The sequence below is a fragment of the Gigantopelta aegis genome, chromosome 6 (assembly GCF_016097555.1).
Source record: "Gigantopelta aegis isolate Gae_Host chromosome 6, Gae_host_genome, whole genome shotgun sequence".
Classification (NCBI taxonomy): Eukaryota; Metazoa; Mollusca; class Gastropoda; order Neomphalida; family Peltospiridae; genus Gigantopelta; species Gigantopelta aegis.
Window position 1 is genome coordinate 28,660,018 of NC_054704.1, and position 116,746 is coordinate 28,776,763.

At 37.4% G+C, this 116,746-nt stretch overlaps 2 protein-coding genes across 2 annotated transcripts; one reads left to right on the forward strand and one right to left on the reverse strand.

Annotated features, from left to right (window-relative positions):
* The first annotated feature begins 13,167 nt into the window (after window positions 1-13,167).
* Window positions 13,168-23,512, forward strand: LOC121374472 (acid-sensing ion channel 2-like). The gene is made up of 8 exons (XM_041501570.1): window positions 13,168-13,337; window positions 15,136-15,694; window positions 16,579-16,677; window positions 17,436-17,616; window positions 18,530-18,586; window positions 18,853-19,015; window positions 21,150-21,241; window positions 22,512-23,512. Exons 1-8 carry the CDS (start codon window positions 13,168-13,170, stop codon window positions 22,655-22,657), a joined length of 1,467 nt encoding a protein of 488 aa, XP_041357504.1. The 3' UTR covers window positions 22,658-23,512.
* Window positions 23,513-30,986: 7,474 nt separating this feature from the next.
* On the reverse strand, window positions 30,987-60,429 carry LOC121374473 (glycine receptor subunit alpha-2-like). Its single transcript, XM_041501571.1, has 8 exons — window positions 60,425-60,429; window positions 59,584-59,672; window positions 57,213-57,280; window positions 45,554-45,780; window positions 45,168-45,250; window positions 44,335-44,446; window positions 39,549-39,999; window positions 30,987-31,209 (listed from the first exon to the last, which is right to left on the reverse strand). Exons 1-8 carry the CDS (start codon window positions 60,427-60,429, stop codon window positions 31,075-31,077), a joined length of 1,170 nt encoding a protein of 389 aa, XP_041357505.1. The 3' UTR covers window positions 30,987-31,074.
* Window positions 60,430-116,746: the final 56,317 nt, after the last annotated feature.

Consider the following 116,746-nt stretch of genomic DNA (forward strand, 5'->3'; position numbering starts at 1 on the left):
AGAAAGTTCCTTTAGGTTAAATACATAATTGTCAAATTGTAAACATATTCTGGTTCTTCAATTATCCAAGACTATTTTACCATTGAACCACCGGGCTTTTGGGTCCCGCCTTTTGGTTTTAAACTTCGTCAGTAGTTTTAATATTCGTCAGTAGTAGGTGGGTCACTTGGGTACCAAAATATGCAAATGAGCTAGGTCACGTGGCCTGTCCTGCGCTCTGATTGGTTGACCTCTAAGGGACGTGGCCTCTTCCGATTGGCTGACCTTTAAGTGACCTAATGACGTCAGTGCACCTCGGGGTCGTGCAGCTGGCTGACCTTTAAGCGTGGGGACGCTACTGGGTTAATGACTTGGACAGCTGTGGGAACCTGACCTCTCTGTGTCAATAAACACCGGATGTTGGTAAGATTGATGGGTGTGTTAACCGTCGGGGGTCCTTTGATGTACAGGAAACAGAACAGAACAGAACAGAACAGAACTTTATTACGCTCAGGCCGTTACACAACGGCATATGAGGAACATGATATATAAACTGTAGTGACAAGATAGGGTTTACAGGAGACAATAGTACAATAGTATTAATACAAATGCAATAAAGTAATAGAGACAATAGTATAATACAAATGCAATAGAATAATAAGGAATAATATAATACAATTAGAATAAAGTAATGTAATGTCACATTATTGTAATTCCTACCAAATGTGCTAATCAGACATGCGCACACATATATACATGTATACTTGGGTAGTAATAAGACATTGTACATAATTCATATACATATATTTTAGGGTTTACTGCATTTATTAATAATTTCTTTTATTAATTTACATAATTTCTTGAGAACACTTATTTTGCTATTCGTCATTAGTTGTTTAAATTTCAGCGTACTTGGTTTATTATAATAATATGGCTTAAGCAAATTTTTACGGTAGTTAGTGAAATAAGTACATGTGAATAAATAGTGAAATTCGTCTCCAATATCATTATTGTTACATAATGTGCACGTTCGATCTTCCACTGGGGTGTTGTTCCAGCGTCCTGTTTCGATTGGTAAGTAGTGATTAGATGTTCTAAATTTGAGTAATGTAGTCCAACATGTTTGTGGTAATATAATAAGATATTTTTCTAATCTAAGGTTTTCCTTAAATATAGTGTACGTTTTACCTTTTGATGATAAAGTTATGTTTGTATTCCATTGTTGTAAATACTGGTCGTTTTGTCTTAATTTTACTTGATTAAGAAGTATTTTTACGGATGAAAAGTTCCGTGACATCCAAACATTTGTCATGCCTAGCTGGTTAAATATATCTTCGACCATTTTGATCCATTTATAACTATATCCATTAACAGAAGAGTCGTGTAACATTAATTCATGCAGTAAAAACGATGATTTTGTTTGTTTACCAGATACGATACGGGCCCAAAAACTTATAATTCTTTGTTGAATAATTAGTTTAAGGGGTCTTCTTCCTAGTTCTCCATATAACATGAATAGCGGGGTGCCTTTTTTAACTGGTAAGATGTGTCTTAGGAATTTTATATGAATAGTTTCAATGATATCGATGTTTTCATAACCCCATATTTCGCACCCGTATAAGAGAATCGGGAGTACAATGGAATCAAATAGTTTTAATTTGCATTCTGTTGAAAAGTTATTGTCTTTGGATTTAGACAGAACAAAGTACATTGCTTTTGTTGCCTTTTGAGTTAGTAGTTTTTTGCTTGTATTAAATTTATTTAGTTTGGTAAAAGTAAGACCTAAGTATTTATATTCTTTTACGTTTTCAAGCACATCATGTCCAAGTATAAAAACTTTCTTGTAATCATTACTGGTGCCATTGAAAATGATTATTTTAGTTTTACTTGCATTTACTTTGAGTTTCCATTTATTGCAATATTGTGAAAAGACATTTAGGGATTGTTGTAAGTCAGAGGCGTTTGATGCGAGAAGCGCAGTATCGTCAGCATATAATAAACATAAAAAGTAAAGAGCTGTTTTATCGAACGTTTCATCTCTATCCAGGGATACCCCAGTACAATTTTGGCTTTTTAAGTAATTATTTAGATCATTTAAATAAAGGGAAAACAGGACAGGCGACAAATTTTCTCCTTGTCGGACACCGATGTTGCATGGAAATAGCTCAGAGGTTTCGGTTTTTGTACAAATACATGACTTTATTCCTTGATACATTTGATAAATTATTTTAAAGAATTTTCCATTAATATTATTTCAATTAAGATCAAAAGCTTTTTGGAAATCTACAAAAGCACAAAATAATTTCCTTTTTCTTGTCTTTAAAATTTCTATCAGAGAATGTATATTAAATAGATGGTCGGTAGTAGAGTAGCCTTTTCGGAAAGCAGTCTGAGATTCATTCAGTATATTATTTTCTTCAATAAAAGCATTTAATCGGTTATTTAAAATTGTGGTGAACAGTTTAGAGATGCAACAGAGCAATGTTATTGGTCTATAATTTTCAGGTAACGAACGATTTCCTTTATTTTTAAAAATGGGTTTAATTACTCCAGTCAACCATTCATTGGGAAAAACACTATTGTCGAAGATTATGTTAAACAGTTTAATATAGATTGGTAGTATTATGCCGGCAGTTGTTTTAATGTATTCATTAATGATATTGTCGATTCCAGGTGCCTTACCGTTTTTCAGTTGTTTTATAGCATTTAATATTTCATTTTCTTCAATTCTACTGTTTAAAACATTTTCACTATCTGAGTCTATGTTATTAAAGTTTATTTTTGTTTCGTTATCGTCCGATTCGCCTTTGTTTAGAGTTTGGAAAAAATGATAGAAAACATCTAACGGCGGAAGTCGTTAATGCAGAGTGGTGCCGAATGATGGGGTGTTTATTTAACTGTGACAGCCGTTTGATGTACAGGAAACAGATGGTGTGGAAGTCGTTAAGATGACAAGATGGATTTGACAGGTGTGGGTTGATTAAGGAGAACCAGTCAATGGGGAGTGGAAAATTCCAGGGGGAAAGGTTTGAAACGTGTCCATATAAGGCGTTCGCCATGAGTCATCCCAGAACGTGTTCAGACACGTCTTGAGTGGGGGTCTCTGCATAATGAGAAACAGTCAACGGGGGAGTGGAAAATTACAGAGGAAAATCCCCAAGGTTTTGCCAGATGTCGGGGGAAGGTTTGAAACGTGCCCATATACGACGTTGGCCATGAGTCACCCCCAGACACGTCTTGACCTCGAGATAGCGTGGGGACGCTCTTCTGCTCGTTGCAAGCACAATTTCTTACAAAGTGTCAATAAACACCGGATGTTGGTCAGATTGATGGGTGTGTTAACCGTAGGGGGTCCTTAGGGGGAAACAGATGGTGCGGAAGTCGTTAATGACCCCTAGAGTGGTGTCGAATGACGGGGTGCTTATTTAACTGTGACATCTGTTCGTTTTGGCCATGAGTCATCCCAGAACGTGTTCAGACACGTCTTGACCTCGAGATAGCGTGGGGGGTCTGACGTCACAAGAAATGCCCGAATCATTGCTGTAGTCGGTGGTTAAGACCGGGGTAGATACCGGGGTTCGTATCCGGGTATCAACTGGTCATCACCCAGCCTTTTCACTAGCCACAGATGGCTGACGCGTGTCCAGGACAGCGTGCTTGAACCATAATTGAAATATAAGCACGGAAATAAGTTGAAATAAATACAAATATTAAGCTTTGTTTTAAAAGTTTAACGACACCACTAGAGCACATTGATTTATTAATCATTGGCTATTGGATGTCAAACATATGTGGTACTTTTGAAACATAAAGACGAAACCCGCTACATTATAGTAGCAAGAGGTCCTACACCAGCCCGCAGACAGGATAGCACATACCACTCAACTCCCACTGTCTTAGATATCCACAGATAGCTGGCGTGTGTGTGTGAGCGTGCTTAAACCTTAACGGGATAGAGTATTTCGTATTGCCAGACATTCGTAGAGGATGGCCCCCGAGACTTCATAACAAGATTAGCCAATGAGAAGGTTGCTAGTTTGTTTTGAAATACGACCTTCTTTCATATCTCGCAATGATCGCACGATGGTAATTTCAAAAATAAACAGACAAAGCATTAATATTACATATGTATCACTATAAAATAAATACTGAATGTATACTCAAACGATATATACCATTTGAAGAATAACAAACACGGGGGTGTTGGTAGTGGCATTTAACGTAAGAGCAGATAATCTCTCTCACCCCTACATTATCCCCACTGTCTTAGCGACAGATAACTGGCGTGCGCGCGCGCGCGTTTAAACCTTAATGGGATAGAGGTACGGAAAAATAAATATAACCTCATAGTTTGAAACTTTATTTCAACATTAATCACTTCCCGCTGAGACAGATGTGTAGCTAGATCTCTTAAAATACAGAAAATTATATCGTCTGCTATAGATACGTAATGAGAAACACACGCGGGTCACTTCCAAGTATTACTTTCTTACTACGCTGTGGCTAATTGGTGGAAATATACTCTTCAAAAAAAGAAACGCAAAAGGGTACAAATGGGTTATAACTCCGATTTTATGTTTCCTACCGGTTCATGCTTTGTGAATATAAGGTCATTGCATGTCCCAAACACATTCCCACGGTTACATTCGATAAAACGCAGCTACTGTACAATAAAGTTCCAAAATGTGAATATTCGCAAAAACGCAGCCACGTGCAAACCATGTCACCACTGCACGTGCGTTGTCTGCACGTGCAACATGAACACCGACAGTATAAAAGTGCAGGGTGTTCGCTTGCCTGGCCTCTGTATCTGGCCGACAGTTGACAACCCAGGACATGCCACGTCTCCGTGAACCGCAGAGAAACAATGCCATCGGCCGACTAGACGCAGGCGAATCCAGAACGGCCGTTGCCAGGGCATTCCATGTGTCCCCAAGCACCATCTCCAGACTGTGGGACCGTTACCAGCAACATGGATCAACACGTGACCTCCCTAGATCCGGTCGACCACGGGTCACTACCCCCGGGCAGGACCGCTACATCCGGGTACGCCACCTTCGGGAACGATTGACTACTGCCACCTCCACAGCCGCAGCAATACCAGGTTTGCGCAGGATATCCGACCAGACCGTACGGAACCGCCTACGTGAGGTAGGAATTCGTGCCAGACGTCCAGTTCGAGGTGTCATCTTAACACCACAACACCGTCGACTCCGACTGCAGTGGTGCCAGATTCATCGACAATGGCCTCAACTGCGATGGAGACAGGTGTGGTTCAGTGACGAGTCCCGATTTCTGCTCCGACGTCATGATGGAAGATGTCGCGTGTATAGGCGTCGTGGTGAACGTTATGCGGCAAACTGCGTGCAGGAAGTGGACAGATTCGGCGGGGGTAGTGTCATGGTGTGGGCAGCCATCTCACACACTGGCAGAACTGACCTGGTCCACGTGCAGGGCAACCTGAATGCACAGGGCTACATTGACCAGATCCTCCGGCCACACATCGTTCCAGTTATGGCCAACGCCAACGCAGTGTTCCAACATGACAACGCCAGGCCTCACACAGCACGTCTCACAACGGCTTTCCTACAGAACAACAACATTAATGTCCTTCCTTGGCCATCGATATCACCGGATTTGAACCCAAATGAGCATCTATGGGACGAGTTGGACCGACGCCTCCGACAGCGACAACCACAGCCCCAGACCCTGCCCGAACTGGCAGCAGCCTTGCAGGCCGAGTGGGCCACCATCCCCCGGGACGTCATCCGTACTCTGGTTGCTTCAATGGGCAGGCGGTGCCAGGCAGTTGTCAACACACGCGGAGGCCACACCCGGTATTGACTCCAGATGACCTTGACCTTGGTGGTGTGTCCTATCACTTACTCACAATGGACTAGAGTGAATTGTGAACAATCCTGCAACATTTGGTAATTATCGGACTCACCATTCAATAATTAAATCAATTCTCCAAATGTTACGACAATGTGGTTTTGCGTTTCTTCTTTTGAAGAGTATATATACCTGAGTACACACACCCAACTGAAAGTAAATATCTTCAGGAGTTTTATTTTAAAACATTTTGTTGTTTAATATGACATATTGCATTTGTACAAAACTATATGCAATATATATGCTTTTTGAGGTGTACATTATATATACTACTCAAAAGAATTTAAGGGTCAGACGATATTTTCGACACTATTTTCTGAATGTCAATTATATTAGCTAGACCATAATGTCACGCATGGTATTGTTCCATTTTGACGAAAGTGGGTCTAAGCAATCCATAAATGAATTAAAATCCACTGTCATTAACACTGTCGACTAGTTCTAATGGCGAAAACATGCTTACATTTGCACGTAAATTAGGGCGAAAGCGAAAGGTCTGCTAAGTGCCCATAACTTGCTTTTTCACAAAGCGCTTCATTTGCACGCTTTGCACGTGTATTCCATGTTCCCAATGCTGAATTTCCGTATAATTGGAGCTTGCGTTCGTGTACGGTGCACACTCCAAATTCGACAATGGTATGACTTCAACTGACTATCGAAGATCGAGGAAGGGCTATTGCTTGGCATCAGGATTGCAATACGCAAAGAAATGTTGCTCTGAGACTTGGTGTCAGTCAGAGTGTCGTTGGCCGACTGTGGCAACGGTACCAAGCAACGAATTCTGTTCGAAATCGTCCACGTTCGGGAAGACCCCGAAACACTACAAATAGAGAGGACCGCTACATCACCAATATGGCTCTACGTCAACGCACAACCACTGCACGCCGATTACGTGACAATCTGCGGACTGCGACTGGAACTCGAGTGTCTGATCAAACCATACGCAATCGTCTGAGAGCCAATAATCTACGCTGCCGTCGCCAGGCTGTTCGACCACCACTCCTACCACGTCACAGAACGGCCAGACGTCACTGGTGCACGCTTCATCTGCGGTGGCAACGTGTTCAGTGGGGTCGAGTGATGTTCACTGACGAGTCCAGGTTTAGTATCCAGTTCAACGACGGTCGGGTTCGTGTCTACAGACGTCCTGGGGAGCGCTTCGCTGACGTTAACGTTAGACAACGTCACCGGTTCGGTGGTGGCAGCGACATGGTGTGGGGCGGCATCTTTATCCACCACAGGACCCCCCTCTATGTGGTGGATGGCAATCTGAATGGAATCCGCTATCTGAATGAGATTATCCGGCCGTTGGTTCTCCCAGGCCTTCAGCAGATTGGCGGCGGGGCAGTTCTGCAGGATGACAATGCCAGACCCCACCGCGCCAGGGTGGTAACGGACTTTCTCAGACAACAAGGTATCTCCAGGATGGATTGGCCAGCATATTCGCCTGACTTGGCCCCAATAGAGCACGCCTGGGACGAATTAGGCAGGAGAGTTCGGGATAACCATGCCCCTCCGGCCAACCTTCATGATCTGGGTCAACTTCTTATGGCAGAGTGGCAGGCCATTCCCCAAGAGTTCTTCAGACGTCTGATCAACAGCATGAGGCAACGATGTGTCGGGTGTTTCGCGCCAGGGGTGGATTCACACACTATTAAACGAACGTTCTAATGTGTAAAATCCATGTTTGACAACCTTCAACTTTGACAGCATGTCATGTGACTTTCTTGTATACAGTGACGTTTATTTGTGGTTTTTTGTAAATATGGAACAATAAATAAAAAATTTGGTGTAGTTTACACCATCAATCTAATACTCTGAAACTTATTTGGTTATAAATTTTTGACCCTTAAATTCTTTTGAGTAGTACAACAGTTTCAGTGAGGTTGTCAGTTTATGTCAGAATACACCAGATCCTGGTTGTCATAAAGACACATAGCTGGACATTTTTTTTAAATGTATGTTATCAGTATAGGTAGTACTAAACCAAATAACTTCCGGCTGGGTCAAAGTTCGAGGTGCACCCAACTTTTGATAGAGAAGTGAACACCACAAGTCCTGTGATTGGTTATAAATGTGAGTGTGTTGGTTGTAAAAAATAATAGTTTCATCTGGGTAAAACAAATGTGCACTTTTATTTCATCTAGTACCAATGTGTCAAGTAGCCTTGTGCTTGAAACATGTATGGGGTACCTGTAAAAAAAAAGTACTCGAATTTTGTGCGAAACTAGGGTAGTCATAGACGCTACCCGTTATCTCAGAAACGAGCAGCTTGACCCCCATTTTTTTCTGATTCACTTTAAGTGTAAGGGGTGGTAGTATTTATATCCGTGGCGTTTATGTCGGTTGATACGTTGCAGGTAGGAGTTTTAGCCACATATGTTACTATTGTCGTCTATACCGAAATATGAATCTACCTCTTTACTGTTCACAAATGACAACATAATACTATAAGTCGTTGTGTAGGCAAAATGCATATTCAATGACTGGCCATTAACACACATAATATGAACCAATAATTAGAATGAGAGTAAACATGACTGAAAAATGATAAAGACATTTACTTGAATACCTGTTATTGACCATATAATTCAACATTACTCCCTTTGTTCTTAAACCTTCTGATCCTTTGTTTGGATAAAAATATGTGAAGAAACGACGAAACATATCGGCAGAGAAGAAGCGGCAAACATCTGATATTACAAGTGCATGCCATCAGAACGGTGAAACATATACCCACGGAGGTATGTCGTGTGCAGGTTCAAATCTGTATAACCAGTCAAGAAGGAATCCTCGTGCTCGTTGGTGTCATGTAAAAAATCACCAATAATTTATGTGATAAGTAATATCACACAAGCTAGACAAAAGACAAACTTGCAAGACCGAAAAGAACCCACTGAATGTATAAAATCTGTTCTGTACCTTGGTACATACATAGACAACAAACCGACCTTGGCATCCAGTCTAAGTTACAAGACAAAAGGGATAAGTTCAGCTTTCCAGAAGCAATATTTCTTCTGTTTCACCTTTTGGTATTTACATATCACAGTTTGTGAGGTCACTGTATGTCAGTTTCACTATGTCATATCATTCTTGTACAGAAGTTGTTTCATCATCAGATACTATTCAGGAATTCCTGAAATCTTTCAAAACAGTTCATGGTAGACATCTAGAGGCTATATCAGTGCACAGATCACAATTATTGACGCTATATGCTATGTTTCTATATACCATTAGTGGCTATAGCACTTTTATTAATATCAGTAGGCCTGTGTATTTGTTTTATGTGCTTTTGCCTGCCTGGGAGCTATATATCTAGAAAAGGACAACTCCTTTTGTCCAGCTCTTCCAAAGATATTAGTTTAAACAAACATACCCACTAAACCTGGCCGGCGTACACCCATTTTACAGTAAAAGTATTACATTTGCACGAGCTGGAATTAACACTGACAAATCTTAAATGTTGACAAGTTACACTTTTGCAAACTACATGCTCTTCCCTGTCAACTTCAGTATAAGTGTTGCCATTACAAAGCAGTGTACCATAAAATAGTCACAGTCAAACAGCAGACTACCTGTGCGGATACCACAGGCGTACGGGCTCCCATTTTTATAGGGGGTTAGGCTGGCTTTTGCCCGAATTAAACGAAAATGCCCGAATCTGGATAACAACATTTATTCATAATAGCAATAATTGCCAAATAGATTAACGAATCACTACGCATATTTATATGGATTACAACTAATTTTAAATAAGAATGATGGAAATATATGGTAAAAATGTCTCAGATTACCACATTTTGCCCGAGTATGCATATCATTTTTCCTCCAGTAGCCCCCGTCTCCTATCTCGTACGCTATGGCAGATATATTTCTGGATTTTCGTCAACTAAATGGGAAAATAACTAATAACTAATATGTGGCCAACAACCTGATGTTTGTCTGCATATCCCATTCTGACTGTACATAACGTTTCATGTGGGGGTTTTTTAATTTTAAAAACCCCAACATCTTGCATTGTTGAGATGAAAGCAACTCACATCACAACTATTGACTCATACTGGGTGTTACTTGTGTGAAAACACCTGATAGCATCACTGTTTTAACAGTGATTCATGAAAGCATGCCATCTGGGTTTGTTTTTGTTTTTGTTTTGTTTTTTATTTTTTGTTGTTGTTTTGTTTTGTTATTTTGTTGTTGTTGTTGTTGTTGTTTTTTTTTGTTTTTTTTGTTTTTTTTGTGTGTTTTTTTTTTGGGGGGGGGTGTATTGCCCATGCTCAGATTGGTCAAACCAGTCTGCAGTCCTCCAGAAGACAGAGTAAGAAGGATGTCGTGTCCTGGGAAGTGCCAATCATTGGAACAGTCACAACGTTACCAAAACATTATCTGAATTAAAGGGACATTCCTGAGTTTGCTGCAATGTAAGATGTTCCCGACTAATAAAATATTTCTAATATATTTTAGGAAATAAAAAGAAATTTAACCTAGTACAAATATCAGAATGGCCAGAAACACGTTTAATATACAGCCACTAATATGTTATGCAGAAAAATATATTTGATATTTAATTACAGTCATCAAAAAGTCTCTGTTAGTTGATAACATCTTAAAAATGGCAGTAAACTCAGGAATGTCCCTTTAATGCCTTGTGCGATGTCATTTCCAAACTGTAATTGGTTTTGTCATTCAGTATTGGTTTGTTGGACAAGGATATGACGAGGCAGTACTCCAGGAATGTTACACAAAAACAGTAGTTGATGGATATGGATCTGGTCCATAAATGACAATACCCATATTTGTCAAGCAGGTGGTATGAGTCTTCTTGAGTAGATAACAGAATTTGTTTTTACAAATTGATTTTAGGGGAGGCAAAATCTGATCGGTTGAATTCTTTGAGTCTGCTTCATGTGGATTAATTGCCTTTTATTGTATATGAATGAAACTAATAATTTGCTGAATGATCCAGAGTGTAAGGTAGGATAACTTTGTGATTGGACTCTCCACATATGTGTTATTTTATGCTACAGATAGTCATTATGTGAAAATGGAAAAACCCATTTCTAGGCAAATAGGTTTCGCCCCGTCTGATGTGTAATTTCAAATGCATATTGGAGCATTGGTAAAACATACTATGACACAATGGTGCACATAGAAGGAAGTTGGCAAAGAATGGATGGTTGCATGTAAGAAATGGAAATGAATTGGAGGTCCAAATTTCGGTTTTGTCTTCAGAAGATTGGCTAATTAATGAAAAGTACGACCTTGTTATATGTAAAACTCATTAATCTACAATGTGACATAATGCTTTACGTATTATGTTTGCAAACACCAATGAAAGAGATTATCAAGATGTCAGATCACTATGGAGCAACTCATATTTCAAGGTTAATGTTGGTGGTCATCTTCAAACATTAAAGCCGTCTTAAGATATAAATTAAGGGAGATCTTTCTAAGTAATTATGTAGGTTATTACTGACAAAATACAATGAATTTAAAGGAACACTTACCAAATATATCTCGTTTCAGCACTCTCCCCTGCGCGTGCTGTAACCTCACCGTGGTACAGGGGTGTAACATTCTCTTCCAATACAGCACAAATCCCCTTGTTTTCTTCGGGATACAATTAAAATTTTGAATAAAAGTCGGTATCTATCTGTGATATTTGTATTTTTGCGCAGTTCTTTACACTGAGTTTTTGTTTGAATCTTGGATGTTTATATTGATGTTGATCATCACTTTATTTGTTTGCATTACCATAGTTTGACACCCAATAGCCGATGTATTTTTCGTGCTGGGGTGTCGTTAAACATTCATTCATTCATTCGTTTCAGCACTCATACATCTGATTACCATTGAAAAATATGTCATGTGGTGACCATATTTAATTATGCAAATTAGGCACTTTCCCTCACTTACATCAAGTTACCTTTTTGATATGCTGTCTAGGATGTTCTTGAGCGTAAGTTACAACACAAATAAACTGTTGCAAGATTACCAAATGTCAAATCACTTTCGAATTTTAAGAAACAGTTATTTCAATGGGAATGTTGGCGGCCATCTTGTAAAATGAAAACCATTTTATATTATAAAAAAGGGATGCCTTTCTAAGTCATCAAGTAAGTTATTATGGACAAAATACAATCATTTAAAACATTCTTTATTAAATATATCTTGTACTGGTACACATACAAGTGTATACTATTACAGCATATGCCATATGGCGGCTATTTTAATTTATGTAAATTAGCCACTTTCCCCAGTATACGTAAATGTACATTTTACTATGTTGTCTAGGATGGCTTTGAGAGTAAGTTACAACAAAAATGTATTATATTGCAAGGTTATCAAGTTCGTGGATCACTTTGGAATTTTAAGGAACTGTTATTTCAATGGGAATGTTGGCAGCCATCTTGAAAAATAAAAACCATTTTAAATTATAAAATAAGGGAGGTATTTCTAAGTCATCAAGTAAGTTATTATATACAAAATACAATGCAATTAAAATATCATTTACCAAATATATCTTGTTCCAGCACACATAAATGTGTTTACTCTTGAAAAAGATACATGTACCGGCCATATTTAATTTATGCAAATTAAGTCACTTTCCCCCACCTACATCAATGTACATTTTCGATATGTTGTCTAAGGTGGGTTGAGAACAAATTACAACAAAAATAAATTATGTTGCAATTTGTTCTAGGTTAGGCCTCTTTTAACCTTAGATTGGCTGGACTATGTATGTGCTGATTCTGATGTATCGTTCTACAGTGCCGTACTATAAAATGACTAAATCAATATGATGGTGTGCGTTTTGTTAATGGCTTCCATATAATCAATAAGCCTAATGGAGTGGTTTAAGCGAGGGTGCTGCCACATTTAATTAGATTTTGTTTGTAACCATTATGCTATTTTGCAAACATTATTTACTTGTCACGAACATAGTGGACAGAGCACTTAAATGAAATTATAAAATGAAATTATTGTCTGAAATATGAATAACAATGACGCCATTGACCAATGTCTTCAAGCGCAGTGGCATGAATATAAAACGATGACACACGATGAAACTGTAAATCACAGTAGACGCGCATCAGACCTAAGTCCCTGCTTTTTCAATTATCTCGTGGGTACTGGGGTTTTTTCAGAGATACGATTCTACTGTAATAATGATCATGCAATTTTGACCTAGAGATTACTATTAATTTATGCATTCTTCTTTCAAGATTAAAACAAACCTATCAAAAAACAATGTATCCCCTATCCTAAAAAAGAAGACATTCCTCAACATTTGGAATGGCGTCAAAAGACACCAGCGTGAAAGTTAAAGACACTAAGTCCGCTTGGCATGCTGACACTAAGGAGGATAATGTCGGTGTTGCTGAACTGTGGAAGGATTTTACACAAAATACCGGATTCCATGCGTTCAACAAACTGAATCCAGGAAGACGTTTTAACATTCGATTGTAAGTATAAATATTCCAATATTAAAGGGACATTCCTGAGTTTGATGCAATTTTTAAGATGTTATCGACTAACAGAGACTTTTTTAACGATTGTAATTATATATCAACTATATTTTTCTCCATAAAATTTTAGTGGTTGTATATTAAACGTATTTCTGATTGTTTTAATATTTGTACCAGTTTAAATTTCATTTTATTTCCTAAAATATTGTTTTTTCGTACGTACGAAATTATTTGAAGACAAAATCCAGTTTGGGCTTCTTACAGATATTAAGACAACCAGAAACACATTAAATATACAGACACTGATATTCTAAACAAGAAAATATATTTAATATGTACGTTTAATCGTAGAAACATTGTATTAGTCGGAAACGTCTTACAGTGCAGCAAACTCAGGAATGACCCTTTAATCTAGTAGTATGGCTTCAAGCTTCAGTTTCGTTCTGATTACGTAACCCTGGGCGGGAAAGGAAAAGCGTTCTCTTGAAGTCGATATATCTATAGATTAGTGATGTTCCAATGATCGATTGTAATAACTCTACTAGTGAAATTATCGATTATGAACATTTATAATTGAGTGTCGTGTAACATGCTAATTGTAACTATTCCTATTTTTTAAATGGTGGAATTCTGTTGTCTTATCTTTGTACTAGTGTTCTTTAATTTACTATAAAACTACTGTCTTATTTTTGTACCAGTGCTCTTTTAATTCATTCTAAAACTACAGTCTCACCGTAGAGGTGTGGTCTCACTTTTGTACCAATGTTCTTTTAGTTTCTCTAGAGTTGTGGTCGCATCTGTGTACCAGTGTTCTTTAATTCACCCTAGAGTTGTGGTCTCATCTCTGTACTAATGTTCTTTAATTCACCCTAGAGTTGTGGTCTCGTCTTTACACTAATGTTCTTTAATACACCCTAGAATTGTGGTCTCATCTTTGTACCAGTGTCTTTAATTCACTCTAGATTTGTGGTCTCATCTTTGTACCAGTGTTCTTTAATTCATTCTAGAGTTGTGGTCTCTTCATTGTACCAGTGGGGTTTTTTTAATTCACCCTAGAGTTACGGTCTCATCTATGTACTAGTGTTCTTTAATTCACCCTAGATTTGTGGTCTCATCTTTGTATTAGTGTTCTTTAATTCACCCTAGCGTTGTGGTCTCATATTTGTACCAGTGTTCTTTAATTCACCCTAGAGTTGTGGTGTCATCTTTAGGTAATTCTACAACTATGGTTTCCTCTTTACCACACCCTAGAACTGTAGTCTTCATTTTATGTCTTAATTAAGCTATGGGTAGCAGTGTACAAAATGGAACCTCACCAGGTCAAAGTTCGAAGAACAGCTAACTTTGAACGGCGCATTAAGGCCATGCGTGCCTTTGGTGAAATATGCAATAAGACATTTTGTCACAAAAATGTTGCTTCATTTGGCCAGAAAATTATTGTAATTTAATATGAACCACTATCAGTGTACTTGCTACTGTTGTGTCTGAAACATTTGCAAGGTCCAACTAAAAACCGGATGACTATGGTTTCAAATAGGCTTATCGTTATTTCTGAAACTAGTAGTTTGCCACACGTTTTGTAAAGGGTAAGAAATTGTAGGATTTTCATTCATAGTGCATATGTTAATACAAAATGTTAATGTATCAGCTTTGGCCACATATGTTTTTATTGTCGTCTATGTCAATTGATTTGGTGATACACACCCTGAAGTCGCATCTTTACTTTAGAGTTCTTAACCAATATTTTATCTTTAAGTCATGGCAAATTCTTACTGTAACTACTTTTATTTTTCAGTATCCTATGGTCACTAGTTATCATGGGCATGTCGGCGTATCTCATTTATACGGTTATTACAGAACTAAAGAACTACTATAGTTATCCACAGATGACAGAGTTCAGAGTCGAAAGGAAACAAGAGATTGAGTTTCCGGCAGTTACAATATGTAACCAGTGTCCACTGAACGCTTCTGCCATGGGTATGGATGAAACTCTCAAAAACTATTTCTTCTTGTCCCGAACTCACATGGGCAACTTACATGGGTCAATCAACTGGACTAACACAACGACGTATGGCGACTTCTACACAAGTGAACATTCTGTCGAATGGTGGAAAGAAAAGTATGGTAAACTTGAAACGTTGACCAAATTTTGTAAGTTCCAAGGCTCATATATGCCCTGTAAGGAGATATTTAAACCTGTTTTCACCGAGGTGGGGCTGTGCTACACGTTCAATGGCAATGTCAGCAACAAACGGAACGTGTCTCTGTCAGGAGCCGACAACAACTTGGTAGTCATACTTATGGCTGAACAACATCAATATGTTTACAACCAACAATTTTCTGCTGGTTACAAGGTAAAATTACCGAATCATCCACGTCCCTTATTGCGCTATGCTTTAAATTCCGTGATGTTTGTTTTTCTCGTGCATAATGCGCGTAATCAACATCAGATTTGTTGTTGTCCGTTGAACGTTCATTTCAGAAATATTTTCATAAAAAACAAAATTTAAGCAAGGAAATATCTTAATATAAAACTTTACAAAATCCTTGGATATTGCTGGTATCGGATACAGATTGACTCATAGAAATTGTGTTAAAATGGAGGATATTGAATTAACATTCGCTGAATGTCACATGGCCTCACACATGCCACATCAATGAACTGATTCTTAATTAAAACAAATTGTTCAGTCAAAATTATTTATAGTTGTTCTGAATGGATTATGTCTATTAGTCATTATGCATCATATCTTTTCAAATCGAATGTAATATTTGAAAAATGAATGTCTATCAACTTGGGGTATATATATATATATATATATATATATATATATATATATATATATATATATATATATATATATATATATATATATATATATATATATATATATGTATATGATGTGTGTGTGTATGCGTGTGTGTGTGTGTGTGTGTATATATATATATATATATATATATATATATATATATATATATATATATATATATGTGTGTGTGTGTGTGTGTGTGTGTGTGTGTGTGTGCGCGCGAGCGTATGTGTATATGTATATGTGTGTGTATATGTGTGCATGTGTGTGTGTATGTGTGTATGTATGTGCGTGCATGCGTGTTATTACCAGTGTGTTTCGGTATCCCCAATATCATATATTAAGAAATAAAATTGATTTATTTTTAATCACCCGATATACCTATATATTCAAATATAAATATTGTACATTTTACTTATTTATTTAAGATTCTGCTTCATGACCCAGAAGATCACCCAGACTCGGTAACAACTGGAATCCTGGCTGCTCCCGGATTTTCTACATATGTGGCCATGAAGAAAACTACAGTATGCTGCTAATATAACTCTCAGAATATCAAACGTCGAGTATCTCTACTCGATAGCGTATATGGTGCAGATATTTCTAAACGTTCGTACTGCAATAGTAACATATTTCGATCGACATACCTAAAATTACATATTAAATACATTTTCGGGTATACAATATTGATGCCTGTATACACAAGGCGTTTCTGTGGTCATCCTAATTTTAAACTAGCCCAATCAGGATTTTAGGGTCCAAGAATTCCATTTGATCGATGGACATGTTTTTTATGAACTTTTTAGCGTCATTTTTCTGAACTACTGCATGCAGTTTATATGGAGTTGCCATGATGATAAAGTGTTTAGACTTTGAAAAACCCCAATTCCAGAGTTTATAAAGGTTCATAAGCACGAGGCCTGGTCCACTAAAAAGTAAAACTGATTTAAATATACATAAATAGAAAGATGCACTTAAGTATTTCATAATTTGATAAAGATATATTGTATATTCAATTCCTTGTACAGCATTTGGTTGATATCCTTAGCAACCGGTCGCAGCAATATGTACATAATATACAATTACATTTATTTTTGTCAAATGCGACTTTTGTTTCAACTCATAATTATGTCAAGAATCATATTTGCAAGCATCAGTGTTTGACATAACAATAGACTTTAAAAATTATACTGGTTTCTCTCGCGTTTTCCACCCGTCTGTCTGTCCGTCTATTTATTTGTCTATCTTTTCCCTTCATAAACTGAATATATCATCTTACTTTCAGTTCAATTTCTTGCCGTCCCCATTCAAGGCGTTTGGTGGGACCGAGTGTGTTGACACAACGTCAGCCTTGTTCAACAATACGCTAAAACACTTCGAACGCTACACACACGAACATTGTCTGCTAGAGTGCGCTGCTGAGTTTATCTTTGAAACGTGTGGCTGTGTCATGCCCAATGATCTACGTAAGAAAATCTATTACACTGAAATTATCACATTTAATTAAGTTATAATATTTTATCAACACATTCGAAAAAAACTTAAGCAACAAGCTTAAATAAATTGGAATGTTTAATATTGATAATGCCTCGGTGGTGTCGTGGTTAAGCCATCGGACATGAGGCTGGTAGGTACATTCTCCCACCTTTCTGTCCTGGACGGAGGAGCCGGTATGGGTTGACACCTGCGCCCATGACAGGCATGCGCTACAGCAGCTAGCTCTGAATTAGCACGTTACACCCTTAGACCAGACCAAATCCCAGCCAGAGCGAGTTTTAACGACTTAATGGGTAGGTGTAAGACCACTACACCGACGTCTCTCTCACTAACCACATACACTCTGTACTGGACAGACAGTCCAAATAGCTGAGGTATGAACCTTAATGGATATAAACACGAAAATAAGTGGAAATGAATGAATTAATTAATTAACGTTGATGTTTGGCGACTTAAGAAATTATCATCTTTATCACCCCTACATCCCATGGGTTTATTTCGGCATTATTTGCACTCACTTTTTTCCACTGATGCATTACCCTAAAATAATCATGCGACAATTAATGGAATATATATTATAAATCTGAATGATAAAACCGTAATACATTATCAGGGCCGCATCTCTGCACAATGCAGTTTAATGGGCATTTGGCAAAGAGGACTGCCATTTCCAGACTAGTTTACTGAATCCAAACTAGCATCAGCCAGAGCTCATTAGAGTAAGTACAGCTGTAATGACTCATGAATGGCTGTCATAACAGTGATGATATCAGGTGTTCGCCAACGTTGAGCATATCATGCCTCACTGGTAGCACCCGTCATGAATACTGCCAGCACAGCTGTCAAATGTGTGTTTTGTGTCCATGTCTTTTCTTTTTACAGCACTTGGTCCAATTTGTTCTTTGAAAGCTCAAGCCGAATGTTACGTGCCTACGCTGAGTAAGTACATACAAACAGAATTTTATTTTGTTAAAATTAATTATATGTGAAAATCGTAATTTTGACAGAAAATGAGGTGATGTAAATATGTATTAATTGTTACAAACAATAATGCCATTTTAGTTGTACCATTCTGGGGGATTCTGTTATTCTGTGGCAAAAGAAAGGCCGCTCAGCCAGTTCGATTTACGTAGCGACTACTAGCGTGTACTCAGAGAAGATATAATTGTTGTGTATTGCAAAAAAACACTAGTTGATTTTTATAGAGTTTACTCGAACAAATGCGAGTGCCCAGGCAAATTGTGGATGCAAGGAAGTGTGCAGTTTCACATCATATGACGTCCAGATATCTACAGCAGCCTTCCCGTCCCAGCTGTGGGCCAAGTACCTTCTGGACAAACACTTAGCTGAAGATGACAAATACATTAAGTACTACACTTTCTTATTATCATAATCAGGGTTATAATCCGTTTGCGTCAAACGGGAACTGATAAATTGGCATGTAACTGTAATAAATAAAGTTAAAATCAACATAAAAATATATTATTAAGTTTTTAACCCATGCAAATTAAAGGGACATTCCTGAGTTCGCTGCAATTTTTAAGATGTTATCGACTAACAGAGACTTTTTAACGATTGTAATTACATGTATATGTATATTATATGTATATTAAATGTATATTAAACGTGTTTCTGATCATTAGACCGGCCTCGGTGGCGTCGTGGCAGGCCATCGGTCTACAGGCTGGTAGGTACTGGGTTCGGATCCCAGTCGAGGCATGGGATTTTTAATCCAGATACCGACTCCAAACCCTGAGTGAGTGCTCCGCAAGGCTCAATGGGTAGGTGTAAACCACTTGCACCGACCAGTGATCCATAACTGGTTCAACAAAGGCCATGGTTTGTGCTATCCTGCCTGTGGGAAGCGCAAATAAAAGATCCCTTGCTGCCAATCGGAAGAGTAGCCCATGTAATGGCGACAGCGGGTTTCCTCTCAAAATCTGTGTGGTCCTTAACCATATGTCTGACGCCATATAACCGTAAATAAAATGTGTTGAGTGCGTCGTTAAATAAAACATTTCTTTCTTGTTTCTGATCGTTTTAATATTTGCACTAGGTTAAATTTCATTTTATTTCCTAAAATAATTTTTAAATCCAGTTTGGGCTTCTTACAAATATTAAGACGACCAGAAACACATTGAATATACAGACACTGATATTTTAATCAAGAAAATATATTTAATATGTAAATTTAATCGTATAATTTTTTACATATAGAGATTTTTAGTTTTAAAAATATTTGTTGTGATGGTGTGCGTTAATAACTCAGTACTATCTTTTAATATGAGTTTTAACATTATTCATTATAAAGTTATATATGCCAATTCATCGGTTCCTTTTCACGCAAGGGGATGTAAGTAAGTGGCAGAGTTCATGGCTGGGATTCTTTGATACTCTTCAGTAATCTTGTTGAGTTATTCCCCATTTCAGTTAGTGCTCTGTAACAGGGCGTAGCCCAGTGGTAAAGTGCTCGCCTGATGCGCGGTAGGTCTGGGAATATTCCCGTTCTATCCCGTGCACCACGTCTGGTGCATCAAAGGCCGTGGTACGTGCTAAATATGAATGAATTCATGTTTAGCAACACCCCAGCATGAAATATACATCGGCTATCGGGTGTCAAACTACGGTAGTGCATATAAAAGATCCTTTGCTACTAATTGTAAAATGTGGCGGGTTTACTCTCTAATACTATTTATCAACATTACAAAAAAAGCCGATGAGTAATAATCAATGTGCTCTAGTGGTCTCGTTAAACAAAAACACATTTTAATTTTAACAGTAACCTGATTTTATCTCACATTACTTGGAAATTACTTTTGATAATTTATTGATTGATGCTAAGGTAACTAAAAATATATTATACCCCTCGCATTAAAATTAAATTAATTCAGTATACCCATATACTGGTGTTTTCAGAGCATTTCGAAGCTCCTTATAACATGTCTGATTATTTCAGTGTAACAAATTAGTATCACTAACATATCATCAGGGTGTATACCACCAAATAAACGACAGTCGTAATATATGCGGTTAAAACTATCTGCAGCGTATCAATCGACATATACACCACGGATATAAATACTACTACCCCTCTCCCTTAAAGTAAATCAGAAAAAATGGGGTTACGCTGCTCATAACAGGTGAGGTATATGACTTCCCTAGTTTCGACAAAATAATAGTACTTTTTTATTACAGGTACCCCATACTTGTTTCAAGCACAAGGCTACTTTAACTTAGATGAAATAAAATTGCATACATTTTTTGCCCAAATGAAATTTGTTTTTACAACACACACTCACATTTATCACCAATGAGAGGACTTGTGATATTAACTGCTCTATCAAAAGTTGAGTGCACCTGTTCTTGAACTCTGACCCAGCCGGAAGTTATTTGGTTTAGTACTACCATCAAACATAATAGTAGTAATATTTCCAATATTGGTATTTTATGGTATTGTAAACATGTCAATGTAACTAATGACGACATACGCATTATTTAACAGAAATAATGCACTGGAACTAAGGATCTTCTACAAAGACAAGATGGTTAAAACCGTGGATCAGCTGCCTGTGTACCAAACGGGAACAATAATTGGTAAGTGTCAGTCGCTTTGTAAAACATAATTAAATATGATCGACCCGTAAGCGTCAGAAGCAGGGTGGAGCCAAGTGGGCAATGGGACCTCAACTCTGAAGCGGGAGCAGCCAGCACCCCACCCCCACTCCCACCCCACCACCAGTTGAAAGGCGATATTAATATGGATTTGAATGAATATTGTTTTGTTTTTAATCCAGCAGTTCACAAGAATGGAGCTAATAATTCTCCATGTTTGTAGAAATTGTTTTATTATGACTAGAATTGATTATAAACATTCCAAGTTATAAAAATTATGTGTGTTGTGGTGGTGTGTGTGGATATATATAAATGTGGTTAAATAGTGTATGTATGTGTATGGAGAGAGAGAGAGAGAGAGAGAGAGAGAGAGAGAGAGAGAGAGAGAGAGAGAGAGAGAGAGAGAGAGAGAGAGAGAGAGAGAGAGAGAGATCATATTTAATAACTGGCACCCACAGTTGCCGACAGTACGATATGTCTTCTGAAGTTAGTCTATTACCTTTAGTATTCTTGTAGGTTAGTTTATTACCTTTAGTATTCTTGTAGGTTAACTAGGTTTTAGTTCGTATTTATTGTAGAATCCTAATGAAATGGTGTTCAGTTGTCACAAGCACTGGCTGTGTCCTACAACGTAGGAAAGGTACATCGCCCTGGGTGGTGGGCATCCTTCTAAAGACAAAACACCTGATAGTGATTCATGATAAATCAAGATTCAGACTTATTCGGTTTATACCGGCCTCGGTGGCGTCGTGGTTAGGCCATCGGTCTACAGGCTGGTAGGTACTGGGTTCGGATCCCAGTCGAGGCATGGGATTTTTAAGCCAGATACCGACTCCAAACCCTGAGTGAGTGCTCCGCAAGGCTCAATGGGTAGGTGTAAACCACTTGCACCGACCAGTGATCCATAACTAGTTCAACAAAGGCCATGGTTTGTGCTATCCTGTCTGTGGGAAGTACAAATAAAAGATCCCTTGCTGCTAATCGGAAAGAGTAGCCCATGTAGTGGCGACAGCGGGTTTCCTCTCAAAATCTGTGTGGTCCTTAACCATATGTCTGACGCCATATAACCGTAAATAAAATGTGTTGAGTGCGTCGTTAAATTTATTCGGTTTATCTCCCTTGCCTTCACGTTATGAAACTGCTTTTATTGATTTTTGTTAGTCAGTATTTCACGTGATTTTTGTGTTTAAAAACGTGACCTATCACCATTAGTGATTGGCTATAATTGTAATTTTGTCTTTCTATGTTTCAGCAAACCTCGGTGGTCAGATGGGTATTTGTCTTGGAGCCAGTATCCTGACATTAACAGAGCTGGCAGAATTTTTTGTATTTTTGCTTATGTACATACTACACTACTTTAAACCAGTGAACACTGTGAAAACTATCACCAACCACTAATCATTTTATTTTGGATGGGTTTTTTTTACATGGATTGGTATAATACATGTCATGTCTGATTGTACCATTTATCGTTAGCAGTAATAAGTATGCATTTGATAATCAGTAAGTTACTCTTTGTTGTACCTTAGTTTTATATTATGTTTTATAAACGATAATAATGAACAAACCTTAAATACAGCCTTTATGGAGTAGCTTTTATATACATTGTTCAAATATTTTTACATATATGAGATGCTCTAAGCAGATAAATACTTGTATATATTACCGTTTATAGTAAAGTCGACCACAATAAGGCTGTACACAGTAACTGCTTCATTTGGTTGCACTAGATTTACTTGAAAATCATTTGTCGTTACTGGGTTAAAATTATGAATCTACATATTAGATCTAGATGTTATCACCATTTTATTATCGTTGTTGTTGTTGCTGTTGTTTTTGCTACTGCCGTTGTTGTGTGGGAGTTGTGTACAAATAGAGCACCTTCTGGATGATATTTGTCCTTTGCAAGCCAGATTCTGAGAGAGTACGTTGGTGTTGGTGTTTTCCCCCCAGATTTAATGTATACAGAATATTCACAACCAGTATGTTGGACATCACTTCTAAGGCTTGTGATAGGCTGTTAGAGGCCATCATCCAAGTGTTTCAATTAACTACAAATCAGAACGACAAACCCGTTATCCAGAACCAGGTGTTCGCGAAAGGTGAGCTTATGACCCACCGGTGGAGAGTACAAAGCTCAAGTTAAGTATTTTAATTATATCTATTTATTACGTAAATTTATTACGTATCGTAACGACAAAGGGATAAAATTAATATCCCATCCAGATGAACCTTATTATTTTTTCAATCTATAAAATGAGACTGCTTGATATTTATTGCATCTGTTCTTTGTAAATAATAAGATTATATAAACTGACGATCAAAAGAAAGTATACCGATTATTTTTTTCAAAGTATTAAAACCAACACAAAACACAAGTTGATGCAAATGTTATATTTTGAAAATATAATAATTTGGCGATAAATAAACACGAGTATACTCAATAAAACCCATAAAATGAAAATATCACAGTGCACAACAGCACTAGGGGTGAAATGTGCGATTTCATAAAGGACCACTCATAACGAAGGTGGATAAATTTGACCACAAACAACATGTTTCAATAGCGTGTATGTCCACCATGTGCAAGTATGCAAGCATGGACCCGACGTCGGACAGAGTTTGTTAAGCCCCTAATGACGACATCAGGTATTGCCCTCCACTCCTGCCTCAGTGCCTGTACCAACTGATCCCTGTTCAGTGGAGTGTTAGGACGACGTCGAATTTGCTGGCCAAGATGATCCCACAAATTTTCTATCGGTGACAGGTCAGGTGAATGGGCAAAACATTGACGTTGTTTGCGGCGAAGAACTGTTGCACCACACGAGCTGTGTGAGGTCTGGCATTGTCCTGTTGAAACAAGAGTCTAGGATGGTGTTGCAAGAACGGTAACAGGACGGGACGTAAATTCTGGTTGATGTAACGGTGTGCGTTAAGATTTCCGTCAATGACAATAAGGTCTGTCCGCTGTTGGCCACAAATACCGCCCAAACCATCACAGATCCACCACCAGACGGTTCAGTCTCCTTAACACAGCACGGAGCTGTTCTCTCTCCTGCACGTCGGTATATCCGAGTCCTACCATCAGCTATGAATAACTGGAACCTGCTCTCATCAGAAAAGAGTACACGTTGCCAGTTCCTATGTTGCCAACGTTGAAACTGACGTGCCCAACGTAAACATCGAAGTCGATGTTGCCTCGTCAATGTCATCCCTCTGAATGGTCGATAGGCCCTGATACCATGCTGTCGTAGTCGACGACGTACAGTGTGACGACTGATAACATGTCCAAGGCCAGTTGCTGCAGATGACGTCACAGTGAGGAATCGTTTACGTAAGTGTAAGATGCGGAGATGGCGGTCCTCGTTGGCTGTTGTGACGCAGGGTCTTCCACTTCGTGGTCTGTGTGCAGTCCTGCCAGTCACCTTGTAACGCTGTATTAACCTGGTGATCGTCAATTTTGTGCAATTCAGGATTCTTGCCACATGGGCATAACTCGCACCCACCTGCATCATACAAATCTCTCTCTCTCAATCTCTCTCTCTCAATCTCTCTCAATCTCTCTCAATCTCTCTCTCTCTCTCTCTCTCTCTCTCTCTCTCTCTCTCTCTCTCTCTCTCTCTCTCTCTCTCTCTCTCTTCTTCAGCAGTTAGCCTTACCATGTTCTCTGGTGTTTTACTGTTGACTGAGGCATGTTCTAAGCAATGGCACCCTTTTTTATACCCTTATGTACACGAGTATCATGTTTCTCGTGCAGTATAAATTTGATGAATAAACTCATTTTGTACGTGCGGCATCGCCCAAACGCAGCAGTGTGCGACTGTTCGTCATTGATTGCATTATAACGAACAATACTGGAACCTATCTAACATTCCTTGAACGTGTATTGTGTTTATTTATAATAAAAATAATTGGTATACTTTCTTTTGATCGTCAGTTTATATCGCCATCTTAGAATCAAAGAAAAATATTATATGTAGATGAATCTTAATTTTTCAATCTATTAAAGGCAAACTTCTTGTTATTTTTTACGTGTTGTTTGTAAATATTAATATGTTAAATATCGTAATTACATAATCAGACAAATATTCTGTAAGATGATCCTTACTTTCTTAGTCTATTGAAGATAACTTCTTGATATTTATTACGTCTGTTGTTTGTAACTAGAAATAGGTTATATATCGCAATTACAGAATCAAAGACAAATATTCTATTAGATGATGTTTACTTTTTCAATCTATTAAAGGTAACTTCTTGTTATTTATTATATCAATTGCTTGTTAAATAGTAATAGGTTATATATCGTAATTACAGAATCAGACATATGGCAATGCTATCCAGATGAACCTTACTTTTTCAATGTATTAAAGGTATCTTCTTGATATCTAATACATCTGTTGTTTGTAAATAGTAATATATTGTCATAATGCACATTTTGGGTTATGTTCAGGAAGGTGAGCTATCGCGGTCTTTCGCTAGACTGGTTTTTGGTGCCTAATGTTAGATGACTGTGATGTGATAGAAAATGTGAGTGTCATTCTGATTAAGACTTTCGTCACATTAATCAGAGTTCACGGCTCGACGCTTCTTATCCATGGGCGTACATGGGGGGGGGGGGGGGGGGGGGGTCGATGGGTTCGACCGAACCCCCACCCTGAAATCGCTTTTTTTATAATTTAATATATCTTTCATTGATATCTGACATTATTATATTTACTCAACATAGAAATGTATGCCCAATATCTCTGCAATCTATTTTGGAACCCCCCTTTTCAAAATCCCTGACATTATTATATTTACTCAACATAGAAATATATGTCCAATATCTCTGCAATCTATTTTGGAACCCCCCTTTTCAAAATCCTATGTACGCCCATGTTATCTTACGTAACCGGCAAATACATTTTATCACGCCAATATAATAAAGTAAGCACACATAATGAAGGTAAAATTTTAATATTGAATACATTTATCACATTCTGTGCTTGTGGGAAAATAAGCTGAACAACAAAAGATATAATTTAATTTTATAAATATTAATTTAGTTTTCTTTAATTTTACTTAAGATCGTTCAGTTTGAATCTCATAATATTACTATTTTTGTCTATTACAATTATTAATGGTACGTGAACATTTTAGGCTAATATATTATTAGGAAGTGAAAAAGTGATTTATTGTTAACCATTATTATTCATGTCAATAACAATTTAAAATGTACCATGTAAAATCTTTATATATATATATATATATATATATAATTTGAGCAAATATAATGTATGACATATATATATATATATATATATATATATATATATATATATATATATATATATAATTATTTGCGATTCTTTTGTTGTTCAGTATGAATAACGAATAACAGGTGAGGAAAATAAATTTGAGCGAATATGATGTATGACATAAATAAATAAATACATGTTTGTGATAAAAGTTTAGAAAATTGTTAATAGTAAAAAAAAGAATGACTAGCACACATTAACAACAAAACAAACAATGATACCTGTGTATAACACAGACGGATTGGGCATTGGTTTTGCAACGTCCAGTGTCCTCTCCTAAATACATAGAATATCTATGAATATGCTCAACAATACAACGTATTAATGAAAGTAACAAAAATATTAGTTTTGTAGTCATATTATACTCTTCAACCTCGTTACATCGATGGTTCAGAAAAATAAGCTTTGACGTTTATAGAAAATTGAATAATCTGGATTATTGTTTTATTCAAATTATATAACTTTGCATCTATCCTGTTACATACACCCCTTCTTCCACCGACCAACCCATACACCCAGGCATCCCCACCCACCCCCACCCCAGCCTAAAAACAAACAAAAAACCCCGCACCTACATTTAACGAAAACAAAAAAATGAAATAGTGGACTATTCTCATGTTTACAAAGAGTGAATATAACGAGTTCTGGTTGTCGGTCATCGATATAAAGGTTGAAAAGTCAATATCATACATGTAAATATACTTCCGTACAACAAACTGCATATAATGACACGTCCTGTGTGGTGTAGACTAGTTGCTGGATCATCAAGATTGGCTAGTATACATGGTATTTAAACACAACGATCGAATAACCAAACGTCTCCTGGCCTGGTGCTTATAAAACGTTTAAAATCTGGACTTGAGATTTTATAGAGTCTGAGACGTGAACGTCATGACAACGCCATACAAATTGTATAGGTGTGACGTCATCAGCGATTCCTGCTTAGCACAATTTTGTTAGTTTTTCCGGGTATAGGTAAAATAAATTTTAAATATATATTTTCAATGCTGGATATTTCATAGACCAAACCATAAATAGGTTTATATGTATTTGTGTCGAATTTATTCAATTCTCATCTATAGTCTGTCAAAAACGAAATGCATAGGTGATAGAGCAAGAAGAAAAGTGTTGGATTTTACAAAATATCGAGGTTTTTTGTACAATATTGCTGAATGACCATGTTTGTTAATGTTTCTGGAATGGGGCAGCATGCCCAAATGCACCCTAAACAAACGCACCCTAAAACAAATGCACGTTGTGGCACATTGTTCGACAATTGCAGGAAATCGGCGTGAAATGGTCAGATTTTGGCGAATGCACGTGAAACTCGGGGAAACGATTGGGGTAGTGATGGGTATTTAAAGCTGCAATGCTCGCAATGATGCCTCATTTCCATTTCGACGAAGACGAGTTACAAGATGCCAAGACTAAGTCTGCCGAATCGAAACATTGCAATAGGCCGCCTCCAGTTAGGTGAATCGCAGTCGCACGCCACATGAACGTCCATCAGAGCACCATTTCATGTCTCTGGGACAGGTACCAGCCGTTTCAATCAGCTGAAGACCGGCACAGAAGTGGAAGACCTCGCATAACAACTGCAGCACAAGATCGCTACATCCAGGTTCTGCATTTGCGTCACCGAACTGTCACAGCAACGAACACTGCTGGACGCATACCTGGTTTGAGAAGGGCGTCTGCACAAACCATTCGGAACCGACTTCGAGAAGCTGGTTTCCGGGCTAGGAGACAGTATGTTGGCTCCGTCCTGCGACGTCAATATCGACATTTACATGTTCGCTGGTGCACGAATGTACAGGGGTGGAACTTGGGAAACTGGCGGCGAATATGGTTCAGCGACGAGTCACGTTTCCTTCTACAGCGACGTGGACGACAACGTGTTTACAGACGCCGCAATGAACGTTTTGCCAACAACTGCGTCGCCCAAGTTGACAGATTCGATGACGGGAGTGTCATGATGCGGGGAGCCATCTCATACACGGACAGAAGTGAACTTGTGTTCATACATGGCAACCTGACCGCTATACGCTACCGGGATGAAATATTTTGCCGTCACATGCTTCCCATTTTGGATCGACTCTTTCAGCAGGACAATGCCAGGCCGCATACGGCACGTGTAAAAATGGATTTCCTACAGAATGAGAACATTAATGTGCTGCCATGGCCATCAATATCGCCAGATCTCAACCCCATTGAACATCTATGGGACGAACTGGACAGACGTGTACGCCAGCGTGACCCGGATCCTCAGACGCTTCCGCAACTGACACATGCATTGCAGGAAAAATAGGCTAGGATTCCACGTGCCCGGATTCAGAGACTCATTCAGTCTGTGCCAAGGAGATGTCGCGCACTGATTGCTGCTGCTGGTGGCCACACAAGGTATTGATTTCAGCGCCTTCGTGCGACGCTGTTTGGTGATGAAAACGCAAGTCCATGGCAAGAACATACTCATGTCAAATTTGACTGTGATACGATCATAAATAACGAAATTATGCCACTTTGTATTAAAGAGATAATTTCATGAATATTTCGCCTATGCGTTTCGTTTTTGACAGAGTATATTTATGCATGGACCACAATTTTGAAACACCTTTGTTTTCATTAAGCCAAACCCGATGTCGTTTGCTATATTTTTGAAGCTGGTATTATATCTTACAGTATTGGTTAGTCCAGTAGTACTAGTTTCAATTCAGTCCAATTAAAAACTATAGATAAAAGCAAACGAAAATGTTTAACGTTTTAAATAAGTGAAAACATATCAAACTATACAAGATATTAACATCGACATTGCATTAAAAACATTCAGTGGCGGATCTAGTGGAGAGGTACCTGCACGACACGTCCTCTTTCTTTAAAATAAATAAATATATTTTTAACATAGCGGCAAAAGCTGCAATCTCGTAGAAATGTATTATAATATTACTAATGCAAAATACAAAACACAACTATAGTCCCTCCCATCATTCTATGAACACTTTTTTTTAAAATAATTTCAGTTTTATTTGACGTAAGACGAAAAGTAAAAGTGTTTTGGAAATAACATAAATATACTATTTTTGTGGGACGGACCATAGTTTAAAGTTTATGACCACAGTTAGTAGAGAGAGAGAGAGAGAATCACGAGTCTTTTTTTAATATGGAAAGTATCAACCGAGTCTATGTTAATCTGTATTTGTCGAGGCTCGGATTCCTATTATGGTTTTAGCACACCCCGATTTTCAGCATCCTGGATCCGCCCTTGAACTGAAACTCTACTGTAATGAAAACCTAACAGTGTGTTACGCGCAAGTGCAAAAGAACAAATAGTCTACAAAATAGTTTGTCGTTAGGTTATCACATCACCTAATTTTTCTACATCGACTTAAAATATTTAAATAAAATCGAGTTAAAGCGAACAATTAATTTCAAAATTGTATACCATCATCGTATCCAAATAGAATCAGACATGTGCATACTGGTTTCATGTTCTAGACAATCTAATTAAAATTAGCTCCACTATTACATGTGGATCTAACACCAGCCAGTTGGAGCTCATGTCCACCAATCAAAACCTTACTTGCAGAATCCTGCCAGTGATTTAAAAATAATTTGAAAACATTCCGAATTATCCTGAGGGTATACGACATGTTTCGTGTGAATTACGAATGCCTTAAAACATGTTTTATTTGATAAAATAAATAATTTGTAATGTAAAACTGAAGACTGATTTAGTTGGGGTTTTTTTTTTTATAAATAAATAAATAATTTTTAATGTAAAATTTAAGACTGATAACCCACCTCGTACGTATTGGTATGGTTCGCTGTACTGCGGCCACTAAAATAGACTCGCCCGATATTTTTAGAATTTGTATGCTCCCAAATAATTTTATAAAAGGCGAAGTGTGATTGGTCAATATTTAAATTATTATTTACAGACGAAATGTTACCTGAACATTGGGGACTACGCAGTGTTGTTAGCAATCCGATTAAAATTAGTTCTACTGGTCTAAATAATTCACATGAAACATATCGTATACCCTCAGGATAATTCGGAATGTTTTCAAATTATTTTTAAATCACTGGCATGATTCTGCAAGTAAGGTTTTGATTGGTGGACATGAGCTCCAACTGGCTGGTGTTAGATCCACATGTAATAGTGGAGCTAATTTTAATTAGATTGATGTTCTAGACATAAAATGGAATCTTGTATAGCAACCACCTGACCATATAAGACATTAGCCGTCCCTTCCATACAAAACACTGTATGTAGTTTACCTCTCTATATATCTCGCCTGTTCATAAACCTGATTAGACAGGTTCGTATATAGTCTGTTTTCCGCACGTCGTTTCGCCATGATTATCTCATTTTTCACTGCAGAATGTATCTTGGGGTGGGGGGGGGGGGGGGGGGGGGGTTGCAAGTATCTGTGTTAAAACCCTTGATAGAACCCTCCTTGATACCATGTTCGGTTGCGCGTTACCAAGATGCCTTATGGGAAAGTTTGAAAACATTGTCGATCAGGAATATATGTATCCAAACCAATAGGCTATATTAAATGCTAGAAACACGCCGGGAAAAGCCAGTCTTGATATCTTATCGACTCTCCTTGCTCGATTTATATAGTCCAATTCGGTATTGTCCGTTGATTGTTTCTGAAAATAAATTTTAAAAGCAAATTAATATATACAACCTAACATTACCAATGCATTCAGGGGCAATAAATGAATTCCAAAAATAAAAGTAATAATAGAAAGACAAAAATGGGTAGTCTTTTCAATGAAACTATATATTCATCTACAAGCGGTTGGATGAGAGAAATAGTGGTTTGGCTACATACTCAGAAGTTTCTCTGAAACATTTGACAAATTTCCATATTTTAAGGACCTCTCCGCCTTATAATGATACCTTCGGTGAAAGCTCTTTGAAAATGTATCTGATAGTTGATCAGTAGCCCCGCAGCAGCGTAGGTATTTGTAACACAGATATTCAAGAGTAATATCTCTTTATTTTCAGTACGTACTTCTAGTTCGTTTGTGTCAAAAGGAAACCGATGAATTGGCATATAATTCTACATTGCATTAAGCTAAGAATTAAAACAAACAAAAGCTCATACCAGCTGGCATAACATATTTTGAAAATAAAAAACAGTGTAACTTAGAAAGTGTCTTTACAGATTACCATCAACTTGCATAGGTTAAATGTCCTATTCAGGCATGAACACAACTAATGAAACACCAATTGCACACGAAGTGTACTGCAGTAACAATTCAGGTGAAACTGGATGTATTGGATGTTCCATCATCTTGTCGTTACCCCTATGTTAAAACTCAGATTTAACAAATATAATTTGATTGTAATTTGTTAAGAAACCTTTGTTTATATACATAAAAACAGGCATACATACATACATACATACATACATACATACATATATATATATATATATATATATATATATATATATATATATATATATATATATATATACATGCAGATAGACGGGCGGGCGAACAGACAGATATACATGCAAGGAAGCATCCAGGCTAGGAAGAAAGGCAAGCAGATGGGTGAGCAAGCAAGCATGCAGACGCTCCTTTCAGACCCATTTATATGGGGAAACTTCATGCACATTTTCTTGCTAATAAACAAGCATCGGACACATGTGCTTGCTAAATAGTTAGCCAGCATCGAATTGGCTCACAATAGATTTTAAAACAATATCGGAACAGTGGAAACCAAACGCCTCTGCGTATCTCACGAGACGTCTACAGCCAGATCACTGCAGAATCTGGGGCAGTATACTGAAGAATTAGAACCTAAGACGTTGAGGTCGACGAGCTAAAACTAGACATTTATTGTTTAGGTCTGTACAGAACTCATCTCATGTTGACCTGTTATAGATGTTTCTGTAGCACACGATTTGCACAGCCATTGTCCGGATATCGTTATGGTTCAAGCAATAACTGAATTATCAGTGGAATCGGATTCGTAATACCTCAAACAAAAACCAAATACAAATATTTAACATAAGACTGATTGTTAAGCAAATTATTTTTATATCATTATATATGTATAATATATTAATTTTTCCCTGCACTGTAATCATACAGTTGTAAAAAAAACCCAAATCCATTGACTCTTTATTGACTTCATATTAATGTCGTATGTTATGTTTTTATAATGGTTTTGCCTTTGACGTTGAGACAGTCCTTAACCATAATATGTGTGACGCCATATAACTGTTGAGTGCGTCGTTAAATACAGCATTTCCTTCGTTGAGACACTAACCTTATCATGCGATCTCATTTGGCGATAACAAGACAAGACAAGAGAAGAGAAGAATTTAATACACTCAAGCCGTATTGTATGGTATATGACGTCATGGGTTCAAAGGTAGGACATGGTTTACAGCAGCAAAAATACTATAATTATAATATTGGTAGTAGTGCAGATATGATACAACTGCGAAAAATATCAATAGTATAATATACATATAGCTTATAATGTAGTAAAACATACGTTGTATGTTTGTACATATAGTTTGGGGTGGGCGTGTACGAAACATAATATCCATGAAACCATTTAGAGATCTTAATTATACACGGCAATGGAAGTGAGAAACGTACAATGTTCAAAACAATGTACTTTTTTCCTGTAATGTTTTGCTGGTGATATTTGGCTATGAACGATTTAAACATTGGAGTTGCCATCATCAACGGATTGCGAATGCATTAGTCTAAATGTCTGTGATTAATGGGTTTAATGGAGCAATTGTTCCATGCCAAGTTTCAGTAATTGATCACGATGAAGGTTGCCTCTAGTAAAATAAGACATTTATCATGGTGGCGCCATATTTAATCGCCGTTTTCATGATCGAACTCGTTTATAACCTCTGAATAGCTACCCGTAACCGTCTCACTAATCGCGTGCGATTGAAATCGTTATGAATCTTTTCTATATATCCGTATTATATCCTTTGCTATACCATATATATACTTCTGGGTCATATAGGCTAATAAATCAGAACTTGTGTTGCATTATAAAATTGCAAAAAGAACAAGAATGTTATTTATATTGTGAAATATATAAGTGTACATGGTTTACGTTTTGGATGATTCTACGATTGCAATGGCTGATGATGAACGATTCTTCTTCCGTATTCATTTCCTAGAAAAACAAACACAACTATTTAATTGCTTAAGTATTATTTCATAAAAATAAGTAATATATAAACCAAATTAGCTTTTTATATATATATAAACCAAATTAGCTTTATATATATATATATATATATATATATATATATATATATATAATTTTTAATTTTAATTTGTCTATAATTAAATAGTAAATTTATAGTTTTAACTTGTATAACAAATAAATGTATTTTTGAAATAGCTTTTGTATTAAAACCAAACAAGAAAATATTATAAAGTGAAACATTACACTTCATTTGTGTAATACAAGGATCTAATTTAAACGAAATATAAAGCTTAATTTACAATAGCTGGAATTTCATTTTGGCAAGCATCAGTTCGATTGAAATGCGATCTCACAATTCTCTACGCTTACTCCGTTGAATTACAATCTAATTATAATTAGCTCCACTATTACATGTGGATCTAACACCAGCCAGTTGGAGCTCATGTCCACCAATCAAAACCGTACTTGCAGAATCCTGCCAGAGATTTAAAAATAATTTGAAAACATTCCGAATTATCCTGAGGGTATACGATATGTTTCATGTGAATTACGAATGCCTTATTTAGATAAGTAGAACTAATTTTAATCGGATTGCTAACAACACTGCGTAGTCCCCAATGTCCAGGTAACATTTCGTCTGTAAATAATAATTTAAATATTGACCAATCACACTTCGCCTTTTATAACGTTAATTGGGAGCATACAAATTTTAAAAATTTCGGGCGCGTCTATTTTAGTGGCCGCAGTACAGCGAACCATACCAATACATACGGGGTGGGTTATCAGTCTTCAATTTTACATTAAAAATTATTTATTTATTTATAAAAAAAACTAAACTAAATCAGTCTTTAGTTTTACATTACAAATTATTTATTTTATAAAATAAAACATGTTTTAAGGCATTCGTAATTCACACGAAACATGTCGTATACCCTCAGGATAATTCGGAATGTTTTCAAATTATTTTTAAATCACTGGCAAGATTCTGCAAGTAAGGTTTTGATTGGTGGACATGAGCTCCAAATGGCTGGTGTTAGATCCACATGTAACAGTGGAGCTAATTTTAATTAGATTGGGTGGACATGAGCTCCAACTGGCTGGTGTTAGATCCACATGTAATAGTGGAGCTAATTTTAATTAGATTCGTTGAATTAAAATTTAACGAAAGTGTCGTATTATGTCCTGTGGGACCTTTTGTCTATAGATAATTATCATTGAAATTCTAGTTTAAATTATTTTACGGTAGAAAACCTAAAATCTGAACAAAGGTAGCTAGATACACCATTGGTATTCCGAATTCACCGAACTGCTTACAGGTTCTGGCCAGCTGTTTGTTGACTGGTGAACAAAAGGTAATTTGGACATTGTCTTCAGCAGCATTTTCGAAAAATTACCATCAGAAGACGTAATAAGACATACACAAAACGACGGACTAAAATATAACAGTCTTTATTCAGTTTATCAGGCATCAAGTCCAGGATACACAACAAATAATAAACTCTCAGAAAAGAAATGTTTCTTTTCTCTGTTTCTGTTCTTTAATCACTGCATAATCATAATCAAGCAAAGGAATGCATTCTGTCTGACCAAATGAGCAAATGTATCTAATTATATGCCTTTTCATAAAAAGAATCTGTATGAATAATGTATACATGTACACGTTTAAACTGAATTTAGATGTAGATATTGTTTTCATTCTGTACGTATCAAGTGAATGGGAGTTGATAATAAAGTAGTTTATTGATATTGATGGAAATAATTGATTTCACACTCAGAACTCAACATACAAATGTGTACAACGGTTTTATAACATTTTATTTATTCATGGTTCTTAGGAATGACTCGAGTATAATAATACATTTTAAAAACTTACCTTTCAGTTGAAATGTTTAGGTTTTTTTATACTGTCGGCATTACTGTATTTAGTGTTTTAACAATTTAATTTAATTTAAGTATAATTCAATATATAAAGATACATTTGAAAGGATATTTCGATTCCATCTTGATCCAATTTAAAAATGTCTCCAAGATACCGAATTTTATTCTAAATTTTATTTTCACTTACTTTTGATATTTGTATTTTTTGCACCGCACTTTAAACTCTATTTTAATTTACTCTGAATTTTTATATTGATTTTGAACATCGATTTATGCATTTACTTATTTACTATTATTTGACATAAATAGCCGATATCCTTTTCGTACTGGGGTGTCGTTAAATATTCACTAATTCATTCTTTACACTGTTTTTAATATATACATAATTAAATAATTTCATTCTTAATGTAAATATATACTTCCCTTTGTTTGACACCCAACAGCCGATGTGTATTTTTATGCTAGGGTGTCGTTAAACATTCATTCAGTCATTCATTTAGCTTGAGAAAGTAATGTACATATGTTAGTAAAAAAACATAATTCGGAGTAAATGTAAGCAGACATGTTTCGAGCAACAATGAGTAAGCATAATGGAACATGATTCGATTTCAATCAGACTGGAAACGCAGATTTTAAAGAACTATTTTAGATTGTTAGGCAGGTTGTTAGGGAATAAAGCAACACTGTAAAATTATTACTACAGCTGATGTCAGTGTCTCCTACCAAACAAAGTAGCAGCATCAGTTATGATCACTCAGTGTCAAAGTTGATATAGATAATCCACAAATAACATACACAATGCAACAATAATACAAACAAACATATTACGTTTTGGTCACATCCATTTGACTGTCCATTTATCAAAGTTAGCGCTTCTTTCGGGTCGATACCCTATAAAACATAATAAATAGATGGAAAAGTACAGGCTGCTACAGGGAATGCTGCATAATTGGACTCATGCTACAGCTAATACGTATATCTAAAACACTAAACAATAAACGTACAAAATAGTCCAAATAAGTACATTCACAGAAAGTAATACATCTAATTGAAAACTATTTCATAAATAAGAGCTGTTCCGGATGATATATTATAACACGAGGCTGTGGTTTAGAAATAGTTCGTTTGTATATACCAAGGATTCCCCAAACTTCCTTATGGTAATAATACAAAGCGAGTATGGTGTTTACATTTGTACAAAAGGAATTACGTATAAGTCGCCATTACGCTTAGTCAAACAATATATTTGAATGAATTTATGCAACAAATAAGCTATTCAAACCTAGAATTAACCCAATATAATGGGAAAAGTGTTACCTCATCGAATGAACAAGAATTACTTCCGCTGTTCAACATTATCAGCTTTTAAGGTCTGAAATGTGTACAATAGACGAACAGTTTGATTAATTATATTGTTGAAATTGAAACTTTTAACTTACCAAGAGTAGTCATTTTTTGTTTTTGTTTTCCATGCTCGCTGACAACATTTGATATCAACACAGGCAGGCAGTATATTCATATCAGTAAATATATGTAGTTTGTAAAATTATTTTTAATAGACTTATTCTTATTTAGAGAATACTACATTCGCGACGGTTGGGATACAAACTATTTATCTTAAACGAATTGTTTAAAAAAAAATATCTAACGAACGAAGGCGAGTTGGATTCGTTTTATTACAATGAGTTGTATTATAAATAGTAACTAACACAAATGTAGTATAATACTTACAAATGAACAAGCAGACGACAACAAATCTTGATTGCGCGAAGCATGCACGAGAAAACAACCTCAAGACGTTTCAAGCATAACTAAGTTACAACATTTTCATGTCATCTATTATTTCTGTCATCAGTATAGACAATTTTTATACAGACATGTAAAGTAAAGTTTGTTTTATTTAACGACGCCACTAGAGCACATTGATTTTTAATCTTATCATCGGCTATTGGACGTCAAACATATGGTCATTCTGACACTGTTTTTTAGAGGAAACCCGATGTCGCCACATAGGCTACTCTTCTTTACGACAGGCAGCAAGGGATCTTTTATTTGCGCTTCCCACAGGCAGGATAGCACAAACCATGGCCTTTGTTGAACCAGTTATGGATCACTGGTCGGTGCAAGTGGTTTACACCTACCCATTGAGCCTTGCGGAGCACTCACTCAGGGTTTGCAGTCGGTATCTGGATTAAAAATCCCATGCCTCGACTGGGATCCGAACCCAGTACCTACCAGCCTGTAGACCGATGGCCTGCCACGACGCCACCGAGGCCGGTCTATACAGACATGTAGTGCATGCCATTTAACCCAATCCCATAGACCACAATGGTATCAAAGTGTGGCTAACGTTACTACATACAATCTTTCAATCAACACATAGATACATATAGATCATTAACATTAATCGAAAGGTTGTGTTGTGAATATAATTTGTGGCATGTTTCCATCAGAAAACTCTTCAAGCACGCCTGTTGTGGACTTAACGTCTGATGTCGACCGAGTTCTGTCCATGATCGATAATCGAATAAAATAGCAGCTCAAGAGACAAGCACCTGTCGCGGTTGGAGAGACAAGGACTGGGAGGTGGAGGTGGACAGCGAAAGAAGTTGAAAGATAGGGGGAGTTGCCAGATCGGGAAGATATGAGATGGAATTTAAAGGAGAGAAAGGAAAGGGGGCAGTAGGGTAAACAAAAAAAGCAGCTCGGTTTAAGAAGCGTACTTCACTATCCAGATTCAGCACATTATGTTTGCTAATTGCTAACCACACACGTTCCAGACACTATAGTATCTGGTACATGAATTTACAGGGCACATAAAAACATTATTTTTATGACAAGTGTTGGCACATGTCTTACAGGTGGTGGCTATGATAGTATGCGGTGCTTTTTTTACTTCTACATCCTCTAGTTATAGCCTAAGTACGGATCTGATGGCTGTACATAGCATAGCATAAATAGTGTGACAGTAACAACAAAAAAAGACTATATTCTCAGTAATATCGGGTCTTTTGTAGCTAGACAAAAAGGACATTTCTAAACCAAAATGGAAGTTTGACATTTTTATACATCTGCTCGTTATATATGGTCTTGTATGCTGATAAAACATATCTACAATAAAGGTTCAGATTGATTTAGAAAAACCTAGTCTTAGCAACGCCATTCACTTACATATATTAAATTTCACAATTTATTTATTAGGTATTATCCAGGTAAGTTAAAAGCACGCTGTCTTGGCGTACAATTCAGCTACCCTGTTAATATTTGGTCAGAGAGAGAGAGAGATAGAGGGAGACAGACAGACAGATAGACAGACAGACCTTAGCACTGAGTTGTTAAACCTCAGACTGGTTATGGACCAGGTTTTGACATAGGAACGCACAACCTATAAGCTTTAAGAGTCGATGGGTTAAATACTATGTCACCGAGGCAAGCAGATTAAAATATTTTCTAAAATAAAATACTAAGTAAATTCTTCCAACCAAGAGAGATAACTCTTGTATACTTGGCGAACTTGTAAACTGCCCTAACAGTCTGTTCAAATTCCCGAACCCAACAACAATTCTCTTGATTTCAAATCTTTGTTTAGATTATTATAAAACTGACTGGGGAATGTAGCCCTCAAACTATTTTCTTAAAACTCCGCATAAATGCACCTATATCGCGTTCAGAAGATGCTAGCAACGGAGCGGAAGGGGAAAAGCTATTGATTCGCCTTTCAACTGGGTAGGATGGTTACTTTTTAGTGTTCGAAGGTGGAAAATGCTCCCCGGTCGTCTCTGCTTCCAACGCCTATGACCAAATAACCCCGAAAGGCTGAACGATCTATCTTTATATATTAAGTATGGTAACACCCACATTAATATTTTAATATGCAATATTGTAACAGCAATCGGTGACACCATCTTACCACTTTCGCGCATAAGCAGTTGAATTTCAGCATCTGCTTTCCCACTTTCTGCCCCCTTCTCGCCAAAACGTTGACGTAAGCAAACTCGAGAAGTGCGGCAAACACAAAAAGAAGACACGTGACCGTCCACACGTCGATAGCTTTGATGTAAGAGACCTTCGGCAGAGAACTCTGAACGTTGGAGCCGTGAGTGTTGAGCGTGAGCACGGTGAGTACACCCAGGGAAACACGAGCTGGGATAGCATCGAGGTCGAGCCAGAACGAAACCCAGGACAGAGTCACTATTAGGACGCTCGGAACATAAACCTGAATGATGTAGTACCGGATGTCTCGCATCAAGTAAAAATACGCCTTGATACACGCAAAATGAACTGCAAAAGATGAAACAATAATTATACATAATATTTTAATTGTATACAGATTCAATTTATTTAAACAACAAGAGTTTTGGCTGACATTACGGCCCCTGCACAAAGAGATGGAATTCTAAGACGCTAGACAGACATACATCAGTTTCCGTCGTAGGCATTTTGGCACTATTTTAAGCCCATCGGGTGAACTCGGATATCCTAAATGCAAGAGAAGGGGGACCTATACATCCTAACCCAACACTAACTGATAGCCCACAGGCGGGTTGACATTTTTTTTTTTAGCAAATTGGTGATGGGGAAACAGTATATTAAAAGACAGACGTCCTGACTTTAATCACAGTATCGTAAATCCATTGGTGGAATGGCAGTGTCCTAAGCTTCTAAACTGTATCTTGAGACCACTTGTAAAATAACAATATACTAAGCTTCTATGTGGATTCATCGTATCAGTAATCCCCAGGGACATTGGAAGTGAGAGCCATCACAATTCTGACACCTGTGTGTGGAGTTTCTAGTGCCTTGAATCAATTTCGGAAGCTCAGATCGCTTCGTAAAACGGGACCCTGGATGCCAACAAACACAACCATGGCAATAAACATTATTTTAAAGAAACTGAGCCTCTTTGAAACAATGAACAACTAATTGAATACTAGCTTACCCATACATGGTCCCATACCCGATATTGCCACATTTCTCTGGGGAAATGTTGATTTTAAAAAGTCCTATATATTACAGGATATTATACGTTGCATTTTAATTTAAATAAAAAAATATACTTTGTTTTAACATATACACTCAGCTTATGTTTTAACATATAAGAATATTTTCATTTCAAGTAATTATTCAATTAATTTATTGATCTATGTAAACAACAGCATAAAATATTTATTGTACGAAAAGAAATTAAAATGTGTGTCCAGAAAAATACCTACACGTTTACTTCACGATTTATTCAAATCTTTTTACCCTTTATTTTAATTATCTTCAAATGCCATAGATTGAGACATCAGTGCTGCAGTTTCTTTATCGTATTCCACACAAATTTCATGGGGATAAAAAAAAGACCCATAATTTTCTCCATTTTATCAACAATATTCCCAGTAATTATTATCAACATGAAGATAATATTGCTGATATATAAAGGGAAGTAACTTTTCATCTTATGCGTGACACGAATGTCATCAATACTAGTACGGGGCGGGACGTAGCCCAGTGGTAAAGAGCTCGCTTGATGCGCGGTTGGTTTAGGATCGATCCCCGTCGGTGGCCCCATTGGGCTATTTCTCGTTCCAGCCAGTGCTTCACAACTGGTGTAACAAAGGCCGTGGTATGTACTATTCTGTCTGTGGGATGGTGCATATAAAAGATCCCTTGCTGCTAGTCGAAAAGAGTAGCCTATGAAGTGGCGACAGCGGGTTCCTCTCTCTATATCTGTGTAGACCTTAACCATATGTCTGACGCCATATAACCGTAAATAAAATGTGTTGAGTGCGTCGTTAAATAAAACATTTCGTTCCTTCCCTCAATACCAGTACATTAATTAGGAAACATTTGTTCATATTATGTTTTAATCTGTGTAGACCTTAACCATATGTCTGACGTCATATAACCGTAAATAAAATGTGTTGAGTGCGTCATTAAATAAAACATTTCGTTCCTTCCTTCAATACCAGTACATTAATTAGGAAATATTTGTTCATATGTTTAATCGTGGAAGCCGAATCTCCTCTTCCAAGATCTTGGGGTGGGACCTAGCCCAGTGCCACAGCGTTCACTCGATGCGCGGTCGGTGTAGGATCGATCCCCGTCGGTGGGCCATTGGGCTATTTCTCGTTATAGCCAGTGCAACACGACTGGTATATCAGAGGCCGTGGTATGTACTACCCTGCCTGTGGGATGGTGCATATAAAAGATCCCTTGTTGCTAATCGGAAAGAGTAGCCCATGAAGTGGCGACAGTGGGTTTCCTCTCTCAATATCTGTGTGATCCGTAACCATATGTCTGACGCCATATAACCGTAAATAAAATGTGTTGAGTTCAATAAAATTGTCTTTCTTTTTCCTTCAAGATCTTAGTGAATACGATCACGACTTTGTTGATATATCTCTTATATCCAAAACAAATTACATAGACGGCAATTGTAACATATGTGGCAAAAGCTGCTACATGCAGTTTCAATTAACACACACCATTGACAAAAAATACTACAATCCTTAATGTAAATCAGAAAACATGTCAGTTAAGCCGATAGTTTCAGACATATCAGAAAGCTTCCTTGACTACCCTAGTTCACCACTAAAACTGTCAACATATTTTAGTAGGACCCCGCACAGTAGTATTTGGTACGTTGACACTAGTTCAAATTACCAGCCTCGGTGGCGTCGTGGTTAGGTCATCGGTATACAGGCTGGTAGGTACTGGGTTCCGATCCCAGTCGAGGCATGGGATTTTTAATCCAGATACCGACTCCAAACCCTGAGTGAGTGCTCCGCAAGGCTCAATGGGTAGGTGTAAACTACTTGCACCGACCAATGACCCATAACTGGTTCAACAAAGGCCATGGTTTGTGCTATCCTGCCTGTGGGAAGCGCAAATAAAAGATCCCTTGCTGCTAATCGGAAAGAGTAGCCCATGTAGTGGTGACAGCGGGTTTCCTCTCAAAATTTGTGTGGTCCTTAACCATATGTCTGACGCCATATAACCGTAAATAAAATGTGTTGAGTGCGTCGTTAAATAAAACATTTCTTTCTTTCTTTCTTTCTAGTTCAAATTAATTTACAGGAATTTACTAGTCAGATGAGACATAGATAATACTACATGAGTGACCGTTAGATACCATTTATTTTACAATGAATTGTTTTTACACGGATACATTTTTAAACGAGTTGTAAGATAAATGGTATCTAACGGACACGAATGCTGTATTCTATTTCTTACATATCCTGAAAACAAAAACAGTTTAAAAAAAAAAATAATGCCTTTTCCAACGAAAACGTATTTACGAACTTGTGCGTTACAGACAAGTCAATCTCAGGTTAACTTGTACGTCACGGAGTGATCGATTCGACCGCTCTGTTGGTTTTTATTTTCATTGGATGGTATGGTATTGGTGATCTGGTCATCACCTAGGAGTAACTAGTCGTATGTCTTGAAAATGTTAACACACGTATATGTGTTAACATGTATATGTTATCAAAAATAAAGAATGGTGTTCTCACCAAGAGGTGTGTAAGAACACATTTTATGACAATAAAGACTGTCATATTTATCACCAATGGCAGGACTGGTAGCATTAACTGGGATTAAAAAACGATTGAAGAACACAATCTCAATATGTTAGATGCAAGCTTCAGCTGTTTTAAAGGTGACTAATGTTTTTATATAATATTATAGTATTACAAAAATATAAATTGTATGGTCTTCAGATGGGGGGTTACAGGCCCCCACTGCCAACCGCACCCCACCCCGCTACAAATAGACATGATTGTCAAAGCAGATGAAAGTTAAAGTTTGTTTTTGTTTAATGACACCACTAGAGCACATTGATTAACTAATCATCGGCTATTGGATGCCATCATTGGACACCCGCTACATTTTTCCATTAGGTTAGGTCAGGTCATAGGTCTTAACGTGTACATTCAGAGCAAGCTGTTGTAGCGCACGCCTGCCATGGACACAGGAGTCCACTTGAGTTGGGTGGGAGGCACTTGTGGGGCTATGGAATTTTGAATGTCCCTTTGGATTAAGTCCAAAACAGTAAAATATTTGCGAAGTTTTCATGACCTAATTTGGCGTTTTTTCTATTAGCAGCAAGGGGTCTTTTATATGCACTTTCCCACATACAGGAAAGGACATACCATGACCAGGTGTAGTGCACTAGTTGGAACGAGAAGAAAAGCAATCAGTTGAATGAAAAAGAAGAAGTTTGTATTGTTTAGCGACGCCACTAGAGCACATTGATTTATTAATCATCGGCTACTGAATATAAAACATTTGGTAATTTCGACATATAGTGTTAGAGAGGAAACCCGCTCCATTTTTTCCATTAGGAACAAGAGATCTTTTATATGCAACATCCCACAGACAGGATAGCACATACCACGGCCTTTGATATACCAGTCATGGTGCACTGGCTGGAACGAGAAATAGCCCAATGAGCCCACCGATGGGGGTCGATCCCACACCGATCGCGCATCAAGCGAGCGCTTTACCGCTGGGCTACGCAAACCCCTCCCCCCAGTTGAATGGATCCACTGAGGTGATTCGATTCTGCAAGCAGATGAAAGCCTTTTAAAAACTCGAACATATAAGGTTAGTCCGCCTAACAGTTCATTGTACCAACGAATTATCAAGGGAATTATTAAATAAACGAACTTTGAGAATCCAATTGGACTTGGCATGGTTGTGCTTCCGGCTTGCTGCCAATGATGAATTGAGGTAACTCCTGGCCCAGTTCCATGTCCATGTCGAACTGGATGGGATTGAACGAATACCAGTTGAACAAAACATTCTCTGTCGTGTAGGTATCTGAAACAACATTGGGATGTTTGTTTAATGGCACCTCGGCAGAGATCTATCAGCTCTTGCTGTCTGAATTAGAGAACTTTATTAACGTGTCCATATACCACGAAGGTTTCTCAATTAGAATGATGCGTCGTTAAATAAAACATTTCTTTTTTGAATTAGCATGAAACCAAAACATTGCTTCATTTCAAATGATACACCCGTCCACTATTAAAAATAAATTGGTTCACATTTTGGCATTAATATGCATATACTGAGTCAGAATAATATGAAATGATATGAAAAGGATTGACATAGACAACTAGTGCCAAGTACAAACTAATTATTATACTGTGTAATTAGATTCAGTCATGTTTTTAAATAAAACACGTATGGGTAATAAGCGTCTATCCTGTAAAGCTCATATAGACTGGATGCGACGTGTGTGGGCGGTCCGGCTAAAACAAAATTGAAATACATTAGGTTTAATTAGATCATCTAGATGCGTACGTCTGCAAAACGCATGCGGTCGGATGCAATGAAATAAGCGTATATACTAGTAGTTTATATGCCCAAAACGCAAGCCGTACACGCAACAGTCGGACCGCACGCACCCGCTGCATCCAGTCTACACACACACACACACACACACATACACACACATATGTGTGTGTGCGTGTGTGTATGTGTGTGTGTGTGTGTAGCCTTAAGAAATGAAGTCTGAATTTGCAAACAATATACTTACAGCTTTGTATAAACATAGGGCACTTCTGACTGTCTAACGGATACTTGGCTAAATCCATTCGACAGCTAAGGGTCAGAGACAACCTGCAACACGAAGCAAAATAGTGTACAATAAAACATTATTTATATATATATATATATATATATATATATATGTATGTGTGTATATATGCAAGTATGTATGTATGTATATAATATATATATATATATATATATATATATATATATATATATATATATATATGTATGTATGTATGTGTGTGTGTGTCCGTGTGTTGGTGTGGGTGTGTTATTAACCTGTGAAGTTTCAGTTTCACAGAACCTATGAAATTAGCGCCAAACCGCCAATACGGTAACAAAAGAATTGTTACCGTGTACGCCACTTACCGCATGCTATAGATAACCGTTCCGTTTGGATAGAGGTGCATGTATTTATTAGGAACTGTGACCTCGTGGAAGGAAGCCTCTTTTTCATTCCGGAAGTAGACATCGGGAACCCAAATTTTATCCATCATTTTGGTGTCGACTTCGAGCCATCTGGACGTGGACAGGTTCTGGAACACAAGTCTCTCGTCCAACCAGTACATCGTCAGATAGACCTCCATGGAGTAATCCTGAAACAACAGCGTCAAGATAGACATCTACAGAGTACACATGAAATATCATCGTCAGATAGACTACAGCATAATAATCCTGAAACAACAGCATCGTAAAATAGACATCTACAGAGTAAACATGAAATATCATCGTCAGATAGACTACAGCAGAATAATCCTGAAACAATATGATCATGATATAGACTATAGCAGAATACTCGTGAAAAAATATATATCATCGTGAGATAGACTTCAACGAAATAACACTCAAACAATGCCAACGTGTAATAGATATTTACAGAATGAATGAATGAATGTTTAACGACACCTCAGCACGAAAAATACATCGGCTATTGGGTGTCAAACCATGGTAATGCAAATAAATAAAGCGATGATCAACATCAATATAAAAATTCAAGACCTAAACAAACACAGTGTAAAGAACTGTGCAAAAACACAAATATCACAGAATTTTACGGATACTGAATTTTACTCAAAACTTAATTTTGTGCTGTATTGGCCATTCTCAAAGAGAATGTTACACCCCTGCACCACGGTTAGATATTTACAGAGTAAAACTGAAATATCATCGTGAGACACACAACTGAATATTTCTGAAATAACACCATCGTGATACGGACTACAACAGAATAATTCTGAAATAACACCATCGTGAGACAGACTACAACAGAATACTTCTGCAATAACATCATCGTGAGATGTACCTTACAGAATATCCAGGCATAATATCACGGGGATCTTATGCTTGAAAGGACGTACCTATCCGGAGGGGTGGGGGTATGATTTTTTTTTTTAATTTGTCCTTTAGCTGGGTAAGAGCTCAGATATTGTTTTATTATCCCCTCCCTCACCCAGTTATTTTATGCCAGATACAAACCTTGCCCACTTCTCTTTACTCCTTAACCATACATAGATATAAATACCGAAAATACCGACAAACATATTTCGTAGGCCGTGATTTAATTTCATATTAAGGTACCTTACAATAACGCTAAATTACCCTACATATTAAATGGTTTACTTATTAATTACTGTACTTCAGAATAATTTGTCAAATACAGTCGCCATTTCATCTGTAACATCTCTGAGCATATAAACATGTCATTTGAATTTAATGTTGATAAAGTTTGTTTGTAAAAAGGCGTAAACAGCGCCACTCTGAACACTTTAGAGGTCCAAACTCAACAAACTAAATAACTACGGGAGTGGCAATAAAAAATAAATCGTAGCACTATAATGTAGGGTTTCTCAGCTCGACACAAATACTATTTTAATCTATAAATGACACCCTGCTAGCACAGCCCTGGGGTAAGAGCCCTGGGGTGCGATGTTTTGGAGAGAAGTTTGGGAATTAGGCCTCTGGACTGTACAATAACAAGGCTAAAACGTGCATGTTCAACAATGCTTCTTCTTTACATGATATTGTCACAGTGCAGTAAAAAAAAAAAAGATTAACAATATTTCCATATTTGTAAATGAACTATGTATGGAATCTCTTGATGTTTGAATTGTTAAAAAAAAAATGAAAGAGATTATAGACATTTATAGACATAAAAGCTAAATATCGTAGCATTCGTAAGTTCTGTTCTAATAGGCAGGGCTGTAAACATAGCTGTCAAACACCTTCCAGCGAGCCGTGCAAATCAAATCTAACTCATTGAAGACCTTTTTGTAATTTATAACACAGCATACAGCCTCACTTTAATTAATTATTCTGCACAAAAGAGCTAGCTCCGTTCTGATTGTCAATTTACATTGCGTTAATGTGTAAAATTTATAAGATACGACACGTCAATAATTAAAACTAATATCTAATGGAAGTACTGAACACTAAAATGAGTTATGGCATCTCCCCACGGCAATGGTGAAAAAAGATATTCATCGCGGAGCTAATTATTGATGTGTAACCAAATTAATGGTCTGATCTCAGAACCATGAGAAGCAGCTTTGTTGCGTGCTCAGGAGACAGCCACCACCGCCTTCAACGCCATCACCATCACCACTTTCATCTTACAATCACTGCCATCAAGACTATAACCGGCATGCAATCACCATCATTATCGTCGTCGTCGTCATCATCATCATCACCACCATCACCATCACTTCCATCTTACCATCAAGACAATAACCTTCGGCATGCAATCATCAACATCACCACCATCACCTCTTTCACCTTGCAATCACTGCCATCAAAACAATAATCTCCAGCATGCAATTATCATCATCGTCGTCGTCATCACCATCACCACTTCCATCTTACAATCACTACTATCAAAACAATATCCTCCAGCATGCAATCATCATCAGCCCAGTGGTAAAGCGTTCGCTTGATGCGCGGTCGGTCTGGGATCGATCCCCGTTGGTGGACCCATTGGGCTATTTCTCTTTCCAACCAGTGCTCCACAACTGGTATAACAAAGACCGTGGTATGTACTATCCTGTCTGTGGGATGGTGCATATAATAGATCCCTTGCTGCTAATCGAAAAGATTAGCCCATGAAGTGGCGACAGTGGGTTTCTTCTCTCAATACCTGTGTGGTCCTTAACCATATGTCCGACGCCATATAACCGTAAATAAAATGTGTTGAGTCGTTAAATAAAACATTTCCTTCCTTCCTTCATCATCATCATCATCATCACCATCACCACCACTACTTTCATCTTACAATCACTACCATCAAGACTATAACCTCCGGCATGCAATCATCATCATCACTTTCATCTTACTATCACTACCATCAAGACTACAAGCTCCGGCATGCAATCATCATCATCACCATCATCACTTTCATCTTACAATCACTACCACCAAGATAATAAAATTCAGAATGCAATCATCATCATCACTTTCATCTTACTAGCACTACTATCAAGACTATAACCTCCGGCATGTAATCACACAACAGAAACAACACAACCATCTGGGATCACCATCACATAACCACCACACACATTACGTTGGTGCTTTCCCTGTGTACATATTGACACAACAACCACTACCGCCATCATCATAATCATTAACATATTTATCAATAACAATAGCCACCACAATTATAGTCACCAGCATCATAATCAACTAGCTATGCTTTGTTGTTTGGTGCATTCACTATGTACATATTGGCACAACTACCATCATGATTATCATCATCATCATCATCATCGTCATCATCAACAACATCATTATTATCAAATAACCACCATAATCACACAGGTATGCTTTTGTTGTTTGTCACCCAATAGCCAATGCATTGTTCGTGCTGGGTTGTCGTTAAACATTCATTCATGCATTGTCGTTTGATGCATTCCTTATGTGCATATTGGCACAACTACCACCATCACCATCATCATCAACATCAACAAGAACAAGAACAACAATAACATCATTGTAAAATAACCACAATCATTATCATGACCACCCAACTATGTTGTTGTTGTTAGGTGCATCATCTGTGTACTTATTGGTACAATCATCGTCATCATCATCATCATCAACAACAACAACAACATTATCAAATAATCACCGCAATCATAATCGCCATCATCATAACCACCCAGTTATGCTGTTGTTTAGTGCATTCCTTGTGTACTTATTGATACAACCATCGTCAACATCATCATCTTGATTTCAAGGACATCAGCGAAGAGCTGACTCGGTGAAATCAATGAATAGGACTATTCTATAAAATGGTTCATTACAGAGGTATCTAAGGCTTGTTTTGTTTAACACCACCACTAGAGCACATTGATTTATTAATCATAGACTATTGGATGTAAAACATTTGGCAATTTTGACATATATAGTTTTAGAAAGGAAACCCGCTACATTTTGTTTTTCAATTAGTAGCAAGGGATCTTTTATAGATGCCTCCCCACAGACCGGATAACACATACCACGACCTTTAATACACCCGTCGTGGTACACTAGCTAGAGCGAGACATTACAGAGATAGGACCGTTTTCCTCGTGTATGGTTTTTGACGCGATGCTGGCTCTGTTACAAAAATACGCAAATGGAAGCAATGCTGTTGTGTCGATTTTTTGTTTTGTTTTGTGGATCAGTTTTCCGCAATTCACGCCAGCGCCACGCCAAAATAGGAATTTGGTCCACAGTGTGCATGAACTTGCAATTACTCTGCAAATAATGTGACTTCTAGGTTCGATATCATTTGTTCACCAACAGAAGTCACTTGAGGAAAATACAATAATAATAATTGATTTACGTAGATGGCTAAATACGATAACACCCAATTAGCGGTATCTTTGCGCTATTAGATATGTATTGGGTTTTTTATTGCGTACATGTTATCAACCCATAACAGTGAAGCTATGGTTGCTGGTTTCGTGAATATTTGGCATAGACGGCTTTGTTTTATTTTCTATTTTTATCCAAGATCCGCAGGGAAGCAATTGTTTATGTTATGTAGCAGTTCATTATAATTTCGATGTTTTCCAGTTATTTATACAGAGATATGTCTGGAATCAATCAATTTGCAGTTATTTATCACAAATATATGTAAAAAAAAAAAAAAAACCCGCACCATTGCATTTACAGTTACGATAATTCACCTTTAAATCAATGCATTACTAGATTAGCGAATTATCAGGATGCAAGCTTTCAGAAAACAACATTCTTCTATTACACGTATTCCATTTATTCATCTGTTACGCTTGTTTGCCATTCTGTTCAACATTGCGAACAGTGCAGACAATAAAACATAAAAGACCAGCAATACCAATCAATATAGTACATGTGTGAGACAATCCTTACTGCGCTTGTCCTGATTTTAAAACATTTGGAAACAAAACGGGTTATTCTATAGAACAATGTTTTAAAGCCACACGCCCTAGTTCCATCCAGCAAAAATAAATTATAATTTGGTTAATCTACAAACCTGTAACACAGTTAGATCACGTTTTTATGGAATGGAGTGAAAAAGCAGGTTTTATATCGATAAATACCATGGTAATCCCCATGTCCTAATTGCTTGAAATAATTTTGAAAGTTAGTAATCTGATGTCACCGGTAGAACAATGCCTACGTCACGATAAATTTCACAGAGTGCGCACAGACTTGGGGTGCGTTCCTTTCACCTCTCCCGGACATGTTCCAACTGTTCTGTCCTGGTTGTATCCCCTCTCCAGATATCGTAAGACTTGGTTTTAAGGGTTTGTAACGTTTTGTATTGAGACACTTACTTGTCTAAACTTTATTGTTACTGAAAATGTTCACGAACTGTGAAGAAAAATCTCACAAATGAACAACAAGCAAACGACAACAAATCGGATGTTGATTGCGCGAACCGTGCACGAGAAAACAAACCGAACCAATATGATAACGGTCACGTGGTATACCAACGTCTGTGGCGTTTACACAGGAATATTCCCTCTAAAAATAGATTGGACCTCGTTTGCTTAACGGTTTTTTCTCGAGTGCACGCGGCTTTTTAAGAAATACAAAAAAATGCATTTCGTGGTTTTACAAACATCAGGATTACCAGGATTATCAAAAAGCACTTCAGGTGAATGGAAATGTGTATTCTAAATAATAAAATGTAAGTAAAGTGCAATTTTATTTGTGAAAAAAATGGGTTTAATAGCGAACAACAACGCCGTAATGGTTAACAACTAGCCATAACTAGGGCGTGTCCCTTTAAGTCATAACTGAAAGAAAGCCAAAACGAAGTATCGTGGGTGGGTAGTTGTGAATTATTTATCGAACTGTTGTTCATCACTCGCATATGCGTTTAGGAGAAATCGATGTAGTTCTAAGATATAAGTGCAAGCTGTACCTCATATAAGCTGTTTGGGACAGAATAGGGGTCCATACTGTCAGCAGCAAAATTGTCCAGCTGCTTATGTTTGTCTATACAGACTGGCTACAAATGTAACAGTTATATAGCTTTTTAGCAATAACTGTTCAAGAAAATATTGAAAATGACTGAACATTGGCTGAAACAATTTGTTTTACATGATTGTGCACTGCGGCGAGCTCGTTTATTTGCAACTAGTCGTTCAGTACGTGCTAATCTAGAAGATATTAATACTTAAATAGAGAGAATGTGCTCTTGTAAAAGACAAAACAAACACACCCAAAGCAGCTACGGGGACAACAAAAAACAATTTTAAATCTGGCTATGCTTGAGTGTTTTGAATTTAAGCTGTTTTAACATAAACTATTAAAACTGGTCTGCCTCCTTCATAGCAATATTTTATCTCAATATAAAAAAGGTGCATTTTGTTTAACGGCACCACCAGAGCACATTGATTTATTAATCATCGACTACTGGGTGTCAACATTTTGGTAATTCTGACATATTGTCTTAGAGAGGAAACCAGCAACATTTGTTTCCATTAGTAGCAAGGGATCGTTAATATGCACCATCCCAGACAGGATAGCACATATCACGGCGCATCAGGCGAGCTCGTTATCACTAGCATGGGTTATGTCTCTAACCCGGACCCCACCCCCACCCCACACACCCACCCCTACCCCCGATGTAACAGGTCCTAGTCTTAGTCACGCTATTTGTATGCCTATATCACTACTTCTATGTTCAGGCACATCTGAATCGGGTGTAATTTCTAATATCGTTAGTGGCTGGGTCCGGGACGAACCGTTGTAACAAAATCAAGGAGCAATTTTAAAGCAATTTCATCAGTATATGGAATCAACGGGTAAAATATTAAAATTGTTTTTATTAATTATTACTGATACAGTGCAAAATATCTAGGCCCGTGTCAAAGTGATATATGCCACCAGACAGTGATGTCCCACCGCAGCCGTGTATGATGTCAGAAACAATAATCGGATCTGAATATCAATTTCCATTTATTTCAATAATTTCAGAGAACATTGTTTAAAACACGATTACTGGGCAACAAACTGGATATTAAACTCGCTACTATCCCGTATCCACTTTGTCCCTCATGAAATTATTTATATTTGTCGCGAGCTAAAGCGAGTGACAAATGATAATTGTATCCACTGTTAGTGAAAGTGGCCGTCATGACTCAAATGAATGTTGGAAAAGAAAGTTATAGACAGTGTTTTCTTAGTACCTACCACAGAAAGAAGAATGAAAATGTGCCTATATATTTTAAACTTAATATTTAAACCTAACCTATAGCCCAGTACCATGAGAATTTATTTTGGATGAGGTTTTATTTATCTGTTAGTTTTTCGGCCCGTCTGTCCATCCATCCATCATTAGGCTACCTATCTACCTACCTATCTGTCTGTCTGTTGCTGTCGGTCTGTCCTTGCATATCTCTCTGTCTATATGTTTGTCTCTGTGTTTGTGTGACTCACTCTCTCTCTCTCTCTCTCTCTCTCTCTCTCTCTCTCTCTCTCTCTCTCTCTCTCTCTCTATATATATATATATATATATATATATATATATATATATATATATTATTTTTAAATTTTATTATTTAGTTTTTACCATAGTTTGACACCCAATAGCCGATGTACTGGCATGTCGTTAAACATTCATTCATTCATTCTGTCTATTTTTCTGATTGCTTATTCAGTAACATTTCTTTCGCGGAAACAATTGTTAGGTAATCGGACCAATTCCCTCTTCAATACAGTTGGTAAGCCTGAATGCATTTCGTTATGCCGAGATGTCTTATTCCTAGACCGCTGTTTGCCAATCAGTTATGTCAGATCAATTATTTCTTTCTCACCACTAACACACCGTGGGCATAGAGGTATGGCAATCACGTACGCCACTACACACATCGTCCTTGAACAGTAAGTCAAATGACAATTGGGAACGGTTGAACATGTCTGAAGAGTCCATTAAAAATGTTCAAAGTATTGGTTTGAAGTGAAAAACATTTGTCATCTGGGAGTAGTTAATGAAGTTGATCGCGCTTTCCCGCATATCCGACGTAACTAAGTCATCGGCTTATTGACTGGTGCCTTGCACGACCTTACACGACTATACTGGAACTTGACCGCGCTTAACCACAAATTCGACACAACTAACCCATTAGTGTATTGCTTTGTAGGGTTCGATTGCACAGTGCAGACAGATGGTGGGTTCGAACACCAGTACCAATTCCACTATGGGCTGCCTCTCCAGGACAATCATTAGTCAAGGTTTCTGCCAGAGGTTAAAATGGGTATGGTGTCATACCCAAATTGATTTGTAGTTGTGTGGGGTTTTTTAAGTTGACCTTTTGACAAAATTGATTACTTTTATCATTACTGTATGATTTTCTTAAAGGGACATTCCTGAGTTTGCTGCATTGTAAGATGGTTCCAACTAATAAAATATGTTAATGATTAACAGGAAGAGGTCTCTTAAGACAAGTGGCTGTTTAATACAGTTTTTGTTTACTCCTATATTGAGAAATAGTATCACAGTATCGTCGGCAGTTGTAACCCTAATATTACCAGCTTGTTATCTATAATATGATTCTGCTGACGTAGATCAAAACAGCGCAATTCTCATCAAACGGTTATTTCATGTCTCTTCCTTGTGCTTTCTTTTGTTGTTTTTTGTGTTTGTCTATATGTGTATGTGCGCGTGTGCGTGTGTTTTTCTCCTCCCTCTCTCTCTCTCTCTCTCTCTCTCTCTCTCTCTCTCTCTCTCTCTCTCTCTCTCTCTCTCTCTCTCTCTCTCTCTCTCTGTGTGTGTGTGTGTGTGTGTAGATATATATATATATATATATATATATATATATATATATAGAGAGAGAGAGAGAGAGAGAGAGAGAGAGAGAGAGAGAGAGAGAGAGTGTAAAAAAAACCCTGTATGTATGCATATCTGCCAGAAAAGAGGTCACCATTTAGATCCTCAGCTGTTTTTGGACAAAACTCCGGTTCCAGTTGTGGAGGAGACCAAATTTCTGGGGGTTATTTTTGACAGGAGGCTATCCTTTGTTCCTCATTTACAGTATGTGAAAAAGAAGGGCTTGAAGGCCCTCAATATCTTAAAAGTTATTGGCAAGACTGAATGGGGAGCAGATCGAAAGGTTATGCTCCGACTTTACAGATCTTTAGTTCGGTCTAAACTTGATTATGGGTGCATTGTGTATAGGTCAGCACGCAAGTCGTACTTGCAAATGCTAGATCCTATACACAACCAGGGACTTAGGCTTTGTCTTGGTGCTTTCAAAACATCTCCTGTGGAGAGCTTGTACATCGATGCACACGAACCTAGTTTGGGTGCTAGACGTGCAAAGCTTTCTCTGCAGTTCTCTACAAAGATTAAATCAATGCCAAAACATCCTGCACACAGTGCGCTGTTTGATAGCATATATATGAAGTTATTTGATGCGAAACTGATTGCGATTCGAACATTTGGTCTTCGCATTAAGCAGTTTTGATTAGTTTCTAACATTGATTTAACAGACATTTTGGAAACGCCATCATATTTTATTTTGCCACCTTGGTGTATCAAACCACCAAAAATTGTATTTGATCTTGTGCATCTAAAAAAGGATCGCACAGATGCAGTTATTTATAAACAACATTTCATGGAAATCCAAGAAAGGTACTGTGATTACATTCCTGTTTACACAGACGGATCACCGGATGGGAATTATGTGGCCTGTGCTACAGTTTTCCCATCAGACGCAATAATTTCCATGAGATTGCCCGATTCAGCATCAATCTTTACTGCTGAAACCTGGGCAATCATTAAAGCCCTGGAACAGATTAAGGATTCATGTGCATCCAAATATATTATTTTTGCACTCACTTTCGTGTCTCCAAGCTCTACAGTACATGAAATTGGAGCACCCGTTAGTTGGAATGGTGATACGAAAGTGTGTCTTTTTATTAATTGCCAATAAAGATGTTATATTTTGTTGGGTACCCAGCCATGTTGGCATTAAGGGTAAAGAAAAGTCAGATGGTGCTGCCAAGTCTGCTTTGAACTTGCCCCGTGTCCATGTTGGTGTCCCCTACAGTGATTTTAAATTTCATATTAACCAATATATTTTTTCGACTTGGCAAGATGACTGGGACGGTGCGGTTGCGAACAAGCTTCATTCTGTCAAGCCAATCTGGGAGAGTGGCAGTCATCTTACAGGCGGTGCAGGAAGGATGAAGTAGTCTTGTGCCGTGCCCGCATCGGCCATACATATTTGACAAACTCATTTATTTTAAAGAAGGACCCTGCTCCTCAGTGTTAACACTGTCAGTGTACGCTAATTGTGCGCCACATTTTGGTGGAACGTGATCATCTCAAGCCGACGAGAAGTCATATATTTTGCAACAGAAATGTTTTCGAATCCTTTAAACATTCATTCATTCATTCATTCATTCACATGGGTCATACTGGTTATATTTCCCTGAATATCTTGAACCATGTGGATAATAAATATATGTATGTATGTATGTATTGATGTACGAATATCTATATATTGTATGTATGTCGAGGTTGTCTGTTACATACATAGATATTAAATCCTTTCTGGCCTCACAAATTGTCCCATGCCGTTGCTGGGAATCGAACCTGTGGCACCGAATGTATGTATCTCTCTCTCTCTCTCTCTCTCTCTCTCTCTCTCTCTCTCTCTCTCTCTCTCTCTCTCTCTCTCTCTCTCTCTCTGCTACATAGTTATTAAGGATTTTTTGTATGTCTCTTGCATAAACTTTTATACGTCTACTTCTGAAGTCAATGCCATTAATAACAGTATTAGTACTTTACGTCGTTTTAGCTGCCTGAGATTTATTTTTTTATTTTCAGTCTGACATTGCTTTTTGCCAATTGCTCATTCACTTAACACTTGTGCATGCTTATTGCGAGGTTGCCGTACTATAAATGCAATTTTTATTTGCTGTTCATAAATCTTCTGAGTAAAGTATTCAACATCAAATGCCTAGACAAGGCAATCGGTCGAGGTCACCATATTGATTTTTCCACATTAATTAGCGTAACGTCATATTCCGGAAACAGACTGGTATGATTATAGTTACTAAGTTTTCGAAATGCAATTACGATGTCTTTACAAGAGCGAATTCGGTAGAGAAAAAATACACGTCTCCGTCATTCATTTTTATCGACAAGTTAAAAAAACATGTCCAGAAAAAAGTGATATTTAAACAGAGTATTAAATCACCATAAACGTACACATATAGTGACATATTCACACAAATTTGATTGCAAAATTCGAAATACCAAACTTGATTTGATTAACTCATTCAGCTCTGTCCGGTCTGAGCGTAGCATTATGGTTGTCCAGAATTAACCACATGGGAGAAAGGGACGATGGGCTGTAGACATGGTAGTTATTTATTTTTTTATCTGGTGGGTCTGCCGTCTTAAATTCCCCTATTCATAAATGTTTTGTAAAACAGATCCCAGGTGTGGAGCACTGGCTGGAACAAAAAAAAGAAGATTGATTGCACATCAGACGAGCGCTTTACCACAGGGCTACGTCCAGCCCCTTTTTGCGGATACGTTTCTACTCACCATGGTCGTCTCACTGACGGAATCAAAACTCAGCAGGAATATTTTTAACGTCACGTTAGTCGGAACATCTGAAAGATAATGAAATGTAGATGTTTTTCACATTGATATTAAAATACGGATTTTCCTTTGTTCAACATTGTATATACGGTGTATGGCCGTCATCTTTGAGAAACGATGATAGTTATACTTTCATGGAATAATAATCCTGTGTTTTGTGGTGGTTGGGGATGTTTGTTGTTGTTGTTGCTGTTGTTGTTGTTTTGTTGTGTTATTGTTATTGATATTGTTGTTTTGGGGTGTTTTGTTTTCAATCATGTGGCACTGGTTGGAACGGGAAAAAATCTCTAAGTCTGTCGAGTGTGATCGATCCTATGGTCCATCACTCTTCAGGTAAGCGTCTACACTTCCAGAATCCGTAAGTTGATTAATATATATTTTCACGAATAGTGGGGAGACAAGTTCATTTTGCATACAAAATAGAATAATCACAAAAACGTTTTTAAACCTGATACTTCGTATTAAAATTAGCAATATTAACTCAATTGTCTAGGTTTCTATTCATTTGCGATACATTACTGAAAACGATTCCATACGATTAGATGATATCAAATCCAGATGTGATTATTGACAGACCTTTCAGTACTGAGCTAGTCAATAATGCCGACACAGATATCATCATATAGAAATATTATGGAGATTAAAAGGATCTTGGTCAATGGAATACTAGTAATCACAAAAAGTAACCTGATACTTCGTATTAATGTGTCGGGTCGTAGATTAATCGTTTCCAGCCCTAGCCTCAGTTTCAGACCAGATCACGGTAAAATTAGCAATATTAACTCAATTCTCTAGGTTTCTATTAATTTGCGATAAATTACTGAAAACGATTCCATACGATTCTGTGATATCAAATCCAGATATGATTACTGACAGACCTTTCAGTACTGAGCCAATCAATAATGCCGACACAGTTATCATCACATAGAAATATTATGGAGATTAAAAGGATCTTGGTCTATGGAAACAAGCCGTGTAATTGAATACCAGGTAAAAGGGTAATAAAATAGATATTGTTCACCATGACAGGCAGTAGTGGTTATCGCCATTAAATGTACTTATTTATGTCACTAAGCCAAGAAAAGGAGTTACTGCAAGAAGTGAGATTTGCAACCTCTATCAGAATCCTCTAATCCGATGTCACAAGTCAGCAATTAACGTCAACTTCCGTTTGTCATGTCATGCTGAAAAGTCGGGAACTGAAGCAAGGCAGGGTCAGAGAAAATATCACTTCTGGGCACAGGTGCGTGTACAGTGGGAGTTTCGGGCTAAATAGGAGAATATTTCAAATTGTGACATAGTGTTATTAGTCTCTGGAAGGGAAGCAATGCTGTGGTTCATCTATTTGCCACACGCATCACCAGATAAGCCTGTTTAAGAAAGCTTTCTTATTATCCTACATAACACAGCTGACATAGCTTTACACTGCCTAACAATTGGGATTGGCAACTTAATGTCCTATCCGTGTTGCGACTTAATGTCCTATCCGTGTAGCTATCGGTGAACGAACGACATTGTTAACTTCTTCTGTTTTAAAGGTTACCGTACTGCATCTAGCAAAGGGGCAGCACTTTTATTTATATTTTTATCGTTTGTAGTAAAGATGAGCCCGCAAATGAACCCTGCGACATGTTTACAGCGTCTGAGCATTACTACGAGCGATTAATCTCTCTTCTGTAACGAAAGGCAACACAGTGTGTCCAGAGTAATTGTTAACATGTTATTTTGAGACGCTATTAAGTGGTTAATGGAGAAGAAAAAAAATCTCTTTCATTAATTTTGGTTGTATTACAATAGACATCGTGACAGCCTGGGCCAGTCATCGACAGTGCACTTACAGCACAGAAGAGTTTGATCTCGCAGGAGTTAGCCTCTTGTTGGAAGATGTGGTAGACACCTAATGAAGGTTCATTCAAGTATGTTGTTAAACAAACTTTCCTTTCCTGAAGTTTCATTAGCAGTTCCGTAAGGAATAACTGGTCCATCGGTACCATTACCAGTCGTTCGGTTTAGCCAATCTGTTCAGATCCTTATAAAGTGCAGAGGAAAGCTATCAAGTAAATGTCAATGTCGGTGGCGTATTGGTTTTTCTGTCGGCTAGCAGGCTGGCAGGTACTTGGTTTGAATCCCAATACAGGCTCTCTGGTATATTGTGAGTCCTAACGGATCAATGAGGATGTAGAAGAAAACTACACTGACTCCCATTTTCTGTCATAGACAAACAGTCCAAATAACTGACGTGTGTCCAGGATAGCGTGTTTGAACCCGATGTGTATAGATAGGTTCAGAGAGTTGTCTACCTATAATGAATTACCTTTTTCGTATTCTGGCGGCACTCGGGAATCGTAGCCAGGTTTCTCCTTCGTCGTCGTGGTGTTCACTAGGTAGCTGAGGAGCGTTAATCTGAAAGTTAAACTAACATGAAAATGAAGAAGAAGAAGAACTTTGGTTTGTTCAACGACACCACTAATGTACATTGATTTATTAAAGGGACATTCCTGAGTTTGCTGCATTGTAAGATGTTTCCGACTAATAACACACTTCTACTATTAAACTTACGTATTATATATATTTTCTTGTTTAGAATATCAGTGTCTGTATATTCAATGTGTTACTGGTCGTCTTAATATTTGTAAGAAGCCCAAACTGGATTTGGTCTTCAAATAATTTCGTACGTACGAAAAACATTTATTTTAGGAAATAAAATCAAATTTAACCTAGTACAAATATTAGAACGATCATAAACACGTTTAACATACAGACACTAATATTTTATGCAGAAAAAATATATTTCATATGTAATTACAATCGTGAAAAAGTGTCTGTTAGTCGATAACATCTTAAAAATTGCAGCAAACTCAAGAATGTCTCTTTAATCATCGGCTATTGGATGTCAAACTTTTGGTAGTTTTAGCATATAGTCTTAGAGAGGAAACCCGCTATATTTTTCCATTAGTAGCAAGTGATTTTTATAAGCACCATACCAGACAAGTTAGCACACACCAAACGCCTTTGATACAAGAGCCAGTAGTACCATGGTCATCATAAAACCACAAAATAAAATAATAAACAACACAAACAGTTAAAACGTATTTATTATAAACATTTCAAACAATAGATTAGATCATTGTAAAATATATTTTTCATTAACTTACAGCATTGTAAATTTAAAAACTCAAAATACTGTAAAGCACAACAATTGGCAGCATTGATTGTAAATACATTTTCTAATTATGTTCAAAATAACGGTTTCTTCTTGAATGGAAATGACACCTCAGCACATGGTATTAAAACTATAGCTATTTGACATCAATAGTATGGGTATCTTGATATTTGCTTCAGATAATAAGATAATAAATTACATCGTGTCGCCAAATAGTATATAAAAAAAAGAAATCATTTATCTGTTACATTAGTTTCTAACCGAGTGTCTGCCTGCACGTAACAACCGTTAATTGAGTTTCCATGTTTCATTGTGGTATACCTTGTTGGCGGAGTGGTTAACGTCGCGGGCTGTCAAATGCCATGCGAATAGGTGTAGTTGGTTCGAATTCTGCAATGGACACTTTGTTTTTTAAATATTATATATCCTTTTTCAGATAAAACAGCACATACCATGGATACATATTTTGATAAACCAGTCGTAAGGCACTGTTTTGGACGAAAGAAAACTGACGGATCTACAGAGTCCGATCGATCTTACATTGGCGTAACCAAGATTTTATGGGGGGAGGGGCAACCCACACTATGTATGAATGTATATATATATATATGATTTTATAAAATTTAATAGTTTAAAAAAAAAATTGATTGGGGTCATGGCCACGTGCCACCCACCCCTCCCACCCTCATCCCCTCCTCCGCTGCCATCTTACAACGCTCAAAGGAGACTGATTCTATATTCTTCAACAAAAGCAGCCCAATTAATCTTGTGTTAAATGCCATGCACATTGGTCCCGTGGCAAAGTTCCAAGTATTGATGAATCGTTACCCAGTGGACAAAAGCATCCTTAATAATTAGTGTAGCGAGAGGTGTCCTGGCTGGGTGCCCTGCGTCACGGCCAGGTTAAGGTCAGTGTTCACGTTGTGTAATTTCCTGGGAAAACAACTGACCTTAGTTACCTTAGTTTGTTTTCATTTTGATATTTACCCTTGGAATCATTTGAGAAAGTGATTACTTGATATTAGGACAACAGCTGACTTTAGATACGTTCACTTTGTTTTCATTTTGATATTTACCTTGAAATCATTTGAGAAAGTCATTACTTGATATTAGGACAACAGCTGACTTTAGATACGTTCACTTTGTTTTCATTTTGATATTTACCCTTGGAATCATTTGAGAAAGTCATTACTTGATATTAGGACAACAGCTGACTTTAGATACGTTCACTTTGTTTTCATTTTTTATTTACCTTGGAATCATTTGAGAAAGTCATTACTTGATATTAGGACAACAGCTGACTTTAGATACGTTCACTTTTTCATTTTGATATTTACCCTTGGAATCATTTGAGAAAGTAATTACTTGATATTAGGACAACAGCTGACTTTAGATACGTTCGCTTTGTTTTCATTTTGATATTTACCCTTGGAATCATTTGAGAAAGTGATTACTTGATATTGATGCGGGTGTAGATCGGTCTTAGATATATATATATATGTATATATATATAACAACTTTTTCTAAGATGCAATAAGCTGTAGGATCGACAGTGGCGTAGGAAGATGCCAAAACGGGGGGGGGGGGGGGAGGGCACACTTTTATATTTACATACTTTTACACTATTAACATGCCTCCTTCCCCCCCCCCCCCCCCCCCCCCCCCCCCCCCCCCCCCCCCCAATCTCTCCAGCGGAAAAGGTAGCTCAGTGGTAATGCTCACTTGAAGTACAATGGGTGTAGCAGCAATTGGGACATATTTGGGCTGCTACAAATGGATCGCAGTATCGATCGCTCTCTATCGTCTCGGGGTGTTCTTGTCCTAACCAGTACCACACGACTGGTACATCAAAGGATGTACTATGTACTGTCCTGCACTTGGGGAAAATTTCATACAAAAGATCCTTTGCTGTTTTACCGGTAGAATAGCATGTTTGGCTCCTGGAGAGTAGCAGTTCTCCAATAGATACCTGGATGCTGACTCATGGAAGCAATCGTGATTTTGCCCAAATGTCTTCTCGACACTCGAAAAACGGTTTTGTCGTTCAGATTTCTCTTGACCAAAATGTCGAAATAACCATAATATTATACAACAAATAGCCGTAGTTTAAAATGTGCTCAAGAGTCATTAATCAAGTATTCCTGTCCTTTCTCTAGTGGAAGCATTAGAAATATATGATCAGTTTCAAAGGCCAATAACACATACATGTTGATTGTACTGGGTTCAAAGGTAATTTTAATGACAGTTTCAGAGGAAACAGCTACTATATGTATCTAATGCATAGTAGTCAGTAGCTCTCCAAGTCAGTCAGTAAGCTCTCTACACCAGAGTTGCATTGATAGCCATTGTTATGGTGCTGCAAAAAATGTATTACCAAATGCACTACAATTCCATTACCTCGGCAACCGAATAAGAAACCCATAATTAACAGAAGGAAATTACACCAAATGACGCCTAAATATAAAATAGGTTTCATCATATTGGGTAGTCAGCTAACCGAATCGGCTTGATTAGTATGGGGATTACGATCGTAGACAAAGTAGACAACCACGAGGTACGTACTGCTTATTTCGCTAAAGCTGAATCAGGCCTAGCCTGTTACATATAAAACAATTATAGTCTAGACTCAAGACATTAAAGTCTGAGACTCCACTGTCATGGCAACACCATACATATTGTATGCGTGTGACGTCACAATTAGAGACCTTAGTCTAGTCTAAAGGTTTTTAAAAACGTTTTAGAGTCTAGACTCAATATTAAAGCCATAGCAACACAAACCCGCAGTCACCGCATGGCGTACGTGTTGAAAAGCACGTTCTCACAGACTTAATAGAAGTTGTGGAACCGTGGTTAAATACGTCATTAAATAAGCTGATGCGTGTGATGCGATTGCGTCTTTGACATTATTAATATAGTTTCATTACATATTTAGATATTAACGGACATAAATGTTGTAGCGATTTGGGTAATTGTGGTTTATGGTGGGTACCGCAATATGACAGACTATCATTAGATGTGTTGAGTGTGTTTAAGGGGGTACGAAGAGCTGGGTAGAATGTGATCGTTATGGGTTCACTAATAGGAATAAAATGTACTTTGGATGCATACCCGTATGTTTGGTATAAGATATCCATTAATGGTACCGCACAATTGGTACATTATGTTCCTGACACGTACCGTAAAGTTAATAGATTATGTTTATGGTGCGTACCGCAAACTTGGTAAGTTATGTTCATGACACATACCGCAAGGTTGGTACATTGTGTTCATGTTACAGCAAGATGGGTGGGTTGTGTTCATGATGCGTATCGTACGATTGGTACATTATGTTCATGATAGTAGCACGTCTCGAGATAACTAGATGTTGTCCATGATACGTACCACAAGATGACTAGATGTTGTCCATGATACGTACCACAAGATGACAAGATGTTGTCCATGATACACCACAAGATGACTAGACGTTGTTCATGATACGTACCACAAGTACCACAAGATGACTAAATGTTGTTCATGATACGTACCACACGATAACTAGACTAGAAGTTGGTTCCTGATCACGATGTGTACCGCAACACTCGTACATTTATACATTTTATATTATTATTATCGAAGGAAGGGTACATGTTCATAATGGGATCAGTGAGATGAGTAAAATGTGATCATGGTGGTCACCACAGAGTGGTTTGAATATGTCCGTGGTAAATACCGCAATATAGAGGATGGGTACATTATGTCTGTGGTGGGTACTGCAAAATGGGTCAAATGTGTTCATGAAGGGTGATGAGCTGTAGCTTACGAGAATAAAGAATTGATTGAATAGTTGGATAGAATCTTCCGTGGACATCATGTGGAATTGCATAGTTGTGCCCGGCGTTTTCAACTTGGCGTTCAGGTTCTAATACGAGCATTATATTCGCAACAGGAAATCTCGCTATACACTGAATAATCACTCTTTAAATAATTCAATTGTGTTAACCGAATCTGGGAAAACTAGATATGGTGGTGTTCTCTTTGATTCAGTAGTCTAAAATTCAGATAATCGTGAATGCGAATCATAATGGAAATTCGCCTCCTGGGAACCATTATCTGTTTGATGAAAAACACTAATGGTCATCATCAGTGTAAATATCAAATTGCCTCAGATAGGCTGTCAAGTTATGCTCTAGATTATATAACTGTAGAGCGTGTCATTGAGTTGACACAAGAAAACACCGTGGAGAATACTGTTTCACGTGTTACAAAATAAGCCATAGCTTTTTACGTTTTATTTAACCTATATATCATAAATAAAATTACTTTACTTCCATGCATCACATCATGTAACTGACACCGTAACATCATAAATCAAATTTCATTATTTTTTACATGGTATGTGGTTCAGTGTATGTGTGCTACAAAACAAATCGATTTAAAAATGTTTATATAATTATCCACATTAAAGGGACATTCCCGAGTTTGCTGCATTGTAAGATGTTTCCGACTAATAAAATATTTCTACGATTAAACTTGCATATTAAATATATTTTCTTGTTTAGAATATCAGTATCTGTATATTCAATGTGTTTCTGGTCGTCTTAATATTGGTAAATATTTTTTAGGAAATATAATGAAAATAAACATAGTACAAATATTAGAACGATCAGAAACACGTTTAATATACAGCCACTAATATTCTAAACAAGAAAATATATTTAATATGTAAGTTTTATCGTATAAGTATTTTATTAGTCTATAACATCTTAAAACATTGCAGTAAACTCAGGAATATCCCTTTAAAGTACTGATTCTATCCATCAATTAAGCACACACAAAAAGGAATAAAACAAACAATAAATAGGACAGACGGAAAGAAAAAGAAGAAGAAGACGAAATACCAAAGAAAGAAATTGGAAAAAGAAAAGAAAGAAGTGTTTTATTTAACGCCATACTAAGCACATTTTAACTACGGTTATATAGCGTCGGATATATAGTGCAACTCTTTTTCGATCAGCACCATCCCACAAACAGGGAAGTACACACCACAGCCTTGGTTACACGAGTTGTGAAGCACTGGCTGAATGAGAAATAGCCTAATGGGTTCATCGACGGGGATTGATGAACCGGTTTAGTTTGACGTGACATCACCCGACCGCGCATCCAACGCGCGCTTTACCACTGGGCTTAGGAAAAGAATAATAATAATAATAATAATAAGGAAGATAAAGAACAACCAATGTCCAACAGATAGATACAGCAAACAGATAAATAATAATAACTGCTGTTTAAAATATATATTATGATGCTTTAAGATCTAATTTAATTTATTTCGGGGAATTTCAGCATGAGATCGTTCACTAGCATTTGTAGATGTCATTATACAATGTCGTTGTCTAATGAAACATGCGTGTAGAACTGAAAATATCACGAATGAATGACAATAATCTTGTCGCAGTTATATTACCAGTATTATGGGCATCTTTACGTTGTGTGTGTGTGTGTGTGTGTGTGTGTGTGTGTGTGTGTGTGTGTGCTCCTGCGTGTGCTGTAACCTTACCGTGGTGCAGGGGTGTAACATTCTCTTTGAGAATGGCCAATACAGCACAAAATTGAAGTTTTTAGTGAAATTCAGTATTCGTAAAATTCTGTGAAGTTTGTGTTTTTGCACAGTTCTTTACACTGTTTTTGTTTGTCTTGAATTTTTATACTGATGTTGATCATCACTTTATTTATTTGCATTACCATAGTTTGACACCCAATAGCCGATGTGTTTTTCGTGCTGGGGTGTCGTTAAACATTCATTCATTCATTCATTACTTTACGTTGTGCTAAGAACATTGCCTGTTCTATTTTGATTAAATGGCTTAGGTAGGATACGAATGACAAATAGTGAGTCATCAGAGCTAACTGCTAGAACCGATGAGGTTCCACACCAGAATTAATTACTCCATGCAGTTCAATACAATTTCTATGTCAGAATATATTCTGTTAAAAATGCAACACTATCGAGAGAGTCATGTGACTACTAATTTTAGGGAGTGCTCAAATACGGTGTAAAAAATCACGATAGGTCGACCACGAAGTGTTTTAGTTAGCCACCCTCATGTCACAGCACCTCCCCGTGTTGCTGTTATGCACGTGGCACTATACCACTTGCACACTTGTTATCTGATATTACTACGTATAACAAGTAACGTTAAACTAACGGGTTATTTAAATACTACAGAGGTCAACCTACTTGTAATTATCAAAGAAAGATTCCAAACGACAGAATGTTTTAGTATTTTGTTTTATGAGGAACTATTTCCTAAACCGGAGTATAGTAAGCTGCTACAACAAGTAACGACACGATAAATAATGGTGTCTTGCCTTAAAGAAGTCCAGGGTCTAACTTTCACAAAATAGACAAGTCATGTAACGTATTTTCGTGCTTATATTCACCACCACCACCCATGCTCGATGTCTCAGTGCTTAGTGTTTGGACTGTCTGACCAAAACAGAAATGGTTTAATATGAGATTCGTAACCCACTATTTCCATTTGACAGCGAGGGTGTTTCTTATAATGTATTTTCGTTACAGATCTGTTGCATATGCATACATATACATACTCTTATATACATACATATCCATATACATAATACAGGTATTAGGACCTTTCCCACCCCCGTCATTCCCCCCCCCCCAGGTTATTTCCCTCGGTCATCCCCCCCCCTATTATTAGTGATAAAATTTACTAACACTATTATAGATCAAAGGAAACATTTTATGTGAAATATATTATGTTTAGTTTTCCCTTTTTCGCAACTCACACTTGTAAAAAAAATAACACTGCAATATATTTCTGCTTTACATAAATATAACCCTCATAAATTAGTTTCGCTTTTCCCCTGGTGGACTTAACGTTCTCTATGGTGTGTGTATTTAGAACATAATATTTCTAATGTCAGTATCCAGAGTACTGTACAGTTTCAGACTTCACACTAATTGCTTAGGTTGACGTTACAATTTAACATCCTTGATTGTTCACGTCAAACATTGCTCTTAAATAGATAATATCAAAAGTGCTAATCTAATCTTATTCAGTGTAATAATTCAGTGTAATTCCTTCACTGGCGATTGCATTAAGAGGTTTCCAAAGTAACTTTTCTACTTCAAAGGTTCATTATTACTGTATTAGTATATAGCAATTTCAATGCAATTCTTTACTAAAACTGTGCAGTACAGCTCATCTGTATAAACAAGTGTCACGGGGATCCTATAATACCCGTAACTGAATAAAACACGATTATCCAAATATCTCTCCTAACTGTATATCTATTAGATCTCTCTGTATCGGGCAGTCCAATACCCGAGTGGCTCGGTTCGAGGTATATCAGAGATAAGATCTTATATAAAGTGTATATATATATATATATAGCACGTTTAGTTCACTAGAAAACACAACAAAACACAATACACTTTGGAATCTGTATTAACACTACGCTGACAAATGTATTTGCCGCAGTGGTTAATTAACAACAAAATAATAACAACCCAGAACTAATCACTAAATTAGTTAATCACTAGGTGTTTAGTTTACACAATATTCTAATCACTTCACCGTGATACAACACACACACGTGTGATAATTGAGAAACGCTGCAAGGGAACTTAATTAATAAAGGAATTACAACTCTATTCCTAACTGGTTAATTTTTAATTAACCCTTAACTACTCATTCAGTAACCTTGTAATACAGAATTAATACTGGTACCTATCACAACAAAGACAATAACCTGCAGTTTACCTAGGTCCTCTAGAATGACCGGCTAAGCTTTAATAATTTTAGAAAAGTGAAGCCTACAATTTACTTCGTCAGATTACCGGAAACACTGTCTAAATAATATTGGTACAATACAGTATTAAAATATTTAAGGTCACATCAATCACATCAAGGTTATACAACAGAGCAGAAATATATATTTACCACGTCCTGCCTGAACTTATATAGATCATTCAGTGGACGACGTTCGTTCCCCTGCAGCCTTCCAACGTTTCTCCTCGATATCTCTAAAATCCTATCTATTTATTCAAAAATCTCAGAGACAGCGAATATCGCCTGGGGGCACAACGCGGTCCCTCACCTATCATGTGAATTTCCACAGCTCCCAGAGTCGGTATTTTTTTCTTAGATGACCAGACATACTGTCGCCAGTTCGCTAGTAATACCCTGGTCATAAACCGCACTATCTGAGGTATTACGTAACTACTGGCCACATGGCCTCCACACCTGGTCTAAGTGTGTATTAGGGGGTACGGTCGCGCGGAGGTATTACGTAACCAAGTGCCCACCTGGTCCAAGTGCATATTGGGAACAGCTCGACCACCGTCGCGCGGGGGTATTACGTAACCAAGCCGCACACGGCCCTCTAAAACAATTAACATCGCCACAGCCGAAAAGATAAGAGCATGTTCCGTCACAACAAGCTTACAATACAATACAAGTACAGGAAAAACAAAACACAAACAAACAATACATAAACATACATAAAGGTTATTGTTGCTGCATATAACAATAGTAGGGTTATATATATTGTTTTCTTAAATTTGAATATAAAGGACATTTTAAAATATGAATTTCGTCATATATCAAAACAGGGTGGGGGAATATACCAGGAGGGAATAGTAGGGGGAAATATACGGGGGTGATTGTCCGGGGGGGGGGGGGGGGGGGGGGGGGGGAATGCCCTAGAATCGTATACATACACATATATGAGTGAAGTACTGACCGGAACAAGAAACGTCATGGGTCTAATAAGGAGGCATTTTCTCTCGCGCCTTGACCTGTACCCCATCCCAGCATGGCATAGATTCTATCATTTTCATCTGATATGTTAAAGACTGAAGAAACGGTTGCTAACAAGACTAGAAACAATATTAGTATAAGCCCACCAAACATATCTGATAGGATCATAAGTGTCTAATGTCTGCGAACCTATTATCAGGCCAGGATATGTTTCATGCCACAAGCTATTTCTAAAAAAAAAGACCAAGGTCATATTTTACTTGTATCAATCCTTGATGTCACAAGACACAAACACCTGTGATGTGGAGGTGGACAGTAAACGAAGATGAAATATAGGAGCTGCCAGATCGGAAAGAAATCAGACGGAGTTCAAAGTAGAGAAAGGAAACGGGGCAGTGGGAGAAACATCCTAGATGCAGAAAGACGACATGAAAAACCATGATGGAATTGTATGTTCTCTAAAGTCTAAAATGATTGGCTTTAGCAAAAGCAGACAAGTAAAAAAAAAATAACGCCTTTGCATTTAAGAAAAAAAGTTGAAAGTTGTGTGTGCAACGTAATAAACAACACTGAATGAAAAAAACGCAAATATTCACTGACGTAAGCAAAAAAAATTGGGGAAATTCTTGGGACATTTGGTGTAATAAATTATTGTTGTAACATGATTCCCGTAGAAGTGGTGATATTTGGCAGATACTAGTATGTTAAGTAGATGGGAAGACGGATTATGAGAAGCGTCGAAATGAGCGTACAAATAAGAGTACACCTGTTGAAAAGACAAAATTATGAAAATATTAGACAAAATTCTCGAGTTCTATAATCCATTAACAGATGATACACTAAAACAAATGTAAGTCAAGCAGTATGCTACACCGATGTTATACTGTGTTATCTTTAAACAGTGCGTTTTCTTTATGGGCAGATAATACTAGTTGTATTTATAACTGTTGGTGAACAGACTATTATCCTGTTCAATTATTTAGACCCAAAGTTTTTTGCAAATGTTACGTTTATTTCCTATTCGATATTTGTTTTCTTTGCGTTTACATGAAAACAAACCCAAACCCCGACAGGTTTTATATACAAATCATCATATAAAATGCACGAAGTTGACTTAATTCCACTTTTTAAAAATCTCTGTGTGTTCGGAATGCACGTTATTTCTCCTATAAATAACTAAGGTCATTTGCATATCAAAAGCATCATTCTATAGTGCGTTTCAAACTAATGTTCGGTTCTATCGTCCTATCCGCACAAATCGTAGTATGACCTATATTTAAGAAAATATCTGTAAACATGAAGCAGGCGCGGATTCAGGTGGGGAGTTCAAGTGACAAAACCTCAGTTTGAAAAAAAAATATGTATCAAATATTATAATTATATTGTGGAATACACAAGCGCGCGCGCTGAAGGGAGAGACATACATACACACACAGAGAGAGAGAGAGAGAGAGAGAGAGAGAGAGAGAGAGAGAGAGAGAGAGAGAGACGTCATTTATGTAACGACGCACTCAACATATTTTAATCTATGGTTATATGGTTATAGGGAGAGAGAGAAGAATATGGTATGCATGCGATTGGTGGAGGTGTGACCCTCTGCACAACCCCAACCCCACTTAAGGCTTCTTTTGTATATGGAGCGGGACGTAGCTCAGAGGTAAAGCGTTCGCTCATGGTAGGTCGACTGATCGATCCCACATGGTGGACCCATTGGGTTGTGTCTAGTTCCAGCCTGTGCACCACAACTGATGTATAAAGGCTGTGGTATGTGCTATCCTGTTTATGGGATGGTGCATATAAAACGTCCCTTATTGCTTATCAAAACTGCTTATCGGAAACAGTGGCCCATGTGGCGGTAGCGAGTTTCTTTCTCACTGTCATAATGCTCCTTAACCGTTTTGTCTGACGCCACATAAACGTATATCAAATGCGTTGAGTGTGTCGTTAAATAAACATTTCTCTCGTATGTATGTGTAGTCTATATGCATTTCTAGTCGATTAGTTTATAGGTTGTTAGGTTGTTTGATAGTGAATGATATGGAAATAAATTGTTTTTGGTGTTAAAGAGTTCATGCATACATTAAAGTAATACTCCTGATGGGTATGGAGAAATAACTTAATCAGTCGACGAACTCATTTCTTCATCACTATCTTCGTTAAGGGGGACTATCACAGGGGGTATTTTATTTCTTATAAAACTATTTTGTTTTCTAAAATCTTCTTCGATCTTTATTACATGTTTAACTGCGTCAGAGAAGTGTGTAGGTGTGACAGAGTTCAATGCATGTGCAAGTTCTCTCCGCACCGTGGTCATTTTACCATCATTATGACGAGCTATGTGCCCTTTGACTTGACTCCAGATCAGTCCTATCGGATTGAGTTCAGAATGTCTTGGCGGCAGTCTTAGACACAAGTGCCCATGGCGTTCAGCAATATCATCAGTAACAAATTGCTGTGCACATTTGTTTCTTTTCACAATTTCATAAAGAACTGGCTTTGTCATGTTACTCTCAAAAGGTATATTTTTGTTTCGTAGCCACGACTGAATTTCTTCCTTTTTAGCGTTTAGTGCAGGACATCGTGTAATCTCAGTTAATTTGTTGTGGTAGCTTGCGTTATCCATGACGATAACAGAAGGTTCTGGTAGAGAAGGCATAAGTTGTTCTTCAAACCATTTGATGAAATTGACACGATTCATCTCACCATGATAGTCTCCGTCTGTGTTTTTTAGCCTCAAAGATCAATTCACAGCCATCTATCAATCCATATTTATCACAGCCAGCATGACAAATAATAAGTCTTTTTCCCTTCCCAGTCACCGAACAGAGTTTAGGAACTCTTATCAGCAGCGTCTGACTTCGGCAGGTGATTGGCGGTACTTGTGCCCGGGTGGATATCTGTCCAGTGGTGGGATGTTGTGTGGTTGACATTCACCCAGGTCTCATCTTGATACACTATTAAATACCCCTGTTCTCGTAAACTGGATATTTCATGGAGATAAGACAGTCTCCTGTCTGATATATTGGCGTCCTCAAAAATCACTTTTCCGGTTGTAGACATATGTTGGTATTTAAAATCGAGGTCATGGAGTGTTCTTCGTAAAGTTGATATGAATATGTTGATTCCACATTCCTCCCTTAAAGCCACGTTAATCTTATGTAATGTAGGTAATTCGCCCTCTCTATAAAATCTGTATACTCGTCGTCTAATAACATCTTTATCAACTAAATCGATGAGTTTTCGGTCGCGTTTTTTAACAGTGATTTCTGTGTTCGGATTCGTAGAGCTTAGATTTTTCACAGTTCTTTTTACTGTTGAAACCGAAACTTTAAGTGCAGCGGCAACTCGATCGACAATTCGATAAGAAGCATACCTAGGTCTACCGCGCTGATATTCATCTTCACAATAATCGAAAACGTTCTTAATACACGATTTTACATCAACTGAAGTGTTTTTCGATTTACCCATATTTTTCCTCAAATAACAATAACAAGAATGTCGACTAATACATTTTCAGTGAATTTATATACCCTACCTAACTTGTATTTTACGTGGTTTACACATTGCTACAATAGCACGTGCAGTCATAGATCGAAATAATGATGTTATTGACCAAGCAATGCTATCGTATTTTGGACATTCAGGGCTGTGTCTGCGGGATGAAAAAATGGTTGAACCCATACGAGTCCGAACAATAGCCCTTTGGTTTTTCGCATTACAAATGTAACACCCCACCCCCAAACCCCAGCCCCTAGCACCACCATAAATACTATATATATATATATATATATATATATATATATATATATATATATATATATATATATATATATATATATATATATATATACGTATGAGTTCCCAATTTAGATGCAAATTAAATAACATTTTAATTATTATTTGATGTTGGTGGCCTTTGACATTTTATCCCCCCCCCCTGGTCTTCTGGGTCCGGCCCTGCATTAAATTTATTTATAAATTTGGAAAGCACATTCCTGCGGTGTGTGAGGTGATTTGTGTTTATTACTGTGCTACACCTCAGTTGTGTTAGGTTAGGTATGGTATGCTAATATATAATTGATATAATAAAATAAAAATACATAATACATTAGCTAAATTTATTAAATATAATGCACCTACAAGAAAGGGTTACATGTTCTGTTTGTTTACATCTATGTTTAACGGAAAGATTAGACAATGCTGTTACACACTGCAAAACAATAATAACCTTGATTTAGTGAAACAAGCTATAATGGCCTTCACGTGGTCTCAGATCCCAATCTTTTGATATGCAAATGACCTTAGTTATTTATAGGAGAAATAACGTGCATTCCGAACACACAGAGATTTTTAAAAAGTGAAATTAAGTCAACTTCGTGCATTTTATATGATGATTTGTATATAAAACCTGTCGGGGTTTGGGTTTGTTTTCATGTAAATGGAAAGAAAACAAATATCGAATAGGAAATAAACGTAACATTTGCAAAAAACTTTGGGTCTAAATAATTGAACAGGATAATAGTTCTAATATCGGCTTTAGCGCACATTTTCATCTCTCAACACAGATGTCTATGATACAAGCAAAGAAACACAACACATTCCCTGCTTCTGTTGTTCGCCACAAGAAAGCTTACAGCTGTGTTCATCGATCTATACGTACAGTGGCCCAAAATAAACGTTAGCCGTATGACAGGAAATTTGCAGGACGCTTTGCGCGCTTTGTATTCAAATGTGTCAGAGTTAATGCTTTTGCCAGCGAACTGTTTCACTGCGGTTTACGACAGGGTTGTTTACTGCCACCTCTTTTCCTCTAGATTTACATAAATGATCTAGCCACATACATGTATAACAGTGATTCACAGAGGTCTGACCTTGGTGGACGCCATAGGCGCACGGGCTCCCATTTTTGTAAGGGGGGGGGGGGGGGGGGGGAGAGAGCAGGGTGGCTTTTGTCTAAAAGAAAAGAAAATCCCCGAATTTGGATAACAACATTTATTCATATCAGCATTACTACCAGATATATAAGATTGTAAACGGATTGCTACGCATTTGTACGTGGATTACAACTAATTTTGAGGGTAGAATGATGGAAATACATAGTAAAAAGGTCTCAGGTTAGCACATCTTCCTCGAATATGTGTATATTTGTCCGAATTTGACATTTTGCTCTATCACTGCACCCACTGTATCGTACTCTTAGGTGGACGCTGTTGTTCTCATTATGTTGTATGCTGGCAGTTGGATATATTATGTTAGTAACTCACCCACCCCACCCTTTTATATGCACTTTCCCCACACACAAGAAAGCACATATCATGGCCTTTGACAGGCTGTGGCACACTGGAGTGAATGAGAGCAACAAGAAGAAGAAGAATGACTGAACAGAATGTTTAACGACACCCCAGCACAAAAAAAACACATCGGCCATCGGGTGTCAAACAACAGTAAATATATGAATAAATCGATGATAAAAATCAAACTAAAAAGTCAAATTAAAATGCAATGTCAAGACATGTGTCAAAACATACCACTCATCACATTTCTCCTACCTTCCAAAAAAGTAGGGGAACTCTAATAAGAATTTACATTAGCGCTAAGGTATATTAGCTGTGGGGAATAGTTATATGATAATATATGATAATTGGGCAAACATTACAACCGGTAGTTCAGTATTACAGTAGGTTTTATGACCACCAAAGATCTTGAAGGACGATTGGGGTCAGAAGTGAAATTTGAAAGTTGACGTTTTTTTATCAGTAAATCGCAAATTCAAATAACAAAAATGACTTATGATCAACAGAAATAATGTTCCACAGTGATTAATCGACCTTCCTGGAAATTGTCAAAATCGAGAATGACACCCCACGCACGTGTACGGGGCAACTGCGTGATGTACGTGCAAACTATGGAATGTGTTTCGGTGTGTTGATAGACAGACCTGAACGTTCTTTACTAGGATGTCTGTGGTCAAAACGTATGTTCGGTCTAATAGTTGATATTAACATTAATATTTCAGGTTTCCCTACTTTTTTGAAGAATATATATATATATCTATAGTTTGCGCAAGGAAACTAGTCCACTACAGTGTGGCAAACCGTCAGAGTTCACTGAGGTGGAGGATTCTCCTTCAGAATAAATGAATGAGTCAAGAATGTATGACTGATACGACCACAACACAAAACAATTCCTTCCTTCCTAGACCGCCACCGCCTATAGGAGGACAGCCACTCCAAGGACTGGCTTGACAGAATGAAGCTTGTTTGCGACCGCACCGTTCCAATCTTGCCATGTTGAAAAGATATATATTGAACAAGAAAACCACCAATTCTTTTTAAAGGGACATTCCTGAGTTTTCTGTATTGTAAGATGTTTCCGACTAATAAAATATTTTTACGACTGAACTTACGTATTAAAGGGACATTCCTGAGTTTGCTGCACTTTTTAAGACTAACAAAGACTTTTTAACGATTGTAATTACATATCACATATATTTTTCTGCATAAACTATTAGTGGCTGTATATTAAACGTGTTTCTGATCGTTCTAATATTTGTACTAGGTTAAATTTTATTTTATTTCCAAAAATATAATTTTTTCGTATGTACGAAATTATTTGAAGACAAAATCCAGTTTGGGCTTCTTACAAATATTAAAGGGACATTCCCGAGTTTGCTGCATTGTAAGATGTTTCCGACTAATAAGATATTTCTACGATTAAACTTACATATTAAATATATTTTTTTGTTTGGAATATCAGTTTCTGTATATTCAATGTGTTTCTGGTCGTCTTAATATTTGTAAAAAGTCGAAACTGCATTTTGTCTTCAAATAATTTCGTACGTACGAAAAAATATTTGTTAGAAAATAAAATGACATTAACCTAATACAAATATTAGAATGATCAGAAACACGTTTAATATATAGCCACTAATATTTTATGCAAAAAAAACATATTTGATATGTTATTACAGTCGTCAAAAAGTATCTGTTAGTCGATAACATCTTAAACATTGCAGCAAACTCAGGAATGTCCCTTTAAGACGACCAGAAACACATTGAATATACAGACACTGATATTCTAAACCAGAAAATATATTTAATATGTAAGTTTAATCGTAGAAATATTTTATTAGTCGGAAACATCTTATAATGCAGCAAACTCGGGAATGTCCCTTTAAATATATTTTCTTGAAAACTTAGAATATCAGTGTCTGTATATTCAATGTGTTTCTGGTCGTTTTAATATCAGTGTGTATAGTCAATGTGTTTCTGGTCGTCTTAATATTTCTAAGAAGCCCAAACTGGATTTTGTCTTTAAATAATTTCGTACGTACGAAACAAAAAATGTTTTAGGAAATAAAGTGAAATTTAACCTAGTACAAGTATTAGAACGATCAGAAACACGTTTAATATACAGCCACTAATATGTTATGCACAAAAATATGTTTAATATGTAATTACAATCGTTAAAACGTCTCTGTTAGCCGATAACATCTTAAAAATTGCAGCAAACTCAGGAATATCCCTTTAATGTAATGGTACCTTGCAGGTTATGCTGGATTGCAATAATGGGTAAAACAAATCCCCAGCTTGGTCTCTGACTGTAATGAGAGCGTGTTTATGTCCAAATGTCCGTCTAGCTCTCTTACTGTCAGAGTACTCGGGCTAACGATACCCCAGCACGAAAAATGCATTGGCTATTGGGTATCAAACTATGGTAAATGCAAAAAAGAAGGGTTGATCAACATTAATATAAAAATTCAAGAGTACGTAAAACACAGTGGAAAGAACTGTGCAAATATATATATATATATACAGATACGTAAAATTAAAATTTAGAATAAAATTCAGTATCACAAAAAAATTGCAACAAAAGTCCATCATATTTCGTCTTCCAAATATATGTCTATTTGGATTAGTGATAGAGCATTAGTGATTTTCACTTGTATAAAGTTATATATATATATATAAAAAATACTGCTATATCACAGCAGAATTTTAACAATAATTCAGTATTCCCGGGCTAATGTTGTTTTTGGATTATATAAATGTTATTTTATAATATTGGAAGTTATGGAATACGGCGCATTTCAATGAATTCAGACATTTGATTCGCCTGATTAAAAATTCATTATATGAATTTCCGAATAGCACTGTAGTTTCATAGTTTCTTGCGTGCTAGACTGGAATGAAATGTCCATTAATATTTAATAGGACACCATAACAATGACACAGATAGCTATCAAATACCAAAAGTAAAGTTTGTTTTATTTAACGACGCCATTAGAGCACAGTGATTTTTTATCTTATCATCGGCTATTGGACGTCAAACACATGGTCATTCTGACACTGTTTTTTAAGAGGAAACCCGCTGTCGCTGGTACTCTTTTACGGCAGGCAGCAAGGGATCTTTTATATGCGCTTCCCATTATTTAGGAAATAAAATGAAATTTAACCTAATACAAATATTAGAATGATCAGAAACACGTTTAATATATAGCCACTAATATTTTATGCCAAAAAATATATTTGATATGTAATTACAGTCGTCAAAAAGTATCTGTTAGTCGATAACATCTTAAACATTGCAGCAAACTCAGGAATGTCCCTTTAAAATAAATGATTGCGTCAGATATGTATGGCCGATACGGGCACGGCACAAGACTGCCTTGAGAGAATGAAGCTTGTTCGCAACCGCACCGTCCCAATCGTCTTGCTAAGTCGAAAAGATACGTAGATATCAAATGTTTTACGGTATTAGAGTAGTGCCACTAGCATTAAATTAGAATATTGCTTTTATGCTTTGGTGTCCTCTCTCCCCACCCCCTTTTTTTTTGAGGTGGTGGTGGTGGTGGTTTTTTGAAGGGGGGGGGGGGGCGCGTGTTTGTAGTAAAAAGAAAATGAAAGTATCTACGATTCGTAAATTGCATCTGCAAATATGAACCCAAAACACAAAAACGATGCTGGTTATACATGTAGTTTATGATTGTTTTCGTTTCGGTTTTGTGGTCTGTTTATGTCTTAGACTGGGGAGTCTAGAGAGGTTGCGGAGGTTTACTGTTTTTATCAGGGTCTCTATAAATGTAAAGTATGGAACACTTTTTCTTTGATATGTAAAATATTTTCGTCTTTTTACACTTTCAGAATCGTTGATCTTTGTGTTCTGCTTAATCCAGAAGGGGGCGGGACGTAGCCCAGTGGTAAAGCGCTCGTTTGATGTGCGGTCGGTTTAGGATCGAACCCCGTCGGTGGGCCCATTGGGCTATTTCTTGGTCTAGCCAGTGCACCACGATTGATATATCAAAGACCGTGGTATATACTATCCTGTCTGGGAGGGTGCATATAAAATATTCTTTGCTATTAATGGAAAAATGTAGCAGGTTTCCTATTTTAAGACTATACGTCGAAATTACCAAATGTTTGCCATCCAATAGCCGATGATTAATAAATCATTGTGCTCTAGTGGTGACGTTAAACAAAACAAACTTTAAACTTTTATGATGTGTGTTTCTGTCTAAGTCTGGTGAGTTGGAGAGATTGGAAAGGAATTTATCATTTTATTGCGGTCTCTATAAATATCAAACAATTAAAATACTTTCTCTTTGATATGTAAAATATTTTTGTCTTTTCCACACTTTCAAAATCTATGATTGTTGTGTTTTGCTTAATCCAGAAGCAACTTATAAGCTGTAAACGTGTGTACAATGTGTCGTGTCGTGACATATAACAATAGCTGTCTCACCTTGAGTCGAACAAGAGTGCATAGTCTGTTCCACAGCACAGGAATAGGACGATGACGAAACACAGTATTTCCATGGTATCCGTTTCAGTCTGGAAATAATTGAAAAACGTTATTGTCATTGAATACCATACAATCCATTATATATCATATGGTTTCTTGATTGTTATTATTTATTGCGAGTTTGATCAAATATACATATAAGACGTAAAGTGGGTTGTTTTTCATATTGATAACAGTGATACAGTTCCACACAGATGTTACTAAAACATAAAACAGTATTTTATTCAAAGAAAGAAGTGTTTTATTTAACGACGCACTCAACACATTTTATTTACGGTTATATGGCGTCAGACATATGGTTAAGGACCACACAGATGTTTTTAGAGGAAACCCGCTGTCGCCACATAGGCTACTCTTTTACGACATACAGCAAGGAATCTTTTATTTGCGCTTCCCACAGGCAGGATAGCATAAACCATGGCCTTTGTTGAACCAGTTATGGATCACTGGTCGGTGCAAGTGGTTTACACCTACCCATTGAGCCTTACGGAGCACTCACTCAGGGTTTGGAGTCGGTATCTGGATTAAAAATTCCATGCCTCGACTGGGATCCGAACCCAGTACCTACCAGCCTGTAGACCGATGGCCTGCCACGACGCCACCGAGGCCGGTATATTTTATTCAAAGCAATTCTTTCAGATTTATCGCTTATTCTGAAATTCCATCAAGCTATATGATCACAATCTAAAATTACAGTTAATGCCTAGATTACTAACTATATGCTTGGCAACTCGTATTCTTATTTAGACTAAATTGCATGCATGGATATAGCGAAGCTCCAGTATGTAGGTGACTGTTGTAAATCGTGAGTTGTGGAATCTGTTAAAGAGTTACGAGTGCTAGCAGAATAGCAGACAAGAAAGGACGGAATCTTAGACATGCCCTCTACTGTTCTGGAAGATTCTAGCATTCCATAATAATAATAATGATAATGATGATAATGATGATGACCAAAAACAAAAAGCCTAAACCATCTTGAAACGTAATGCCATAGATGCTCGTAAAATGTTAGTACATGTAGTTTACTACAAATAATTAAGTTTAGCAATTTAGTAAATGTGTCTTAAATAAAAGAAAATTCGTGACTTTCAAAGTGAAATCAGACACTGGATTTAATTTTTACACACACACACACACACACACACACACACACACACACTCACACAATGAAACTCCTATAAACCGGACACCCTAGGGACTAAGTAAAAATTCCGGGTTTCGTATATTAAATTATAATTTGAATCATTCCAGAACCATAGCGTCCCCACTAAACGCCGGACCCTTACCTCGGGGAAAGAGCAGATGTTTGTGTTAATTCGAAGCCTTTGGGGAAGCTCTTATTATCGGACGTACGCCACTTGGCGATCGATTGTGAAACTCATTTGCTTCCTACATCCACTATATCCAAACCACCAATAGTTAAATATATCTTATTGCCAGATGGTCTGCTGCAGGACGAATGCGAGGTTTGGTGCTTGTGTCGGCAGCTTAATTTGTCAGGGGGTTTTGATCAGTATATCGTATATATTTGTGAACAAATACACGGATACAGGTGGTTATGCATGGAAGGATCGCAGCTGTGCATGGACGAGATAATGACTTAATTATGTTTTATTGCTATGAAAATAGAGAAACGTAGTTAATACTGTTTTATTGCTATGGAAATATAGAAACATTAAGTGAGAAATCGTTGATTGGGACGGTTGTAGTTCAGTTGTAGGCTGACCCAGCTAAAGGAAGAACTGGCGCATGTACAGATATTTCCTTTCGGTTTCCACGCTAATGCTTATGCATAGCTTCTGTACTCATGACTTCAGAGGACTTGGTTTGAGTTTGGAGTTTTTCTTCTCCTAGGAGAGTTTCCGCACTAGGATTTTGAGCCTCTCCAGCCCAGTTTTGATTTTGAAGGTTGCTTCTCCTAGACAGTTGTCTTTCTTGACTTACATCCTCTGTCTGTCCGGTCCATATTAGTTTGTCTCTACCCTTTGACCAGTTCAGCTTCGGTGACCCTACCAGGAGCTGATGCTCCAGCTGGCATAGCTCTCCAAGTCATTGAGACATCTAATCTACCTCACCACGTCAAGGAATGGACCATGAGATAGACAAATGGTATATCAAAAACCCTGGTATATGCAATGATGTATACTGGGTCATGCATTTTAAAAGACTCATATTATGCTCAATTATATTAATAAGAGTAACTATGCGCAAGGTAGCGGTTTCCTTTCTAGTTCCATGGAACAAAATTCTTTACTATATCTTAGGCTCCTAACAGCTAGTTATTAATCGATGTTTGGGATGTGACATCGTTTTATTTAGAACACATATCTTACCTGGCACTTGCATTTAATCAGCTGCGCAGCTGAGTATTGCCAACAATTAGAATTAAACGGGCTGTCTTAAATTCGCAAAACAAATTTGTTTTGAATCGTAAAAATTATACCTTGAACAACATGATCATAAAATAGCAACAAAATAATTTAATTTACTAGAAGAACAATAACAGTGTTATGAGGGAAAACTGAACAGGATTGCTTACATGTTAAGCTCACGATGGCACAGTTATCGCATACATGATTTCCATCCATAATTATTTGACGGCGAATAAATGATTGCGTCGTTCGCTAGACAGGTTTTTGTGCCAAACATGAGATGAGTGTAATATCATAGAAGATGATGGTATCAGTCAAATAGTTCGCGTGCCCTCAGTCTCGTGAACACGTCAGTGGTTTCTGTTTTAATGAAATTCGACATCAATTTTTCTCATTTAAAAATATTTTTGACCAGAATTTTGCCGAGTTGCAGCATATCACAATTTTGATATTCTAGATTTAATTAGACAATATTATATGTGGGATATATTAATGTGTAGTTATTTGTCAGAAATAAAAGTAAAAAATAGCGAAAATATGATAATGCACCTTTAACAAATTGACTAAACAAGGCATTAAGACTGGCAGTAAGACAGAGCAATCAATAATTCATACGATTTAAAGGTGCATCTAAAATAGCACGTTGTCAACCGGTGGTTTCGTATTTCAGGATTGTTAGCTTATTGCTAGAACGTGACAAATACAAACGCAACATAATGTTTGCACTAAATTGCTCACGATTTATGGACGAAGTGACTGTGTTATGTATTTGTAAACAGATCGGTAGGGAGAAAAACTATTACAACAAATTGGTTAACGTAATTGTCTTTTTTATTTTGCCATTTGCATTTTAATGTAGCATTGATCTCAGATCAGCTTGACTTCTTTGAACATGCATGTATACTGAACCGCTTTAAAAACGCAAAACGAATTACACAAAACATTTCATACCCAAAGGCATCATCCGACATGCGATTCACTCGACGTACATAGTTTGTTTGTTTTGTTTAACGACACCATTAGAGCACACTGATTTATTAATCATAAGCTATTGGATGTGAAACGTTTCGATACAGTTTTCAACACATGCATGTAGTCGCGTGGCAGTCATACCCAATAACAAAGAATTTACCTTGAAAATGCTCGAACATACCTGGATGTGTGAAACCCGAATACGGGTTTCAGCATGACCAGCGTATTTCTTTAAAATGTCTGCATACCTGGGTTTGCCAGAAGTTAAACAAGGATGAAAATGTACAAAACCAGTCTGGTGTATCTATTAAAATATCCCTATATAACACCTTTAATTTTATATTGATTAAGACAATGCAGCTACAATACACTTCAATAATAAAAAAAAAGGTTCCAATTAGTGTATTAGAAGCGCTGTCTATTTTGTAATCAACCTTGGTTATTTAAGACGATGACGACGTTGATAATGATGATGATGATGATATCACTATATTCCCAAAATATCCCATAAACAAAAGCTGTAGATTAATTATTGATTTAAAAATCGTTTCAATTCTGCTTAATACCACATGTGAGATAAAGCTTAAGTGTATTTTTAATAATCAATTGGGTACAATAACTCTTTTTTATATATATTTACTTCTGTTCGTGTTGTGCATGTGTCTTGGACGAACGAACTGGCCCACGCCAAAACTTGCGCCCACGACAGTCGTGCGCTACAACAGCTTCCTCTGAACGTGTACATTTAAGTATTTCTAGGACCACGTCCAAATTTTGCATAGCGTCTTTTCTGAGATCCATATAGTTCAAATTTGGGTTTACCTGACTCAGCACAATACACTTTACTATTTATTTGTTAGAACAGACTTTCAGGGTAAACAACTGTGTGATCGGCTTTGCCGGAAACTATGAAACAGAACTATTACAATATATTAATGTATACTCAAATTGTTTTAAATCGCTGGCTCTATTGAGATATAAGATTTCCTCACATTTTATTCATTACGTCAGTTACTATAGTTTGACGCCCAATAACCGATTACACTGTGGTTTTACATAAGTATATATAAATAATATTTTCATATACTTACCATTTGTGACACCCAATAGCCGATGTGTATTTTTGTGCCGGGGTGTCGTTAAACATTCATTCGTTCATTCATTCCCAATAACCGATGTATTTTTCGTGCTAGTGTGTCGTTAAACATGCATTCATTCATTCCATTACTTCAGCTATCGTTTGTTATCTGCAGACATAGCTTTGCCAGGTAAATTGGAATATGTCCAAGTTGTAAATTTTACCATCATAATTAATTTTCGTATACATTAACCTAAACGGACCAAAGGCATACGACCCACTTTCAACTGTAATAATTATCGGAATTCTTTACAGAAGAAAGTGTGTTTAATTAATAATTATACTACAGTTGTTAAGTGGTTGTAATATATAGTAGCAAGGGATCCTTTATATGAAACTTCCCCACAGAACATAAACAGCACATACCACGGCCTTTGATGTCCCAGTCGTGGGGCTTTGGTTTTACCGCTAAAACAACAACATATGCAAGTTACCTCATGACGCCTTGTACAATTAGTTGGGCGTTTCACAGTGCAGTGGATAATATGACTAGGTATAAGTATCAATAAATTAACTCAATTGTGCATTTCCAGTAAAGACATGCGTATCAAATTAATACATTACACGTATTTTGCAATTTTGGTATACTTTTTTGGTTTCTTCTCTGCTGCAGCGAAATATGTATCAGGCAGCTTCAAACGCCGTTCTTTTTCTCAGTGCAAAAAAATTATATATATATATTGCATGATATGCGAGATTTTCTACCCTTATCCCTAAAGGCTCATATAGACTGGATGCGGCGTCTGCGTATTGGGCATCCGGTATCGACACTCCCATTGAAACTAAAGTGGTTCGATTTTGTTTTTAGCCGGACCACACGCACGCGCTGCACCTAGTCTAAATGAGATTTTTTAAAAGTTGAAATTCATTATTTACAATGAGTGTCTAGACTGGGTGCGTGCTATGCGTTCGTCTGCAAGACGCATGCGGCCAGGCACAATGATATAATCGTGTATGGCACAAAACGCAAGCCGTAGAAGTAAACAGTAGGACCGCACGAATGCGCCGCATCCAGTATATATGTACCTTAAGTCATAAAATTGAATGACTTCCGTTTTGACATTGAAAGATGACAGAAACTACTCACCACTTTACTGTGCAGAAGCTGCCATAATCTATTACAAAAATATTTTAGTTACATTAATTTTGTTATTGCTTCAAATGCTAGGAATTTAGAAGTTTAATTTCAACATGTGGAAAATTGTAGAGTAAAGCCTACTACATATGGGCACATTCAGAGGAAGCTGTTGTAGCGCACGGCTGTCATGGACGCAGGTGTCGACTTTCGCCGGCTCCTCCGTCCAGGACAGGAAACGGTTTAGGGAGATGGGAGAAGGGGGTCGCCTGTGATCGCATGTGCAAGAGAGCACAAGCAGCTCGACCGGGGTCGGTAGAGGACGGGGTTGGTTTTGGTGCTATTGAATTTTCAAATGTTCCGAAGGATTAGGTCCAAAAATTAAAAGGTTGTGTTATTTCGTGAGGTAATTTTGTCGTATAATTTGGAGGAGCACCTCTAGTGAAATGCAGTTTAGGTAGAAGAAGGCAAGACAAGTCTCTCTTGGCGGTAGCATAAAACATCGAGGTTATCACCAATCAGTTCTACCATACACTGGCACAGCCAAGAAATTCCACTGCCACAAACAGGGATTAAGTGTTTATGCGCCATAGTATTCTCTCACCTGTAGAAACAGGTCACAGTATCACGCCCAATTGGAATGTATGTACCGAGGAAAAGTGTCAGCTGAAACGTATCTTTTCCATACTTTATTCTAATCTGGTGTGTGGGAAAGAAAAAAGTTAAATTTGTAAACCCAGAGTTACTTCATTCCTACCAGACAAGTGCTATAATAGATGTACATGTTGCCATAACTACGGCCTATTTCTTGCCCAGATTCTAAGCACAGTATGCAATAGGGTATTCGTAATATGCTGCTAGTGTTTCATGAAGAGCAGTGCTGCCAAGAACATAATGTCACAAAACTCTTATCAACCAAGCGTATTAACCTCACCAAGACCTGGATTCAAACGCTTGAAAAAATATTCAAGCTGGATGAATGACAAATACCAAATTTATATTACATATTGCTTCATAGTACAGATGCCTAAATGGGCACCTGTATTCCTGAATATGTGAATATCACCCATTTCTGGTATCTTGTTATTGCTGCGTAAAATAATCTATTTACAGACAAATTTTCAATATGTGGTTACACAATGCAGGTATATTAACGATTTGGGATACTTAACAGAAAATTATATTATTCGGGAGAAAAAGTGTGATCGGTTAAGACATGTGGTTGTATATTATGGATCGTCACATGCGTAGGTTTAACTGTACCTCCATTGTATATCTATTTTTTCTTCATCTAGGTGCTTGAACATTGTTTTCTTCTTTCTATGTGCAAAGGAGAGGGGTGAACATAAGATGCTAGTCAGAAGATCCACGCAAATACACCGATATAGCTATGTGTTTAGTCCAGCTAGGAAGTGATATTTTAGGCTTTGAAAATTTCATTAGGTAAAATATTGGTTAGATCTCACCGACTGGTTAACTTCAGAGTAAGCGTTCATTCATCACTGTCCACTATAGTTCCTGATTGTGACACGTGTTGTGGTTCACATATTCATTTCTAGTAATTGGAGGAGAATTAAAACGATTTATATTGATTTGTTGTCCATGCTATTTTGTAATATTGTGCACTGACCTTTTGGGACATGGGTGTAAAGCGGAACAGATAGCCGGTGTGAATCGGCTGCTGCACCAAAGATAGACAGATACTACAGCCAGATGGCGCTCATATAGCAAAAACACTGATACGTAAAGGTTTTCAGTTTTGGAGTAAAAATAAGTGCAGATATACCTTTCCAATGGTATATACATTCTGTATGTCGTTGGTGTTAATGAGGTCTATTAGCAATTTACTTTGAAATTGGGCACTTTAACATGGATTTCTGTTTACAATTTACATTTGTAATTGGGCACTTTAACATGGATTTTTGTTTACAATTTACATTTGAAATTGGGCACTTTAGTATGGATTTCAATGACAGATGGCATCATCCTTAATAACAATTAGACAGGAATGACATGACGTATACCAAGCAAACCACTCGGTTACCCGCGGATCCATGCATCAGGATCGTAATATTGATAGAGATTTATTTAACACGGTGAAAATATTTTGAGAAGAGAAATATTCTTAAATTTAGTTTTAAAATTCATTTGCGACAAACGTTCAGTCTCTCTATAAGTGTTTGTTTTAATTTGATATTAATTTGAGAAAAATTCTGACATTTGAGAGAAACATGAATTCTAGGAATTATGTTTTAAACTCTTATATTTAGGAGTAAATCACAGACATTCTAATAATTTTCTATTATTTAAGAATTCTTAAAAATATTTATAAATACCGGCCCAATATTCATGGCATGTGCTATACTAAAATAATTTGTTCTTCTCCCCTCCCTCCCCCCATCCACCCAACCCCTTATAACTTGATTTCGTGCTTATGTCCAATTAATGTGCAAACATGCTGTCCTGGGCACACGCCTCGGATATCTGAGTTGCTTATCCAGGTCAGTGGGTAAATGGTTCTCTGTTTACTGAAAATAAATGAAGTAAAGTGCAACTAGTTGTTTTGAAGAAAATACTTAATTTCTATTTTTCTCATTTTGTACAAAAATATGCATAGAATATGTACATAGTAGCCACAATTTGTGTTCGCAAAGTTTTGTGTAAAACAGATCGCCAAATTATGTCACTAGAAGGCCTATTCAAGCAAATAAAACACAAAATAAAAGTATATTGAGTGCACTCAGGTTCGGGCCATTTTTTTGTGGGCTTTGAGGTCAATGGATTCTAAACTAGGCATTAATTTATTATTTTGTTCATTCGTTTATTCGATCATTCGTCCACGCTTCGTTTCGTCCTTTCATTACCTCATTAAACCTTTTCATTCTTTCTACTTAGATGGAGAAGGAATCGAATGCGTTGTATCTTTTATGTTGCATGGCTTAATGGTTTAGAATGCTGTACAGGTCAGTAGGAACGATTTAGTTATCTAGTAGTGCTCTTTTGTGATTTAAAAGAAAAAATCTTTTGAAGGAGCTCTGCAGACATCGTTTTGGTTGTTTTGCGTATTATTTTTCTTTATGTGTGTGACAGAAGAAACGTTATATGATCTTCAACCCCCTACCCCCACCCCATTCCATTCGGGGTTACTACGTTTGTCACAAATAGTCTTCTTAATTAAAAATAAGATGTTTTATATAGAGAACAGAAAATGCCATGGCCTTTAATATACCAATCAAAGGTGGGACGACAAATAAGCATCCCAAGACGATGCAAGGTGGAAAACTCTTCTTCCACTATCACCAAGACTCAAAATCCCGAGTAACGATTTGCTAAAACGTCTTGCAAAGTGTTAATGAATGTACAAGGCCGTGTAGACAATAACATGTTGGCTTCGAGAATCAATTTTAGACATAAGAAAAATTAAATCTGACATGGGTGTGAAATGGAGCATTTAGGTTTATAAAACCACAGGAATAATGTATTAATTAAAACTGCCCAGGGATCTTATTATGGAAATTCCGTGATTCATGATGACATTGTATATTGATGAGCTATTGGCAACACGTACTAGGAAAAGGACATTCTAATTTCCTGCATGCATGTTTCTTTTTCTGCAATTCCCATAGCTCACTGGCAATCAGAAAAAAACATCATTCGTAGCAGATTATCTTGGCTAAAGCATGATCGGCCTGTCTTCGAGATACTATCGACGCTGCATTGTGCAATACTTCCTGCCTGAATATTGCTTAGCTGCTGCATTTGGCGGTGGTAGAGAGTCAACCTGGACCTAACGCCGCATGACCTAATTTATTATTCAGATCATTTATAAAAAAAAAACATTTCATTTTCATGTTTATAAATAATAAAGAATACACTCAGTTATCTGGGTGAAGTTCAAAGTTTGTTTTGTGTAACGACACCGCTAGAGGACATTGGTTAATTAACCATCCGCTTGGGGCGTCAAATATTTGTGACACGCCATCTTTAGATGAAACCTTTCACGTTTTAATTAGCAGAAAACGATCTGCACTTTCCCGTAGACAAGACAGCTCACAACACGGCCTTTGGTATACCAGTTGTGGAGCTAAGGTAGGGACATAAAAAAGCATAGAATGAATAGCCAATGATTAACAAATCTTTAACGTTTACTTCTGAACAACCGGAATCCCAGGTGACACGTAGCAATAAATATAAACATTTACAAAAAAAAAACTGTTTTAAGTAGATGGCTGAATCGAGTACTTACGACAACGATTCATTTAGGGTTATGTTATTTTTATCCTTCATCTTTGTTTGATACCAAATAGCTAATAGTCTACGCTTTGCGTTCAAGCAGGTGAGTTATTAAACACGCATTCAGTGCCAAGATGCCTCGCATAACAGCGTCATACGATCTGCCCTGAACCTCTTGGAATCCCCGACTAACAATTATGAACCATACAATATGTGCTTTTAATAAACGTACATCATATGCCAGTATTCAGCTAGGAGCAATACTCAATGATAAGAATCATTTAATGATTAATCAATGATATCTTCTTGTAGGGGGGGTTTAAACATTTTATATCGTAAGTTTTCGTCAGCGTAAAGTGAATATCGACTATCCGTGGAATTTCTCGGCTTTTCTTTTTAAAGTATAAATGTCAAGTGTTATAATAATAATACAACATATTTTTGTTGATCAAGTAAATGTTACAACCAATCGTCTGATTGGTGCATTTCGGAATCTGAACGACAAAACTTTATTCCCAATCTCCTAGGAGATCCATTCCCAAGACTGGCTTAGAAATCCCAAAGTGAGACGACTGGAAATTAAAACACGTCATGAACATGATCCAGTGGGATACGATGGAATCAAATCTATATCACGCTGAATTACTGATGTAAATGATATTTAATATTTTAAATATAAAAACAACAACATTAACAATTTCTCGATAGTCAGATGATATTGTACGGCATATGAAGATTTTTGCCGCCACATAAGCTACTCTTTCCTGTTAGTAGCCGTTTATGTGCCCTTGAATCGTATTTGAACCAAATAGCTCTAGCAAGTGGAACCATACCTATACTGACAATGCCTATATTGCATTACTTATAATTCTATTTGAGCATGTTAATATGTTTTGTTAGGGTTTTATCTCGATTGAAACGAAATATTGCAGGTTTATCGATTTCTGTGTTAAAGCCGTCGCTTCTTGTAACTTGAGCAGGTCACTGAACATGATTCAAACTTGTTTTCGTAGTTTCTAGAAATGAAACGACCAACTCTTTAGGGAGTTACATTGCACAACTTTAATCAATACATCAAGAAGAAATGTCAGATGATTCATTCACAAACGAGTGCCATAGCTTCCACAAGACTGCGTGTCACATCACATATGAAACACATTTCACTGTAGATTAAAGGAACTGTAACAATACCTCAACACTTAGAGGCAGGCCCATATGAACGGGATAAATTATGATCGTTCACTTTAATCACAGAATGACTCAATAGTAACTAGCTCGCCATAGGTGCGAGGGGCCGCAGGATCGATCTCCTTCGGTTGACACGGGATTTCCCCCCATCCCAACTGCCCCACCATTGATATTCCAAAGACCGAAATATGTACGGTCTTGTCTATGGAAAATGCATATAAAAAATCATAATGTTGTTGTTTATTCGACAGTAGTAAAGTGCACTGCAGCGACCTCTCCATCCATGTCATAAACCCGTGTAATAATTTTAGTGTATTAACCCGGTTAATAATGGTATGAAAATTTGCAAGGTCTCTCTAGGTAATGTGTTGCTGTGGATGGGTCATTTGCTTATAAGCTAACAAGACCTGTATACCTGAGCGTAATGTTTTCAAAGATTTAGTTAAAATGCGTGACGTCAAACTAATTTGTGCTAATCGTGATGGCGTCATATTACCGATGGCGGCGACTTTAGTACTGTGATTTACCAAAAATGTAATTAATATGTAAAATATCAACCTCGTCTAGTTAATCGGTATTTTTCTCGGTAGAGCCTCGACAAATACCGATTGACATAGACTCGGTTGATATATATTTCACATATTAAAAAACACTCGTGACGAATCCTCTCTCTCTCTCTCTCTCTCTCTCTGCCACTCTGTCTCTCTCTCTCCTCCCAAGTGTTTAATAACCATATCTTAAACACGTTAAACACCAAATAGTTGTCATTAAACAAATATTCCTTATTTTTCCTTTCATTCTAATTATGTTCATGATTATATCCAATTAATGTTAAAACGTGCTATATTGTGCAAACATCTATCTGAGCTATCTTTCCAGGGTAGAGAGTAATTCTTAGTGATTAGTGAGAGAGAAGTGTGTATATTGAATGTAAACCTCTTCGCTAAGCTCTGCACTCTGATTTTAGTCGATAATGGAATAGCAAACCAAGCACTTCACAAGTTTTAAACCCGATGGCTTAACCACAGAGTCACTCAGGCCGACTCGTTATTTGTTTAACAATAAACCTCGACTTAATGAAAATGTGCAATTTCGGCTGCTTATTTTATGTTTTGATTAATTCAGTAACTGCTAGGGTGAAGGCGATACATCAATGGAAAATACATTTTGTGGAATTACCAATACACATCAAGAGAAATTCTTACACATACGTGCTGATATCAAAGTATCGTGTTCGTCATATATTATATTGCACATAGTCTTCAGCGAAAATCACATCACGATAACAACATGAGAGTTGATGAAACCTGACACACAGTTCAATCATTTAGATTAGTTTGTGTCCAATGAATATTCTCAAAAATAAAGAAAGAAAAACTGTTAAACTGAATAATGCAGCGACGTTGAAGATAACTTATAACACAAGTGTGATAATCACGTGGGTTTATTATATACACACAACACCTTCTAGATGATATCTACACCATATAAGAGAACGGTGGTATGCAATGCAAATCAAATCATAAATGTAAATAATTACATATCACAGGTGATTTTGTATCCAAAAGATTGCTCTTTAGCAGCGGCCATGTTGGACACCGTTAACAATTATCATAGGTGATGAAGTATCCAAGATATTGCAAGTTCTTTGATTTGGCTGCCATTTTTGACAACATCTGGAATATATTCTCAAGGGTGTTATGTTTTGAACTCGGATTCTCAGTCTGAGTCAGTGCTCTTCGACGATGTAAAAACCACAAAATATACTTGAGGGTCGAACTGCAAAGTTTAGTGCCCTACCGCCCGACTAAAGTATGTTGCGGATAAATACAAAGGTCTATCGGTTGATATTTTCCTGGATATGGAGGAAAAGGAATGTACCTGGAAATTTTGCAGAATTACTATACGTTGCATATAATAACTTAAAAGTTGAGGAAATCAATCACATATATAACAGCAAGCACTTAACTCGCCTCAGTTCCATCCCCGTTGGGCTATTTCTCGTTCGAGCGAGTGTAACACGACTGGTGCATCTAAGGTTGTGGCATGTGCTATTCTGTCTGTGGGATGGTGCATACAAAATATCCCTTGCCTCTAATGAAAACAATGTAGCGGGTTTCCTCTCTAAGATTACATGTCACAAATTACCAAATGTCTGATATCCCATAGCCGATGATTAATAAATCAATGTGCTCCAGTGGTGTCGTTAAACAAAAACAAACTTTAAGCCGCGTCAAGCAATGAAAACACGTCAAAGAACCTGGGGTGTTTAGTTCGTAGCGTCAAACGCTTTTTCCACGTCCCAAACAGTGCTCCATTACTGGTATATCAAAGGCCGTGGTGTGTGCTGTCCTGTCTGAAAAGGTGCATGTAAAATATTCCTTGTTACTAATGAAACAATGTATCTTTTTCTCAGAAAATAATGTGTACGAATTACCAGCTGCGCAAACTCTGTTTATTCATCTTGCCAAAGAAACGTTTTGTAAATGCATATGGTTTCATGGTCCATCAATGCTTTTAGGTTTGTTTTTGTTTGTTTTGTTGTTTTTGTTTGTTTAGGTGTTTTTTTTAATAAATTCAAGTGTTTGATGTATGATGGTTAAAAACATCATCATTTTGATTTATTTGCGTGCTTCCATCCAATTACGTTCCACGCACTCGGAAAACCCCCCACTTAAGCTTTATGGGGTCAATTGCTAGTCGTTAGAAGTTAATGAGAGATGTCAGCACATCTTAATTTACGACTATTGGGTAATAGAGAAAGGTTGGTGTACCGAGTGTAGTGGCATTACACCTTTCCACTGACGTATGAACCCACTTCGGGTTAACGAGGTATTCGGTTGCGACACTAGCATCTTTCCGCTGACGTATGAACCCACTTCGGGTTAACGAGGTATTCGGTTGCGACACTTACACCTTTCCGCTGACGTATGAACCCACTTCGGGTTAACGAGGTATTAGGTTGCGACACTTACACCTTTCCGCTGACGTATGAACCCACTTCGGGTTAACGAGGTATTCGGTTGCGACACTAGCACCTTTCCGCTGACGTATGAACCCACTTCGGGTTAACGAGGTATTCGGTTGCGACACTAGCACCTTTCCGCTGACGTATGAACCCACTTCGGGTTAACGAGGTATTCGGTTGCGACACTAGCACCTTTCCGCTGACGTATGAACCCACTTCGGGTTAACGAGGTATTCGGTTGCGACACTTGCACCTTTCCGCTGACGTATGAACCCACTTCGGGTTAACGAGATATTCGGTTGCGACACTAGCACCTTTCCGCTGACGTATGAACCCACTTCGGGTTAACGAGGTATTCGGTTGCGACACTAGCACCTTTCCGCTGACGTATGAACCCACTTCGGGTTAACGAGGTATTCGGTTGCGACACTTGCACCTTTCCGCTGACGTATGAACCCACTTCGGGTTAACGAGATATTCGGTTGCGACACTAGCACCTTTCCGCTGACGTATGAACCCACTTCGGGTTAACGAGGTATTCGGTTGCGACACTAGCACCTTTCCGCTGACGTATGAACCCACTTCGGGTTAACGAGGTATTCGGTTGCGACACTTACACCTTTCCGCTGACGTATGAACCCACTTCGGGTTAACGAGGTATTCGGTTGCGACACTTACACCTTTCCGCTGACGTATGAACCTACTTCGGGTTAACGAGGTATTCGGTTGCGACACTAGCACCTTCCCGCTGACGTATGAACCCACTTCGGGTTAACGAGGTATTCGGTTGCGACACTAGCACCTTTCTGGGTGGCGGGTCTTAGCCCAGTGGTGCGCGGTCAGTCTAGGATCGATCCTCGTCGATGGGCATATTGGGCTATTCCAGCCAGTGCACCACGAGTGGTATATCAAATGTCGTAGTATGTGGTGTCCTGTCTGTAGGATGGTGCATTTAAAGTTAGTTTGTTTTGTTTAACGACACTAGAGCACACTGATTTATTAGTCATCGGCTATTGGATATCAAACATTTGGTAATTTCTACATTAAGTCTTAGAGAGGAAACCCGCTACATTGTTCCATTAGTAGCAAAGGATATTTTATATGCACCATCCCACAGATAGGATAGCACATATCACGTCCTTTTATATACCAGTCATGGTGCACTGGATGGAACGAGAAATAGCCCAACAGGTCTATTGACGGAGATCGATCCCAGACCGACCGCGCATTAAGCGAACGCTTTACCACGGGCTACGTCCCGACCCATATATGTAAAATATCACTTGCTACTAATGGAAAAAAATTTAGACTACTAGTATATGTTAACATTACCAAATGTTTGACATCCAGTAGCCGATGATTAATAAATCAATGTGCTCTAGTGGTGTCGTTACACAAAACTTTAACGTTCTAGCACCTTTTAGCCTTCATTCTAATGAACTCAATGTGCTCTAGTAGTGTCATTAAACAAAAACAAACGTTAACAAACTTTCATTCTAATGACTTAACCAATACGACACAGAGGTAGATGATTAACAACTCTGGGTGTGGTATTGGTTTTGTGGTATGTTACAGATAATTGTTATGCAAGCGCAGATTCATGAAATGATTAATTAACGAATTAATCATTAAAGCAGCCTGGATCTTTCAAAGAATCAAAACATGAATGAATGAATGTGTGAATGAATGAATGAATTAATGTGTGAATGAATGAATGCATGAATGAATAAGTAAATAAGTTAGTATGTAAGTATGTAAAAAAAAAAAAAAGTATTCGAAACTGATTTTAAAAAAAATACTTTAAATTTCCAAACTGTCGTTGGTAATTTCCCTTAAGCCTCATTACATTCAACATAACCTTGAACATTCTATTAGACATTATCGTCAAAACAATTTTAGATACCAATATCCTTTGAAGTTAAATCCTGAAGACAACCAGACAATGGCGCTGCATCGGCTGAAGATGCGTTTCGGCCTCACAGATAGAATGAACTATATTCCGTGATATAATACTGGAAGATGTAATGACTACGTTGATGGAGTGCATGTTCATCTAGCCTCTGTTCTTCATTACTTATTTATATTAAAGTATTCACCTTTGTTAAACTACAACGTACATCAACACAAATATGCATTCATTTTGTTGTTTTTCTTTATGAAGCTAAATAACAGAAGGTATGCAATGCAGAACAAAACCTTTTTTTGTGTTGTTTATTGATGGTAAAAACAAAATTTCATTAGTAGCTTGACACATAATGTACTATAAAAAGGTATGTCAGTGAGAACCTACACAACATCTACTGTACGTACTAAAACGATGATCAAACAAATTCTTTTCTCAGAGCCCAACATTGCTTAATTTCGTTGAGTATTACTTTTGTTCATAAACATTTCGAGATATCGTGAACATGCCCGAACAACCGCTGTCGACTTTCTATATTTAATAGTCCATAGGCTTGTAGTTGAGGGCATATACAAATTAAATATCAAAGTATTGGGGAAACAACTTTGAAAGAAATAAAGAAGTGCATTTTGACCAAAAGAGAACGATTTTACAGTATGGTAGTGGAAGATGGCGGGTCAGTTGACAACACTGAGACAAGCAATCCAGGAAAACAAAATTCAGAGGTGTTTACAGCTGTTGTTCTGCTTCATGACAATGATCCGGTTAAGGACTGCTCATGTTGCATCCGTAAGTGTGGCTTCGAGAAAATTTATCACACACACTATGCCCATCTCAAATTATTATTATCTGTTCAAAAATGTGAAATCCTTTCTTCGAGGTACCCGGTTTAAAGTTGTTAACAGTCTAAACGATAGTTAATGGGTCAGCCAAAAAAGTTCTACATTACTGACATCAGGTCAGGTCATAGAGCTTTACGTGCACATTCAGAGCAAGCTGTTGTAGCGCATGCCTGTCCTGGGCACAAGAACCATGACAGGAAAGGTGGGGGTGGGAAGGAGGGACCGCCTGCACTGGCAGGTGTAAGGGAGCACCAGCAGCCCGACCGTGGCATCAGTAGCTTGAAGGATAAATAGATCACATGCACTGAGGCCAAGGGTGATTATATTGAAAAGTAATGTAGAACACGTTTGTTCTAAGAACTATTTGACTGTTCCTCGTTTGAAAGAATTTTAAACGTATTTGGTCTTCTAACATTATTGTACCATACATCTGGCAAAATGTCTTTGCTTAAAATAATAATTTTAATAATAATAATCTTTGTATTTGAAAAGTTATATCTGAGTCCATAGTCACCTACAAATTATTAATGTTTATTTGAAAACGAGTAAATGCTTAAACACTTTGACTCTAAACAAAATAGTGGCAATGTTTCAGTATCATCAAAATGCCATCCCGTGCCAAACAATTACATGGAAACACTACCTTGAACTTCCACCAAAAGGCCACACTGCGTGTATCACTACGTGAATATTCATATTCAAGGAAGACAGCCGCGTTTCCAGGAGGATTCGAGAGGATCCAAATAACCTTTTTTAGTATTTTGTTCAGTTTTTCACCTTATAAAATATTAACCATAAAATTTTGGTGGAATAAAAATATTTTTTTTACCAGAATTATCGTTCATTTTTATAATGTGAATGCGGATCTTTAATCGTGTAACCTGCTAGTGAGCGATCGAGATGGAAAACATCTGTCGGAAGACTGCCAAACGATCAGTACTAGTTTTCCTGAATGGAAATCAGACCATCATTGTTCGGGGAAACCTATTGATCCTCATTTACATACGTGTGAAGGTTTCTTCACTCCCAATTAGGAATGGAATAAATTTAGCTCGGTGGTACAATGTTCGCTTAAAGGCCCTATTTCGGAATTGTTGTTTAAGCATTTAGAATAGATTAGGAACACATGTTTTAATAGTTCAACTAACCACATAATTAGCCTTTTGATGCGTATGATTAATTCTGCCTTTTTCATAGCTGGAAGCATTTTTAAAGACGTTTGGAAAGGCTAATTTGCAAATGTTTGTTTCTTGTGTTTGTTTATATGTTTTTGTTCTTGATGTTTTGTTTTATTTTGTTGTCGTTGTTATTGTTGTTTGTTTTTTATGTGTTTTACAAAACAATTCACTATCTCAACCAATGTATTTCCCTCATCACACATTTTGGCTTATGACTAACAAACCGAGTTATACTGATCAGTATTTCCTATCTTAGTATTGGAAATAGAGGATACTACATGAGTGGCCGGTAGGTATCATTTATCTTACTCTAACTGAGACAAATATAATATTATTTCTTACACACTCGTTGGTGAGAATATCATGCATTATTTTTGATAGCACATGGGTTGTTTACACGCGTGTTAACAATTTCAAGACATACGACTGGCTGCTCCTAGATGATGACCAGGTTACTAGTGCCATGCATTCAATGAGAGGCAACACGTTGGAAATAGATTACACTGTCACGTATAGTTAACCTGACGATCATGTGTCTGTGACGCGTAAGTTAGATACAAGTGCAACGGCTGTAAATAACTTTTAGTCGAAAAAGATGTTAAATATGTAAGAAATAGAATAATACATTCTTGTCCGTTAGATACCATTTATCTCACAACTCGTTGTTTAAAAACGTATCAAACTCGCTTTCGCTCGTTAAGATACATTTTAAAACAACTCGTTGCGAGATAAATGTTATCTAACGGCCACTCATGTATTATTCTCTATTTAAACAACGAGTTATAAGACAGTGGTATCTTACGGAGACAAATGTAATATATGTTATGTTTATTACATCGCTCAAAACTAAAACTCATTGTCTACGTTTGCGCTTACGGTTGTGCGTCACAGAGCAATCACTTTCAGGTCAACTTACACGTCATAGAACAATCAATTCCATTCATGTTTATTTCACTGGATGGTATGACTTTAGCTTCCGGATGTTCACCTAGGAACAGCCAATGATATGTCTTTATACCGAAAACACTTATGTCATATATTACATATACAAATATTCACACGAAAGATTGTGTAAGAAAACAAATTTGTGCTATGTATGTTGGTTGATTACCGAAAGGCACACAATTAAACGTCTCAGAACAGCATTGGCGTGTTCAGGAGGGCGAGCGATAGCGAACAGTTTCTCTGGAACCGTCGTCTTCTATCAGATCAAATGTATTTAACTTTATGAGAAAAAAAAACAGTCTAGGTAACGACCGCGATCGCGCGCCGTCTTGAACATACCTCAGTCTTACTAAACCTATCCTGTTAATACCTCCTGTTCATAAAAAAGGCCTAAATTATTTCGTGTTTAATAATTTTGATGAAAATACCTTAATAGCGTTTGATTAAAAGAAAACGGTTCTCCTTGGATTAGATTTCCCCGTCCCCACAACTCCCCTTGATACCTTCCTAGATCCGCCACTTCTAATAATAATTGGGTTTTTTAATTAGGTTCTTCACATTTTTGGTGAAAATAATTATTTTATAAAAGATACGATCTCGTTAATGTCATTACTGATATTTCACACACTATGTTGTTAATTCTCCGACAATACTGAAAAAAATAAACCAATTTAATAAACCACCAAAAAACCCCACAAAACCGATTTCGAATTCACTTCATCTTGACATAACTGAATCACGAGTGAGTGTAAATGAGTCAGTGGTAGAGACTCCGTCTAAGTTTAGATTTTGAGGTGTTGTATGCTACTTCTCCACCTTATCACTGGTATTCCTGCTGACTTTGTACATACATATTTTTTGTGAAAATCCTGAACATATTTTCATCGTTTAAATTTAACGTTTCTGACGGACTTGACAGCTATATAAGTTGCGTTCATGACAGGTACCACCATCTGGCCCATTTACCCTTCAAGCTACTGATGCCAGCAAAATAGAACTATTCTCGCTTGATCATCATCCGCCCTCTTGAGACAGGCTGTAGACTTTCATCAACTTCAAATCAGGCAGCACAAAGAAGCCAGGTCTGGGCTGTTGGGTGTATGATTAAGCTACTCTAAGCTACACTTCAGGATAGCACTCCTGAGCCCGTGCTTATAATATATTAAACTTTTAGAGTCCAGACTCAATCTCAAATGACGTCACACTCATACAATTTGTATGGCGTTACCATGACATTAGTGTCTGGACTTGTGCACCAGAGCATTGTTACGGAACAGCAGGACACAAACTGTCAACATCTTTCGTCTTTTTTCCGTGTCTCAGTTCTGTCGTCAAATTGGCATAACAGGCACCAGTGATCGTAGTTTTTGGAGACATGTCAACAATTAGAACTTTCTATTCTTGGCATCTCAGAAAACAATTGCCAGAACCTTGCACTGAAATCAGATGGACCGCGAATCGTTTTCAAACTGACAGCTGTATGGAAGAACAAGCTTTAAAAAACCCCACCTATAATTATGATGGTGTACAAAGCTATGGAATATTGATCTACGAACTTTTTCTGCTGATCGTCAAGAGAGGTCTGGGTTTCATTGCTAATGGTTCATACCAAATGTTATAGTTATGAAAAGTCTATAATCACCTATAATTTGATTATACAATGAACATGGGATCTAGCGCTGTGGTACGGCACTTGCTTGAGATTGGTTATCTCTATCAATCCAACACGACTGGTATATCAACGATGCTGTTATTCGGCAGAAGTAGTTCCAGTCGAGGCAGCGGGTTTCCTCTCTTACTGGCAAAATAATTAATATATTATATACCAAATACCCTCATTTTAAAAAGTGAAGTTTTGTTAAAGAAATAGTTGTTTAGATGTCGTGAAACAAAACACAAAAAGACGATTCTACAGTATTACATCTGAGAGCAATAAATGTCCTGACTCAGTCGACTAGTATGTAATATATAATAGTATGTAGCAGATAATTATAATCACTGTGCTGCTCAGATGATAAACAAATGTTTCCTTCCTCTGCTCCCACGTTTCCCATGGTTTATATCGCGTGTAGCATTTATCTTAATACATTGTCACTTAGCAGCTGTTTCAGAACAAAGTGCTGGGAGTCGTTAAGCACAAATTCTTTCTCTTGTCTCGGCATCATCATTCCTAAATCACGCCCGCGGTGGCATTAATCATACACACGCCAATGTTGCGGGTTAATCTACTTGCAGATTTGATATACTTCGTAAAACAAGTTAAGGGCCAGTACATGTATTTGATATGCAAGTATCTTTCGCTGTAATACTAGTATACTAAACGCAACAAAATGTTCACTGTTGTGGCATCAAATACTGTGTCTGTGTCTAAAAGGCGAATGCAGAAAACAAACCTTGATGTCTATATTTGTGACATCAATGGTTCTGATAAAATTAACAAAAATAACGAGAACATACCCCACTGTGTATCGAACACACCCAGCAATGTTCTTGGAGTATATGGTTTATTTTGATAACACGAAGCATATGGTTAACACGTTATCTTAATAAAAGTCTGAATGTTTTTCACGGAGCCCAACCCCACCCCCACATACATATATGGAATAATATTCCATGCCTCGTTTCTCCATCTAGGGCTTACCAGGCGCTTTTGTGGCATCGCGACAGTGAGAAAAAGTTCTCAATAAACAAATAATCTCCTGTAGTCCAGTACTAATTTCATCCACTAGATAAGTAAAACACCAACCACTAATCACGTCTCACTTATTTATTTAGGCTACATATATATATAACAGAAGCTTACTTAAACATCAGGTTTAATTAAGAAATCTATATATCAGCTATAACTATGAACTATTGTTTATAGCTAAATTAAAAAGGATATGAAGTTTATCACGGGGAATCATTAGATAGAAATATAACTTGAATTATGTCAATAATAATAGGTTTCACCTTTCGTCTAAGCTCGAATCTCTACTATCAACATGTGAATTACTACATGTGAATTACTAACAATTAAAGTTCTACAATTATAGTCTTGGACTTCACTAACTACAAGTCTATAATAATAGTAATAATAAAGGTAGTTCCCTTAAATCTTTATAAGTGATACTTAGCCCCTAGCATAAGAAAGTGGCACAGGTTACACTGCACAAACACCAACTCTGAACAAAAAGGAAACAGATCTTACCGTGCTTCGCTGTCAAACTATCTTCATCTCCAACATAACACAAAAATATCCAAGGTGATTTCCCACGTGACAAATATTCGTAGTCGACACCAATGGTGCCACAATAATTACATCATTGCACACTACAATTACATCATTGCACACTAATTACATCATTGCAAACTACAATTACATCATTGTACACTAATTACAATGACTGGACTCCTTGAGTTCAGGACAAGTTAGGTCTGGTCATAGGGTTTTACGTGCACATTCAGAACAAGCTGTTGTAGGACAGGAAAAGGGTTGGGGTGGATGGGATAGGAGACCACCCGTGCTAGCAAGTGTAAGAGAGCACAAGCAGTCCGACCTGGGTTGGTAGCGGGCATGGGCAATTTTGGTGCTATTGAATTTTGAATATCCATAGGATTAAGTCAGAAACGAAATATGGTGCATTTTTATGAAGGAATTTTAGCGCATTTTTGAACGATTCACCGAAAGGTAAACAGGGGAGCTACATGTTATTTTGTAACTTAGTATGCCGAGTGTAGCTCAATGGAACCTAGCCCATTGGTGGCCTAGGTTGCCCCGAATTGAGCCCTCAAAAGGGCTTGATCAGTTGTGATCGTGTCGGATCTGTCCTGTAAAGGACATGGCCGGTTGGCAGGGCAACCCATGGGAGACTCGTTTTAGCCGTTATAAGGGCTTGCAATTTGTGTATATATACGGGAGGTAACGCTGGTAAGCTCTCGTTGTTATCCTGTTGTTTCCTTTCTCCTTTCTTAGTTCTTCCCTATTCATCTTTCCTATCTGCTGTCCGTCTGTTCATCTGTCCTCGTCGGCAAGTGCAGCAAGTACTGCAGTCTTGGGATTGGATAGAGGGAGTCGGTATTCTTTTGTCCGACCTCCTCTGGCTTATTGTTATTGCGGGAATGGGAACTCGTTTTTACGTGCCCATATCCATAATTGGTTCAGGCACGCACATGTCGGATTTGACCTCTGACATCGCCACTTGTGTACATTTATACCTATATATGCAGGAAAGGGTTACCAATAAGTACATATAAAACGTTTGTGGGTAACATTCATATTTCTATTAAATATAGTTATGAAACAAAATCCTAGCTTCGTCACAAATTTATATATAGAAATATTAAAGTTACGGTTCAAAAACTACTGACAAAGCTTAGTTTGAGTAGTATTCTTACGGATGAAATCTCAAACATGTACGCTATTTGTATATTAATAACTGCATATTGATCGATCCATCAAATAATCTTTGCATAATTAATTCGAAATTATCAAAATTGTAATGAACTGCAAGTCGGCATAAAAGTGATTTCCTCACGAAAACTGACTAAAAATATAAAGTACACAGAAAATATCTGTCACGTATTGTAAGATAAGATAAGATAAGATAAGATAAGATTCTGTCCCAGGTTGGACTACTGGCATCCGGTGGCCGAACCTGGGATAGACATGCTCGAAACCTTCGTGGTATAGGAGCATGTAAATATTTTATTGATTGATAGATAAACTGTATTACATATAAACATTCCACATTTGAAACTGGATGCAACATATGTAACATATGTACAACCATGGTACAGACAAACAGAATACTAAACTAATTTATTGGTTAACACATGTATAATCATAAACAAGGTTACACATTGCACCTGCACAAGCAGGATCCTGGTTTTGCATAATACATATAAATGTATGTGTAGACATCATTTTAAATGTGTTATTATGTAAAGTTAAATATTCATATAGTTTAGAGCGTGGAGTATTATATTTCACACATATTTAATATGATATTGTGATGTGATGGTATTCATCTTCAATCAGATGGCACTGATTACATAATCGTTCTTCTACTGGAGTAAAGGGTTTTGTGCATCGTCCATTCTCAACATTGTTTGTGGTTGTATGGAATTATGGAAATAGTAATCAATAATGTGTTCATGACATGACGTGATCATACTAATTCAAAACTGTGACGTCATGCTGTAACCTATCGGTCACGTGTATAAGATTTCTAAGCAGTAGTAAATGAAATTATTTGACTGTATTTTTTTATGAGCATGTAGTTTAAGGTTTAATCTTTACATTTCATTAATACATAGTTTTTACCATTATGCACCTTTGAGGCTTCCCCTTTGAACGGAATCGCGATTTAGCTGTGAAATGGCACGCTTGGCTGAGGGACTGTGGATCAAAAGCTTAGCAATCAATATAATGGCAATTTGGTGTAGCTTGATATACTGAGGAGAGGTCAGTGACTGAATAGCAACAAGATATGCCATTTGAAATGGAACACTGAACAGTCGCGCGTTAAAGCTGCAATGTCGGCTATGGTTTTCGTCCTCGACTATTTAGATAAAAACAATATAATTACTTTTCCTACGCACCCCTTGGTGAGAACACCATGCGTTATTTATGATAAGACACACCCTGTTTATACACGTATGTGTGTTAACAATTTCAAGATATACGACTGGCTGCTCCTAGGTGATGACCAGGTCACCAATGCCATATATCCAATCAAAAACAACACGATGGAAATAGGTTACACTGTGACGTATAATTAACTTGACAATCATGAGTCTATGACGTGTAAATCAGCTACAAGTGCAAAGGGTTGTAAATAGCTTTTAGTCGAAAAAGATGTTACAATTTGCTTAAAACCTGGTTTTGGGGGATATGTAAAAATAGAATAATACATTCGTGTCCGTTAGATACCATTTATCTCATAACTCTGTTTAAAAACGTATCAAACTCGCTTTCGTTCGTTAATCTTTTAAAACAACTCGTTGTGAAATAAATGGTATCTAACGGCCACGCATGTATTATTCTCTAGGTCTTGCTGTAATCCTCCATTCTTCGTAATTGTCTGTTAATAGTCAACAAATACGACACATAAAAAGAATATGTAAATACTCACCTTTTAAAACAGAGAAGCAGACTATTATTTCAGTGGTTTGTATCGCAATTTAATATTGAAAACATGGCGACAGAATTGTTTGTAGTATGAATATCGATAACAATAACCGTTGATAGTGATAAGACGAGTTTAGCAAAACTAGAGCTGTGTTTATATTTTGCATTAGTAAATGATATCATAAAAATGGCAAGGCCAGATTGCAACTTTAGGTAATCGGTCCTAAATTGTCATAATCAGGGTGTCTAGTGTTCCCAAAATATAATGGCACTTCACATCCTCAAAGGTAATACTCATTGTGAATTACTCTTTTCAATGTTGACTGGATTAATCATAAAGTTGTAAATGTCCGAATTTTTTATTTGGTTCACAGCAGTTGTGAAATAAAACATATACGACGGGTTCTAGCTTGATATATCATCAAGACGTCCTAAAGCAATTAATCAATGTATTGCAGAATTATTATTTTCTGTCTGCAGTCGGAGCCACTAGCTGTATCAATATTGACTATTCGTCACAACTAGTATGTTTATATCGTTGGGATGGCAGGAAAGTGGGTGCATAAGTCAAGATGTAAAGTCGACGATGATGCTACTTTAGATGAGTGTGTACCTATTTTTCACTATCTTTTGGAATAAAGGAATGGATAACTGGATATCTACTCTATTTGTAAGTTCTGCAATCCAAATCACGAGCTGTAGCAATAATATGTATCAAATACATGAACGCACATCTAAAATTACGGTTAGAGAAGGCAGGGCGTGTAAAAAGATGGTAAATCGATGGTGTTATTGCTTGTACTCTGAAAATTCTACGTTTTACTGCCTCAGGGATATATAAATGGGTAGCAGGTTGTCTATTATATTAAAGCCATGCGGTTCTTGTGATTGATGGCGACCGTTACTCTATTGCTTCCTGACTTTCATTAATGCACCGTCCTGTTATTCCTTAACGAAAAGGTCTTCGTCAGAATGTGATGAAGTGCTGGAGACTGAACCGTTAGGTCTGGGGAATTAGAGTCAGTACACGGAGAGCACTTGATGGTCAGCGCCGGAAATGTCGACTTTTGTGAGAAACCTGGTGAATATTTAATAAGTGTTATCGTGAAGCTTTCCAAAATAGGTTATTCGGGTTGCTAACTTTCGACAGTTTTCTCAAAACTTGAAAGAAGTCAATTCTTCTCCATGGTTACCGGTGTCGAGGTGTGATGCTTTCAAAAACGGTGTGTGTAATTCAAAATAGAACTTTGTCAACATATTGTTGTTTTAACGATATCTTCATGATGATGACAACACTATTTTTGCTTCTGTTGTTGTTGAAAGAGTGATGACGAATTTGGTGATGATGATGACGACGATGATAATGATGATGATAAATTGTTCCTGTCCTGGGCGGAAGAGCCGGACAAGATCGGCACCTGCGCCCAGGACAGACGTGCGCTACAACAGCTGTTCTGAATTTGTACGTAAAACCTGACCTGACCTGATGATAAATATAATAAATAATTATGATGATGATGATGATAAATATAATAAATGATGATGATGGTGATGATAAATATCATAAATGATGATGATGATGAATATAATAAATAATTATGTTGATGTGGTGATGATGATGAGAACGTTGACGATGAAGAGAATATCACGCTTACAAAACAATATAGAAAATGATGACTGGTTAAAACAAATCGTTGCTAGAAGTTTATTAAAATGTTGCGGATTGTTCTTGTATTTGTTTGTTGTTGTTTTTTGTTTTGATTTTTATTTGTTGTTGTTTTGGGGGGTTTTGGTGTGTCTTGGGGGGGGGGTGTTTTTTGTTAGGGGGATTTTGTGTGTGTGTTGGGGGGTTTTTGTGAGTGTATTTCATTTAAAACTTTCAACATCTTGATCATTGGTTGTACTCAAACCGAAAGGCAAACCACTTCGCAACCAGGTGCATACTACAACTGGTCTCTTGTACCACCTATTATGGACAATACAACGGCGTAGGCGCTTTAGTGTTCAAACACCTTAGTCCGGAATGTAACTGCAATAAATGTCAGTGATTTCAACTGTAACGAAATCTTCCATCAAAAAATCTGCCTTCAACATATGCTTAAAATACCGTACCAAAATAATTTTGTTTCTTGCACACAGTGCGACATGTATGATTATCTAGTTCGTATATGCGTGGGTGCGTATGGGAAAGTAATGAGTTACAGTACATTAATTGTGATGAGAATCATTCAAAGTTATTGTTTTTGTGTTTGATGGATTCTCCTGCAATTTGTTTTAGTGCAAATAATACCAAGTTATTTAAGTTCTTTTATGAGAAATGGGTATTGCAAAACAATTGCTTCCTAACTCGCGCATTCGATGTTATCACTCGTGCGCTAACTGTCCAATCAAACCCCATGGGAATTATACGAAAATAGGCAAAAATCGGTCAGTCGTAGAGACATAAATTAACATAGTTGAAAATGGCAAAACAGCTTCTGTGTTTTTTTAACGATATATTCCCTATAAAATGTAAATGAATGCAGATAAATGTAGTTACATATGAATAATGTCGATACAATGTTAAATATGAACTGAGGTACCTCGACTGTTAATACATAAAAAATAATTGAAGAGCGAGACAAATAGTCGAATTTACTGTACATTGTTATGCTGTGTGAATGGTATGTGTGGTTAGCACCTGTAACCATATAATGCCCATCCTCTCATAAATATGTCTCTGTCTGTCTCTCTCTCTCTCTCTCTCTCTCTCTCTCTCTCTCTCTCTCTCTCTCTCTCTCTCTCTCTATCTATCTATCTTACACACACAGAGAGAGAGAGAGAGAGAGGGGGAGAGAGAGATCGCTGCAGTTGTTATTACTACACTTCACATGAGCACTAAACTGGCCGCTAAGTAGCTAAGTTTACTGCACGTGCGTCAAAAACTGTAGCGTGCATCAGCAATAAATATTGTTAACTACGTAACCAGTTTCGGCGGGTAATACGTTTAGTGATATAGCTTACAGCAAAACATTTCCAACATTTGTTTAACAAAACATGCACTTATAATAATTTATATTTAAAAAAATATTTTAAGGCAAATTGCAAAATGGAGTCCTCGAGAACCATTGTTAACAGACAACATTTTAGGAAAACGAATATAACAATTATGTTGTCATGCAATCGTGTTATAAGTTGAGCAAATGAATGGTTATGATGGTAAAATGGTTTGGTTAAAAAATATTTATGTTAAAACATATAAGGACCAGATGAGTTTAGTAGGACATGCTTAAGGTAATGGGAACACAATCACATTTTTAGGATTATTTATATATTAGAGACAATATTAATACAACAAAATAATAAAATAAATTTAAAAAATTAAAAAACCAAAAACATTAACAAGTAAATAGGAATTATATTTCTTCGTTTTAACTTTCAAATGGCTTTCTTTAAGGATACAGAAATTTATATCAAAATTATTATTCCATATACGAGAGAACGTGTTTTGTTTGTTTTAATTTGCATATTATTTCACATTGCTAAAATACTATTCTATTCGATGATTTACGCTCACTGACCAATCAATGATCTTATCACAATTGGTTTTGAGTTTAGGCGTTTTATTTAAGCAACATGTATTTTGTGGACTTATCTATGTGAATAGCTACGGATTACTTCAACTTTCCAAAAGTCCATTTTCCCCTAAAGTCGAACAATATACCTTCTGCTCCAGCTTTTGGTGTCTACATATTACAACTTCTAAGATACCTTAGGACGTGCTAATTGTATACAGATTTCATACCGCTATATCATTCTGGTACAGAAGTTGTTCCATCAGGGTTATGATGTCCAAAGATTCTTTAGGGCATTCAAAACGTTTTATGGTAGACATTTGGAGAATATAATGTACTAAATACGATGCATCACTCACCAAAATGATAGCTGATGTTATTCCATATTTTAAACTTGTGCATACCTTTCTATCTCTTTAGTGAAACGCTTAAAACCTTTTTTCCCCATTTTGTTTAATGATGTGACGGACTTCACAGCTGTGGTGGATTACTCATGGCCTCATTGCCAACGCATTGGCAGACAACTTTTCTCATAACTCATCTTCTGCTTTCAGTACTTTGGAAACTCCTTCATATTTTGTTTTACCACCTTGGTGTATTACACCACCTAAAATTGTGTTTGATCTTGCGCATCCGAAGAAAGATCGTACAAATGCTGTTGTTTATAAACAATTTTTCATGGAAATTCAAAACAAGTACCGTGATTACATTCCTGTGTAAACAGACGGATCACGGGATAGGAATTCTGTGTCTTGTGCTACAGTTTTTTCCTTCAGACACAATACCTTCCATGAGATTGCCCGACTCAACATCAATTTTTAGTGCTGAAGTTTGGGCAGTTATTACAGCCTTAGATGAAATTAAAAATTCGATGGCATCAAAATTTATTATTTTTACCGACTCACTTTCGTGTCTCCAAGCTATACGCAATATGAAACTAGGCCATCCCTTAATTGGGATGGTGATACGAAAGTGTGTCTTTTTATCCATTGCCAATAAAGACAATGTATTTTGTTGGGTGCCCAGCCATGTTGGCATCAGGGGTAATAAAAAGGCTGATTCAGCTGCCAAGTCTGCTTTGGATTTGCCTTATGCCAGGGTTGGTGTGCCTTATTCTGATTTTAAATATAGTATTAACCAATTTATCTTTTCGACGTGGTAACATGATTGGGACGGTGCGGTTGCGAACAAGCTTCAAGTTAGTCTTGGAGAGTGGCAGTCTTCTTATAGACAGTGCAGGAAGGATGAAATAGTCTTGTGTCGTGCTCGCATCGGTCATACATATTTGACCCATTCATTTATCTTAAAGCAAGATCCTCCACCTCAGTGTGAACACTGTCAGTGTACTCTGACGGTGCGCCACATTTTGGTGGAGTGTAAGTAGCTTAAAGAAACTCGAAAAAAACCATATTTGGCTAACGTGATGTGATGGAATCATTTCGATTCTATCCAGAAATTTTATTACAGTTTCTACGTGATACTGACTTTTATTGTAAATTTTAATTTTATCTATCTGTGATATATGTATTTTTGCACAGTTCTTTACACTGTGTTTTTATTTTACTATTGAATTTTTATATTGATGTTGATCATCACTTCATGTTTTGACTTTAGCATAGTTTGACACCCAACAGCCGATGTATTTTTCGTGCTGGTGTGTCGTTAAACATTCATTCATTCATTCATTCATTCATTACTCATGGTCTGTGCCATCGGCGGGGCAGGACATGTTCACCTTTCACCCACCCACCTGATATCATCACTGTTTTAACAGTAATTCATGCGTGCATGTCATCACAGCTGTATTTATTCCAAAGAGCTCTATCATGTGCTAGTTATTTTATGTTGATTTTGTTTGGGGGGAGAGTTTAGTAAACTGTTTGAGTGGCAGTCTTCTTTGTGGCAGTGATAGACGAATATGTTGTTCAGTAAAGGATCTCCTATAGGCGAGACACTAGATAGAAATTCATTGAATCAACAATATTTTGCCAAAAGCCCAGTCGTCTCTGTATTTTGCAGAGCTACGGTTTTGATCGCGGATAATGATGTTGTTGATTTAGGTGTTTTGTTTTGTTGTTAGGGGGAGTTGTATTTTGTTTTTTAAGAATTACAAAACAAGAAATGATAGTAATACTCAGACATACATTTTATAATTGGTATCGTGTATTATATAATTCGTCTTGAAATTAAAAACAAAAATGCATTCTATGGTATTCGTCAGTGGAAATAGTATATCCAAATGACATTCACAATGGGTATCAAAAGATAGTATTTATTTAAAGGGACATTCCTGCAATTTTAAGACGCTATCGACTAACAGAGACTTTTTAACGATTGTAATTACATATCAAATATATACTCTGTCAAAAACGAAACGCATAGGTGATAGGGAAAGAAGAAAGGTGTTTGATTTTACAAAATATCGGTTTTTGTACAATGTTGCTGAATGACCATGTGTATTAATGTTCCTGGAATGGGACAGCATGCCCAAATGCACCTTAAAATAAATTTAACGCACGATGTGGCACGTTGTGCGACAATTGCAGGAAATCGGCGTGAAATGGTAAGATTTTGGTGAATACACGTGAAACTCAGGGAAAGGATTGGGGTAGTGATGGGTATTTAAAGCTGCAATGCTCGTAATGATGCCTCATTTCTATTTCGACGTAGACTAGTTACAAGATGCCAAGACTAAGCCTGCCGAATCGAAACATTGCAATAGACCGCCTCCAGTTAGGTAAATCGCAGTCAGCAGTCGCACGCCACATGAACGTCCATCAGAGCACCATTTCACGTCTCTGAGAAGTGGAAGACATCGCATAAGAACTGCAGCACAACATCGCTACATCCGGGTTCTGCACTTGAGTCACCGAACTGCCACAGCAACGAACACTGCTGGACGCATACCAGGTTTGAGAAGGGTGTCTGCACAAACCATTCGGAACTGACTTCGTGAAGCTGGTTTACTGGCTAGGAGTCCGTATGTTGAACGTTTTGCCAACAGCTGCGTCGCCCAAGTTGACAGATTCGGTGGAGGGAGTGTCATGTGGGGAGCCATCTCATACACCGGCAGAAGTGAACTTGTGTTCGTACAAGACAACTTGACAGCTGTACGCTACCAGGATGAAATTCTTCGCTGTCACATGCTTCCCATTGGATCGACAGAGAGAACTCTTTCAGCAGGACAATGCCAGGCCGCATATGGCACTGTAACAATGGATTTCCTTCAGAATAAGAACATTAATGTGCTGCTATGGCCATCAAGATCGCCAGATCTCAACCCATTGAACATCTATAGGACGAACTGGACAGACGTGTACGCCAGCGTGACCCGGAGACCTCAGACGCTTCCGCAACTGTCACATGCACTGCAGGAAGAATGGGCTAGGATTCCACGTGCCCGGATTGGAGATGTCGCGCAATGATTGCTGCTGCTGGTGGCCACACAAGGTACTGATTTCAGCACCCTCGTGCGACGCTGTTTGGTGACGAAAACGCCTCCGTCAGTCCATAGCAAGAACATTGTCACATACTCATGTCAAATTTGACTGTGATACAATCATAAATAACGAAATTATTCCACTTTGTATTAAAGAGATAATTCCATGAATATTTCGCCTATGCGTTTCTTTTTTAACAGAGTATATTTTTTCTGTATAAAATATTAGTGGCTGTATATTAAACGTGTTTTTGATCGTTCTAATATTAGTACTAGGTTAAATTTCATTTTATTTTCTAATTTTGTTTTCGTACGGACGAAATTATTTGAAGACAAAATCTAATTTGGGCTTCTTACAAATATTAAGACGACCAGAAACACATTGAATATACAGAACAAGAAACAAGAAAACATATTTAATATGCAAGTTTAATCGTAGAAATATTTTATTAGTCGAAAACATCTTACAATGCAGCAAACTAAGGAATGTCCCTTTAACAACAGACTGCGTGTTTTTGTATTATATAGATAGATAGATAGATAGATAGATATATACTACTCAAAAGAATTTAAGGGTCAGACGATATTTTCGACATTATTTTCTGAATGTCAATTATATTAGCTAGACCATAATGTCACGCATGGTATTGTTCCATTTTGACGAAAGTGGGTCTAAGCAACCCATAAATGAATTAAAATCCACTGTCATTGACACTGTCGACTAGTTCTAATGGCGAAAACATGCTTACATTTGCACGTAAATTAGAGCGAAAGCGAAAGGTCTGCTAAGAGCCCATAACTTGCTTTTTCACAAAGCGCTTCATTTGCACGCTTTGCACGTGTATTCCATGTTCCCAATGCTGAATTTCCGTATAATTGGAGCTTGCGTTCGTGTACGGTGCACACTCCAAATTCGACAATGGTACGACTTCAACTGACTATCGAAGATCGAGGAAGGGCTATTGCTTGGCTTCAGGATGGCAATACGCAAAGAAATGTTGCTCTGAGACTTGGTGTCAGTCAGAATGTCGTTGGCCGACTGTGGCAACGGTACCAAGCAACGAATTCTGTTCGAAATCGTCCACGTCCGGGAAGACCCCGAAGCACTACAAATAGAGAGGATCGCTACATCACCAATATGTCTCTACGTCAACGCACAACCACTGCACGCCGATTACGTGACAATCTGCGGACTGCGACTGGAACTCGAGTGTCTGATCAAACCATACGCAATCGTCTGAGAGCCAATAATCTACGCTGCCATCGCCAGGCTGTTCGACCACCACTCCTACCACGTCACAGAACGGCCAGACGTCACTGGTGCACGCTTCATCTGCGGTGGCAACGTGTTCAGTGGGGTCGAGTAATGTTCACTGATGAGTCCAGGTTTAGTCTCCAGTTCAACGACGGTCGGGTTCGTGTCTACAGACGTCCTGGGGAGCGCTTCGCTGACGTTAACGTTAGACAACGTCACCGGTTCGGTGGTGGCAGCGTCATGGTGTGGGGCGGCATCTCTATCCACCACAGGACCCCCCTATATGTGGTGGGTGGCAATCTGAATGGAATCCGCTATCTGAATGAGATTATCCGGCCGTTGGTTCTCCCAGGCCTTCAGCAGATTGGCGGCGGGGCAGTTCTGCAGGATGACAATGCCAGACCCCACCGCGCCAGGATGGTAACGGACTTTCTCAGACAACAAGGTATCGCCAGGATGGATTGGCCAGCATATTCGCCTGACTTGGCCCCAATAGAGAACGCCTGGGACGAATTAGGCAGGAGAGTTCGGGATAACCATGCCCCTCCGGCCAACCTTCATGATCTGGGTCAACTTCTTATGGCAGAGTGGCAGGCCATTCCCCAAGAGTTCTTCACACGTCTGATCAACAACATGAGGCAACGATGTGTCGAGTGTATTCGCGCCAGGGGTGGATTCACACACTATTAAACGAATGTTCTAATGTGTAAAATCCATGTTTGACAACCTTCAACTTTGACAGCATGTCATGTGACTTTCTTGTATACAGTGACGTTTATTTGTGTTTTTTTGTAAATATGGAACAATAAATAAAAATGTTGGTGTAGTTTACATCATCAATCTAATACACTCTGAAACTTATTTGGTTATAAATTTTTGACCCTTAAATTCTTTTGAGTATATTAATTGACGTAGGTCTATGTAGCAGTTGAAAACAAAACAAAACATTGCTCTTAATTTAAGAGGAAGGGTGTAAATTGTTAGACAAACATTATACCTCTTTTGATATACAAAACTGCGCTTGGATCATTGTACATTTTGCATTCTCATTTCAAACACATTTTCACGCCCCTTTTTCAAATGTCTGTATCTGCATTCATACAACAGAATCATACAACACTAATAAAGTCATTAGAACATTAAACGTTCCAGCACATTTGTTTTTCTGCCTCACACCATAAGCCTACCAAATGATTTATCACAAAAATTATTAATGAAATTGTATTTTTAAAATGAATAAACTTATTTATTTTATTTTTTACCAAAACCAACAATATTATAAGTATCAACCATAATTATATAACAAATCAAATTATTTATCAATTGCGTTTTTATCAATATGTCATATAAGTAGTTATTCCATAAACTATTAATGAACAATACAATTAGTAATGTATTTGGAAATATACTATATAACAATTTGGAATTACTTACCAGTTACTCGAGATCACCATATCATGTCAAGCGGTTATTCCAGAAGGTTGCGAATAATATGAATATTAAGACTCACAAACAATAACGAAAAACTCGTCTAAATTCGAGACGTTGGGAAATAGGGCAATACTCCCGGCAGTTAACTGTAGAAATGTCGTCTGCTGCTGACAGTAGTACTGCCACTAGGTGGCGCAGTTTCCCGGACAGAAACGTAATTCTAGAATCGCGAAGTCTTGATAGATACAATTTCGAGTACTGACATTTGTAGAACACAACAGTTGCACAAGATATGTTCTACGGCATTCTTGCTCTTTGTTGCGTTAGTCGTTACAAACAAGAAGTCTCTCTCAGTACATTTCCAGATGCTCAACTGCTGGTTCTAACGAATAACAATGGATTTGCACCGACATTTACATCTGATAATTGCTTGAAAGTGTGGTATTTTATGGGTGGCGCAGTTCGACGTCTAGTGATTTGTCAATATTTGCTAAATAAATTGTACTGCACGTTACTAATCAGCATCGCTGAGCATATGGCTGCTTTCTTATATCCTTAATCAAGTGGGGGGAGGGGGGTTGCGGGTAGCGAAAAAAAACATTATTCTATAGGCTTACTGTTGCGTGTATTTAAGTTCATCTCTAATAATAAAAACGTTAAGATAAAAAGCACTTTCAAAATCAATACCTGAAATACTTACAAATTATGCGAAACACTTAAACGCATTTATTGAAAAACGTTCACTTAAATATCTGCTTGACATGCGTGAATTCGTAGGATCGAATCCTTTTGATGATTTTTTATGTAGTCTTCATGTTTCTTCAACGGTGTTTGTGCTTGTTTATTGGTTGTTTTGGGGGGTTTTTACGGTTTGTTCCATGAATTACCATTAGTATCCTAACCAGTTTCTCTGCCTTATCCTGTTATGAAAAAAATAATAAGCTAATGGTATGGCAGCTTCTTAAGTCTCGGAAGGGGGGGGGGGGGGGTCGCAGTTGGAACTTATTCCGATAATGTATAGAAGCAAAGTGTACATAACCATTTATTCCTGGGGTGAGGGTTTAACGCAAATTTGTTTGCTGGGGGGGGGGGGGGGGGGTTGTTGGGGTTTTTTGGTTGGTTGTTTTTTTGTTTTTTTGCCATGAAGCTTGAGGGTTTGTGAGGTTTGGTACTTATTGTCTGTTTGTTGTTTTGTTTGCTTTTGTTTTGCTTTGTTTTGTTTTGTTTTGTTGGGGTTTTGTTTTTTTAGGGTTTTGGTTTTGTTTTGTTTGGTAGAGGGGAGGGTAGTACTGAATCATAGTAAGGAATGGTTTCAACTATTTAGTTGTGAAATGTAAAACAACATTCATTCTTCTCCAGTATTTGGCTCGTTGAACAACACCTGGCACAGACATTGCGTACTTATTCCATGTTTTTTTAATATCAAAGTTGATCGTATTTTAAACTGTTTTAAACTATGTTTATTGCAATGCCATTTTTTTTATCTTGTGTCTGATTTTATCACTTCAGGTAAAAAAAGAAGAAGATTTATCGTAATCACATCAAAATTGTGCAGGGCGGTTCTAGATTGTGGCGAGCGCCGTTTTATGGGGGCCAGTCATGCTTTAATGGAAAATATAATTTAAAAACGAAAATATGCTTGGAGCAGGGAGGGTGAGGGTGGTGGTCAGCCTCTACTCCATCTGCACACTCGCCTACATTAGAACTGTTTTTTAAAAGCGTACATAAAGGTAACGATTGTCAAAAATATTTGCTTGGTCAAGACCCAAGAATTAAAAATACGTAGAATTTCTGATTTTCAAACTGCACCAAATACACATCGCTCCAAGGTCTACTTCTGTTGCTACTTGCAGAGTGTTGGTTACTATTATTAGTCGTATCAAAAATAATTCCCTAGTGACTGGCTTTATTCTATCAAATATCAATCAATAGACGCGATCTTCGTATGCTGTCCTGATCTGTCCGTGTTAATGGTTGATGTTTTGCACACTTCTGACATTGGACGACGCGAACTGTTAGGTCTCCAAGCAACATTTTCTGGATTGTCAAGAAGCACCAAAAAAAATGTCGAAATAATATATACATGTATGTATCAAAAATGAAACATTTCAGTAAGTTGTTTATGCGATGGCATTTTAGGATTTAAAGTTAAAGGAGAATAGCAATGCTACATTGACTTCCTAGATCTATTTCTTCCAGCTGGGAGCAAGGATATTTTATGTGCATTTTCTAAAGACAGGACAGCATAATATATCACGATCTTCTAGTTGTGTGTGGAGGGAGGGGTAAGAGCAACATCTTGCTCAGTCGGTAGAACGCTCGCCTGAGGTGTTTGAGCCATAGGATCGAACCACCTTAGTGGACCCATTTTCTGGTTGGTTTTGCCATCCCAACCAGTGCCCCACAACTGCACGGGCGTAGGAAGGTGCCAAAAGGTGGGGTGCACACACACGCATATATATATATATATATATATATATATATATATATATATATATATATATATATATATATATATATGCGTGTATGTATAATTTATATATTTATACATATATATATATAAAAATTATACATGTATAAGTATATAAAAACCATCGTTGCTACAACAAAGTGGGGGGCATGTGTCCCCCTCCCCCCCCCCCCCGCTCCCTACGCCAGTGAACTGGTATATCTAAGGCCGAGGTATGTGCTGTCATGTCTGAGGGATTTTTTGTTTTTTATGATATGCCTAAAAGCTACATTTGCTGTGGGTCTTTATCGTGAGAAGAGGAGCGGGACGTAGCCCAGTGGTAAAAGCGTTCGCTTGATGCACGGTCGGTCTGGGATCGATCCCCGTATGTGGGCCCAGTGGGCTATTTCTCGCTCCAGCCAGTGCACCACGACTGGTATATCAAAGGCCGTGGTATGTGTTATCCTGTCTGTGGGATGGTGCATATAAAAGCCCCTTGCTGCTAATCGAAAAGAGTAGCCCATGAAGTGGCGATAGCTGTTTCCTCCCTCAATATCTGTGTGGACCATATATCCGACGCCATATAACGGTAAATAAAATGTGTTGAGTGCGTCGTTAAATAAAACATATCCTTCCTTCCTTTATCGTGAGAAGTTGCAAATCATTAATGGGTGTATTCTCTGTTTATTTATAG

What these genes read in the sequence shown, in the direction of transcription:
- LOC121374472 (XM_041501570.1), top strand. Translation starts at nt 13,168, where the DNA reads ATGGCGTCAAAAGACACCAGCGTGAAAGTTAAAGACACTAAGTCCGCT. An exon ending in TGGCCATGAAGAAAACTACA is followed by an intron (nt 16,678 to 17,435) that starts GTATGCTGCTAA and finishes TCTTACTTTCAG; the next exon opens with TTCAATTTCTTGCCGTCCCC. An exon ending in CCAAACGGGAACAATAATTG is followed by an intron (nt 21,242 to 22,511) that starts GTAAGTGTCAGT and finishes TCTATGTTTCAG; the next exon opens with CAAACCTCGGTGGTCAGATG.
- LOC121374473 (XM_041501571.1), bottom strand. An exon ending in CCGTCAGTGAGACGACCATG is followed by an intron (nt 45,781 to 57,212) that starts GTGAGTAGAAAC and finishes CTGTTGTTTCAG; the next exon opens with GATTACTCCATGGAGGTCTA. An exon ending in CCCTATGTTTATACAAAGCT is followed by an intron (nt 44,447 to 45,167) that starts GTAAGTATATTG and finishes ATGTTGTTTCAG; the next exon opens with ATACCTACACGACAGAGAAT.